Source organism: Hippopotamus amphibius, chromosome 9, assembly GCF_030028045.1.
Source record: "Hippopotamus amphibius kiboko isolate mHipAmp2 chromosome 9, mHipAmp2.hap2, whole genome shotgun sequence".
NCBI lineage: Eukaryota > Metazoa > Chordata > Mammalia > Artiodactyla > Hippopotamidae > Hippopotamus > Hippopotamus amphibius.
In genome coordinates, this window is record NC_080194.1 from 35,366,717 (window position 1) to 35,510,895 (window position 144,179).

The window sequence follows — 144,179 nt, forward strand, 5'->3', positions numbered from 1 at the left end:
CTGATATCTTTCTGAGATGCTTAGGGGATTCTATCATCCCAAGAAAAATATTTGCGCTTTTCTCATTCCTAAACACTTCAGTTTTTCACATTTTCTCAGAGACACCCAGTGCGCAGGGTCCTTTCAAAGGCAACCTCTTTGTAGTCCTTGGTTTTCTTAAGATCAATAGGACATTATAAGATATACTTTCATTTCTGAGTATGGCAGATTGCAGTTCTCTAATAATAGCAGTTTCATTTTGGTGGATCATGTGTCACTCAAAACAGTAGAATACCCACTGGAACCACAGATCACCTAATTGTTTTCAATAGAAGATGATTTAATATGTTACAGAGTTGTGTGTAGCCACTTCTCATGCCTTAGAGCAGTGGCTTTCAAACATTTTGACCCAGACCTCAGTATGAAAAAATTTACCTTACTACACACACACACACACACACACACACACACACCTGAAGCAAGTTTGAAGAAATAGTACCTTTATGACAAGTGTTACACTCATATTTTCTTTTATATTTAATTTTAGAATGTTATGTCCCACAAATGATCTAGTTTGTGAATCATTGCAGTTGTTCTTAATATTTTCGGGAAGGGGGTATGGTAGGTTGTGGAACTTTTGGCACGCTGATAAAAGTATTGGACTTTCTTAGAAAAACGCATACACACACATTTTGCATACATTTTCAGGAGATTCACAGCCTTTAGGCATAAAAATGGACTTACCAGTCCTAAAAACTCTTATGCCATATAAAATTTGGAGTTATCTAGCTTTGCTGATACATTTCACCCAGCCAACCAAATATCATCATCTGCATAGTAGATCTTCTGCCCTTCCTTTCTCTTGCTAGATATTCTTAATACAGTGTTGTAGACCAGAGAAACCATGAAATAAATAGAACTTCCTCTTGCATATCAAGGTTTAAAGTCTCAGAGGATCCTTATTCTTCCTGGGTATATAGTTGACTTTATAGTATTTAGAGTCAGTGCACAGGAACTGGCGAGAAAAACACTTGCTTCTGATATGTCAGGAGCCATTGTGTCCTTTGCAGAGCTGCTCCTTTCCTAGGACCTTAGCATATCAGACCGTTAGCAAGTGCAGGCTGATTACCGGAACGTCTTCGTTTTTAGTGGAGAAACTTATTTATTACCAGTTACCTTCCCCAACTGTTCTTTCTAACCACTGTCTGGTAATTCTGGTGGAGCCTCAGCTTTGCTGTGTGAACTTTTGCCCTCCCTCCCTTTCACCTCTCATGCTTTCTATTCTTCCTGCCACAAATGTTTATTGAGTTTTTCCTATGGGCCAAGCTTTGTTAATGCAAAGAATAATACAGTGATAAGAAAAACTCACATCTGGGTATGCCTGGCAACCCTCGCCTTGTTCCTCTAGGACCTCTGCTCTGTGGTTAGTTCTCTTGTGCCACCATCCTTGGGCTTCATGGCAGCCGTGCTGCTTACTTCCTGCTTTATTGGGGTTTAGTATTTAAGTGTTTCTTGCCCACACTGGAAATTTTCATCTGCAATTTTTTTTCTGCCTGGAACAATAAGCATACACATATATTTTCTAGTGCAGTTTTTCTTTTGCCTAGAACAAAAAAATGCATCTCTTCCTTTTAAATATTAATCGTAATATAAATATGCAAATCTTAAAATGTCATTTCCATTGTTGGTGTGTTCTAGGTCACTATTTTAGAAATAACGTCATGCGAAAATGGTGTTGAGGTGCAAAAATCACCCCCAAAGTTGAGAGGATTTTGGAAAGATATCTTAATAATGGGGACATTTTCAGCTGATAAAATATAGGCTCATAGCATTTGAGACATTATTAGTGTTCATTCAAAAGCAGACATCAATCTTAGAAATCTTGTGTACAAACATGACAAAATTGGTCTGTATTACACTCTGATAAAATCACAAAATGATTTTATTTTCTTCACTTTTTTACGAATGTGAAATATTTACATATTATTACAATAACTTCCACAGCAGTTGGAACAAAATCTGATACGTTGTTAATGGTGTAGTTTAAAATGTGTGCATTATATGCATTTTTTTTGTAGTTATTCAACAGTTTTTTGAAAAGATTCTTAAAATTTGTATACTTTACAATCAGTCCCGCTTATGATTTCTTTTATACTCTGAATTCTTTATATATATGTTTTTTCTTTTTCTGATTCTTTTCCATTACAGTTTTTTTACTAGATATTGAATATAGTTCCCTGTGCTATACAGTAGATCCTTGTTGTTTATCTGTTTTATATATATGGTAGCATGCGTCTGTTAATCCCATACTCTGAATTTATCCTTCCCCACCTTCCCCTTTGGTAACCATAAGTTTGTTTTCTATGCCTATGAGTCTATTTCTGTTTTGTATTGATAAATAAGTTCATTAGTACTATTTTTTTAGATTCCACATATAATCAATATCATATGCTATTTTTCTTCCTCTGTCTTACTTCACCTAGTATGATAATCTCTGGGTCCATCCATGTTGCTGTAAATGGCATTATTTCATTCTTTTTTATGGCTGAGCAATATTCCATTGTATATATATACCACATCTTCTTTATCCGTTCACCTGTTGATGGACACTTAGGTTGCTTCCGTGTCTTGACTATCATAAATAGTTGACTTTGAACATTGGGATATATGTATCTTTTTGATTTCATCTTTTCCAGATATATGCCCAGGAATGGGATTGCTGGATCATATGGCAACTCTATTTTTAGTTTTTTAATTACCTCCATGCTGTTTTCCATAGTGGCTGCACCAATTTACCTTCCCACCAACAGTGTAGGAGGGTTCTCTCTAGCATTTGTTATTTGTAGACTTTTTGATGATGGCCATTCAGACTGGAGCGAGGTGATAACTCATTGTAGTTTTGATTTGCATTTCTCTAATAATTAGCAGTGTTGAGCATCTTTTCATGTGCCTGTTGGCCATCTGTATGTCTTCTTTGGAGAAATGTCTGTTTAGGTCTTCTGCCCATTTTTGGATTGGGTGGTTTGCTTTTTTGTTATTGAGCCATATGAGCTGTTTGTGTGCTTTAGAAATTAAGCCCTTGTTGGTCATATCATTTGCAAAATTTTCTCCCAGTCCATAGGTTATCTTTTCATTTTGTTTATTGTTTCCTTTGCTGTGCAAAAGCTTATAAGTTTGATTAGATACCATTTGTTTATTTTTGCTTTTATTTCTACTGCCTTGGGGGACTGACCGAGAAAAACAATTGCTGCAGTTTATGCCAGAGAATGTTTTGCCTGTGTTCTCTTCTAGGAGTTTTATGGTGTCATGTTTTATATTTATGTTTTGTTTGTTTTAGTGTATGGTGTGAGGGAGTGTTCTAACTTCATTGATTTACATGTGGCTGTCCAGCTTTCTGAACACCACTGTCTTATCTCCATTGTGTATTCTTGCATCCTTTGTTGAAGATTAATTGACCGTAGGTGTGCAGGTTTATTTCTGGACTCTCTGTTCTGTTCCACTTATCTATATGTCTGTTTTTGTGCTGATACCATGCTGCTTTGATTACTGTAGCTTTGTAGTATCATCTGAAGTCTGGAAGCATTATGTCTCCAGCTTTGTTCTTTTTCATCAGGATTGCTTTGGCAATTCTGGGTCTTTTGTCATTCCGTATAAATTTTAGGATTATTTGTTCTAGTTCTGTGAAAAATGTCATTTGATAGTGATTGCATTAAATCTGTAGATTGCTTTGGATAGTATGGCCATTTTAACTATATTAATTATTCCAATCCAAGAACATGGGGTATCTTTCCATTTCTTTGATTCATCTTTGATTTCCTTTATCAATGTTTGGTTTTCAGTGTATAAGTCTTTCATCTCCTTCATTAGGTTTATTCCTAGGTTTTTTGTTGTTTGTTTTTAGTGATTTTAAATAGGATTTTTTTTAACTTTCTCTTTCTGATATTTCATTGTTAGTATAAAGAAATGCAACAGATTGAATGCTATTCAGTTCATTTTTGAAGGGTAGTTTTTGCTGGATTTAGAATTCTTGATTGACAGAGTTTTTTTTCCCCCCCACAACTTTGAATATGTCATTCCATTTGCTTCTTTCTGTTTCTGATGAGAATACAGCTGTTAATTTTATTGAACATTTCTTTTTTTAAAATTAATTATTTGGCTGCATTGGGTCTTCATTGCTGTGTGCGGGCTTTCTCTAGTTGCAGTGAGCAGGGGCTACTCTTGGTTGCAGTGTGTGGCTTCTTAGTACAGTGGCTTCTCTTGTTGTGGAGCATGGGCTCTAGGTGCATGGGCTTCAGTAGTTGTGGCACATGTGCTCAGTAGTTGTGACTTACAGGCTCTAGAGCACAGGCTTAGTAGTTGTGGAGCATAGGCCCAGTTGCTCTGTGGCATGTGGGATCTTCCCAGACCAGGGATTAAACCTGTGTCCTCTGCATTGGCAGGGGGATTCTTAACTACTGCACCACCAAGGCAGTCCCTCTTATTGAACATTTCTTGAATGTGATAAGTCACTTCTTTCTTGCTGCTTTCAAAATTTTCTTTGTCTTTTGACAGCTTGGCTAATATATGTCAAGGTGTGGATCTTTTTGAGTTTATCCTGCCTGAGTTTTTTGAGCTTCTGGATGTGGAGATTAATGTTTTTCATCAAATCTGGAAGTTTTTGGCCATTATTTCCTCAAGTATTCTTTCTTCCCTTTTCTGTTTCTCCTCTTCTTCTGAGACTCTCATTATGCATATGTTGGTACAGTTGATGATGTCTCCACAAGTTTATGAGGCTATATTTATTTTTCTTTATTCTTTTTTACTTTTGGTTCTCAAACTAATCTTCATTGACATATCTTCAAGTTCATTGTTTCTTTTTTCTGCCTGCTCAAATCTACTATTGAGCATCTCTAATGAAATATTCATTTCAATTATTTTACTTTTCAAATCCGGAATTTCTGTTTTATTTTTCTAACAAATAATTTATATTATTTGGCAAGATAATCTCATACTTTCTTTTAGTTCTTTAGACATGGTTTCCTTCAGCTCTCTAATATTTAAATTAGCTCATTTAAAGTCTTTGTCTAGTAATATTTGGGCCTTTTCAGAGCCAGTTTCTATTGAGTGCTTTTGTTCTTCTGTATGGCCATAGTTTCTAGGTATTTTTGTTAGTTTTGTTTGTTTTTTGTTTTTGTTTTTGTTTCTCTGTGGCTCATAATTTTTTGTTGAAAACTGGACATTTAAAATAATGTGGCAGCTTTGGAAATCAGATACTCTCCCATACCCTGGTTTTTGTTGTTGTTGTTGCTATTGGTTGTTGTTATAGTAGTTTTTTGTTTAGTGATTTTTCTGAACCAATTATGTGACATCTATATTGTTTGTTTTGTGTGGCCACTGATGGCTCTGTTTGTTTAGCTTAGTGGTGAGCTAGCAATTGGAAAAATTTTCCTTAAATGTCTGTGACCAAAAAATCACGTCTTTGCTGAGGAGCTCTATGTGCATGTTGGGGTGTACCTTCAATATTCAGCAAGGCGTATGACAACTCTATCTTAACCTTAACTTCCTGCTTGTGCAGAACCTCAAGGTCAGCTGGAGATGAGAGCTTAGGGGCTTCTCAAATCTTTCTTTTGCATGTGTACAGTCCTATGTGTGTGTGTGCAGTCTCCTAGATTCCCAAGACCACATTGGAGCTTTTCAAAGTCCCTATGATTTAATATTTCCCAGCTGTTCCTTTTAAGCTTTTTGGTTAATCTGTTGTTGCTCCAAGTACTAACCACTTCCTCTAGCAGCTATGAAGTTTGAACACTCGCTTGCAATTGTTTTCAACAAATCCCTTTGGGAGAAGGTTTTTTGTACTAGGTGAGTTCTGAGTCAGGTCAAGTACAGACTGAATTATAAGTGGGGTCTTACAGGGAACCATCAGAAAGGTCAGGTAATGACATTTCTTTGGGAATGAGGATTTGAAAGAGCTCTATTCTGCTCAACCCAGTGACTACTAGGCTGTACCAGGAATGTGGGCTATTATTTTTCAAAACTAATGCAGAGATGGGAATGGGGGATGGGACTAAGGGAAGTTAAAATGTCACAAAGCTTGCTGTTCTTACTGAGATACAACTGTTTATTGACTTAAAAATAAATACTTCCTTTGTTGCTGCAAGGCTTGGTTGATTTCCAGAGCTCTGAAAGAGATTATTCTACTAATTTTGTCAGCTTTTCATTGCTTTTATGGATGAACAAAATTCTGGAGGTCTCTAATCTGCCATTTTGCCAATAATAGCCAATAAATTTTTAAATACAATTTTCCGGCCCTCAGCTTCCTTGAAAAATTTTTGCCAGTCTTTCCTTAATTAAATATCTTCTTTGCTGCCTCTATGGTTATTCTTTTCCATTGTTCAGTGAATTCTCTTCTTCTGATTATCCTTTAGAAGTTGATGTTTCTGAAAGTTCTGTCCTTGACTCTCTTATATTTCATTCCACACATCCTTCTTGGATGATCTCACTTATACCTATGATTTCAGTTGCCTCTCCTATGACATAACTCTTAAATCCAAGTTTTAAATCTAGATTTCTCTTTATCTTTGGACATATATAATTGCTGCCTCTTAGACATCTACACCTCAGTGTCCTCTTTGACTTTTCTCTTTCTCTCACCATGGTCATAGGTGATAAGTTACCCATTTCTATCACTCTACTTCCTGAATATCCGTAGAATCTATGTTCTCCATCCCTGATGCTGCTTTCCTATTTAAGACCACATTTCTGTCTTGCTTAAACTATTGTAATACTTTCTTGTCTTTCTGTCTCCCATCATGTTCTGCCTTTCATACATTGTCTATATTGCAGGTAGAATATGCTTTCTAAAAGGCACATTTCTTTTCTTTTTTTTTTTTTTACATTTTTTTTGATGTAGACCATTTTTAAAGTCTTTATTGAATTTGTTGAAATATTGCTCCTGCTTTATATTTTGTTTCTTTGGCCGTGAGGCATGTGGGATCTTAGCTCTCTGACCAGGGATCGAACCCACACCCCCTGCACTGGAAGGTGAAGTCGCAGCCAGTGGACCACCAGGGAAGTCCCCAAAGCATATTTTTTTTTGGTCGCTCCTTCACCGGGTAGACAATAGCTAGCAATATAGACACCATCACTGCCTTCAGAGAACTTTGGGTATAGTGAGGGACACAGACAGGTAAGTGATCACGTACAATTCAGAGTGTGATAGAGTAAATATAATGCACAAAAGAGAGGCACACACTCAACTGAGATTTAAGACATCAAGAAAATTTCAAAGGAGATGATGTGTAAGCTGAGATCTGCAAGAAGAGTAGAAATTTCAATAATGAAGGGAAGAATAGGAAAGAGTGTTCCAGGCTGAGAGTATATGTAGAGAAAACCCTAGAGAAAGCATAGAAGTCCAGGAGATGAAAGACGTTCTGTATGTTGGAAAACTTTATGTTGAGGAAGTAGTATGAGTTAAGCCTGAAGAAGTAAACTGGTACCATATCACACTGAAGCGATTTTTGTTGGGAAGAAACATGATGAGATTTGCATATTAGAGCACCTTGGTTAGAGTATGGAGAATGCTTTGGATGAAAGAGTTGATTTGGAATCAGAATGACTGTTATCTCTTGTAGTAATCCAGGCAAGAGATAATATTGATATAGACATTTGGAATGGAGAAAATTGGATGGATTTGAGAAGTGTTATGGAAATAGAATTGTTGAATATGGAGACCAAGGGAGAGGGAGGAACTAAAAAAAATTGTTTGTTTTTTTCAGTTAATAAAACTATCTGTGCCAATAGCTAGCTATTTAGAACATAAAGCTTTTTAAAACATTGAAATATAGTTGATTTACAATATTATATTTCAGGTATACAGCAAAGTCATTCAGATATATATATATATATATTCTTTCCCATAATAGGTTATTACAAGATACTGAGTATAGTTCCCTGTGTTACAATAAATCCTTATTTTTTATTGATTCTTTATATAGTAGTGTGTGTCTATTAATCCCATACTCCTAATTCATTCCTCCCCACCCCCTTTCCCCTTTGATAACCATAAGTTTGTTTTCTATGTCTGTGAATCTGTTTCTGTTTTTAAAATAAATTCATTTATATTATTTTTTAGATTCCACATTTAAGTGGTATAATATTTGTCTTTCTCTGTCTGATTTCACTTAGTATGATATTTTCTAGATCTATCCATGTTGCTGCAAATGGCAATATATCATTCTTTTTATGGCTGAGTAATAATCCATTGTATATATACCACATCTTCTTTATCCATCCTCCTCTTGATGGACATTTAGGTTGCTTCCATGTCTTGGCTATTGTAAATAGTGCTTCCATGGATATTGGGGTATTTGTATCTTTTTGAATTAGAATTTTCATCTTTTCTGGATACGTGTCTGGGACTGGGAGAGCTGGATCATATGGTAGCTCTGTTTTCAGTTTTTTAAGGAACCTCCACACTGTTTTCCATAGTGGCTGCAACAATTTGCATTCCCACCAACAATTCCCTTTTCTCTACACCCTCTCCAACATTTGTTATTTGCAGACTTTTTGATGATGGCCATTTGGACTGGAGTGAGGTGATACTTACTGTAGTTTTGATTTGCATTTCTCTAATAATTAGCAATGTTGAGCATCTTTTCATGTACCTTAGAACATAAAGCTTTTATAAATGTATGCAAATGTATGCAAGTATGTATGTTCATTAGTGATAAGAAAGTATATGGTGTTTTGTAGATTTTCTTTTTAAAATTATCTACTTCTGGTATAAGTTTAAAGACCTAAGCCCTGCTGAATAGACTTTACTGTTCACTTGGTAAAAACCAGTAAATGTAGGCCCAATGTCTGGTAAATTTATTTCTGTGAGCCTAGCCTTGTATTTCCTATCAGGATTCATGATTAAAATCATCTCAATATTTCTAGACAACCTTTTTTTTTTTTTTATCAAAAGGATAAAACTACATAGTTGATTCCACAGCTTTTCCATGCTACAGAAGGATATTTCTACTTTGGAATTTTCACTATAAAGCAGTCAAAAACTCTTGCAATTTTCTGTTTGTAGTGTAGTAGAAGATTTGACTAGGGTACAAGTCTTACTGATTTTAGGTTTAGTTTTATTTGTTCACTTTTTGTCAAGTGAATTTATGTGTGCATGACTGACTTTTGCTATATGATTAAAAAGCATACTTTGATGCACCTATGGTCACCTAATCTATGACAAAGGAGGCAAGGATATACAATGGAGAAAAGACAGTTCTCTTCAGTAAGTGGTGCTGGGAAAACTGGACAGCTACATGTGAAAGAATGAAATTAGAACACTCCCTAACACCATACACAAAAATAAACTCAGAATGGATTAAGGACCTAAATGTAAGGCCGGACACTATAAAACTCTTAGAGGAAAACGTAGGCAGAACACTCTTTGACATAAATTGCAGCAAGATCTTTTTTGACCCACCTCCTAAAGTAATGAAAATAAAAACAAAAATAAACAAATCGGATCTAATTAAACTTAAAAGCTTTTGCATAGCGAAGGAAACTGTAAACAAGATAAAAAGACAACCTTCAGAATGGGAGAAAATATTTGCAAATGAAGCAACTGACAAGGGATTAATCTCCAAAATATACAAACAGCTCATGCAGCTTAATATTAAAAAAAACCCCAAATAACCCAATTAAAAAATGGGGGGAAGATCTAAATAGACATTTCTCCAGAGAAGACATATGGATGGCCAAAAAGCACATGAAAAGATGCTCAACCTAACTAATTATTAGAGAAATGCGAATCAAATCAAATTGGTATCACCTCATATTGATCAGAATGGCCATTAAAAAAAATCTACAACCACTAAATGCTGGAGAGGGTAGGGAGAAAAGGGAACCGTTCTCCACTGTTCATGGGAATGTAAGTTGGTACAGCCACTATGGAAAACAGTATGGAGGTTCCTTAAAAAACTAAAAATAGAGCTACCATATGTCCCAGCAATCCCAGTCCTAGGCATATATCTGGAGAAAACCATAATTCGAAAGGATGCATGCACCCCAGTGTCCATTGCAGCACTATTTACAATCGCTCAGACATGGAAGCAACCTAAATGTCCATTGACAGAGGAATGGATAAAGAAGATGTGGTACATATATACAGTGGAATATTACTCAGCCATAAAAAGCAACAAAATAGTGACATTTGCAGAGATGTGGATGGAGAGACTGTCATACAGAGTGAAGTAAGTCAGAAAGAGAAAAACAAATATCATATAATATTGCTTATATCTGGAATCCAAAAAAATGGTAGAGATGAACTTATTTGCAAAGCAGAAATAGAGTCACAGATATGGAGAACAAAGTTATGGCTACCAAGGGGGATGTGGGGGGTGGGATGAATTGGGCAATCGGGACTGACATACATGCATCACTATGTATAAAACAGATAACTAATGAGAACTTACTATTGAGCACAGGGAACTGTACTCAATGATCTGTGGTGACCTAAATGGGAAGGAAATCTAAAAAAGAGTGGATACACGTATACGTGTAACTGATTCACTTTACTGTACTGCCGAAACTAACACAACATTGTAAAGTAACTATACTCCAATAATAATTTAAAAAAAAGAAATGCAACTAATCAGTAAAGAAAGTTAAATAAAAAGCATACTTTGAAATGTAGCATTCTTTGAATTTGAAGACTTGTTTTAAAGTTTATCATTTTATCACTAAGACATGAAAAGAGAGTCATTGGTCATTTTTGCAGAAGAGGTTTGGAAATTCATATATTTGGACTTTCATATTCTTCTGCATGGACTTTGAAGAAATAATAATCCTATAACCACTATTTCCTGAACTATTCTAATATTTGTTCAATGGATGTGTGGTTGGATACAGTATTGTTAAACAAAAGTAGTTTTCAGTTTAATTTTAATCAAGATCATTAATCTATTTTTATTTTAGGAAATAAAGGAAAATTTAATATTAATATCATTTTTAAATGTTACAGAGGACATTTTAAAATCTTCATCATAAAAAAGAGAGAAATGATGATTTCCTTTTAATTAAAGGCAAAAATCCCTTGGCTCCAAAAAAGAAATCCTCTCTATTCTCAGTTGCTTTAAAAAATCTTGAACCTGTCAGTGAAATTGTGTAATCTAGTAATAACATGCCTAAGGCTTATTGCCTTTTCTTGGGCAACAGTATCAGCAAATGATGTGCTCTATCGATTTTAATCACATTGTTTTTACAGTTCCATTGCAATGTTTGGAAAACTCACCAAGTAAATAAATCTGTGGATGTAGACACCTCTTTTTTCTCTGAAAACCTAACCAATTATATATTATTCCTTCTTGATCAGGTGTTAAGGTATAACACAGAGTGGTAATATTTTGAGAGACTGTGGTCTTGGCTAGGCTAAAACGTTATATTCAGCATTATATGTTTTAAAAATTAAATTCTTATAAATGTGATATTTGAGTGCTGATAGCATTCAGAATTTAACATTTAACAAGCTGCCTGTGGCTAGTCCAGCAAGCCATTCCTTGTACAGCTCAGCTGCATACATCTAGAGCCAGCTTCCATAAGGTTATATTCTAAGCTAGCTATGAGCTAATAAGATAGCAGTTTGTTTCTTGGAAGCCATGTAGAACAATATTTGGAGCATTAGATTGAGAGATTATGGCTGATAAAATAATTTTCTGATGCTACTATCTATTGGATTTTGGCAGAGTTTCATAATAATAATAAAAACCTTCACTTATTAAAAGCTTACAATGTATCAGGAATTTACATACATTATATTGTATTCTTATAACAATTCTGCATGTGGATATTTAGACACCATCTATATACTTTGCATATAAGGAAACTGAGACCACATAGGTTAAGTCCCTGGTGAGAAATTTGAACCTTGCCTTGGTCTAACAGTAAAGCTCAGGTTCTTTCTGACTACGAAGGGCAAATGAATTTCATTTAAAATATTCTGTACATGTGGAATGGAACCATTGTCTGAGAAGACTTCTGAGATTTAAATGCTCATAAATTGTTCAGATATTTGGGGTCTGTAGACTCCAGATGGTAGAATGCTGCTGTTCAGTTTTTTGGGACTGATGTAGCTTTGTTTGCAGTAGTGCTGAATTTGGAGTAGGAATGCATACATTGTGTATAAAATAAATAACAATATTTTATTGTGGAAGTCATAGTGGGAAGCTTCCCTTGGTATTTTTTGTTCTTTTGGAACTAATTAGAAATAAGCCATATATTCTATCACATTGAAACATTGACTCTAGTGAATTTGTCACTAAATTCCAATTTGTTCATATGGCAGTAGATTTGGATTGATTGTACTGTCTAGGACTTATTCTGCATACTTTAGAACTTTACTGTTTGTATTTTCAGCATACATTGAAATCCTCTGTCCCCTCCATAGCTACGTTTCAGGTGCTTGCTGGAAGAGTTAATGCTGCAGTTTGGTGGCCACTCTCTCTTCACTCCAAATCTGTGGATAATTAGTGTCAAGGTTGGAAGTGCTCACTCAGAACTGTTTGCAGCAGCCCTTTCTTTCTGCAGCTCTCTCAGAATGAGAACCTCATATCCCACTCTACCAACTCTGTTTTTTTGTGCCTAGTGGAGCCACTATTCTTCAGTGAAGACACTCTTGTTAACCCTGATATTTCCTGGAAGTGCTTCTTCCCTCTTCTTGTCTTAGCACAGACCTGGCTTTCTCTCTCCTGTTGTTCTTGCCTTCAAATGGAAACCACCTTCTTCTGCTCCTTTTGAACCATAGGTTCCGGGCCTTTGCATGTGCTGGTGTCCCTGTCTAGAGAGCCTTTCCTTGACTTGCTCACCAAGTGAACTCCAATTCATTCTTTAAGACTTAGTTTAATAGATGCAGAAAAAGCTTTTGACAAAATTCAACATCGTTTATGATAAAAAAGTCTCCAGAAAGTGGGTATAGAGGGAACATACTTTAACATAATAAAGGACATATATGATAAGCCCACAGCTAACATCATACTCAATGGTGAAAACCTGAAAGCATTTCCTGTAAGGTCAGAAAAAAGATAAGGATGCCTACTCTTGCCATTTTTATTCAACATAGTATTGGAAGTCCTAGCCATAGCAATCAGACAAGAAAAAGAAATAAAAGGACTCCAAATTGGAAAGGAAGAAGTAAAACTGCCACTGTTTGCAGGTGACATGATACTATACATAGAAAACCCTAAAGATGCCACCAAAGAACTACTAGATATCATCAGTGAATTTGGTAAAGTTGCAGGATCTGAAATTAATATATAGAAATCTGTTGCATTTCTATACACTAAAAATGAACTATCAGAAAGAGAAATTAGGGAAATGATTCTATTTACCACCATATCAAAAATAATAAAATACTTAGAAATCAGCCTACCTAAAGAAGTTAAAGACCTGTACTTGGAAAACTATGAGACAGTGATGAAAGAAATTGAAGACAACACAAACAGATGGAAAGAAATACCATACTCATAAATTAGAAGAATTAATATTGTTAAAATGACCATACTACCCAAGGCAGTCTTGAGATTTGGTGCCATCCCTATCAAAATACCAATGACATTTTTCACAGAACTAGAACAAATAATTAAAAAATTTGTATGGAAACAGAGAAGACCCCAAGCAGCCAAAATAATCTTGAGAATGAAGAATAGAGGTGGAGGTATCATGCTTCCTGACTTCAGACTATACTACAAAGCTACAGTCATCAAAACAGTATGGTCCTGGCACAAAAACAGATGCATAGATCAATGGAACAGAATAGAGAGCCCAGAAATAAACCCACACACTATGGTCAATTAATCTATGAAAAAGGAGGCAAGAATAAACAATGGAGAAAAGACAGTCTCTTCAATAAGTGGTGCTGGGAAAACAGGACAGCTACATGTAAAATAATGAAATTAGAACACTTTCTCACACCATATACAAAGATAAATTCAAAATGGATTAAAACACAAACGTTAAGAGAGAGTAGCATTGATACTACCAAATGTAAAATAGATAGCTAGTGGGAGGCTGCTGCATAGCACAGGGAAATCAGCTCAGTGCTTTGTGATGACCTAGAGGGGTGGGATAGGGAGGGTGGGAGGCAGGACATATGGGGATATATGTATATGTATATCTGATTCACTTTGTTGTTCAGCAGAAACTAACACAACATTATAAAGCAATTATACTCCAATAAAGATATATATATATATATATATAAAGACTGGAAACCATAAAACTCCTAGAAGGAAACATAGGCAGAGCACTCTGACATAAATTGTAGAAACATTTTTCCTTAAAAGTCTGTCTCCTAAGGCAAAGAAAAAAAGAGCAAAAATAGACAAAGGGGACCTAATTAAACTTAAAAGCTTTTGCATAGCAAAGGAAACCATTGACAAAACAAAAAGACAGTCTACTGAATGGGAGAAAATGTTTGCAAATGACCAATAAAGGCTTAATATCCAAAATATATAAACAGCTCATACAACTGTATATCTAAAAAACAAACTTGATTTAAAAATGGGCAGAAGGCCTAAGTAGACAGTTATCCAAAGAAGACATACAGATGGTCAACAGGCACGTGAAAAGATGCTCAACATCACTAATCATCAGAGAAATGCAAACCAAAACCACAATTAGGTTTCACCTGACATCTGTCAGAATGGCTCTCATCAAAGCCATAAAAAAGAATGAAAATTTTGCCATTTTAAACAACATGGATGGACCTGGAGGGTATTTTGCTTAGTGAAAAAAGTCAGAGAAAGACAAATACAGTATGTTATCACTTATATGTGTAACCTAAACAACAAAACAAGTGAATGAATATAACAAAACAAACAGACTCACATATATAGAAGGATGAGAGGAGGAATAAGACACAGGGGATGAAGAGGTACAAACTACTATGTACAAAATAAATAAGCTACAAGGTTATATTGTAGTACACAGGGAATATATAGCCAATATTTTATAATAACTATAAATGGAGTATAATCTATAAAATTTTTGAATCATTATATGCCTGAAACTAACATAATATTGTAAATCAACTATACCTCAATTTAAAAAAAAAGAAAAAAAGACTTAGTTTGAATATCACCTATCCATGAAATTTGTGACCTTTCCCTCAGCAAGTGAGTAATAATGATTTTTAAAGCAATAATATGTACTAGGCAAAATTCTAGGCACGCTACAAATGTTATGTAGTTAGCCCTCACCGTAATCGTATAAGATAGTTGTTTCTATTAACTCCTCTTTACATGTCCCCATATGTACAGAGTTAGTAAGTAATAGAGGTGGAATTTGAATCCTGATATCTGTCGTTTGAAAATTTTGTTTCCCACTTGATTACATTACTTCCCTGGTAACTCCCTCTTTTATATTACCTTTGTACTTTGTATATACTGATCAGTATCTTTATCATAATCATTATTAGTAAGGTCCATGTCTTGATAATCTCTTTATTCCAGCACCCAATACAATCCTTGGTATACAAAAGGTATTCAGAAAATATTAGCCGGATACATATGTACCCGGTTAGATGGCTGGATCCTCAGTTGGTCTGTTATCCTACTTCGATGTCTCGTGCTCCTTGCTTAACTCATTACTGCCCTCTAAACACTCCTTCTGGTCAGTTGTACAAAACCCTTGCCAGTAAGTGCCTTTTAGGTCTTATTTCCTCTGTCTTTCCTGTCTCGCTGAAATTAACAGCTACGCCACATTGATGCCTGAGATATGATTCTAAATGCTTTTGTTCTGGCTGTAATTCTGGGATTTGTGTGCTGCTGATACAGGCCTTATCATTAGGAGTAAAGAAAATAAGCTCTTTGAAAATAAGTATCCTTACTTGAGGTGATTTGATAGGGAGCCTGAGAAAGTTAACATATATATCACATGAATTTTTTTGGTCTTGGCTATAACACGCATGCTTTGTATGAAAGAAACATGAACCAGTTATTGCTAGTTAACACTATCTGCCAGAAAAGTAGTGATCTTTTGTTGACTATGAGGGTCTGAGTAATAATAAGGTTTATTATGACCAAGGCCTGTCGTTGTTGGAGACGGGTCTTAGTCAGCAGAAACCCTTAGAGTTTGACAATATGGTGCATTACCAACATAAATATTTATTATGTCTATGCATCCTTTCAGATTCCTGAAAACCAAAAGTCTTGAATTGGAACATAAGTTTGGGAGTGTGGTTATAACATCTTGTCTCATAGGGAAACTTTCAGAAGTAGGTGGAAATTTAGAGTAGAGGATTGGGATCAGGCTTGGTATGGGGGTTTTGGTGTTTTGTTCTAGAATGAGAACTTCAGGATAGAGTGAGGGTTGGGTTGTAGTGCAATTTTTTGGCCAGGAGACTTCCTCAAGAATATTATTTGTTTACATGGTAAGCCACTGGCTCTCTTACTCAAGGCAGCTACATTACAGATTATATTTGTAAATTTGAAAATACTTTTTCTATGAATCATTGAATGGTTTTCAATCAGTAATCCTTAATTTAATAATGGAGGCCTTTACTGGAGGCAAGATGACAAGGTGAATAGAACATAATTCCTGCCCTGGAGGGGCTCACAGTTAAGAGAAGTATTTTCATAGTTGTTTTCTGTTTTATGAAATTAATATTACTTATACAGAAACTTGAAAATAGGGATCATGGAATCTGTTGTTGGTGTTTTTTTGTAGACTGTTTGGAGTTGTCAAGTTTTCAGACATCTAGCCACAAAAGGAAGGTTGCCTGGATACCTCTAAATTGTGCTCCCAGTATGTGAAATGACCTTGAGGGTCAAAATGCCTTTTTACCATATGGTATGAAACATCTTGGTTGGAACATTATATCACACTTTGCTTAGCTAACTAGTTTCATGGAAAGTTGCTGGCTTTGGGCAGTTCCTCTCTTTCAATACTCCTAGGAATATTTGACATACAAGAAAGATCTCTGGCCACACAGTTTTACATTAATATATTTTATTAATCCAAAGTTATTAATTATTGTTTGATAAATGAAGCTACCAAACCTTTCAGATTTGCCATCAAATTCTTAATCTTATTGCTCTGTTGCTAATTGGATTAAGATTCCTTTTGTATGTGAGAACATGTAAATTCTAATCTCTTAGAAAATTTCAATTATGTAATAAATGCAATGTTATCAACAGTAGTCATCATGTTATACTTAGATCTTAAGACCTTTTTCATCTTATTACTGAAAGTTTGTTTCTAATATGTGAGATGATGAATGTGTTAATTTGATGAATCCTTTCACAGTGTATATACATTTATTAAATTATCATGTTGTATATTTTAAGTATCTTAAAGTGTTCGTGCCACAATCCTCAGAGTGATTCTATGTCTCTTCTAGAGTCTCTTGGCAATGCGTTTTTTGGTCGCCTTAGCTACATGTGGGCCCATTTACTCACTCTTTACCTATTATTCTCTGATGTCATGAGTGGGAAGGTAGACTTATTTCTGTTTTCTTACAATGCCTTTTCTTTTATACTGTGTTTAGCTATTTCTTTTCTAGCCAAGCCACTACCTTTCCAGCCTTCCGACTTATCGCCTTCCTCCTCCTCACTATCACCCTGCCCCGGTGGTAAATCCTGGGAGTGCTGCTCTGTTCAAGGTGAAATTCAGATTGGCTGAGGTGAGTTCTGGGGCTGTAACTAGTTTGGCCTGGTCTGTGACAGGAAAGTGGGATCCCCATTGTAAAATTGAAACCTCTGCAGTGGAAGTGAGGTCAACTACCACTTCAGTTCCTTTAAATGTCTGCTCCACCTCCGTTGGTTATTAGAAGGATTGATTCATGTTCATAGACTTTATTTTTTAAGCTCTTTATTGGAATATAATTGCTTTACCCTGTTGTGCCAGTTTTTGCTGTACAACAAAGTGAATCAGCTGTATTTATACATATATCTCCATATCCCCTCCCTCCTGCGACTCCCTCCCACCCTCCCTATCCCAGCCCTCTAAGTCATCACCCATCATGGAGTTGATCTCCCTGTGTTATGCAGCACCTTCCACTAGCTATCTGCTTTACATTTGGTAGTGTATATATGTCAATGCTACTCTCTCACTTCGTCCCAGCTTCCCCTTCACCCCTCACCCCGTGTCCTCAAGTCCATTCTCTACATCTGCATCTTTATTCTTGCCCTGTCACTGGGTTCATCGGTACCATTTTTTTAGATTCCATATATATGAGTTAGCATACGGTATTTGTTTTTCTCCTTCTGGCTTACTTTGCTCTGTATGACAGACTCTAGGTCCACCCGCCTCACTACAAATAACTCAGTTTCATTCCTTTTTTCATCTTCATAGACTTTTAGGACTAGAAGGAAGCTCAGGACATTCTAGTCTATGCTTAAATATCATCTATGGTTTCTTGCCAATTGACCTTCCAACCTCTACTTGGACACTTGTAGTGATGGAGATAGTCTTTCTTTTTATCTTTGACAGTTCTAAATGTTAGGAAGCCTTTTGTATCAGGTTGAAATTGGCATGCACTCTCTTTGAATCACACAGAACTCTAATTCCCTGTGCCTAATCCTCTTCAGATTTATGAAGAGAGCCCTGACATTCCCTTTGAGTTATCCCTTCTCCACGTGACCCCCTGCTTTCTTTGATGACTCTTATACACCTGCCTATTTTTCTGCCGAAGTAATTTGTGATTCTGGCTCTTTCCCACAAAATGAACACTCAGAAATTTTTGTTGAGTGTCTATTATGTACAAGGATAAGCCCGTGCTGGCATGAAGGTCCCTGACTTCAGGTTCCTTATAATGCACATGGAGAAGACACTGGATAACAACAGGAAAGAATCAGGGAGATGGTCTTTCTAGCCTCTTTAAGCCAAACTTTCTTGGTAAAATCTCTGTTCTTACCTTAAACGGTCAGCTTGGGGACCACATTTAAGACTCTCCCTCCAGATTATAGCTTAATCAGCAAGGAGTATTATGCAAGTTAAAATTTAATATGTGATAGCACACATGATCTGTTAAACATTTTTAAATGTTTGAAATAATATAAAATTTAAACATACTGTAAATCCTTTAAGACAACACAGACTGATTTCCCTAATCATGACCTCAATGGAAATAGTAAACAAGTTCTGGTCTCATTTAAAATTAACAACACTGTGATCTAGAAAGCTTATTTGTCCCTTCTTTAAGTTCTGTAAGCATGTTATGAAAACAAGTAGTTGAAGAACTGAATATACAGTCATTCCGCTTGGTCTGCATGATGTCAGACAATCCATAAGGTTTTTTTCTTCACTTGAAGAGAACACATTTTTAACTGAATTGACTGACTGTTAGGTTCCTTGTAGACACAGTCTTAGCAAAGAAAACTAAAAAAATTGCTTTTAGGGGAGAAAATTGTAGCTAGTTATATCTCATAAAACCATTCTTGTGTTCATTTTCTTGAGGAAATTACTGTAAGTGTATCTTCTAGGGACCTTGTGTAAGAGACCTTTTTATGCTTAAATAAAAACTCAGAGAGTTTCCCTATCAGAGTTGTTCCATTGACTTGTCTTACTCCTGAAAATAAAATGAAAACTTTTAGCCAAAGGAAAGCTCACATGTTAGTTAAGCACTGACATGATTTGACCTTATTTTATTTGCTTCCATTATGTTTAATACCTATGCATGTCCAGTCTTTGGAGACACAAAGAGAAACACTATTACATTAGAAGTTTCTTTGGTTTTCTAATATATTTTTATATCAAAAGTCCTGTTTAAATGTAATTCCTTGATTCTGCAGAAGAAGAGCTATTCATCTTTGTGTTTACCTAAAGATACGCTAGGTTTGCAATACTTGATTCATTTTATGCCTCTAAAATATGAATGACATCATTTGGCCTGCTAGACAGGAGATTTATTTTAGTAACAAATCTTTTAGATCGATTCATAAATGAGAAAGAAAGAAATGTGAGTAAACGTTTGTTCTATTTTGGTTTTAAAGCGAAAATAATTAGAATTCAGCCAGCCAAAAAGAAATTAAATTCAAAATCCAGTCCTTGTCAAGAAATTTTGCATGCAGCTATTCATCCTATTGTTTTAGAATTGCTGGGGTAAGAAAGTAGAACATTACTTTGGCAAATGTAATAGTTGGTAAGTTGGAGAGCAGAAATGAAGCTTGTCAGTGAGTATTAGAAGCCCCTTTGCTTTCTGAATATAGCTACCAAATACTTCTAGGACAACAGAAATGAGCAAAAAAGTACTTGGAAGTCTATGTCAGTGTCAGTGATAATATGACATTGAGAAATTGAGGGAAGAACTAAAGGAAATGTTTTCTGAACAGAGCTAAGAAAAAGATAACTATTTTTTAATCCATAAAATATCTTAAAAATGGGAAATTTAACATTTAAAGATTCTCTTGAAAGTTTGTGCATTACAAACACTTCTTTCAGTTTCTTATAAAAAGTGCTATAAAATCAGTATTCATAGTGCATGCGTAAAATGATGCCTTACACATCTGACATGGGACTTCTACACCTGCAGAGAGAAAGCACTATTTTGCCTAAACAGAAAGGCTGTTATTTGCAGATGTACTCTACTGCTCTGAGTCATTAATGGTTACAGGCTTTATAGTTAACCTGAAATGCAAAGCATTTTCTTCCAAGGCCTAAAGTTAAATCATTTTGCAAAGTGCATAAGGGTACATTCTGAGTTTTCTTTGTCATGCTACATATACTTGAAAAACTAGGTCAAGCATTTGTTAAAAAGGGTGTGTGTGTGTGTGTGTGTGTGTGTGTGTTGGCATCAGTTGCATTCTCTTTTCCTTCTGCCTGTCTGGAGGGTACTCTTTATGTACCTTTTCCAATGCTCACCATTATGAATTTCAATCACATCAGAATTTGTTTGTACTGCTTTGATGAAAGGTCATACTTATTGGGCAGACTTGTTTATATGTTTCTATCTAATAATCTTAGAATATACTATATGTATTACCTGGGATAAATACAAGTACAGCATTTAGAATTTTTGCACCTATTCACAAATGAGATTGATGTGTAAGAACTCCTAAGGAAAATGCCATGATCTGATTTTGGTTATTCTAACTGAATGAAATGAATTGGATGGCTTTCATTGCTATGGGAATCATCTGTTTCCTAAAAGTAGGAAAGAACTCTGGTATAGAACTTCCCGAATGAAATGATAAATGCTATGAATAAAAATAAAGCAAAGTAAGGGGATAGCATGAGTGGGCCTGCTGTTTCAGATGAGGTGGTTAGAAGAGGTCTCTCAGATGAGCAGAAATCACCATGAAGTGAGGGAGCAAGCCATGCACATGTCTGAGGGAAGAGCATCCTAGCAGAGGAAGTGGAAAGGTCAGAGCCACAAGAAGGGAGTATGCTTGGCGTATGCAAGGAACAGCAAGGAGACCAGTGTATCTAGAGCGAGGGAGAGAATGGTAAGATATGAAATCTGAGAGGGAGGGAGTGAGGGTTTGGTTTATCTGGGGCTTTACAGGCAACATTCAAAAGAACCTACATTTCTTTTTCATTTCTGTTCATCTTAAGTTTTGTTCCTTTATCATGTTTTTCTCTCTTTTTGATTTGACTGCTCATGTAGTATATATATATTTTATTTATTTATTTATTTATTCATTTATTGGCTGTGTTGGGTCTTTTTTGCTGTGCCCAGGCTTTCTTTTTTTAGTTGCGGTGAGTGGGGGCTACTCTTCATTGCGGTGCGTGGGCTCCTCCTTGCCATGGCTTCTCTTGTTGCGGAGCATGGGCTCTAGGCGCGTGGGTTTCAGTAGTTGCAGCACATGGGCTCAATAGTTGTGGCTCACGGGCTCTAAAGCGCGGGCTCAATAGTTGTGGTGCATGGGCTTAGTTGCTCCGCGGCATGTGGGATCTTCCTGGAGTAGGGCTTGAACCCGTGTCCCCTGCATTGGCAGGCAGATTCTCAACCACTGTGCCACCTAGGAAGCCCCATCATGTAGTATATTTTTTATCTTTTCTTTCCTGTTATTGATGAGAATATAAGTTTTCTTGTAAGTACAACTTTGCTTGAATTCTGTAAGGTTCATGGTCATGTCACATGGCCATCCCCAAGCTGCAGGGGATGCTAGGAAATGGAGGATTTTATGTTTCCTACTTAGAGAAGTTCCTTTAGCACTTGTTGTAAGGCTGGTTTGGTGGTGCTGAATTCTCTTAACTTTTGCTTGTCTGGAAAGCTTTTGATTTCTCCCTCAAATCTGAATGAGATTCTTGCTGGGTAGAGTATTCTTGGCTGTAGGTTTCTCTCTTTCAGGACTTTCAGTATATCCTGCCATTCCCTTCTGGCCTGCAGAGTTTCTGTAGAAAGGTCAGCTGTTATCCTGATGGGTTTTCCCTTATATGTTGTTTGTTGCTTTTCTCTTGCTGCTTTTAATATTTTTTCTTTGTGTTGAATTGTCGTTAGTTTGATTAATATGTGTCTTGGTGTATTTCTCCTTGGGTTTATTCTGTATGGGACTCTCTGTGCTTCTTGGACTTGGTTCATTATTTCCTTTCCCATGTTGGGGAAGTTTTCCACTAGAACCTCTTCAAATATTTTCACAGACCCTTTCTTGTTTTCTTCTTCTTCTGGGATGCCTATAATTCGAATGTTGGTACGTTTAAGGTTATCACTGAGGTCTCTGAGGCTGTCTTCTAGTCTTTTTATTTTTTTATCTTTTTCCTGCTCTGTGGCGTTTATTTCTTCCATTCTATCTTCCAACTCACTTATTCGTTCTTCTGCCTCAGTCATTCTGCTGGTTAGAGCATCTAGAGTATTTTTAATTTCAGTTATTTTGTTATCCATTGCTGTTTGTTTTTCTGAGTTCTTATGAACTGTTTCTTGTACTTTCTCTAATTTGTTATCGAGATTTTGTATCATTTTTACTATCATTACTCTAAATTCTTTTTCAGGCATTTTTCCTATTTCCTCCTCATTTATTTGGTCTTGTGGGTTTTTTTCCTGCTCCTTTGCCTGCATGGTGTTTCTTTGTTTCCTCATGGTTGTCCAAGCTTTTGGGGTTGCTTGTCCTGGTGATAGAGGTGTTTATAGAAGACTGTCCAAGCCTCAGACTAATGTCCAAGTATTGGATTAGACGAATATTCAGTCGGCTATGTCAGGTTCTCCGCAGCCCTTTCCGGTGTCCGAGGCCGTCTGCTGGTGTTCAGCTGGTTCTCTGTGGGAATGACTGTGTCCTTCCGTGCATTCCCAATGCATCTGTGGAGAGGGATGCACTCCACGTCTCTCTACTTTGCCGCCATCTTTTTCTCCGAAATGGAGGATTTTAATTAGCATATTGCTGTCCCAGACAAAATCAGGATTCTGTTAATAAGGAAGAATGCGGGAATAAATATTGGGTAAACTACTAGCAACGTCTTTCAAAAATCCTATGGGCCTGGGAGATTTTCCTGTAGATTCCCATGCTAAACAGATCATTACAAAGCATTGCGAGATGGAAGGATACCCAGTTTATTTCATAAAACTGCCAGAGTCTTGTATCAAAAACCTGACAAAATGAGTGAAAAGGAAAATTATAGACCAGTTTAACTTACGAGTATAACTTTGAAAAGTCAAAATACAAACATTTCAATTTTTCAGCACATTGATCATATAGGGTTCATACTAGAAATGCAAGAATGCTGTAATATTAGGAAAGCTTTTAATACAATGCAACATATCAAAAGATCTAATAAAAATATGATAATCACAACAGATAAAGATTTGATAGAAGTCAGCCCTTATTTCTGATTAGAAAACCAGTCTTAGACAACTAAAACTAGAAATATATTTCTTTGATGAAGTAAAGATATCTAACTCCTATCCTGGTCAAGTTTATTCCAGTTGAAAGAACAAAGGTATATTCCATATATCCCTAGCTTAATCAATCTCTGACTTCAAAATATACTTTTAAATAGTATCTGAAGTAGGATGGCACAAAACCATAATGATGTACTCCCAGTTACTTCTGGAAGTTTCTCAAAGTTCCTCTTGCATGTGCTGCAGAACATATCCCCCTCCTTCCTCAGCTCACATCTTTCCAACTTGCCCCCATACGGCTGCAATAACTAGTTAGGTAGAATGATGGGCATACCTGTTCTTCACTCAGGGAAAAATAGCACCCAGTAGTTCCTATTTTTATATTCAAGAATAAAAATGAGGATACTTCTAATATTGCCTTTGAACTTTTAGAATTAGTTTTTTTTTTTTAAGATTTTTTTGATGTGGACCATTTTTAAAGTCTTTATTGGATTTGTTACAATATTGCTTCTGTTTTATGCTTTGGTTTTGTGGCCATGAGGCATGTGGGATCTTAGTTCCCTGACCAGGGATCAAACCCACACCCCCTGCATTGGAAGGCGAAGTCTTAACCACTGGACTGCCAGGCAAGTCCCCTAGAATTAGTTTTATAAAATCAAATTATCTACTCCTTTGTGAGGTGTGTAATATGGATTTGCTCTGATAATAAGTAGACTCAGGTTTATTAACTTTTGAAACCATAGTAGTGTATGTTTTATACCAGTAATTTTAAGCCTTTTTCTTTTTACCACAACCCACGTTAAGAAATAAATTTTATACTGTGACCAAGTGTATACACACACATATTCTATACATTCATACCTATATAATTTTTTTAAAGTTTCACAAAACTTACCAAGGATCTATGCAAAATACTCTCATATTTATCTATTCTATTCTATTCTACTTCATTTAAAAAAATTGATATCAGCCCACCAAATTTCCTTAGACCATGCTTTTTAGCGGTTTTATGATTCTGTACAGAGGGTGATTCTTTTGACTGTTAAGTAAATAAAATGTCTGGAGTTCAAGAATTCAATTTTGGAAGATGAGAATGTATTGGTTTTTAGAAATATGTTCTTATTTTGTTATAAATATTAACTTTCATGTATAGTCAGGATGATTTTGGTGCTATTTGCTTGATTTTCTTTGATTTCTAGGAGGGCGATAGGATAAGAAAGAATTTTCTAAATGGTGATTTCTTTTCTTCCTGCAGCTCTCATGTGTGACTGTAAGTCTAGTGCATCATTAACCTAAGGACCTCACCATTTGGAAGTTACAGTTTTTGCCTCAGCTTACCTTATCCTTTTTGGTCTGATTCTTTTCCTCAAACAGTGGAAACATCTTTCTTTCAAGTTGCTTTTGTTGCAGAGTTAAATGCAACAAATGGCTGATGGCAGCTGTGGTAAAAAATCCACAAAATGCCCCCACTGTTCATCTGCTTCTCAGAAAAATGTACTTTGTGTATGTTCTTGTAAAACAAAGCTTTCTCCAATATCAGTGATGGAAATGTCACAGACATCGAGCATTGGTAGTTCAGAATTTCTAGTTTCACAAGAGAGAAAAAAAGAAAGACAAACCAGCAAAGATATCACCTCTGGAAAAGATTTGGTAAATATTGAAGATTCTACATCTCAACACAAGTTGATGTCCCATTCCCTAATCCCATCCCTAAATTCACCTGTATCCCATGGGCCCTTGTCAGCTAATTCATTGCCTTCTTAACTATTAAAGTAACATTTCTATCTTACGTACGAGGTGAGAAAAGTTGATTGGTAATTTCTTTTACACTATTTCCAACCACTACCCAAATTAATGATTTCCCAGGATTATGAATAATTCAGAATGTTATTCCAGCTTCTTTTTTAAAAAATGGTTTATATGGAAATGAATTGGCTATCAAATTGAAATAAATCTGAATTTGGGGGCATTTTCTTCAAATGATGCAGAGTGAAACTTATGGTTGTGGTTAAATATAGGGTGGTTATTAAAGACCGTTCCTGGTTATCTGGATGGAATAGCAAATATACCTGACAAAATTGACTTGCACTCATTACAAGCTGTGAGTACCCAGTTGGACTGGTTTGGGTATATTCGCCTTTATAGAGAAGAGGCACTGTAGAAGATTGTTGCTGATAAAGCACAATGTCTCTCTGGAGACAGAGAGCAGTAAGTTTAAGAAAAGTTAGATTCTCAGCCCTCAAATTTGTACCTTTTTCAAATTTTCACCCTAAACTGTTATTTCTGATTTGTATTATGATACAGTTATTGCCATATAGGTGTCTCTGAGTGAATTATTGCTATGTTATTTTCATTCAGAGAATATTTTGTGAATATCTGGCTAGTAATTTTTTGTGTACAACCTATTTGAGATGATTGGTATGTCTTGAAACAAGGGTGATTGAGAAAGCTGTGAAGTTGCCTTCTCTTGTGGTTTTAAAAGATTTTAAGTCCTGATTTATCTTCTGTGCAGGTCATCATGTACACTTGCCTGGATTCAGGAGATTAGATTGAATAACTTCTTAAGACCTCTTTTAGCCTAAGGAGTGAATGAATTATATAGGGCTTAGAATTTGAAAAAGACAGTAAACTATCTTATACACAATAAATATCTTGATACACATTAAAGATTTGTCAGATTACCTAAGTTACGGTTCTTATTTTGTCAACAAGTATATTATATCTTAAAGTTAATATTAAAATTTCTTTTCGGTCCAAGCCCTCGAAAATCTCAAATGTAGAGAGAAAATCATTTCAACCACAGTGGGGTCGGGGCAACTTTACAGAAGGCAAAGTTCCTCACATTAGGATGGACAATGGAGCTGCTATTCAGGTATACAGAGAGCAAACTGAAGCTACTAGAAAATTTCCAGTTTCTTCCAAGTCAATGTTAATGGCAAAAATGATTTAAAAATAAGTCTCTAAGGAAAGGAAGGAAAAGCGGAAACTTACCATTTTTAAGTATGTCCAAGTCTTTACTAAAGAAAATGCAGATTAATTATTTTTTCTGTTCATAGAGGTGCAAATGGAATTTAATAAAGTGGAGGGTATTTTTATTAGACAAAATGAAAACATTTTGGTCTCCAGGTCTTGCCTATTGCTGAGGGCAATTGTGGTCTTTGTATAGACCTAGTCAAGATGCAGAGAGAGACCAGGTGACTTAGATGGTTTGGCTCTTCACTTCTTCGATGACCAGTAGTGAGGCCAGAATTTCCCATATAGACACCTCCAGTTTTTTCCAGCCTGTGATTGAGTGAATACCAATATTATTCTTCCCAGGATTCTAATTCTTAGATGCAAATATGACGTAAATATTATTACCATTTTAGAAATTAAAATGTGTTCCTTTAACACCAGATTAAAGAGACTGCAATAAGAACAACTACAAGAAGAAAATTACATTAATGTTAAATAACTTTAAAAAATTGTTTTAAGAAATATTTGGCAATTTACTTGAAGTGATCAGAAAAACTTTATGAGAAATTCTGACCTGAAAAATGTATATCTTCTCCTGTAAACAAAAGGCCTATATTTTTTAAAAATCCACAAATTTACTGAGTTTTAAATTTAGCCATAAAAGCTTTTATAAAAGCAAAATATTCATTTTGAAAAATTAGGACAATATAGATAAAAAAGTGAAGAAGATAAAAATCATGAGCCAGACATAACCAATTTTAACATCATCTTTATTTCATTTTTCTAGGCAGGTATAAGTCTTATCCTATTTTTTTATTTTCATTTTTTTTTCTGTTTTAAACTGTAAAATATTTCAAATGTATACATACTTTTAAGAAATAACCTTAACTGGTGTAGTGGAAGTTTCTTTTCCCCCATTAAATAGACAGGCTCATTTTAAAGATAGCAAACATTTCAGAAGAGTATAAAAAAGGAAGTTACAATTATCCAAAATTCTACTACCTAATGATAACTCTTCTTAATATTTAGGTGAACATCTTTCCAGACAGCAATGAAAGCACCTCCACATATACACATTTTCATAAGGGGGTCATATCACGCATGCTTTCGCACTCTATACTGTATCATGGACTTCTTACATGTCAATAAAAAGAGATCTATGTTTCCATTTTAATAGCATCCTCTTAAAAAGATTGAAAACAGGAAGTCATTTTCTCCTTATTTTCACCACTATGTAATGATGTTAAAGCATTTTATTGAAGAAAAAGATTAGTTTGTAAACAACTAGTTGGGTATTTGGACTATTTTTCTACCCATTCTTCATTTTAAAAATTCAGTAGACAGTATTAAAACACTGTGTCCAAATTGTGGCTCTATACATCTAGAGATAAAATGAGAGGTCAGTTTTTAAAGGACAAGAAAAGTTAGGGAAATGGTTAGGAATTATTGAGATTATTTTGTTCTGTGGGAATAAAAAGTTTAAGTTGAGATTTAACTTGTTTTACATAATGTGTAGTTGGGAGTTGCAGGTACATATAGTAAAAATAAAATGTTTTGTCTTATTTTAATCATCTTAGTTTTCTGACTTTGATTCTTCCTATTAAGTGATAATGGGAAGCGGGAAAAGCCAAAATAATTGTAAGTCATCAAAAGGCAGTGTCCTGGGGACAACTCTCCGGGCAGGATGTGCCCTGCCTGAGTCTGAGAGTCACCATTCACAACATTCAAGATCACAGATCTGGAGCTCCTCCTCCAGGGTTCAACTCCATGTACCCAGTCTTTCACTTCTCTCAAGTATGCATATGTATAGAAGGTTCCTGACTGGCTGGCTTGCTAACTGGATTGATTGATTGATTTCAGTTCATTTATTAGCTCACTCATTCAATCCACATTTGTACTGCTGTTCCTTTGAAATGCCTTCCTTGCCTTGATTGGATTATAGAAAAAATTCTCAATTTTTTGCCTTTGTTCCCTTACTTGACTGTCTCAGAAGCCGTCTCTTTCATAATATTTTCCCTTATTCTCCTAGTATTTTAGCTCTGGTCTCTGGCTCCAAAGTCATTTTGTATTTTTTTTTTTTTTAAACTTAAGACTCTATGACTTAAGTACTAATCTTGTCTCTTGAGTAGGTTACAAATTATCAGAAAACAAGAATTCTATTTTATTCATCTTTGTAGCCCCCAAAGTATGTACCACAAGGAAATATCTAAAGAAAATCTAACATGTTGAAGCTGATTTCTTTCCTTTCCTTTCCTTTCCTTTCCTTTCCTTTCCTTTCCTTTCCATTCCTTTCTCCTCCCCTCCCTCCCCTCCCCTTCCTTCCCTTCCCTTCTCTTCTCTTCCTTTCTGTCACGCTCTCCCCTTCCCTCCCTCCATCTCTTTTTTCTTTCCTTTTCCTTCTTTCCTTTCTTCCTCCGTTCCCCCCTTCCCTTTCTTCCCCTCCTTCCCCTTCCCTTTTCCTCCCACACATTAAACATGAATATTTTGCCTACAAGATTTCAGGCAGGCTTTTTAAAGGATACAAAAGAAGCAGCTGCATAAGGTGTTTCTAGACCATCTTGGAAGGAAAAATATGAGCCAAAATGTTTGTAAGCAGGAGAGTAATAATAGTGTTTGAGGACCAACACATACATGTTGAAGGAAGTCAAAATAAAGGAACAGTGCTGAGTTAGGCAGAGAAGTCCTTCATGAAGGAGGTAAGGAGTTGATCCTGGGCCTTCTCTTACAAAACTAAGAAAGGAATGTAAGCAGTAGAAAATATGAAGTCTAGCAGTAATTTACCTGTTGCATAGTGGAGGTGAAAGTAGTCACATAGAAGGGACGTGGCAGCTCTAAGGCAGGCTTTGGCTGGCTAACCCAACAGAGGCTTCCTCCAGCGTCATTAGCTCAGGTGTTCTCTCCTGTTCTAGTCCCTGGTGCATCGTGGGTTCAGAAACTCTTGTTAATTCCCTGGAGTTGATTTAGATCAAGGAGACTGATTCCCTCCAACCAAATTCACAGGAAATGAAAGTGTAAATGAATTACCTGCTTGTTATTTTACAACATGAAGTGGAATGCTGGTGTTGTCAAGACCAGTGCATTCTGTCTTTGTAAGCAGAAGTAAAACGATAAGCAGAAGGATCCTTGCTCTGCATAGTGTTACTATGGATGGTTTTTATTTTTTTCTCAGTGCTCATTTATATTAAATTTTTTTGTCATATATTCCTTTTCCTAAAACAAAAGGAAATAAAACATCAAAAGTGATTTTTAATAGAAACAATGAAGATAAAGAAAAAGGGTTACTTGATAAACAGGAAAGCAGTTGTTCAATGGTTAATATGTGTTGATTTTATAGTATAGCTCTCAGAGTTTAGGGATAATATTTTGGATGAATGTATTTTATACACACATACACATATATTTGTATTTTTGTGTCCTCCTTTTTCTTATGAAGACATTTCATTAATATTGTAGTTTGTAAGAGATTCATTTTTTTATACTTTTGAAGTTTTTCACATTTCCTCATTAGGATTTTTATGGGTTTTCTCTAAAGGATGTTTAATAAAATTCATCAAAACTTATTTTTGTTTAATTAAGATGTGTTTATTAATATTGAAGCACATATGCGGTGTCTTCTATTTGATTTTACCCTGCAGCAGAATCACTCTTCCCTTGGGTGGATACCTGTCAGTATTATATGTTCATTTGTAATACTTGAAGAATGGCAGAGAGAGACAAAGGAACTCTTATTTTTTATCCAGGAAATCTATACCTTTGGAAGAATATTGGGACAAGGGAGCTTTGGAATGGTCATTGAAGCTATAGACAAGGAAACAGAAACTAAATGGGCAATTAAAAAAGTGAACAAAGAAAAGGTAAGGCTTCTTAGCAGGATCATACTGAGGGCAGAGTGCCAGTGCAGGGTGGGGTAGGTAGTACAGGTTTTCATACTAACACCACTGACCCTGAGGGCCAGGGCCTGCGCTATTCCCCTGGAGAAATGTGGGTTATTCTCTAGCCTTCTGGGAAGGGACCAGTTCTTACACTGAAGTAGACAGGTGTTACCTGGAAAAAGCAAATGAAAGGATTACCTAATGTAACCAATATAACCAAATATGGGTAAAGTTTACCAGAGTGAGCTGAAGGTGAGAGCTGATTATCAGTATGCGTAGATGTAGGGCTGTGGGCTAGTGATGTCTTAGCGAGAAATGGGTCCTGTAGTCCCTCCTGATGTGGTTCTGATATACTTTGCCCCTATCCTCACCTTTCCTTTGATTCCCTGTTTCCTCATTGGTAGCTTACTCTGTTTATTCATCCTACCTGCTCTTTCAGTTTGAACCACTTTTCCGCCAATTATTTTCTATACTGTTTACTTGTATCCACTGTATTTCTCACTAGATTTCACTGGAGTGAAGAATGACTGGGCTTTATCTTTAAGGGAGATTAAGTCCTCAAGCTTTATACCTGGTCATTTCATCAACTTTAAAACAATGCCTGCGGAAAAGCAAAAGACAACATTATGGTTTCTCGGATTTGCGATGATACATATTATACTTACAAAATGAAATAATACATTTTATACGTTGTTTAAAACAAACTATAGGAAATTACATACCATTTCCCCTTAAAATTTAATAAAGTAATATTAAATCTTAATAAAGGGACATTGAGAGCCCTTCTAGAAATCTTTAGAATTAACTAAAGATGTTATTTCCTTTGCTCCTTTGGTGTCAGATAGGGTTAGGGGTTAGGTTTTAGGGTTATATAGTCAGGATTCCTGCTTGTAACTTTAGGAATTCATCATCTTTCACATACATATTGATGCTGAGAGTTTTCAGGACACTAAGATAGTAAAATAAAATTATATAGTCAATGTATGAATTGGACAGTATATTACAACATTATATACAAGTCAAACCGTTTGTGGAGGGAGATAGGAAGAGGAGATGGATATTATGAGAAATTGTGATAACTTTCCAATCTAGTATAGACGGGAATTGACTCCTCATAGTCACTATTTCTCTTGACCCTCTAGGATAACCTTAAAGTGTGACTTTCATCCTCCATGGGTGGGGCACGTTCAAGGGTAAAGGTAATTGGAAGCAGGGTTGACACTAGGTAAATTTTTAACTAGGTAAAGTTTGCCTTATGATCAATCCCTTTCCAGTCCTTTGGGAACTATTATGTCTCTCCCAGAATGGGGCGGGGGTGGGGTGGGGGTTAGGGGTAAGGAGGGATATTTTTATGTGAATGAGGACAATATTTATCCCTGAATGAAGGCCTGGTCAGCTGTGGTTAAGGGTTGCATGTAAGGAGGTAAGTTGCAGTTAGGTTGGTCTGAAGGCAAAATCTCCATCTCTACCTCGATCGTGCGTGCTCCCTCTCCTTCCATTTCTCTCTCTACAAATTTTTGAGGCTGGGGGACTAGGAGGTGGTATAATGGAGGGCTAAGTGTAGAACCTCACTGCCTATTGTTTCTTTTGATATGTATATAAATATAATCAAAACCAAACAACAATAAAACAAAAAACATTTTATTTTTATAATTCTAACATTTAATGAGACAGATGCTTTATATCTCTTTTCTAATTGATGTTCCTGGAAAGTGGATTTTGTTTTTATTATGTCAGCATCAAAGGATCAACATGATTTTGAAGGAAATATCAAAAAGCATATTAAAAATTGCAATAATTTTGTGATGTGACGGAGACCATGTTGTAGCTAATTTATAGAAACAGATGTGGTTTGAGGCCAAATTATATATCTCTTAAAATTGGACAAAGGATAAGTAGGGGTATACTTTAATCTTATCATGCAGATAAATTGCATGTTATCTTTTGAAAAAGGAACTTCTGAAGAAAATATAGGAAAAAATATAAAATAACTTTTATATTGAGGTATGCAGTAATGAAATTCATATGTGAAATCTGTGTTTCCTCATCACTTAAGGCTGGAAGCTCTGCTGTGAAGTTACTTGAAAGGGAAGTGACCATCCTAAAAAGTGTGAAACACGAACACATCATACATCTAGAACAAGTATTTGAGACACCTAAGGTAAAGCTTTATGAGGTGCTGCATTTTGAAAATTGTTATTATTACAAAATGAACATCATTCCCTTGGGAAGTAATCCTTTTAGGACACAGTGGCTCATGTCCTTGGCATGAGTCTATCACTGGAGATCGATGAGAGCATTCTGAAGGACTTTTTACTGTCGATGATTAGATTGACGTCTTTAGTGGTATTTCTGGTGGCATGTTGAAAACAAATGTTTAAAATGGAAACAACTTCAGATATAACCCAGTCATGGTCAGAGCTTCCTTAGAATTGTCTTTCCTTTTGCTTTGGTCCTTGATTCTCCATTAGAGTCTCTTGGAATATTGTTGTAATTTCACAAGGTTAGCTTCATAGTAGATGTGGGCATATTTGGCACTGTGTAGAAGATATTTTGTCATCTGTGTCTTAAACCAGTGTGTTTAATCTTCCTTCTTTCCTAGATGTTTTCATTCTTGTCCTTCAATGCTTGTAATTTTCATTTAGAGGTGTTCTGAATCCTGGGTTATTTGCCGTTCTACCTTCAAGCTGTTTAGTGTCCATGGGCTTGGGTGTTTCTCTGCTTGGAGGCAGTATGATATAGTGATTAGGCATGTGGACTCTGGGGTCAGATTGCCTGTGCAATTTAATCCTGGCTCCACCACTTATTAGCTGTGAGACTATGGACAAGTTACTCAACCTCTCTATCCTTAAGTTTCCTCATCTGTAAGATGGGTTTAACAATAGTATCAACCTCATTTGGTTGTTGAAGGATTAAATGGGAAAACGAATATAAAGCATACATCTCCTCGACTGTTAGCAATTGTTCTTCATTTCCTTTGCAGGTCTCTAAGGCAGCAACAGTCAGTTTGAGTTATGCATTATGCTTGATTCATTCAGAGTGCTTGATAACTATTAGAGACCACAGTTACCTTTTTTGGGAGCACTATATGACAGTGGTGCCAGAAGGCGTCTCTACTTTTCAGTCTTTGAGTTGTGACTTATCCTCAAATCTTCTTAGAATAGTTTTGCTCTTTATCATGAGTTTTAACCAGTTTGATTATGTTGGCCTTGGTATAGTTGTCTTCATGTTTCTTGGTTTGAGGTTCATGGAGCTTCTTGAATCTGTGAGCTTATGGTTTTCATCAAAGTTAGGAACTTTCTGGCCATTATTTCTTCAAATATTTTTTCTGCTTTCTCCCACTTAGAGGACTTCAAGTACACATAAGATTGCTTGATATTGTCCAAAGCTCATTGATGCTCTGTTCATTTTTTTCCCAATCTTTTTTGCCTCCGTATTTAATTTAGTGGAGTTTCTATTGTGATATCTTCAGATTCAGTAATCTCTTTTTCTGTAACATCATATGTGCTGTTTATCCCTTCTGATTTTTGATTTGGGTCATTTTTATATCTTCCATATTTCTGGTTAACATGCTCACTATTTCCTCCCCTTCTTCAGTATAGTTATAACTTTTAATGTCCTTCTCTATTAATCCTATCATGTGTGCCATTTCTAGGTCAGTTTTAGTTGATTTTTTCCCCCTTCATTATGGGTTATATTTTCCTGCTTCTTTATATGCCTGTTAATTTTTGATTGGGTGCTGGCTATTTTTAATATACTTACAACTATTTTTGAGCTTTATTCTAGGACATACTTAAGTTATTTGGGAATAGTTTGATACTTTTGAAGCTTGCTTTAAGTTTTGTTAGGTGGCACCAGAGCAGCCTTTTGTCTAGGGCTAATTTTTTCTTAACTAATGAGGGAAGACCCTTTTGAATACTCTACCCCATGAATTACGAGATTTTCCACTCTGGCTAATGGGAATACAAACTCTTCCTAGCCATGTGTAAGCTCCAGTGATTGTTCCTTCTGATCTTTTCGCCTGGTTCTTTTCCCAGCTTTGGGTAATTTCCTCATACACATGTGCTGGTTGGTACTTTGCTGAAGAGTTGAGGGGGGCCGTCTGTAAATCCCTGGAGCTCTCTCTGTGCAGAGTTTTCTCCTCTTTGGTAATCTTCCCTGTGAACTTTAGTTGTCCTGGCCATCAGGGACTCCCAGCACCATCTCCTCAATTCATGTAGACTGCTGGGCTCTTCTTGGATTCCCTTTGCCTTCTTTGTGGCTTGAAAACTCTCTCCAGTGGGTAGGCTTGGATAATCCTGGGGCTGGCCTCGTAGGTTTCCCCTCTCTCAGGGATCACTGCCCTATGCTGCCTGATGTCTAATGTCTGAAATTTGTTATTTTATGTATTTTGTCCATTTCTTAAGTTATTTTAGGAGGGAGGTTAAGTCTGGTCTGTTATTTCATCTTGGGCGCAAGTGGGAGTCCAAATCTAGAATAATTTGAAGGCCAAGGAAACCATCATCTGTGATTGTCTTTTTTATATATTGTTTGCCCCTGATTCACACAGGTCAGATCTGCCTCCCATCTTCCCAACTCACACAAATGCCTAGACCTTCCATTGAAGCCATCTTAAGGATTAATGGAAATTGCTACTTGACTGGTTAGGCTAAGGTAGTAATACTGATCATCCAGCTTGACTATGTGTGATTTCTTGTGAGTCCAAATGTTCTCCAGGTCTACACAATTATTTTTAATAATTATAGAAAGACTTCTAAAAACTTTCATTGATATAACTTTTATCAACTTACGTATTTTAAATTGACATCAATTTGTATTGTAAGCACTGCTAATATAACTTTGCCTTCCAAAGCAACTTACCATTTCATGATCCCTACAGAGTTGTCAGTGAAAAAAATATGGCCTATTTCAACAGCTTATTTGTGTGTTAGACTTTGCAGAATTCTGTAGTTACTTTTGAAATACTAAAGTGTCCTAAGGTTTAGTGAGTCAGAATTTTGACTATAGGAAGAAAGGTTTTAGCCTTCTCCTCCTGTACTCGTGCTTGCTGGTTGAACACAGAAGTTGCACTAGTAGTGGTAATAGAATAGGATCAGATCCCAGAATCTTGAAAACAGCAATGAAAATGTAGTGGCATGGAACAGAGTGGAAACATGGAGGGTAGTCTGTGTCTGAATAGCAATAGGTATGAAAAAGATGTGCATTTTAGTTGACTGTGAATCTTTTTGACTCAATAGATGACTTGGCTATTGGAATACCTAAAGTGATCTTAGTATGCATCCACAGAAACAGCAAATATGGAAGAGGTATTTCATTCATGGCTTTTTACCACCTACACCCAATTAGTCACTAAGTCCCACTATCTCTCCCTCCAGGTATTTTCACACCTTCTTCTTCCTTCTTTTCTCCATTCTGTGCCTCACTTCTACCCTCTTATAAACAGAGGTCAGCATACACAGCATGTGAGCCAGTCTGGCAAGCGGCCTGTTTTTTTTATGGCCTGTAAGCTAGGTTTTTCACATGTTTAAATGGTTGGAAAAAATATAAAAGAGTAATATTTCATGACGTGAAAATTATATGAAACTAAATTTCAAAGTTCATAAATAAAGTTTTGTTGTATTGTTTATGGATGCTTTTATGCTGTAACAGCAGAGACTGAGTGGTTGCAAAAGAGATTGTATGGCTCGCAAAGCTGAAAATATTTACTATTTGGATCTGGCCTTTACAGAAAGAAGTTTGTTGAGCTCTGCTCCTCATTACTGTTAGTGTGTTCATGTGGAGATGCAGAATTGATAATAGCACATGCCTATCCCCCCACTCCAGACATCAGCTTAAAAATCTTCAGTGGCTCCCTGTTGCATGTGAGAAAAAAACATCCAAGCTCCTTTGTGTGCATCCAAGACTCTTTACAGCCTGGCACCAACCTGTTCTTTCTGGCCTCACCACTCCAGTTTTCTCTGACTTACCAAACTCCCAATGCAGTTAACACTGAGATATTTGTTATTCTTCAACTGCCAGTGCTTTTTATTTATTTATTTCTTTTGGCTGGGACACGTGGCATGTGGGATCTTAGTTCCCTGACTAGGGATCAAACTGACACCCCCTGCAGTGGAAGCTCGGAGTCTTAATCACTGGACTGCCAGGGAAGTTCCACCAGTGCTGTCTTGAGCTTTGGAGTCTGCAAATGCTGTGTGCTATGCCTGTTCTTGCCCATATTCTCTACCCATAAATCCCTATTCAGTAATCCAGACGTGCCTATATGTTGCCTCTTCAGTGAGTATTCTTTAGGCAGAGGCCCCCTCCTTTGTAATCTCATCGCATTTTGGGCATTCCTCTTCTCTTAGCACTTATCACAAGATATTGTGATAATAACTAAACTGTGAGCTCCTTGAGGATAAAGACTGTGTCTTATGCTTCCTTTTTCTTCCAGTATCCTGCATAGTGTCTTGTACATGATAGATAACAAATATTTTTCAATGAATAGGTTAAGATTGTAACCACATTTCCACTATATATATACGATACATAACATTTTTTTTGAAACATAACATTTTAAAGATCCTCAGCTAAATAATTTGTGCTCTCTCTCTTTTTTAATTTATAATATCAGAAAATGTACCTTGTGATGGAGCTTTGTGAGGATGGAGAACTCAAAGAAATCCTGGATAGGAAAGGTCATTTCTCAGAGAATGAGACAAGGTGGATCATTCAGAGTCTCGCCTCGGCTATAGCCTATCTTCACAACAAGGGTAAGAGGAGCTTCGTTCAGCTCATTGACTGTATAAGCGCAGGTATCACTTTTGTTTAAGCGTAATTGTATTCAGGATTCATAGTCATAGAAATGATGCCTACTAATATAGAATATTTTATTTTAAAAAAATTAAAATTTTTTCCTTTTTAACTTTATAGATATGTTTTAATTAGAAACAAGGCAGGTGTGCAATTACATTGTACACAGACAAGGATGAAATTATGAATGTTTCTATAGAACAATTTGAAAAGAAGCTAATATTATCAAATCAAAAATAGAAAATCAACAATACAAGTGATATTTTCTAAAAACACATATTGACTATAATGTTAAAAATCTATATATTCTAGGCATTTAAATTTTTTTTGGACTTAATTATTAGAGCAGTTTTAGGTTCACAGCAAAACTGAGACGTTACAGAGGTTAAAAGACAAGGTACCTGCCCCTAAAGGAAACTGGTGGGACATGGGGTACAGAAAACAAATTGTTATACAACATGACAATTTCTGAGTGCAAGGAGCATAGGTGTATTAAGTGCCTCATTTGATTTGGAAAGTCAGGGAGGAATTCACAGAGGAAGCAAAACTTGAGCCGAGGAATACAAACTCGGAAGAAAAAGGGAGGGCTTTCCAGGCAGAGGACAACAATTTTTGCAAGGGCAGGAAACCAAAGGCTTAATGTTATGTTGCTGTCAATTCTCCCACATTAAGCTATAAATTCAGTATAATTTCAAACTAAATCTTAACAGGATTTTTCATGGACCTTGCTAAACTTATTTTGAGATGGGTGAGAATAGTAAAGGAAACAATGAAAAAGAACAGTGGAGGCAGCAGAGACTTGCCCTGCCAAGTATCAAAACATATTATAAAGATATATTAATTAAAATTTTGTGGTATTTATGTAAGAAGAGATAAGGAAAACAATAAAAACAATAAAAATTCCAAACACAGGCTGGAACTGTATAAGGGAACTGTTAATAATTAGGTATAATTGCCAGTCCAGTGCTCATTCAGCTTCATTTTTCTGGAAATTATGGTTATAACTTTTTAAGTTTAGGGAAATGATTGCTATGGATATGAACTGAATCAGATATTTGCAAAGGAAATGTTTGGTACATGAAAGTATTTGCATATACGTAAAAGTCCTACCTGAGCTCTGACATGTTCAGCTGGAGATTTTGTGTCTCAAGGGTTTTTGCTTTTAATTTTAATGTATAAAGAGCAGGAAGGTGATACTGATGTTGTAGAAGAATATACTGAAATAAGTGTAGTTTGTATACAAGTAGCCAGGTTGCAGTGTGCTAAATGTTTATACTGGCAATAACACATGCATAAAAGTAAAGAAGTAATTCTCTATTCGAAGAGCAAAGGACATGGAAAACCTTCCTGGGCTGGTAATTACATGTCTCCCTCCTCCAGGGAATACCTAACCTTGGATAGGAGCCTCTTCCACACTCACTAGGCCACTTGTCATGAAGAACAGCCAGTTGGAGCAGCATGGGATTGGGGAGAGGTGAGGGAGTCAAAGAGAGTGGCTCCTTAAGGTTAGAAACATGGAGAAAAGGGATTTGAATAGAAGGGAATGGAACAGGGCAGAATTACACCTGGCCCTCCTCAAATTTATCAAGTGTATTTATTTGTTCTATTTGTGTCCTCTCTAATTATTTTTTCATTATTGATTTCATTTGATTTGTTGTTTATTTTCTTGGTAGATATAGTACATAGAGATCTAAAACTGGAAAATATAATGGTTAAAAGCAGCTTTATTGATGCTAACAATGAAATGAACTTAAACATAAAGGTAAGATATTAGAAATGGTGGTAAATATTTGTCTATAAACAATTGGATAGCAAAGTGAAAAAGTACATCCTCTTTTTAGATACATTTTGGAAGCTTTTAAACAGCCAAAAATAAGTGGCTTGTGATGAAAAAAATTAAATTTCACAAAAGAGGTTGTGACTGACAAGAATAATTTTACAAGTTAAGTGGTGCTATTGAATTTTTTTTAAAGTACATATTCATTTGGATAGTTCTAAATCATTAGTTAATAGCAAACAAACAGATGCTGAATTCTAATTAATTTCAAAATTATGCCTGGTAATTTGATGTAAATGTGTTACAGATTTAGAGGAAAAGCATACCTTGGCTGTGCCTTTGATACTAAATTAATGCTAAAGTCTGTATTTCTCATTTAAAAATTTCCTGGGTATTAATATTTATGTCCTAAGCACAGTTAGTGTGCCAAGTATTTATTCTTGAAGACTGTATTCAAATTAAGTGTTCCTTAATGTCAAATAAATGATAGGATACATTATTTATTACTTAGCACTTTAAAATTGACTGCTTTCAAAATATATGAATGTGTTAATTTAGGAATAAATTGTTGTCTGTGAACAACCTGCTCTGTTGCATTTATAACATAAATAGCTTTTAACAGCATTGTTGTTTTACCCAAGTAAATGTTCTTAAATATTTCCATTGTAAACTATATGAGAGCAGGAATTCTGTGTCTTATTCGCTGTTGGTACCTGGAGTAGTGCCTGAAATATAGTATGTGCTCAATTAATATTTGCTGCATGAAGGAATAAATGCTTCCCAAAGAACTGAATTGGATCATGAAAGCTTTTGTATATTTGATATCTGTGTGAATTCTCTGTGGGGGGAGATATATATCATAATGCCCTAAGTAGGATCATTATGAACACTCCTGGAGAAATTTATTAATCTCTTTAGAAAAATAGTGATATCATATTGTTGATAGGAACGTTTTTTACTCCAGAAGGTACTGAAAACTTTACGTTCAGTGTCTGTGGACCAAAAGCCTGTCTTTGGTTGTGTGATCAATAAATGTGCCTGTTTTTCTGCTTTCAGCCCAAGGCTGTTCCAACTTGGGAGACAAGACCAAGGGCACATACTGAATATTTAATAACCAAATGTTTAATGACCAAGATTTAGAACTGAGCAGAAAGCCTGCAATTGCAGCAGTAGGCCTCCCGTGTATTTGTAGTTATATTGTGTGGTTTTTTTCCCCTGTTAATTTGCTTCTTGTAGTTTTTAATAATGTAATAATTTTTTTAATTAGTATACTCTAGAAACACAAAGGAAATAATAGTAAAGAAAAGAGCATTTACTAGAGATAATGTTTTATAAATAATTATAAAAAGGGGGAGTTTCCATTATTCCAAGAATAATGATTTGTATTTATAACAGTGCTTTAAACTGAAACATAGCTTGAGCATCAGAAAAATAGATGATAAACTTAAGGCCAGAATGTATTTTACAATGAAAGAACTTTATAGGAATAACTTTTTTATTTGAAAAAAAGTTAAATGCCTTCTTGCAAGAACAACTTCCTGTGTTGAACTGGTAAATTTAAATTAGAAGTAATGAACAATCAACATCATGGGTGTTTTCTCAAGATTTGAGAAACCAAGCTTCTCTTTACCAAGTTTCTTCTCCACGACGAGGGGTGAGTGCGTAGGGGAAGCAAGATCCTTACTAATAATACAAGTAAAGCCCCTTTGTCCTCAAGAATCCCTGAATTAAATGCAATACAATGTGGTGAAAATCCTATTTGCAGAATGAGTGAACTCTGGGACTGGAAAACAGGGGACTCTGTGTAAGTTTCTTCTTGTAGGTGACTGATTTTGGCTTAGCGGTGAAGAAGCAGGGAAGGAGTGAAGCCATGATGCAGACCACTTGTGGGACGCCTATCTATATGGGTAAGTTAGTAGACTTAAAATGATTTTTTTCTATATGGAAAAGCAGAACAACTAGTATGGATTAAAACTTGAGCAATTTGATTTTGCATCATGACTTAATGGCCCCGATCAAGCTACCTTTTCTTTTCTTAGGTCAAATCATTTTAGTTGTTTTAGCAGATTTCTTATAGTTCTTCAAAGATTATATTGGGTTGGCCAAAGAGTTTGTTTGGGTTTTTCCATAAGATCTATGGAAAAACTCGAATGAACTTTGTAGCCAACCCAATAGTTTTCATTGTTTCTCTGGGCTCTTCTTGTAACTGTTTATGTCTCTCAGGTAATCATACACCCAAACTTAATTACTGTTTTGTTAATTCATGCTGAAGTCATGAGTGTGTTTTGCTTCTTTCCATTTTTTATCCAATTTCATTGCCATCAGGTTTCATTTCATAGAGGACTGATTAAATGTATTTTATAAACTGTTTCCCATTTGTATAAATGGTTTTTAACAGCTTTCCTTAAGTGTAATTTAAATACCATAAAAATGTACCATTCAGTGATTTTTCATATATTCTCAGAGTTGTGCAGCATCACCACAGTCCAGTTTAGAGCAGTTCTACCCCGAAAATGGCCTCATGCCCACTTGCACTCAATCTCATTCCCGTCCCATCCCCAGGTAACCACTAATCTTTGTCTCTATAGATTTGCTGTTTTTGGACATTTCATATCAATGGGGTCATGCAACGTGTAGGCTTATACGCCTGGCTTCTTCACTTAGCATGACGTTTCTGAGGTGCATCCCTGTTGCAGCACGTCCCCGTAGTCTGTTCCTCTATATGGCTGAACAGCTGTCCACTGTATGGATATGCCACATTTTGTTTACCTGTTTATTAGCTGATGGGCATGTGGATCGTCCCCAGTTTGCAGCTATTATGAATAATCTTGCTATGGACATTGGTGTACAAGTTTTTATGTGGACGTATGGTTTCATTTTCCTTGGGTAGCTACAGAGGAGTAAAATTGCTGAGTCATATATTATTTATGTTTATACTTTTTAAAGAAACTTCCAAACAATTTTACAAAGTGGCTGTAACATTTTACCTTACCACTAGCAATGTATGAGAGTTCCAGTTTCTTCACATCCTTGCTAACTCTTGATATTATCTATTTTTTAAATTATAGGCCTTCTAGTGGGTATGAAGCAGTATCTGATTGTGATTTTTAATTTGTATTACCTTAATGACCAATGATTTTGAGTATCTTTTCATGTACTTGTTAGTCATTCATATCTCTTCTCTGATGAAATTTCTATTCAAATCTGTACCTATTGAGATGATCACATATTTTTCTTTTCAAATTTATTAATGAAATAATTACATTAATAGATTTTTCAAATGTTGAGCCATCCTTGTACTTTTGGATTAAGCCCCACTTGGTTAAATATACTATACTCAATTTGTCACCACTTTATTTAGGAACTTTGAGTGTAGCTTTTTTTCTTTCGTGCTGCCCTTGTCTTTTTTGATGTTAGGGTTATACTACTCTCATTTTAAAAATAAAATATTTTCACTTTTTATATGCTCATGAACCATTTAAGTAATAGAAATTACCTATTCGTTAATTGTTTGATGAAATTTCCCTTAAAATTTTTTTGGTCCTGATACTCTTTGAGGAACAAAGTTTCTATTATATTTTCAATTTACATTAGGTTATTCAAGTTTTTCACATCTTGAATCATTCTGATAATATATGTTTTTTCAGAGAATTGTGCATTACCTTGAGATTTTAAGTTTTATTGGTATAAAGATGCATATTATATTCATTGTAATTACAATAACTATAGTTCTCAGATCGGTAGTTCTAGCTCCCTTATTAATTCCTAATATCTATTAAGAAGGCAGTATAATGTAATATTGGCAATATGGCCTCTGACATCACCTGGCTAACTCGGGATTCCAGCTCTGTCACTTGCTTTCTGGTTAACCCTGGGCAAACAACTTTGTCACAGTTTATACTTCTGTATATATCACCCCTTTTTCAAAAAAAATTTGGAGGATCTACTTTGTGTCAGACACTGCTCATATTAAATGGGAAAATATATGTAAAGTGCTTAGCACAGGGCCTGGCACTTAGTGCTTAATTTTAGTTCTTATAATAATACTAATCATTTTTTCTTGATCAAATTTGTTAGTGGTAAGACTGTTTATTGGGGTTTCAAAGCTCCAACTCAAGGCTAGTGTTGATTTTTTTCATTAATTTTTGCTTTTATTTTTCTGAACTCCTTTTTTCTACTTTCTTTTGATTTATTTTTAAACTTCTTAAGTTAAATGCTTATTTATTTTCAGTCTTCTTATTTTCTAATAAATGCATTTAAGGCTATATATTTCTCTCTGAGTACTCCTTTGACCATTTCTTTTGCTATACAGTATTCTAATTGTTATCCATTTCTTAATAGACTCTGATTTTAGTTTGTCTTCTTTTTTAATCTAAAAATTATTTAGAAGTGCTTCTAGAATTATCTAGGTGGTTGGGATGTGTTTGATGCTCGTGTGAATGTCTGTTAATTTATCTCGCCTTTTGGTTTTTCTGTCTGGTTTTCTTCATTATACTAGGTAATTGTGACTTAAAGGTTTTCAACATTTAGGAATTTTCTCTGTAATTGAACACAGGATTCATTTTTGCAAATGTTACATTGGATATTTCAAAAGCATGTACACTCAACCCTCCATATCTGTGGGTTCTACATCTGCAAATTTGGCCAACTACAGATCCAAAGTATTTGAGAAAAAAAATTCCAGACAGTTCTAAAAAGCAAAACAATTTTGCCACGCAGTGGCAACTATTTATTTACATTGTACTAGGTATTATGCTAGGTATTATAAGTAATCTAGAGATGATTTAAAGTATATGGGACAATGTGTGTAGGTTACATGCAAATACTAAGCCAATTTATATACGGAACTTAAGCATCCATGGATTTTGGTATCTGACAGGTGTGGGGGCTGAGGGGGTAGGGGCTGAGTCCTGAAACCAATCCACCACAGAAACCGAGGGACAACTGTATATTCCTGGTTTACTGAGCATAAAAATTTTTGTGTGTGTCTGTTTATAAAATCAAACGTTAATACATTTGTGATTCAAACTTTCCTTATTGTTAATTAATTAATTAATTTCACTGAAACATAGTTGACATACAATATTATGTTAGTTTTAGGTATGCTGCATAGTGATTTGACATTTGCATATATTATGAAATGATCACTATGATAAGTCTAGTAACCATCTGTCCCATACAAAGTTATTACAGTATTATTGACTGTATTTATTATGCTGTAAATTACATTCTTGTGGTTTATTTTAAACTGGAGGCTTCTACCTCTCAATCCCCTTTATCTATTTCACCCCTCAATCTCCCTGGAAACCAGCCATTTGTTCTCTATATTTATGAACCTGTGTCCATTTTGCATTATATTGTTTGTTTTGTTTTTTAGAGTCCACAAATAAGTAAGATCATACAGTATTTATCTTTCTCTGTCTGGCTTATTTCACTTAGCATAATACCCTCAAGAACCATCCATGTTGCTGCAAATGGCAAGATTTAATTTTTTTATAGCTAAGTAATATTCCATTGTGTATGTAAACCACATCTTCTTTATCCATTCATCTTTCCATTGTGTATGTAAACCACATCTTCTTTATCCATTCATCTATCAATGGGCACTTAGGTTGCTTCCATATCCTGGCTATTGTAAATAATGCTGCAATGAACATAGGGGTGCAGACATCTTTTCGAATTTGTATTTTTTATGTTTTTTTCCAGAAAAATACCCAGAAGTGGAATTGCTGGATTGCATGACTGTTATACTTTTAATTTTTTGAAGAATCTTCATACTATTTTCCAGAGTGGCTGCACCAATTTCGATTCCTACTAACAATGCATAAGGGTTCCCTTTTTTCGACATCCTCACCAACACCTGCTATTTGTTGTCTTTTTGGTGACAGCCATTCTGACAGCAGGTGGGAGGTGGTATTTCATTGTGGCTTTGATGTGCATTTCCATGATGGTTACCGATGTTGAGCACCTTTTCACGTGCCTGTTGGCCCTCTGTGTGTCTTCTTTGGGAAATGTCTATTCAGGTCCTCTGCCCATTTTTAAATCAGGTTGTTTGGTTTTTTGATGTTGCGTTATATGAATTATTTGTATATTTTGGATATTAACAGTTATCAGATATGTGATGTGCAAATATCTTTTCCCATATAGTAGGTGGCCTTTTCACTTTGTTGATAATTTCCTTCTCTGTGCAAAAGCTTTTTAATTTGTTGTAGTTCCATTTGCTTATGTTTGCTTTTGTTACCCTTGCCTGAAGAAACATATCCAAAAAATATTGCTAAGACCTATGTCAAAGAGCTTACTGCCTGTGTTTTCTTCTAGGGGGTTTATGGTTTCAAGTCTTACATCTAAGTCTTTAATCAATTTTGAGGTTATTTAAATTGTATATGTTATGAGAAACTAGTCCATTTTGATTCTTTTGCATATAGCTGTCCAGTTTTCCCAGCACCTCTTATTGAAGAGACTGTCTTTTCTCCATTGTGCATTCTTGCCGCCTTTGTCATAGATTAATTGACCATATAAGTGCGGGTTCATTTCTGAGCTCTCTGTTGTGCTCCACTGATCTATGTGTCTGTTTTTGTGCCAGTACCGTAATGTTTTGGTGACTGTCACTTTGTATCATATTTTGAAGTCAAGCAGCATGATTTCAGGCCTCCAGCTCTGTTCTTTCTCAAGATTGTTTTGACTATTCAGGGTCTTTTGTTTTCCATACAAATTTTAGAGTTATTTGTTCTAGTCTGTGAAAAACACCATTGGTATTTTGATAGGTATTGCACTGAATTTCTAGATTGCCTTGGGTAGTATGGTCATTTAAATAATATTAATTCTTCCAGTCCATGAGCATGGTATCTCTTTTCATTTGTTTGTGTCATCTTCAATTTCTTTCATCGTCTTGTAGTTTTCTAAGCACAGGTCTTTTACCTCCTTGGTCAGATTTATTCCTAGGTATTTTATTCTTTTTGGTGCAGTTGTAAATGGGATTGTTTTCTTTTCTTTTTTTATTGACATAGAGTTGATTTACAATGTTTTAGTTTCTGCTGTACAGCAAAGTGATTCATATGTATACATTCTTTTTTATATTGTTTTCCATTATTGTTTATCACAGGATATTGAATATAGTTCCCTGTGCTCTACAGTAGGACCTTTTTGTTTATCCACTCTCTATATAATAGTTTGCATTTGCTAACCCAGACTCCCTATCCACCCCTCCCCTACTCCCCCTCCTTCTTGGAAACCACAAGTCTGTTCTCTGTGTCTCTGAGTTGGATTCTGTTTTGTAGATAGGTTCATTTATGTCATATTTTAGATTCCACATGTAAGTGATATCATATGGTATTTGTCTTTCTATCTTACTTCACTTAGTATGATAATCTCTGTCTGCCCATATTGTTGCAAATGGCATTATTTCATTCTTTTTTATTGCTGTGTAGTAGTCCATTGTATATATGTGCCACATTTTCTTTATCCATTCATCTATTGATAGACATTTAGGTTGTTTCTGTGTCTTTGCTATTGTGAATAGTGATACTACGAACATATGGGCGCATGTATCTTTTCAGATTACAGTTTTGTCTGGATATATGTCCAGGAGTAGGATTGCTGGATCATATGACAATGCTATTTTTAGTTTTTTGAGAAACCTCCATACTGTTTTCCATAGTGGTTGCACCAATTTACCTTCCCATCAACAGTGTAGGAGGGTTTCCTTTTCTCCACACCCTCTCCAGCATTTGTTATTTGTAGATTTTTTTAATGATGGCCATTCTGACTGGTGTGAGATGTAGTTTTGATTTGCATTTCTCTAATAATCAGTGATGTTGAATATCTTTTCATGTGCCTCTTGGCTATCTGTCTGTCTTCTTTGGAGAAATGTCTGTTTAGGTCTTCTGTCCATTTTTGGATTGGGTTGTTTGTTTTTTTGTTGTTGAGTTGAATGAGTTGTTTGTATATTTTGGAAATCAAGCCCTTGTTAGTTGCATCATTTGCAAATATTTTCTCCCAGTCTGTAGGTTATCTTTTTGTTTTGTTTGTGGTTTCCTTTGATGTACAGAAGCTTGTAAGTTTAATTAGGTCCACTTTATTTTTACTTTTATTTCTATTGCCTTGGGAGACTGACCTAAGAACACATTGGTGTGATTTATGTTAGAGAATGTTTTGCCTACATTCTCTTCTAGGAGTTTTATGGTGTCATGTCTTATATTTGAGTCTTTAAGCCAATTTGAGTTTATTTTTGTGTGTGGTGTGAGGGTGTTTTATAAATTCATTGGTTTATATGCAGCTGTCCAACTTTCCCAATACCACTTATTGAAAAGACTTTTTTCCTTTGTATATTCTTGCCTCTTTTGTCAAAGATTAAGTGACTGTAGGTGTGTGGGTTTATTTCTGGGCTCTCTATTCTATTTCATTGATCCATATGTGGGATTGTTTTCTTAATTTCTCTTTCTGATCATTTGTTGTTAGTGTAGATAAATGCATAAATATCTGAATATTAATTCTGTATCCTGCAACTTTCCTGAATTCATTTATTTTAATAGGTCTTTGGTGGCATCTTTGGGATTTTCTGTATATAGTATCATGTCATCTGCACAAAGGGACAGTTTTACTTCTTCCTTTCCACTTTGGATTCCTCTTATTTATTTTCCTTATCTGATTACCATGGCTAAGACTTCCAATACTACATTGAATAAAAGTGGCAAGAGTGGACATCATTGTCTTGGTTCTGCACTTAGAGGATATGCTTCCAGCTTTTTACCATTGAGTATGATGTTAGCTGTGGGTTTGTCATTGTGGCCTTTATTATGTTGAGGTATTCCCTGTATGCCCACTTTCTGGAGCGTTTTTGTCATAAATTGATGTTGAATTTTGTCAAAAGCTTTTTCTGCATCTATTGGGATAATCATGTGGTTTTTACCCTTCAGTTTGTTAATGTGGTATGTCACATTGATTGATTTGAAGACATTGAACCATCCTTGAGTTCCTGGACTAAGTCCCACTTAATCATGGTGTGTGATTCTTTTAATGTAGTGTTGAGTTTGGTTTGCTAAGATTTTGTTGTGGTTTTTTGCATCTGTGTTCATCAGTAATATTGGCCTATAATTTTCTTTGTTTGTGGTATCTTTATCTGATTTTGGTAGCAGGCTGATACTGGCCTTGTAGAATGAGTTTGAAAGTGTTTCTTCTTCTTCAACCTTTTGGAATAGTTTAATAAGGATAGGTGTTAATTCTTCTTAAATGTTTTATACCAGGTGTCCCCAACCCCCAGGCCATGGACCGTTATTGGTGTGTGGCCTGTTAGGAACTGGGTTGTACAGCTGGAGGTGAATGGCAAGTGAGCCAGCGAAGCTTCATCTGCTGCTCCTCATTGCTCCCCATCACTAGCATTATTGCCTGAACCATCCCCCTACCTGCCACCATCCACGGAAAAACTCTTCCATGAAACTGGTCCCTGGTGCCAAAACGGTTGGGGATCACTGTTTTATAGAATTTACCTGTGAAGCTATCTTGTCCTGGACTTTTGTTTACTGGGAGTCTTTAAATTACTGATCCAATTTTATTACTGGTGATCAGTCTGTTCCTATTTTCTATTTCTTCCTGATTCAGTTTTGGGAGATTGTACATTTCAAGGAATTTATCTGTTCATTCTAAATTGTCCACTTTATTGGCGTATAATTGTTCTTAATAATCTCTTATGATCCTTTGTATTTCTGTGGTGTTGGTTGTAACTTCTCTTTCATTCTGATTTTATTTGTGTCTTCTGTCTTTTTTCTTGGTGAGTCTTGCTAAGGTTTATCAATTTTGTTTATCTTTTCAAAGAACTAGCTCTTAGTTTTGTTGATCTTTTCCATACCTCTTTGTCTTTTATTTCCGATCTAATCTTTATTTTTTCTTTCCTTCTACTAACTTCAGGTTCTGTTTGTTCTTCTTTTTCTAGTTTCTTTAGGTGTAAGGTTAGATTGTTTATTTGAGGTTTTTCTTGTTTCCTGAGGTAAGGCTTGTATCTCTATAAACTTCCCTCTTAGAACTACTTCTGCTGTGTTCCAAAGATTTTAGATCATTGTGTTCCTATTTTTGTTTCTCTTTAGGTATTTTTGATTTCTTCTTTGGCCCGTTAGTTGTTTAGTAGTATGTTATTTAGATTTCATGTGTTTGTGCTTTTTGCCGTTTTTTTTTTCTTTTTGTTTTGCCCAATTTTCTGTGTCTATTTCTATGTATTAGGTATGTTGGTTACGTCTTCTGATCTTGGAGAAGAGGCCTTATATAGGAGATGTCCTGTGGGGCCCAGCAGCATGCTCCCCTCTGCTCACTGGAGCTCTCTGTTCTAGGGACGACCACTATGTGGACTGCATGCACCCTTCTGTTGTGGTAGAGCTGACTACTGTGGGCACACTGGTAGGTGGGACTGGCCTGCAGCCTGGTTGGCTTTGAGGCTGTGCCACGTACGGTGGTTCCAGGCCTGCTAGAAGGTGGGGTAGGCTTACTGTAGGGTTAACTGCATGACCTGTGTAAGCATGGAGCTGCTGCTGGCCTGCTGGTGGGCAAGGCTGGGTGCCCATATGCCCGTCTGCTGGTTGGTGGGCCAGGTCTTGGCAACTGTCTGTCAGGTGTGTGGGGCTGGTGTGTGCCTGCTGGTGGGTGAGGCAGGTCCTGGCACTAATAGGCTGGAGGGAGGAATCCAAAATGGTGCTTCCCAGCACCAGTGTCCACATGGTAGAATGAATTCCCCAAAATGGCTGCTGCTGGTCCCCAGGGGGAGTCCTAATTGCTTCCTCCTTCTCTGGAAGATTTTCCAAGACCAGCAAGTGGGTCTGACCCATTTTCACACTACTGCCTCTGAGCTGGGATTCAGAGTGTGTGAGATTTTGTGTGCACCCTTGAAGAGCGGAGTCTCTTTTTTCCTGCAGCGCTTCAGCTCCCCTGAACATAAGCCCTGCTAGTTTTCAAAGCCAGACGTTATGTTCCTGGTGCAGGACCCCCAGGCTAGGGAGCCTGATGTGGGGCTAAGGGCCCTCACTCCTTGGGGAGGACCTCTGAGATTGTGACATTCCTCCTGTTTGTCACTCACCGACCTGGGAGTGTAAGCCCCAACTATACTATGTCTCCGCCCCTCCTACCCATCTTCCTGTAGTTCCTACTTTATGTTTTTAGTTGTGGAAATTCTTTTCTGCTAGTCTTCAGGTCATTCTTATAGATAGTTGCTCTGTAATAGGTGTAATTTTCGTGTGTCCATGGGAGGTGATGAGTTCGTGGTCTTGCTGCTCGGCCACCTAGTCCATATTGTTAATTTAATTTTGCTTGCTTTCTCTGCTGATTTCTAAGAGAGTTACTAAAGGCACTCATCAGCATAGGGCTTTGATAGATTCTTTTTGTACTTTTAGTAGATTTCTTAAAAATGTACTTTGTTGAAACATAATTTACATATAATAAAATGCACAGATTCTAAGTGTAAAGTTTAATGAGTTTTGACAAACACATATACTTGTATAATTACCCCAGTGAATATATAGAACATTTCCATCACCCCAGAAATTTCCTTTGTGTCACTCTCAGTCAATCCCCCACCCAGGCCCTAGCAACCACTGATGGTTTCCATTACCTCGGCTTAGTTTTGCTTGTCTAGAATTTATATAAATTGAATCGTAAGTACATATTCTTTTGTATCTGTCTTCTTCTGTTCCACGTAATGATTTTGAGACTTACCCGTGTTGTTATATCAGTAGTTTATTCATTTTTATTGCTGAGGAGTATACCTAGTTCATTGTTTTTTTCTGTCTACTTGATGCATAAAGTTTCTAAATTGTTTTATCTTATTTGGGAAGAGGCTACTTTAGATTCTGTTCATATCCTCCTGTTGGCAAAAGACATCTGGTCTGTAGTTACATGGGGAAAATATATCCAAGCACCCTGAGTTTTATGCCTGCTTATTAGTTGTCTACATTGATAACAAGTGAGAGAACAAGAGAGAAGACAGATGGTTTGTGGAGCTTTGCTGACTCCCTGAATGGCTCCTTGGCACAGTTCCTCTGGCCTCTGCCTCCCTGTGAGGGCTGTGATGACAGTGCAAGTAGAAATGCCCCTGATAATTAAGATGACTCCAAAAGAGTGAGGGCTCTGAATTCCGGGCCCCTGCTGTGTGATGAACCTACATGGAGATCTGTCAGGGAATCTGATCATGGAATCTGCCTCTGTCATAGACACTCGGGCATAGGGCAACTTGAACTTTAATGATTCAGTATTTAAAAAGTTGAAGTAGAGTTAAAGAATACAAGTAATTGCGTAAAGGAAAATATTAATTAGTTAATTTTCAATGATTTGGAGACAAATTACTCAGCTTGTTAATTATCTATATTTGAGCCTTTTCTCATTCTTTCTTATGTTTACCTTTTAACTCCTTTTTTGTTGCTTTTTAGTTCCTTTAACAATAGGCAGAGGAAATGAAATTTCATTTGCTTTTAGTAGTTATGAAAGCTGTGTGTGTGTGTTGGGGAGGGTGATTGAAACTGTTTTCTAAAGTAAAAACACCTTTTACATGTGAAGCACTCTGTGTGGGAAATAACTGTGTCACTTTAAGTGAGTCACTTAATATGTGTATCTGAACCTTCATTTCCTTGCTGGCAAAGTCAGTCAAATGCCTACATATCCGTCTCGCATGATTCTTAACATAATTTATTCAAATAATGTCATTTATACAAAAGTACTCTATAAATTTTAAAGTTCTATTCAAATACATGCAGTTGACCCTTGAACAATGCAGGGGTGAACCCACATATAACTTACAGTCAGCCCCCTGTGGTGCTACCTAGCTGCAGAAGTATAATAGACATATTCCTGGAATGTCATATGTGATTTTTTAGAAAGCCAGCCATTATAAAAAAAAATCTGATCATTAAAAAGTGTGCTGCCTCAAAGTAAAAAAAAAATTCTGCTTTGAGAAGATTGTTTAAAGGAACCCATTGCAGACACACTGTAAGTTAAGAAGCACAGAGCCGGGGAGTCAGGAGTGTCTGCATCCTAGTCCTCATCCTGTGACTAGTTGGCTTTTTGATTGAGTTATGTTATAGAAACTCTCTCTTTGTCTTAGTTTTCTCATTTAGAAAATGTGGAAGATAATTCATACTGTTATAGGAGTGCTGTGATGTTAGTATTACTACTGTTACTTTACTGAAGTGATTTATAATCATTTATCTTAGTTTCTCTGTAAATCCAGATTTCCATATATTGGACTTGCTTTAAATTGTATCTACTTGAGACATGTTTTCAATTCTATTTTGGGCAAAGAACTAAGATATTGTTGTCTTCTACTATAACTACACGATCTTTGCAAAATCATTTCTTAACAATTTGAAAGAGATGAAGAGCTGGCTGAGCAGTGTGTGCCATCGTTCCATTAGAAGCTAAATGACAGGAGTGAGGATACAGCGACATCAATTGTTAAGGCCTGTACATTATTCATTTAACATCTGCTGTTGGTTCTCTTTTTCCCTGTGGGGGAATAAATTACAGCACATCAGCACATTTTTCATGCTTTGTGTTTAAGCATTTAAAAGTCACTTATTGTATTATTAATATTATTTTATTTCTGCTTGTTTGGCAGCCCCTGAAGTTATCAATGCCCACGACTATAGCCAGCAGTGTGACATTTGGAGCATAGGTGTCATAATGTACATTTTGTAAGTAGTCTGCTAAATGTACAATTTCAAATGAATGGATGGCCCCTAACAGTAGAATTACATAGATTTTAAATTAAAACTAAATAACATAGTTTTAAGTAAGCGACTGAAGAAACAGTTGGGAAGGCATTCTAAAAGATGTCTTATTAGTTGTCAGGCGCATCTCTTAGGTATTTTGTTAATACAATCAATTTATAACTTCCAGCTTTGCTTTTCGTTGATCTATAAATGCTACAACACACTGTATGATCTGAGCCAAGTAAAAACTTGCCTCAACACCTCCCTGATCCTTTGCTACAAACCAAAAGCTTCTTTGTATTTTCTCAAGTGATTCCTTTACAGAGCATCAGGTAGAGGGAAGTCCTGGGACCTAGCCCTAGAGCCACCTGATGGACAGGGCACACGTGGAGTGTGGACAGTAACCAGATAGAGCTTCAGCCCAGGGTCCAGGGCGTATTCTGTAGTCCCTAATTCTCTTCATGCTACTGGAAACATTGGTCTTTCTTGCTCTGTCTTCTGTCTCACTCTCAAGATTCAGTCAGACCCCATGGCCTGTATTTTTCTTTTGACGTGTCCTCACCTGTTATTTCATTTCTGTTCACTTGTATCATTTCTCCTTATGATCCCTTTCTAGAAGATTACAGTGTCTTCCTGTCTATTCTCCTGCCTCTGGTTCATCCTTCACACAGTTGTCAGAGTTGTCTTTCTAAATCACAAATCTGATTGTACTACTTTCCTGATTAACCGCCTCTGGTAATTCTCCCGTGTTGTAGAAAAATATCAGAGCATCCCCACATGGCCTGACGCAAAGCTTCCACTGCCTGGCACCAGCACGCCTTTCCAATTTTGGTCTGCACATGTGTTCCCATGCACTTACCCTGTGCCGGTGGCCACTCTAGGCCACTCCTTGTGACTCAGGCACCCTGTACTGCATACTTCTGGGTCTTTGCTTATGCAGTTCATTCTGCCTAGATGTTCTTTTTTCCTCTCTATTAACCTCTTTCCTGGGTGTGTCCAGCCCACACATTAATGCCTTCTGTTTCCCTAAGTCCTATTCTACCCCACAGAGTTAGTACATTCATGATGTATATACTTTCCCACTCTCCATGGGATTTAAGGCAACATACAAAGATGCATGCAAAACAGTAACAGAATAAGAATATTTAATCAGAAAAGTTTGCACATGCGTAAATTTGATAGAATTAGTTCACTTTTCTGTGTTCTCATCGCACTTCTAAAAGCTAGATTATAGTGGAATATAATTATTATATTATGTGTATTGTGTCTGTTTTTCTTGCTCTAAATTCAGGACAGAGATGTGATTCATCTTTGCATCCCTGGTATCTGGTTCAATAGTAGACATGTAGTCAGTGTTCAATATATGTTTGTTAAATTGAATTAAAGTGAATTGTCTAAGAGGTGTTCTGAAAACTTAGTGGTCATTGTTCTGCCTCTTGGTGAATATGAACATTTTTATGTTGATGCAACATTAGTTTTATGGCCATATTGAAGATTTCATAGTGCACTACCTCTTCAAGATCGTTACTAAATATTGACATCAGAGTAGTTACATTTTCACAGTCCTGTGAAATGGAATACACAGGCAGTAGAAATTGGATGTTGTGATTGTAGCTGTAACTCAGATAGTCGACACATCACTGCTTAGGTTGCATAAAGTATAAATATATTCACAAAGTTTTTGATCATTGTTTTGTGCTGATTAGAATCATATTAAAATTCTGAGCCTTAGCTTTAAATTAAAAATATAACAATTTAAAATCAGTGTTTTATACTCTCATGGCTTTCTAGACAACACAAGTCAAAAATAATATATGTTAATCTATTATTACACCATTCATGTGGTGTTTGCTGCCTTCTTAGTTTGAATTTGCTGTTAAGGGAAGTGATAGTGTGTTACACGTCTTAAATTTTTTTCTTCTACTTAAAGATATAATTTTAGTTTTTCTGCTTCTGAGCGTGCCTTCATATCATAATAGTATCTTTTTTTCTTTACAGTAGACTCTTACTTAGCTAATTAGTGCCTATTCATTAATCTTCCTGAGCCCAGTGGTCTTATAGATAATTTCCTTCACCATGGGCACAAACATATTACCTTCTCCAGGGGGGTTATTTTCTTGTTTATCAGTTACCCCTGATTCATTGCTACTTAATTGGACAATGATAACATACTTTCTCAAGGTGAAATTAACATAAATACTCTTTATGGGCACTATCTTTTGCTGTTTTGATTCCTGTGAAACAAAATAATCGGGAGGCTTTAAGAGGCATTTTTCATGTCTTGGATTCCCATTTGGATCCAAATTTCTGGATGTGCAGAAAATTGCTGTCATAAAATTCCATGTGCTGCTGATTGACCAACCATTAGATACATTTTATGTAAGTAAAATTGTAAAGGACAGAAAAAAGTGGAATTTTTAAAATGTAGCCCTTGAGCTATAGCTGCATGCTAGTCAGGCAGTGCAGGAGCAGCTAAGAAATTGGTGAACGTGCATATCACTGGCTGTTAACAGACTCAATGAGCTGGGCTTCTGCTGGCCTGTGCTTGTTATAATAGATAGTAATTGTCCATAAGACCATTTTTCTGGATTTTTTTCAATTGCACTTTAAACAATAGTAAGGCAAGTAAGATCAGAGAGAGGAGGGTCAGAATGAGCTGGATACAAAGTATTAAAATGAGAGTTTGCAGAACAGTTTACTACATACTTATTGCTTAGCAAGAACCTATTGGTAAATGAAAAGCTGGGCTGTCCAGCCTAGTTTGATAAACTACTAGGATGAAAACAGCTCCCCCCTCCTGAAAATCATCATCGTAATCATTATCATGTAAAATATTTACCAAATTTAGACTTATTGAAACAATATTCATGGGAAGGATTTTTAAAGAACTTTAAGAAAACCATAACTTAAAAAAAATCAGTAAAAATCATTTAAAAGACCTGGAGATGTTATACTTATGTACAAAATCGACCAACATTCGGGAAATGTAATGGAATTATGCCATTTTATTTTTTCACTAATAAAGTGGAAAAATACAATCCTGAGAGTTGAAGAATAGACATACAGAGTTAGAGTTGCCTCTGTGGTGAGTCCAGGTCCAACTTCTGTCTGGTTGTCACTGGGAAAACCTGGTTGTTGTCTGCAGGCTTGCCCTCAGGTGTTGGGGTTGACAATAAAGATGATGGCTGACATTCGCAAGCTTTTAAGCGTGTTCTTGTAGTTTTGGACTGGATCTCCTATTGAAACATAGGCTTGCCATGCTCTTTGTAAAGTATAGCATAGTACTTCCTTTCCAAGATTCTAAAGACTCATAGTCCCTGTAGTGGAGAATTTACAGACGAGTCCATGTTTACCGTATGTACACTGCTCATGGCCTTACTGATATTGGTTGTTATGTATACTCAGCTTTTGCCCTTCCAGACTGAAGGGTCAAATTCATCATCTTATTTTCCTCATTCAGATTTTCTTCATTTTGTATATCATTTTTGAAGAGTTGTGGCCATTTTAATGGATTTCTGTTTTTGACTCAAAGCCTGTAGACCCTAGGGTTATTCTTACTATCACTAACATTTACATTGCATTTCACCTTGGATAAAACTCTGACATGGTCATTAGAGTCTGATAACTCTTATTAGACTCTGATAACTCAGAATATCTTTCTGTAAGTCCAATATGAATTAGGTACCTTAAGGCGTTACCCTACCCTTGCTCACACTGAAGTGTTTCTCCTCTATTACCCACGACTGTTACTGTGTACTTAAACTCACACTCCTTTCTGTATTTTAACCCCACTTAAGCTTAATGTTTCCCTACCTGAGACAGCTTTGGGTCATTTGCAAGTGTGGAAGTTCCAATGTATACAAGAGCCTAGCACAGATCTTGCAAAAGCCCTTTGCTTCCAATTCTACATCCAGAGAAGTTCCCACCTCTTCCTCTCCTTTACTTAAATATAAAGTACAACTGCTTAATTTTTAATAGCCTTATTTTGATTATTTTTAAAAAACCTAAAGAAAATGATTGTCTTTGTTGTAGATTATGTGGAGAAGCACCCTTTATGGCAAGCTCAGAGGACAAGCTTTTTGAGTTAATAAGAAAGGGAGAACTGCATTTTAAAGATTCAGCCTGGGATTCCATAAGTGATTCTGGTAAGTATAGATTTGTTATTTACTAAAGCAAATATACATAATATAAGAAAGCCGACCAGTATTTCAGATGCTTTAAATCTCTGATTAGTCATTAAATTTACATGTGGAAATAAACACTATTTACTTGTGGAAATAGTGATATCTTCACTGTGATTGTTTTGGTTGAAACTTTCAACAAAAACAGAAAATGCATAATAAAAAGCAAAGAGGAAATTTGCTGATGATCTAGCTAATTTTTACTAGAGACCATAAACCAGGTAATCCAGGCAATAAAACCTCACTTTAGGCCTTAAACTTTATTTAATATTAGCCATTTGTACTGATGATATTTATTTTTTAACTGAAATGTTTCCTTCATATCATACAGACCTAATCCTAAATAAACTGGAAAATGTGTGGTATTAATTGTAGTTGAGATAAATAAGATTTTCAGGATTTTCCCCTTATTTGCAGCTAAAAGTGTTTTGAAACAACTTATGAAAGTAGATCCTGCTCACAGAATCACAGCCAAGGAACTACTAGATAACCAGTGGTTAACAGTAAGTTACAGTATTACTTCTTTTTTTTCTTCTCTTTTTTGGCATGCTATCATTGCTTATTTCTTTTCATCTGGCCTTGTAGTTTATATATAGTTTTCTTAAAACAGTCATCTGGTTTCATCTTCTGACACGTTAAAAAAATTATTGAGTGTTGACACATTTCTGAAATGGGTATTTTCAAACTGTTAAAATTACTACCACAGTTGTTTGTACGTGTTTATAGAGGTTTAAATGAACTTTTCTTTTGTATCAAGTCCAGTAGAATAGAGCTGAGAAATGTCAGCTATTAAAGCTGTGGAATATTGAAGCCGTCTGTAGAGTTTTGTGATTTGAAGCACTGGAACTGTTGTCAAGAAAAACCTTGTCTCTGTTCACCAATGCCGAATAGAAATACGGAGACAGAGCTTTGGAGGAGTGGAAAGGAATAGCTTTATTACTCTGCCAGGCAAAGGGGGAACACAGTGGCTGGCGCCTCAGGAACTGTGCCCTGCTCCCTAGGAGTAGGGAGAGGTCTTATAGTCGGGGCTGGTGGTCAGGAGTAGGCGATGAGGATCAAGGCAGTCACAGTCCTGAATTCTTCTGATGGGTGGGTGGTGAGGTGAGGAGGAGTCAGCATCATCAGCCTTCAGGTCCAGCTGGTCTGGGGTCTGCATGTGTGTGGGCAGCACACCATCGTTAATCATTAACGTCTCCCACCTGGAGGGGGTTTCAACTTCTGCAAAATAGCTCAAAGATGTTGTGTGTATTGTTGCTGGGGAAACAGGACCTGCCCCGAGGCTGCTCTTGAGTGTTTCTCCCAGGTCTTGTGCATCCCCTCCCTTCACGAATGAACAACTGCTTGAATCTGCCCACTGGAACTCAGGGAAGCTGAAGGAAGGCTGTTTTCCTATAATCAAAAAAATAGGGGACACAGAAAGGCTTTGTGCCCAGAAGCCCCACAGGGCTCTGCTCAGTATCAGAACCACCTACTTCTCTTTCAACTCTTCAGATGCAGGGAATCTTCAGGGACTCAGAAAAGCCAAAGTCTTCTAACAGTGGTTGTTGCCTGGCTTGAAATCTTGAGTAATTATCCATTCATTTACATATTGCTTTCCTCCATTAGACTAATCCCTTGAGCAGTGACCTTGTGTCTTACTGATCTTTGTATCTCTGCACCCAGAACATTACCTGGTCACAATAGGAACTTTGGAAGAGGATGCTACTACCTTGCAGTATCTATTCTTTCTTTCTTCTGTGGTAATGAGGATCCTGACTTTTAGCTGGTAACATTGCTAGCTAGTCTTCTTTGCTACTTATCCCCCATCTTTGCTAGTTATAGTGCTAGTCAATGAGATCTAAATGGAGGTAGGAGCAATTTCTGGGAAGTGTCCTTAAATGGAGGGGGTATGGCATTCCTCACATCCATCTTCTTTCCTAGTGACTGAAATGCAGCTGTGATGGATGGAGTTTAAGTAACCATATTAGATCATAAAGTGGAATTCATAAACAAGATAGCAGAGCGACAAGATGCAAGGCTCTTGGCATATAGAGCTGCCATGCCAGCCCTTGACTGCCTACCTCCAGACTTTTTTAGATGAGCAGTAAACAAGCATCTGTCAACTTTGAGATACTGTGAAATATGTAGTTAAATCTAATACCAATTAATACAAAACTCAATAAATAATTGTTGAATGAGTAGAGGATTCAGTAAATGAATGCCTGTAGGTATGTCAGAAAATGTCTAAGAATAGAAATTGGAGATTCTAGAGACAAAGGAATATTACTAAGTAATATTTATCTATGCAGAAAGTTATTTTACATCTATTACTTGCTAGACACTGTGTGTTAGGTACTGCAGATACATGATATGCTTGTATTGTACTAGTATTGTTGAGAGATGATGGTGACTTGGACAGGGTGGTAGCAGTACAGTTGAAGAGAAATAAATGTGATATATTTTGTAGATGTGTTTGATAGGATTTAGTGATGGATTAGATAAGGGATGAGGATAAGGGAGGAATCAAGGATGATTTTTAGATTTTGCTTTAACGGTTGGGTGGTGCTGCCATTTACTGAGATGTGGAAGACTAGGAGAAATAGATTTTTTTTTTCTGGGGGAAGAGTGGTGAGTCAAGAGTTCCATATTAGACACGCTAAATTTGAGATGCCTGTGTGGCATTCAAGTGGAGCTTTCGAATAGGTCATTGAATGTATGAGCCTGGAACTGGAGAAGAATGAGCTGGAGATCTAAATCTGTGAATCCTGAGTATATAGATGCCATGTAAAGCCATTGGGCTGAAGAGAGAAATTAGGAAGAAAATACAGATAGAAAGGACAAGAGGCCTGTCAGCACCCTGCCTTTAGACACCATAACATTTAGAAGAGGAGAAGCTAGCAATGGAGGCTGAAAAGAAATAGCTGATGAGGAAGAGGGAAGGTTAGGAGGGTGGTGCCAAGTAAGTTAAGGAGAAAAAGCAAGTTTGAGAAAGCAAGAGCAGTCGGCTCCCAGGTAAATGCTGCCGAGAGGTCAGGAGAAGAATGAGTTTTCATTAGAATGACCAACAGAGGGGTGACCCTGAAGGCCTAGATAGGTTTAAATACATAAATTTATAGTGATATCACTGTGATTTTCCCTTGGCAATTTCTAATTTTTTTGAATAACATTTTTTTTTCTTTAAGGGCTAAAAAATTGTCTTCACTCAAAAATGGTTTATATCTGCCCTCTTGTATGAATGTGTTGAACTCTCAAATGATTCTGTGCAATAAGTATGTCTTGACTAAAGTAATTGTGCAAATGAGTTAGCAGCTAGATCACTGCAAAACTACTGAGTGGATTTGTAGTACAGCAACATAAAAAACTGTAAAACAGATGGTGTGCTTTAGAAATCTATCTCTTTTCAGCATCACACAACATTCGGGTTTGGCCATTTAATTATTTGTTTTCTAATTAGCACAACTTTATTTCTGGCTTTGGTCATTTTTCCAGAAGTCTCCATTTTTGAGCCTCTGTAACATTTGTCTCTATGTAGTCTTTGCCAAATGGGTAGAGAAGTGACAGATAGCGTGTACTATATCGGACTATCCTAAGGAGTTCAGTATATGAAGTTTAGAATACTGGCATTTTGTAAACTTCTGAAAAGCAAAACTCTTTTCTTCTTAACCACTTGAAGTCTTGCTTCCTGTAATTCATATCCTCTGTTTGAAATAATCTCAAGAGAACATGTTAAGTTCTCTCAGTGCCTTACTGCTTTATAACTAGAGCTTATCTTCTGATACCAAACAAATAGTAACATTCTTTTCAAAGAGCTTTATTGGATAAAAAGTTTCTATGGTTTAGCCAATATATTGTGCATTTTGAAATACCGTACATATCTGAAAAGTATTCTGAGAAAAATAATCATTGCTTTTTTATGTACTTTTAAATGAATGGGTCTTAAACAGATATTGTCATCCTGATTTCAAAAGTCAAAGATCAGATGCAAGGAAGAACAGCCAATAAATGGCTTTCTTACAAAGGAAGGGTTTGATGATGACTCATTGCCAGGAGTATGCCTGTTATCCTCTTTATCCTTTTCACTCTCTTTATTCTCAACAGTGGTTCAGGAGTTCACATTCCTTATTGGATAGTTACAGTTGCCCCTTGGTATTAAGTCCCCTGGTAACAACTGACACCATAATTTGCATATTTAACAAATTTCTCCAGTATTTTTAATGCCTGCTTATATTTAAGAACCCTGCTATAAATTAACGAAACATTTTTCTTCTATGACTTGTCAAAAAGTAATTTTGGATTTGAGCTCTGTTGGTATTATTCAATAATTCCTTCAACAGATATATATATATATATATTTTGGTGACTACCATGTGCCAGGCCTTGTGCTAGGTAATAAAATATAGTTAAAGATTTATAGGGGGGACTTCCTAGGTGGCGCAGTGGTTAAGAATCCACCTGCCAATGCAGGGGACACAGGTTACATCCCTGCTCCAGGAAGATCCCACATGCTGCGGAGCAACTAAGCCTGTGCAGCACAACTACTGAGTCTGTGCTCTAGAGCCCATGAGCCACAATTGTTGAGCCCGTGTGCTACAGTTACTGAGGCCCTTGCACCTAGAGGCTGTGCTCCACAGCAAGAGAAGCTACCAAAATGAGGAGCCCGTGCACCACAATGAAGAGTAGCCCCTGCTTGCTGCAACTAGAGGAAGCCCGTGTGCAGCAACAAAGACCCAACGCATCCATTAAATAAATAAATTTATTAAAAAAAAAAAGATTTATAGGACCTAGTCTCTGACATGAGGAACTTACAATATAATAAGGGAAACAAGCTATGTATAAGATGCAAAGCAAGGAAGAAAATAATAAATGACATAAGAAATTGCCAGATGACCAGAGAGGTACAGAGGTGTGCAAGTGTGAAATCAGGAAGTTCAATTTGACTGGCAGATAAGATGCCTGAAGGAAAGGAATGGGAAATGAGACTTTTAGAAAAGGAAAGAAAATTGTGAGGGTGCTTGAATCCCAGGCTAAAGAGTTTTAACTTCCTGCCATAGATAGTGGAGAACAAATGCATGCTGTTTGACAGGAGGAAATTATTATTATAGTGCATCAGTCTTGCAGGGTGGCTTATTTTAAACGGGACAACGGGCATTTAAATGTCTATGTTGATTTTACCGTGTCTTTTGATTTTAACTCATCAGGCACTATATGGGTACAAAGGTGAATAAAACATAGTCTCTCCCATTGAGTAATTTACCACAAATTACAGTGTACTTTGCTTTATAGTCACACCTTACAAAGGCTCTTGTAATGAAGTGTAGGGTCTAATTTCAGACCGCTCTTTCCTATGTGTGAACAAGGTCCTTGTTCACTAATTCACAAATTGTTATTCAAGTTTTGGTCATTAGCTTGTGACTTTTAGCCTATATACTCTATGTAAAAGAATTGAAATTTTCTGATACCTAACTAATTATTGGTAATTATTCTGATACATAATTTTTTTCCTACTGTATATTTTCTTCCTAAATATAAGGCTCTTACCTTTATTTTACTATTGATATATTTAGTTATTCTTAAATTCTGAATTATCTTATGTGTATGAAAATGCTTTTGAAGCCTGCTTTAATGAAGGTTTTTTTTTAAAGTAAGAATTATGTTAAAAAGAAGCTCATGAACCAGGAACCTTGGGCATTTACTCAAAAATCAGTGATTGATATATACTTAATAATTCAAACAAATATTTATTGGGTAATTACTGTGTGCTGTGGAACACACAAGGATGAGGCTGGCATAGTCCTTCCTACAGGTTGCCCACAGCCTAGTGGGGGGTTTAAAACAAAAACACAGGCAGAGAATGAGCATATGATGTGTGTGTGTCTTTGTATATATTTAAAATAAATATATATAAAATGTACTCTATATTATATATAGTATGTAATAAAGTGTACTGTATAAAATATATAGTCTATAAAATTTGTGTATATCATATTTATATTTATTATATGTGTATTAAATATGTATTATATTTAATATATAAAGCATGTATTTATATGGAGTATATAGTGTAGTAGTAGCACTATTAGGTATTTAAGAAGAGAGCCGTTATTCCCTTTAGGGGGTTACAAAAACTACTTAAAGTGAAGGTAATATGTGATCTGGCTTTAAATGAATGGGTAGAAGCAGAAATTAAAGTTGGAGTCATGGTAAGAAGAAGGGGAATTCTAGAGATAGATCTTTACAAAAATACAGAGAAAGTAAAAAAATGAAGTATATTAGTAGTTCTGTTTTTTTAGAATCATAGAAGACATGTAGGGAAGTAGTGGGAAATCAAGCTATAAAGGCAGATTAGAGCTATTTTGCTCTAGACCTTGACTCACATAGAGAGGACTTTGTATTTGACTTGTTAGACAATGGATTGCTACTGAAAGGCACTGAAGTACCAGATCACAGCCGAACTTATATGAGTTTTGGTTTCTGCTTTATCCCTCCAACCCTTGTGGAGTGATTTGGGTGGACTTGGATGGGGTCTGTGGGCTGTTCTGAGGGGAGAACTCCTATTCTAATGGAGTATCCTGGCTGAGAGAGTGTGAAGCCAGAAGAGCCCTGGGAATAAATTTGAGGGATCCTTATGCACAGATCATGGCTGAAGGGCAGAAGCAGGATGTTAACAGGGAGATAGAACAGGACAGGCGTTGGAGCAGGGTGGGAACAAGTAGCAAGTGCCTGAGATTCTTCACAGCTCAGCGCTGTCAGTTCGTGGGTTGGTGGGTGTATTGCTGGCCAGGGCAGACAAAACTTCAGGAAGAATAATCTGGCAACGGTGTGTGTGGTATGGTGTGCACAGTGGCAAGCAAAGTTGGAGAACTGAAATACAACTCAGGTGAGATCATAAAGATTGGAATGAGGGCAGTGAGAGTGGAACAGAGAAGAGGGGAGAAAGAAGACATTAGAAAGAGAATCAACACATTTTTCAACTAAGAAGAAATGTTAGATGCAAGAGTAAAAGGAGTAAAAACTGTTTTCCAGGTGACTAGGAAAATGGGGTAAGACGAAAGTCTAGAATTGCTGATTTTGTAGATTGGAAGAAGAGTGAGGTGCTTATTGGAACAGTGTATGCGAACTTTTGTGCTTGAGTAATTTCAAAAAGATTGAAAAGTGGTGAATCTCTTCAGATATTTTTAAGGCTGAGTTTAAAAGTTTTCATCATAAATATAATTACAAGGAATATAATTTCCTATATATTGTAAATGTTGGTAGTTAAAAAATAAATCTAATATTTTTTACGTGTATAAAACCTCCATCTCATCCAATTTACAAAATTTATGAACAAATTCTTTTTTAAGAGAAACTTTATTCTCTCTTTTCTATGAATTTGTTTTTTTTTTAAATTGGAATATAATTGCTTGCACCAGTTTTTGAGGTACACCAAAGTCAATCAGCTGTATTTATACACATATCCCCATATTCCCTCTGTCCCTCAACTCCCCCCCACCCTCCCCGTCCCGGCCCTCTAAGGCATCATCCATCATCGAGTTGATCTCCCTTTGTTATACAGCAACTTCCCACTGGCTATCTATTTTACCATTGGTAGTATACATATGTCTATGCTACTCTCTCACTTTGTCGCAGCTTCCCCTTCACCCCCCGCCCCCCCCAACCTTGTGTCCTCCAGGCTATTCTCTGCATCTGCATCCTTATTCTTGTCTTGTCACTGGGTTCATCAGTACCAATTTTTTTTTTAGATTCCGTATATATGGGTTAGCATGCAATATTTGTTTTTCTCTTTCTGGCTTGCTTCACTCTGTATGACAGACTCTAGGTCTATCCACCTCATTACTTATAGCTCCATCTCATTCCTTTTTTTTTTAAATTTATTTAATTAATTAATTTATTTATTGGCTGTGTTGGGTCTTCGTTGCTGCATGCAGGCTCTCTCTAGTTGCGGTAAGTGGGGGCTACTCTTTGTTGTGGTGTGATTGCCGTGGCTTCACTTGTTGCGGAGCATGGGGTCTAGGCACGTGGGCTTCAGTAGCTGCGGCACATGGGCTCAATAGTTGTGGCTCATGGGCTTTAAAGCGAAGGCTCAGTAGTTGTGGCACACAGGCTTAGTTGCTCTGCGGCATGTGGTATCTTCCTGGAGCAGGGATTGAACCAGTGTCCCCTGCATTGGCAGGCAGATTCCCAACCACTGCGTCACCTAGGAAGCCCTCATTCATTTTTATAGCTGAGTAATATTCCATTGCATATATATGCCACATCTTCTTTATCCATTCATTTGTCGATGGGCATTTAGGTTGCTTCCATGTCCTGGCTATTGTAAATAGTGCTGCAATAAACATTATGGTACATGTTTCTTTTGGGATTATGGTTTTCTCTAGGTATATGCCCAGTAGTGGGATTACTGGATCATATGGTAGTTCTATTTGTAGTTTTTTAAGGAACCTCCAAACTGTTTTCCATATTGGCTGTACCAACTTACATTCCCACCAACAGTGCAGGAGAGTTCCCTTTTCTTCACACCCTCTCCAACATTTGTTGTTTCCAGATTTTGTGATGATGGCCATTGTGACCAATGTGAGGTGATACCTCATTGTGGCTTTGACTTGCATTTCTCTAATGATTAGTGATGTTGAGCATCTTTTGATGTGTTTGTTGGCCATCTGTATGTCTTCTTTGGAGAAATGTCTATTTAGGTCTTCTGCCCATTTGTGGATTGGGTTATTTGCTTTTTTGGTATTAAGCTTCATGAACTACTTGTATATTTTGGAAATTAATCCTTTGTCTGTTGTTTCATTGGCAACTATTTTTTCCCACTCTGAGGGTTGCCTTCTTGTCTTGTTTATGGTTTCTTTCACTGTGCAAAAGCTTTTTAAGTTTCATTAAGTCCCATTTGTTTATTCTTGATTTTATTTCCATATTTCTAGGAGGTGGGTCAAAAAGAATCTTGCTTTGATGGATGTCATAGAGTGTTCTGCCTATGTTTTCCTCTAGGAGTTTTATAGTGTCTGGCCTTACATTTAGGACTTTAATCCATTTTGAGTTTATTTTTGTGTATGGTGTTAGGAAGTGTTCTAATTTCATTCTTTTACATGTTGCTGTCCAATTTTCCCAGCACCACTTATTGAAGAGACTGTCTTTTTTTCCATTGTATATTCTTGCCTCCTTTGTCAAAGATGAGGTGCCCATATGTGCTTGGGCTTACCTCTGGGTTCTCTATTCTGTTCTGTTGATCTTCCTTTCTATTTTTGTGCCAGTACCATACTGTCTTGATCACTGTGGCCTTGTAGTATAGTTTGAAGTCAGGAAGCCTAATTCCACCAACTCCATTTTTCCTTCTCAATATTGCTTTGGGTATTCGGGGTCTTTTGTGTTTCCATACAAATCGTAAGATTTCTTGCTCTAGTTCTGTGAAAACTGCCATTGATAATTTGATCGAGATTGCATTGATTCTGTAAATTGCTTTGGGTAGTACAGTCATTTTCATAATGTTGATTCTTCCAATCCAGGAACATGGTATGTCCCTTCATCTGTTTGTGTTGTCTTTGATTTCTTTCATCAGTGTCTTAAAGTTTTCTGCATACAGATCTTTTGCCTCCTTCGGCAGGTTTATTCCTAGGTATTTTATTCTTTTGGTTGCAATGGTGAATGGGAGAGTTTCCTTAATTTCTCTTTCTGCTCTTTCTTTGTTAGTGTATAGGAATACAAGAGATTTCTGTGCATTAATTTTGTATCCTGCTGCTTTACTAAATTCATCAATAAGTACTAGCAGTATTCTGGTAGAGTCTTTCGGATTTTCTATGTATAATATCATGCCATCTGCAAAGAGTGACAATTTTACTTCTTCTTTTCCAATTTGGATTCCTTTGATTTCTTTTTCTTCTCTGATTGCTGTGGCTAAAACTTCCAAAACTATGTTGAATAAGAATGGTGAGAGTAGACACCCTTGTCTTGTTTCCTGTTCTAAGAGGGAATTCTTTGAGTTTTTCCCCATTTAGAACAATGTTGGCTTTTGGTTTCTCATATATGGTTTTTATTATGTTGAGGTAATTTCCTTCTAGGCCCATTTTCTGGAGAGTTTTGATCATAAATGGATGTTGAATTTTGTCAAAAGCTTTTTCTGCATCTATTGAGATGATCATATGGTTTTTATCCTTCAATTTGTTGATATGATGTATCACATTGATTGATTTGCGTATATTGAAGAATCCTTGCATCCCAGGGATAAACCCCACCTGATCATGGTGTATGATTTTTTTAAGGTGCTGTTGGAGTCTGTTAGCTAGTATTTTGTTGAGGATTTTTGCATCTATATTCATCAGTGATATTGGTCTGTAGTTTTCTTTTTTTGTGACATCTTTGCCTAGTTTTGGTATCAGGGTGATGGTGGCCTCACAGAATGAGTTTGGGAGTGTTCCACCTTCTGCTATATTTTGGAAGAGTTTGAGAAGGATAGGTGTTAGCTCTTCTCTAAATGTTTGATAGAATTTGCCTGTGAATCCATCTGGCCCTGGGCTTTTGTTTGTTGGGAGGTTTTTAATCACAGCCTCAATTTCCGTACTTGTGATTGGTCTGTTCATAGTTTCTATTTCTTCCTGGTTCAGTCTTGGAAGATTGTGTTTTTCTAAGAATGTATCCATTTCTTCCAGGTTATCCAATTTATTGGCATATAGTTGCTTGTAGTAGTCTCTCATGATCTTTTATTTTTATTTATTTATTTATTTTTTTGGCACACGGGCTTAGTTGCTCCGTGGCACGTGGGATCTTCCTGGAGCTGGGATCGAACCCGTGACCTCTGCATTGTCAGGCGGATTCTTAACCACTGCGCCACCTAGGAAGCCCTCTCATGATCTTTTGTATTTCTGTGGTGTCCGTTGTTACTTCTCCTTTTTCACTTCTAATTCTGTTGATTTGTGTCTTCTCCCTTTTTTTCCTGATGAGTCTGGCTAATGGTTTATCAATTTTGTTAATCTTCTCAAAGAACCAGCTTTTAGTTTCATTAATTTTTGCTATTGCTTCCTTCCTTTCTTTTTCATTTATTTCTGCTCTGATCTTTATGATTTCTTTCCTTCTGCTCACTTTGGGGTTTCTTTGTTCTTCTTTCTATAATTGTTTGAGGTGTAAGGTAAGGTTGTTTATTCGATATTTTTCTTGTTTCTTGAGTTAGGACTGTATTGCTATAAACTTCCCTCTTAGAACTGCTTTTGCTGTGCCCCATAGGTTTTGGGTTCTTGTGTTTTCATTGTCATTTGTTTCTAGATATTTTTTGATTTCCTCTTTGATTTTTTTAATGATTTCTTGGTTGTTTAATAATGAATTGTTTAGCCTCCATGTGTTTGTATTTTTTACAGTTTTTTTTTCTGTGATTGATATCTAGTCTCATGGCATTGTGGTCAGAGAAGATGCTTGATATGATTTCAATTTCCTTGAATTTACTGAGGTGTGATTTGTGATCCAAGATGTGATCTATCCTGGAAAATGTTCCATGTGCACTTGAGAAGAAAGTGTATTCTGTAGTTTTTGGATGGAATATTCTATAAATATCAATTAAGTCGAGATGGTCTAATGTGTCATTTAAAGCTTGTGTTTCTTTATTTATTTTCTGTTTGGATGATCTGTCTGTTGATGTAAGTGGCATGTTCAAGTCTCCCACTATTATTGTGTTACTGTCAATTTCCCCTTTTATGGCTGTTAGCATTTGCCTTATGTATTGAGGTGCTCCTATGTTGGGTGCATAGATATTTACCATTGTGATATGTTCTTCTTGGGTGGATCCCTTGATCATTATGGAGTGTCCTTCCTTGTCTCTTGTAATAGTCTTTACTTTCAAGTCTAATTTGTCTGATATGAGTATTCTGCTCCAGCTTTCTTTTGACTTCCATTGGCATGGAATATCTTTTCCCTTTACTTTCAGTCTATATGTATCCCTTGGTCTGAAGTGGGTTTCTTGTAGGCAGCCTATTGGAGGGTCTTGTTTTTGTATCCATTCAGCCAGTCTGTGTCTTTTGGTTGGAGCATTTAATCCATTTACATTTAAGGTGATTATTGACATGTGTGTTCCTATTACCATTTTCTTAATTGTTTTGGGTTTATCTTTGTAGGTGTTTTCCTTCTCTTGTGTTTCCTACTTAGAGAAGTTCCTTTAGCAATATTGTAAAGCTGGTTTGGTGGTGCTGAATTCTCTTAACTTTTGCTTTTCTGTAAAGCCTTTGATTTCTCCATCGAATCTGAATGAGATTCTTGCTGGGTAGAGTATTCTTGGCTGTAGGTTTCTCTCTTTCAGGACTTTCAGTATATCCTGCCATTCCCTTCTGGCCTGCAGAGTTTCTGTAGAAAGGTCAGTTGTTATCCTTATGAGTTTTCCCTTATACATTATTTGTTGCTTTTCTTTTGCTGCTTTTAATATTTTTTCTTTGTGTTTAATTGTCGTTAGTTTGATTAATATGTGCCTTGGTGTATTTCTCCTTGGGTTTATTCTGTATGGGACTCTCTGTGCTTCTTGGACTTGGTTAATTATTTCCTTTCCCCTGTTGGAGAAGTTTTCCACTATAACCTCTTCAAATATTTTCTCAGACCCTTTTTTGTTTTCTTCTTCTTCTGGGATGCCTACAATGCGAATGTTGGTGCGCTTAATGTTATCACTGAGGTCTCTGAGACTGTCTTCTATTCTTTTTATTCTTTTTTCTTTTTCCTGCTCTGTGGCAGTTATTTCCCCCATTCTATCTTCCAACTCACTTATTCATTCTTCTGCCTCAATCATTCTGGTGGTTATAGTATCTAGAGTATTTTTAATTTCAGTTATTTTATATCTATTGCTGTTTGTTTTTCTGAGTTTTTATGAACTGTTTCTTGTACTTTATTTTGTTATCGAGATTTTGTATCATTTTTACTATCATTACTCTGAATTCTTTTTCAGGCATTTTTCCTGTTTCCTCTTCATTTATTTCGTCTTGTAGGTTTTTTTTTTCCTGCTCCTTTGCTTGCATGGTGTTTCTTTGTTTTCTCATGGTAGTCCAAACTTCAGGGGTTGCTTGTCCTGGCAATAGAGGGGTTTAAAGAAGACTGTCCAAGCCCCAGACTAATGGCAGAGTGTTGAGTCCAACAAATACTAAGTCTAGGAAACACATGCATGTATAAGGCACACAATTACTGAGTCCAATAGAACATAAGGCACTAGAAAAACCTGACAGAAGAACCCCAGTATGCTATCAGACATTCAAAGAAGAAACCAAGAGAAATTCAAAACCAAAACAGAACAAAACAGAAACAAAAGCAAAAACAAACAAACAAACAAACAAATAACACCACACACACACAAACACAAATCCAGGGAGATATTGAAAGCTAGAATCAAATATAAAAAAGAGGTAGAGTACCACCAGACAGACTGGAGATTCACAAAATGAAATTAGACAATTATACTAAGAACTAAGATAAAGACAAAAACCTAATATTAAATACCAAGGCAGTGTGTCATCTGGAGAATAAAGCTAGGAGATTGAGCAGATGGATAGTGTTGCTTATAAGTATGTTAAGATAAAATAAACTAAAAAAGGATAGAAGACAGGGCAACAGAAGAGCGTAGTGTGACTGGAAATATGAAAATAAAAGAAATAGAAATGTATAAAAGATAGAGATGAAAAGAAGGTAGGAGAGATATATAGTTCTCACTACAAAAAACTTAGCTAGAAACAGAAGTATATAAAAAGACTAAAAATAAAAATAGAATAAAAAATAGAATAAGAAATACGTTATAAAAACTTGTAGATCCCTTAGGACTAAGATCATAATTAATAAAGAAAAAGAAAAAAAATAAACTAGAACTGACCCCAGAATGGAGCAGTTCAATAGAATTAATACTAATATTTCTGTTTCCTGGAGTCTCAGCTGTAAGTATCCTCTACCCGCCTTGTGTGTTTTGTATTATTCTGCAACCAGCAGAGCTTCCTTTATTGTTCATCTGTAAGCGTTGGTGTGTGGGGAGGGAGAGGGTACAATAGTGGCTCCTTCCCCTGGGAGGGAGTGAGCAGTGGTGCACTGTCTGGGTCACGTCGTTTCAATCGGGCTTGGAGGTGCCTGTTGCAGAGGGATGCTGGTGGCTCAGGTGTAAACAGAATGTCTCAGAGTTGGGCATCTCTCTGGGCTTTTTTGCTCTCTGCTACCGCTACCGGCACTCTAAGCCAGCCCCGCCCGAGGGCCTGAGGGCCTTTGTTATCCCTGAGTGCTTTAGCTTGGCTCACAGGGGTCCTTCCTCTGCCCTTTGCAGGCATTGTGGGGGGGCAGGGGGGAGGCTATGCCCGCAGCTCCTCCCCCCCCAGCCGGTGAGCCAGGAGCATCCAGCTGCTACCATGGCCCAGCAGCTCTCAGGGGCAGGCACTCCTTGCTGCGGACCTCTTCCCTCCTGTCCTCTTGGTCCATCTCCCCACTGGCAACAATGTTTCTCACCCTGAACCAGTTCTCCGGTTCCCCCACTCCCGCTCCCAGACCCCCTGTTCAGCTGTGAATCGAGGTCTCAGTCGGGCAATGCTGAGCTGTGGTGCAGACCCTCCATGTGTTTCTCACTCCCTCCCATCTACCACAGCTGAGCCGCTTCACCCTCTTTGAGCCGTCGTAGATGCCTCCCTACCGGTTATGTTGGGATCCTTGCGGTCCTTTCTGGTGTCCGAGGTCATCTGCTGGTGTTCAGCTGGTTCTCTGTGGGAATTATTGCGTCTTTAGGTGCATTCCCAATGCATCTGTGGAGAGGGATGCGTTCCACGTCCCTCTACTTCGCCGCCATCTTTTTTCTCCTGAATTTGTTTTTGTATTCCATTTCTTCCATAGAATTTATCCCAATGTAACACATATTTTTGCATGAAAGACTTTTACTAATCACTCAATCATTCATCTCATTTTGCAAAAAAAATTCAAATATATATTTATATTTTTGTTTTTATTTCCCGTGACCCTAAGGCTCTAAATTTTTAAAAATTATTTAAGAATGACTTATGATTATTCATTTATAATTGATCAAGGGAATGTAATTATAATTGCCAATAACTATCAAACATAACAAGTCAAATTATATTGGAAATATATCTCTTTAGTGGATGGGTAGGGCTACATTTCCCCCCAAATAGCCATCCATCCATGATTGAATGTTACTTAAGTTAGAGAGAGACAGTGTTCAGCATCAATTGTATTATTGTTTTCAGTTTTTTTTTTTAGATAACTTTTTTTTTAATTATTTTTTTGGGGGTACACCAAGTTCAATCATCTGTTTTTATACACATATCCCCGTATTCCCTCCCTTCCTTGACTCCCCCCCCGGAGTCCCCCCCCTTCCCTGCCCCAGTCCTCTAAGGCATCTTCCATCCTCGAGTTGGACTCCCTTTGTTATACAACAACTTCCCACTGACTATATATTTTACAGCTGGTAGTATATATATGTCTGTGCTACTCTCTCGCTTTGTCTCAGCTTCCCCTTCACCCCCCGCCCCCTCCCAAACCTCGAGTTCTCCAGTCCATTCTCTGTATCTGCATCCTTGTTCTTGTCACTGAGTTCATCTGTACCATTTTTAGATTCCATATATGTGAGTTAGCATACAATATTTGTCTTTTTCTTTCTGGCTTACTTCACTCTGTATGACAGGCTGTAGTTCTATCCACCTCATTAGATGTAGCTCCATCTCATCCCTTTTTATAGCTGAGTAATATTCCATTGTATATATATGCCACATCTTCTTTATCCATTCATTTGTTGATGGGCATTTAGGTTGTTTCCATGTCCTGGCTATTGTAAATAATGCTGCAATAAACATTATGGTACATGTTTCTTTTGGGATTATGGTTTTCTCTAGGTATATGCCCAGGAGTGGGATTACTGGATCATATGGTAGTTCTATTTGTAGTTTTTTAAGGAACCTCCAAATTGTTTTCCATAGTGGCTGTACCAACTTACATTCCCACCAACAGTGCAGGAGAGTTCCCTTTTCTCCACACCCTCTCCAACATTTGTTGTTTCCAGATTTTGTGATGATGGCCATTGTGACCAATGTGAGGTGATACCTCATTGTGGCTTTGACTTGCATTTCTCTGATGATGAGTGATGTTGAGCATCTTTTGATGTGTTTGTTGGCCATCTGTATGTCTTCTTTGGAGAAATGTCTATTTAGGTCTTCTGCCCATTTGTGGATTGGGTTATTTGCTTTTTTGGTATTAAGCTTCATGAGCTGCTTGTATATTTTGGAGGTTAATCCTTTGTCCATTATTTCATAGGCAATTATTTTTTCCCATTCTGAGGGTTGCCTTTTAGTCTTGTTTATGGTTTCTTTCGCTGTGCAAAAGCTTTTAAGTTTCTGTTTTCAGTTTTTATAGATGTAGGCACTGAGAACCTTATGTAAACAAAAAGATAGGAATAGAAGGTGTTTTGACATGACAGTGTCACATTTCTTTAAATCTGTTACATGTCAAAAACCACCTAGTGAAAGGCCAGCTGGAGAAGGCTCTGGTTCCTGACAAGATACTGAATTAGCAGAGACTACTGCATCTTCTCTGAAGATTAAACCTAGAGTAACTTTATTTATTTATTTATTTATTTATTTATAGCTTTTTGAACTTTTTTTTTTTTAGAGTAACTTTAGAGAGAAACCTGATGATACCAGGATTCAGAGAATAGTGTGAGGAACCCCTGGGAAGATAAAGGGATATTTTGAGCTGGCATTTATGGTGGGTGAGGTTACAGCCAGGGAAGGAAGTAAAAATAGGAAGACAAAAAAAAAAAAATCTCAAGTTCCTCTTTTGCCTCTCTTTCTTTGCCTTGGGGCACTGATGCCTGTCCTCTCACAGGAGTCGGAAGTAATAAAATCAGAGCAGCACGGAAGCCCTGCTTGAATGAGAAGCTAAGGAAAATGGGTGGGAATTGGATTTAGACATTGACTCACCTGTTGGCCTCCACACCCTAGAACAGGGTTATTTCTCCCTGGAGGAGAAGGTTGATAAGGTTGAAACACTGAACTGAGGAGTTGCTTGGTGGGGGCAGATTTTTGGTGCCTAGGGATTTTGAACACCTGGGGCAGAAGGCCTGGTTGTGGTCTGTCCTCCTCAGGAGCCAGTACTCCCTGTGGAGTATGAGCTCAGAGGCCACATGTAACACACCATTAGGAGAGTTTAGAATAGGCAGTTCAAGAATTTAAAAGTCAATGAAGTGGATATGCTAAAAAAGAGAGAGGGGAAGATGTTAATAATATGAAGCAAGAAATGAAATGATAAAACAGCACCAAGTAGAACTATTTAGGTGTAATAGTTGAAACAGAGATGCAGTTATATAGGCTAAGTAGTAAAATGGATGTAGCTGAAGAATGAATTAAAAAGAGCTAGATGATCAGATTATGAAACTTTAATAGAACTTTATAGAAGGGAGCAGGTGAAGATAAACAAATTGAAAATAAAAAGAAAAGTTAAGCTATAAGGAGTTAAAGTAAGTGTTACAAAAGCCATATAATAGGAGTCTCAGGGCAAAAAGTGAGAAGGGGGAGAAGGAAATCTTTTAAAAAATAATAGAGCTAATTCATCAGAATGAAAGAAAGAAGAAAGACTTCAGCTTTAAATAGATGATAGACTATCAAATACGGGAGATAAAGAAAAACTGACAAAATAGACATAATGAGATTTAAGAAGATCAAATCAGAGAGAAAATTCTAAATGTTCCCAGAGAGAAAGAGCAATATCATATAAAAAAGAAAAAGAATCACATTGACATCTTACTTTTCAGCAGCAACATTGGATGCAAGTGTAAATGGAGTAATAATTCTAAATGTATTAAAGGAAAAACAACTTTAAACTTAGAATTTTATATCCATCCAAATTGTCATTCAAGTGAAAGGGAATGATAAAAATATTTTCAAATATACAAGGCCTCAGGTTTGCTACACAAGTCCTAGATTTAAAACACTCGATAGAAGTAATTAAATAGGAGGTCAAAGAAATCCAGTAGATGCTGCAAGAGCCATGTGTACCAAGAGTCTTTAAATACCTTGGTGAAGTTTGTTGGTGTCCAAAAAAAAATGGCCAAAGATGAAGAGGAAAAAGTATATTCATAATAACCCAGAATTAAAATGTGAAATAATATACACATGATAAGCATTGAGAACGGAGAGAGAACATGGGTACACTAGAGGGGGGTAAAATGGAAGATGTAGACAACGGATTTTCAAAGTAGTAAAGGATTAAAAAACATACAAAGAGTGGGACAAGTTGTAGTAATAAACTTAAATGGTAGAAACAGTTTCAAATAAGTTAATGGGTTAGAAATACCTGTTAAAAGACATAATATCATAACATGGGGAGATCAACTTAATGCTTGGTAATGACCTAGATGGGTGGGATAGGGAGGAGGGGAGGGAGGGGAGGGAGGGAGAGGATATGGGGATATATGTGTAAATACAACCAATTCACTATGTTGTTCAGCGGAAACTATACAACATTGTAAAACAATTTATACTCCAATAAAGACCTGAGGGGAAAAATAGACATAATGTCAGGTTGAATTTTTTAAAATCTAGCTAAGTGCCATTTACAAGCACATTTGAAGCATAAGGACACAGAAATATTGAAAGAAAAAGAATGAAAAGGAACATACCAGGCAAACACTAACCAAAAAAAGCCTGAGTAACTGAATTAATATCAATTAAATAGACCTTGCCACAAACAAATCATCATTAGAGATAATGAAGGTAACTTTATAATGATAAAAGTTCAATCCAAACAAAATATGTAAGTTTAAACATGCATGCAACTAATAAGATAACCTCAAACATATATGTAAAAAATTGGCAAAATTACATGGAGAAATTGGCAAATTCACCATCATAGTGAGAGATTTTAATGCACTTCTTTCAATTATTGATATGTGAAGCAAATGAAAACAGAAACAAAGGTATTTTAACAACACAGGTTAACAAGCTTATTTTAATGGACATGTATACAGTTCTACATCCAACAATTAGAGAATATACGTTTTCCTTAACCACATGTGGAAGGAACATTTACCAAAATTGATCTGGCCAGGAAGCAAGCAAGTCTCAATAAATTTCACACAGATTATATTCTTTAACAATACACAATTAAGTTAAAAGTCAATGACAATAAGATTAAATATCTGCATATATTTAGAAATTAAATCACATGCTTCTAGATAAGTCATGGGTTAAAGAATAAATACTAATGAGAACAAATTTTTAATTTGTGGTAATGAAAATACAACATATCAGAACTTGTGGGTTGCAGTAAGTGTATGTTTCAGTAGAAATTTATCTCCTAGAATATTTACACTAGAAAAGAAGGAAGGCTAAAAAGGAGCTACATATCCAACTTAAAATTTTAGGAAAAAATCCCAACAGAATATACCCAAATAAAGTAGTAGGAAAAATAAAACTAACAGTGAAAATAAACTAAATAGAAAGCAAAGGTAGAAATGAGAAGATCAATAAGATCAACATACGATTCTTTGAAAAGACCAACAAATAGATAAATCTTTGGCAAAAATAAGAAATAGAGAAGACAAAAATAATATTACATAGGAAAAAGGGAACACAGCCACAGATAAAGCAGAGGTTAAAAGGATAAAGATTAAAAAGGTAAGGGAGCATCATCACCAGCTGTATACTAATAAAGCTGCAAGCTTAGGCAAAGTAGACAAAGTTTCTTTTCCTAAAAAAATGTGCTAAAAAAATAGAGCTTCATAAAATAGTCTCAGGAATAAATAGAAGGGGGTTTCCTAGGTGGCGCAGTGGTTAAGAATCCACCTGCCAATGCAGGGGACACGGGTTCGATCCCTGCTCCAGGAAGATCCCACATGCCACGGAGCAGCTAAGCCCATGCACCACAACTACTGAGCCTGAGCTTTAGAGCCCGTGAGCCACAGCTATTGAACCCATTTGCTGCAACTAGTGAAGCCCACGCGCCTAGAGCCCATGCGCCGCAACAAGAGAAGCCATGACAATGAAGAGCCCGCGCACCACAACGAAGAGTAGCCCCCACTCACCGCAACAAAAGAAAGCCCACACACAGCAAAAAAGACCCAACACAGCCAATAAAATAAATAAATTAATTAATTTAAAAAAAAGAATAAATAGAAGGGACTTCCTTGGCAGTGCAGTGGTTAAGACTTCGCTTTCCAATGCAGGAGGTGAGGGTTCAATCCTTGGTTGGGGAGCTAAGATCCCACATGCCTCGTGCCCAAAAATTCAAAATATAAAACAGAAGCAATATTGTAGCAAATTCAATAAAGACTTTAGAAAATGGTCCATATAAAAAAAATTAAAAAAAAAAGAAGAAAGAAATAGAAAGCTTGAATTATTCTATAATTACTAAGGAAATTGAAGCAGTAGTTTAAAATCTTCCACCAGGAAGACACCAGGCCTAGGTGATTTTACAGATTAGTTCTACCAAACTTTTATGTCAAATTTATAACTCTTCTCCCATGCCCCCAAAGAGGGAATTTTCCTAATTTATTCTGAGTCTAGTATTAATTCTGTATACTCTAGTTTATCAAAATTAGACCAATGGAAACCAAACCTGTGAAAAAGGACAGTGATCCATTTTACTTATTAATATAGATGTAAAATCTTAAAGTATTAGCAAATTGGACTCAACTGTGTTTATAAAAAAGATCACGATTTGGTTGGATTTTCCCTAAAAATGTTGTGGTTTAATTTAAGAAAAAAATCAATAAATATAAATTCCTACATTAATATATTAAAGGAAAAAAGTGTAAGATAATTTAAAGGAAACACTTGTAATAAGACTCAGTATACATTCATAATTTAATTAGGAATAGAAGAAAACTTCCTTAACCTGATAAAAGTTTACAGCAAATATCATTTTAAGTGAGAAGCATTTTCTTTAAAATCAAGAGCTAGTCAAGGAAATCAGCTTTCAGTATTTTTTTTCCAACATTGTTGATCTTAGTCAACTTTAGACAAGGAAAATAAATTAAAGTCATGACAATTGGAAAGCAGAAATAAAACTTTTATTATTTGCAGTAATATACAAATTATTAGACAAACTATTTGAAATAATAGGAGAGCTGAGTAAGGTAGCTGGGTTTAAGGTTGATATACATCAATATAGCAATGTATCAAATCAACATATTGTGCACTTTAAACTTATACAGTGTTATATATCAATTATATCTCAGTAAAGCTGGAAAAAAAAAGATGGACATGTAGAGTCAATTGCATTTCTTTTCGCTAGCAAGCAACAATATACACGTAAAATGTGAAAAAAAAGGTGTAAAATAGTATCCAAGAATATATAATTTCTAGAAATAAATTCAACATAGGATTTGGGGAAAGTTATGAAGTTTTATTGGAAAACATTGAAGAAAACTTAAGTGTAAAGATATACCATAATCATAGGTCAGGAAACTTAATATCATAAAAATTAATTTCCTCATGTTGATGTACGTACACAATGCAAATCCAATTAAAATTCCACAAGCTTTCCTGACCCTAAAATTTGTATGGAAGCGTAAAGGATCAAAAATAGCCAAGACATTTCTGAATGATTTGCTCTACCAGATGTTAAGACTTATGAAGCTATGTTAGTTAGCGTAGTGTGATCATTTGCAGTAATAAGCAAATTGACCAGTAGAATAAAACAGAAGGTGAAGAAACATCCATGCATATCTGGAACTTTTATGACAGTGGTCGTACGGCAGATCAGTGGAAAAAGGAGAGACTATTCAATAACTGGAGCTGGAATAAATGGTTTTCTATATGAAAAAAAAAAAAAGCAATTGGGTTCCAATCTCACACTGTAGACAAAAGTCAACTGCAAATCAATCAAGGACTTAAATAATAAAAATTTATATTTAACTTTTAATGGAAAATATGAAAATCTTCTGGACTTTGGAGTGTGTAGAAAAGGATTTTATATGCAAGATACCAGAGGCACTGGGACTTCCCTGGTGGCGTAGTAGTTAAGAATCTGCCTCCCAATGCAGGGGACTTGGGTTCGATCCCTGGTCTGGGAAGGTCCCACATGCCATGGAGCAACTAAGCCTGTGTGCCACAACTACTGAGCCCGCTCTCTAGAGTCCGTGAGCCACAACTGTTGAGCCCACATGCCACAACTACTGAAGCCCATGCACCTAGAACCTGTGCTCTGCAACAAGAGATGCCACTGCAATGAGAAGCCCGTGAACCACAAGGAAGAATAATCATTGCTGGTTAGAATATTAATTGGTACAACTTTGGAAAAGGGGATTGACATTATCTTTTAAAGTTAACCATTTACATACTCTATATCCAAGAAATTTCACTTCTAAGAATATACCCGAGGAAGTTCTTGCACATATACACTTGGAGACATACACAGTAATGTTTGTAGAAGTATATATGGGAGCAAAAAGCCAGAATCAACCCAAATTCCCTCTGACTAGAGAAGGAATAAATTATGGTATAGTCTAACAATGGAATATTATATAGCCATGAAAATGAATAAACTACATCTAGTAGTATCTACAAAGCTATCAAATTTAAATTAATCATAGTTTTGTTAAGATATAATTTACTTAATGTAAAATACACAGATTTTAAGTGTATATATAGCTTGATGAATTTTTATATATGTATACATTTGTGTAACCACCACCCAGAACAAAATACAGAACATTTCCACCCCCAACCAGAAAGTTCCTTTGTTCCCTTTGCCAAAGTTCACTTTATGCCACTCACCAGCAATGTATAACAGTTCTAGTTTTGCTCCCCATCCTCTCCAATGCTTGTTATTATCAGTATTTTTAATTTAGCTACTCTGGTAGATGTATAATGATATAGCATTGTGGTTTTAACCTGCGTTTCCTAAATGACAAATGAAATTGGTCACCTTCACTTTACTTATCCTTATTGGCCTCTTGGATATCTTCTTTTATGAAATGTCTGTTCAAGTCTTTCCTCCATTTTTCTTTTTGCTGTTTTTAATTTATTGATTTATATAAGTTTGTTATATATTCTAGATATGAGCCTTTTTTTCTCACACACACACAAATAAATATATGTACAACAAGCATTGTAAGAAGCTGACTTAAGAAAAGAACATAGAAAGAATTGCTGCAAATCCTTGCTCAAGCAGATGACTTTTGAAAAAGAATAGGTCATTGGAAATTGAGGGTCTTGAAATTGATTCCCTGAAAACTATCCCTGCCCACACAGCCCATAGGAAGTCTTCGTGTACATATAGGTGTACACATATCTGTTTAAAGAATGTTGGTTTGGAATATATTGAGTTTGTTTTTATTTTTCCAGCTTTATTGAGATATAATTTGACATATAACATTGTATAATTTAAGATGTGCAACAAAATGAGTTAATGTATGTATATATTGTGAAATGATTACCACAATAAGTTTGGTTAATACATCTATCACCTCACATAGTTTAAATTTTTTTTCTTGTGGTGGAAACTTGAAAGATCTGCCCTCTGAGCAGCTTTTAAATATACATTACAGTATTGAAGGCTCAGCAACACCTCTACCTAGAAGTTCTTGGCAGACAATTGGAAATGCACTTCTGGAATGAGGGTAAATTACTAAATTTCTCAGTCTGTTTCCTCTTAAAGAATAGGAATATCAACACCAACTTTCTCTACTCTCAGTATTTGCTATACTTGTGAAAACAAAATCATTGAGATGACTTTGTTAGGGAAAATTTTGAAGTGGTGCGTAGTTGCTTACTTTAGCCGTCATTGTTACCTTTCTATGCTGCTACCTTGTCCTCACTGAGACCCATTAGGGCATATTTGGTGATCTAACTGGGTGCTATCAGTCCTTTGTGAGTATCTGAACTTACATTATTTCTTTTCCTACATAATTTATATTAATTTTTAGTCGTATAATAGTGATTTAAATGGTAAACAAGGCAGGAAAAATAACTTTCTGCCTCTATTCCCTCTTACTAAAGATAACCATTGTTAAGTCTCTTATGTAGTCTTTCAAATACATTCTGTACATTTTTATGTATTCATTTTTCACAGATGGGTTTATATTATTGCAAATTATTCTATTTCATCTAATGTATTTTGGGAAGATTTCCTTATTTTTAAAAAAGCAATATTGTATCCAAAACTATGGATACACTATTATTTTGCCCCTATGAATATGGAATATTTAAATTCTTTCAGGTCTCTTCTGTCACAAACAATGGTGCAACAAATGTTCTTATAAGTATATGTTTGCATACTGTGTCAGCATATCAATAGAATAAATTCTTAAAAGTTGAATTACTGGTTTGTGAGAATGTAGATTACACATTTTGATAGTTTGTTGCTGATTTATCCTCCCATAAAAGGCAAGTAAATGAGAGGGTATGAGTTCCCCATACCCTCACCAACACAGAGTTTTATCAAACTTAAATTTATGTCCATCTAGTAGGTGAAAATTGCTAACTCATTGTTTTGATTTGGGTTTTGTTAATTTTGTGAAGTTGAGCATCCTTTTATATCTTTTTTATAAAGATATAAAAATTTTTTTAATTTAAAAAATTTTATTTCTCTGAACATTACAAAATAAAGAGTTCTAGCTGTTTACAACATGTAGAAAAGGATGACTGTAAGCTAAAGACGAAGAATGTTTCCTTTTAGCTTTGCTGTTTTTATGTTTCATGCCATCTTATCCCAACTCATACATATCATTCATTCATTCATTCATTTAAAAATACTTATTAAATACTTATTGTTTATAGAATACTGATAGGCACTGTCCTTGAAAAGGCAAATTTTGTTAGATGAGGATATATGTTTGGGTCCTGGTTTGTAGGACCTGTCTACTAAGATATTAAAACCCAAATCTTAGTATTTGAGCAATACTTCTCCTCCATGAGTGTTCATTTTTCCAGTCTTTCAAAATAGTCTAAAACTGGTAAACAAGTGGAAATTCATTAACAAAAAGGTTGATTTTCTACTTATGATAGCCTCAGATTATCAGCCTGTTACTGCTGCCTTCTTACCATTTGCTGCTTCATGGCTGATAAGTTCAGGGCGTGACCCCTCTTAATACAGCCCATAAAGGGAGTTCAGAGGTTACCATTCTGATGGTGAGGTGTCTCTACAATCTCCAGTGTCTGCCTTAACAGTTCCACTGATTTTTGTTTGGTTGCTTTATGTGTAATTTCTCTTGAGCCTAGAAGGCTCATGACACACTACCCTGGGCCACTTATTCGTTGGTCGGTCCAAGTGTTTGATGCAGTTCCTCCTCCCGCTGTTAGCAAGCAAGAAGGGGCTATCCTAGTAAGCTACTGGCTGGACTGTAGACAAAAGGGAAGGTCTGGAACCTATACCACCATCTGTGCCATTTGATATCACAAGGGAATACAGGAAGCAAATAGTTAAAAATTTATAAATAGTAGAGTGTTTTCAATGGGATAATGACCCTATTCTAGATCTTTTGCTCTTCTCCCCAGTCTCTTTGCAATAAGAAATGGAGTCATTTGTAGTGTGTCAGTCACCAGGCTCTTAGGTATATATACATGTGAACCGAGCATTTGAAAGATTGCTAGAAATGCAGATTCAAGATAGTACAGGTAATCCGTCTTTGCACAGTAGGGCAGAACCATAAAAATAGTGCAGATTGTAGCTGTGCAAAGTGATTTTAATAATCAATGGGAAAAATTATCATTGTTCCATGCCCTTTAAAATTTTTTTGTTAAACATTAAAAACTCCTTAACTGTTGGTTAGAAATATATAGGGAGAATGAAACAAAAGTAAAGCTAAATTTTTTGCACTGTAATTTAAAACATTAGAAATATTGAGAGTTAAAGTGTCTTGTTTTGGGGTTAAAAACTAATCAAGATTAGTTTAAACAGTGCTTGCTTTCTTCTCATACAGAGGGGAGCATCTTTTTTTATGCCTTGGCGAATTGTCATACTGTTTTTACAAGTTTGAATCAACTTCCAACATTGTATCCTTTGTCTTTTCAGTGTCATGAAGTATCTCTGAAAATTCTTTAAATGTCAAGTTTTTTTCTGGGTGTCATTTTCTCTGAAGTATCTTCATCCTTCCTCATTTATGTTGATAAATTTGCCTTCACTAAGTTCCTTTGGGTGTGCATCTAGATTCTTTCACAGTGGCAATGTCAGGTATTTCTTCTCTTACTCCATTTACATTAGATTCAGATTTTACTCCCAGTATTGTCACTTTTAATTCCTTTGTTGCAGTTTCTTCTTTGTTGGCACATTCCCTGGGGGACAAGGAGGCAGCACAACTGCACACATTGCTGTCTGTGTGTGAACTGAATAACAGATGCACAGTATCCAGATCAACAGACTATGAAAGAAGTGACGTGATTAGTCACTGATCGTGATGCAGATCTGTAATTCACATGGTGATTGTGGATTGAAGAGCTAGCAGTGAAGTTTGAACTTTATGCAACTATAGTTAATATACCATGGCAACTGAAATTTGGACTGTATTGCTGAGGGACTGATATTATTTAAGTCGTGATGACTGAAATTCATGCACATCAGGACTGTGCAAAGCAAAGGCTGCCTAAATAAATTGGCTATCACATGGTACTGATTGCACATGATTTCTGTAGTCATTACAATTTTGTTGGGTATGCTGATTGTACAGTGGGCTTACTCTTTATAAGGCTTTTTGGAGGTGACTTACAGAATGTAAATGTTTAATCTTCTATCTATCTATATCAGGACAGAGCTAGATTATGCTGTGGTAACAAATGACCCCCAAATCTCAGTGCTCTTGATGCCTTCCATTGCACGTTAGCTGGGAGGAGGGGAGCAAGCTCTGTTTTATTTGTCTTCACTCAGGATGCAGGCTGAGGGAGGCTGCATCTCTGTGCCTCTATAGTTACTAAGGCAGAAATTGAGAACATGTAAATGTCATGCTCTCTCTTAACGTTTCTACCCAGAAGAGATACATACTCTTTCAAATCACATGTCAGTGATCAAAACAAGTCATATGGTCATGTCCCAAAAGAGGCAGAGAAGCGAAGTTCTACCATGTGCCTAGAAGCAAGGAATGCGGGGTGAGCACCATAGTAACTGCTCTAGATCCAAAGCGTTAACATGTGGAGAGTTTATCCGGAAAGGGCCATTGAGGACTGGGATCACAGACGTAGATGTCAGATTGTCTCTGTTTTCTGATGAAAGAATTAAGTTGAGTCCAAGCTGTGTGTACTAGTATTCCAGGAGCCTGCACACTGTGGTTAGTGTTCAAGGTCATGATGAAGCCAGGAAGTTGTAATAGAGGCTAGATGAGTCATTGGGGTCACGCAGGGCTGTTGACAGAGGCCTGGAGATCAGAACTCATTCAGATGAGAGCTCTGAGACAATCTACCATTCTAAACAATTTCAACTCCTTCTCACTCTCCGAGCCTTCGCTTGTGCTTCATTGAAGTTGGCAACATCTTTGGAAGTTCTGGGATACTTAAAAGAGATGACTCTCAACTTGAGCCTTGAAGGAAATGTAGGCTATGGATTGGTGGAAGGCGTAGTAAGGGCATTATGGTAGTAAATGGGTAGAGGCTGCAGAAGTGCAACCAAAAGTAGGATGCTATGAAAGTGGTAAGAACATACACCTTCTTAAAACAGGATGACGTAGAAGAACCACAGGGAATGGATAGCATCATGATCCTCATTTAGTTATTACTATTCCATGCTTAATATTTGTCTATGTCTTTAACCACGAATATATTAAACTCTACAAATCCTCAACAGTGTACTCAGATGGCTGCCCTTAAAGTGCCTGGCCTCATACTATTCTGTATCACTGCTGCTTAATGCTTCAATCCACCCATAGTTGTGCCCACACCTAAACTTCCCGTTTTAATCTAAACGTGAGCCAAACTTCTTGTTCAGACTTTCTCTACTAGTCTGACTTCGCAGCAAAAATATTTAAGGCATACCTAGTCTAGCAGAAGCCATTTGAGACTGCATTCATGCATTTGTTAGCATTAAATGGAATATTATATTTGAGAAAAATATAATTAATATAAAATGGTCAATTTTGGTATGGTATAGTCACATGTGGGATTCAAATAGTGCACGGAATCCATTATAATCAAATGACCACATTATATCTAAATCTTCCAGTCAACTAAGTCAAGCATCTGTATTCTTGGAGACAGCACCAGACTAATCAACTGAATTTAGATTTTTTTACCTAGACGTTTAGATGTTATATAGGCTTACCCTTAATGTTGGACCCAGTAGGCTTTGGGCAACTTCTTTTATTCTTTCAGCTTCTCCTATTAGTTTCCTAGGAATAGCACTGTAAGGGGGTCTTTTGATTCCAGGGACTTGCCCTATCTAGTGTTCTTTCACACACGCATGCTATATTATTCTTTTTTTTTTTTTTTAATTTTTTATTTTTTGGGGGGTACACCAAGTTCAATCATATATTATTCTTTTAAACCTGAGTATTCTCCCACCCCTAAATACTGGCATATTGTAAAAGTATTATTGAAGAGGTTTGAGATGTATCAGTACAGGGAATGTGCTCAAAAGAGCATCTGAAGTTTTGCTATTTATTCAGCATTATAATTTTTCCATGTGACTTCCTGAATTTATGAGACTATATTACTAACATATGTAAGAGTCTTCAATTTTCTAAACTGTTTATAACACCAAAATTTCATTGTTAATATTAGGGCAATACACTTTCTTCGGCGAGACCAACCAATGTGTTAGAAATGATGAAAGAATGGAAAAATAACCCAGGAAGTGATGAGGAAAGCACAACAGACCAAAAGAACAACTGGTCCGGTCAGGAAAAGTTGAAAGGCTACCAACCCAGCGGAAGTGTCCATGTCAGTAACTCTTCAAGTGAAGAGGAAGGAAAACAGGTAGGAAGAACAAACAAAACAAGTAGGAAGAACAATTGTTTCATTTCTCCACACTGTAAAATACCTTCACAACACTTGGAACACTTTTTTACGATCCTTTTTTGTTGTTGGTTTGTAATGGTTTGTGGCAAAGGAGACCTGCATGATAAAGAAAGTAAAGTTCTTTCCTCCCTTGAAACTATCATGATTTAGCAATGTGGCCTACATGCTTAATTTAAGATCTGTGATTATATAGGGCAGGAGTCTGCAAACTTTTTTATTTTATTTATTTTTTTATTTTTTTGGGGGTACACCAAGTTCAATCATCTGTTTTTATACACATACCCCCGAGTCTGCAAACTTTTACTGTAAAAGAACAAACAGTAAATATTTTAGGCTTTATGGGCCATACTAGTCTCTGTCACAACTTCTCAACTCTGATGTCATACCATGAAAACAGGCACAAACCACAAATGAGTGAGCATGGCCATGTTCCAGCGAAACTTTATTCACAGAGACAGGTGTTGTGCCAGATTTGGCTAATGGGTCACAATGAATAATTTTTGTATTTTACCAGGCTACACAATTTGGAATGGGTTTATGTATTACCTAGAAAAAGACTTATTAATTAAATTATCCAGTTAGTCGTTTCCAATTTTATGATAGCTAAACCTGTTTGTATAGGGTTGTTATTTTACCTTATTAGATCCGAATATAGTTTTATTCTTTTTGGTGAATAAAATTTGGTAGCATTTTGATTAATTCTAGGTTGTGTTCTGCTAACTTGACATCCTGACAATTTACCCAAACTCTTTTTTTCTTTCGTTTCTGTGTTTAAGGGAAAATTTTCTCTCTGTTTGTTCTCTTTCTTGTCTTGAAATCTAATCGGCATATTTTAGCTCTTCTTTACCGACTGACCATCCCGCCAGTGGGGGCTGTATTTACCGCAGGGCAGCCCAGACTTCTTGTGAGGAGTTGCTGTTTTTCAGTTCTCTGAGGCCTAGAGATAGGCACGTGGAGGGAGGAACGGAGAGGATAAATCCTGACCCACAGCCAGGAAGGTGCAGCGTGGCCGGCCCACACCCTGCCATGCTAAGAATCCTGTCAGAAACTTGCGGAAAGAGACCCAGTAGAGTGATCTGGTTGATTTTGATTTACTCATTGGGAATTCCTTCATCTACTTGATAGCAAATATCTAGATAATAAGCTTGACATTTAATTATTCAGATACTTTGAAATAACCATATTTTTACCATAATATAAATGTTTAATATAAATATGTTTCATCCTCTCTAGTCTGTTAACAATTCCTACAGTGCTTAGCAGCTGTGTGTATTTTGTATTCTTGTTAAAAATAATATCCTAAAAACCCATGTTTGCACTTCCTCATTGAACATAGTTTGAAAATTTTCCTGTTAGCTGACTTGGCATTTTGTACACATGTGTGTATACACATGTACATATGTGCACACACACATACACGTACTCACACATATATACATACACACATGTATATATATGCATGCGCTCATGCACATACATTACACATACTACACACATGCATCTACTGTATACTTAGATATATACACACACAGATCTGTACATATACATGCATATGCGCATTATCTTTTGTAGTCTTGGATTCTATCTGTTTGTCACGGAATCTGACATAAAATATCCTTGTGAACCAAATGTTTGGTTGTCTTCAGTCTTTTTTTCATTGCTCCGTCACTTGTCTCCACTCTCCTCCTCTTCCTCCTCCTCCCCCTACAAGTCACAGAGTGATGGGACTTGCCTTGCTGTTCTCAGCTACCTCCAATTAGGGAACAGAAGGGTTGGAATTTGAGGTGCTTGTGGATGCTAGAACTATACTCAGTGGACTGAACATTTAGGAATATAGATTTCTACTCATCAACAAGAAGAACTTTTCTGCAATCAGAGCTCATCTGCAGTAGCACAGGCCGGACCATGGATAGAAAACCCCACCTTTCGATCATTGGAAGCACTCATGTGGACTCTGGAAAGCTACTTGTTACAAATGCTGTAGCAGGAATTTCTGCAAGATGGGTAGGAGTTTGCCCTAGATGTCCTCTAAGGGACTTTCCCATGCTTAGGTTTTGGCTGTGATATCTTAGGAGGAATACCGCACCTTATTTGGGAATTTTTCTGAAAAGTGTTACCCCTTAAAAGAAAGACTTCTCATGCATATTAAGTTTTTTTTCATGGATTTTTATGACTAAATATGTTACTTTGTTAATTATATTGAAGCTGAGTTTACATGAAGAAATCACTTTTTTTTTCTTCCAAGTCTTCATTAACAGTAAATAGTGGAGTATAACGTCTAACGTGATAACTGAAAATAGCCTAGGCCATTTAGTCTTGAGTCCCCACAGGATTTGTATAGTAACCAATATTCTTAAGAGTGAAATTTTAATTTTATTAAAAATCATTCTGTGAATATTGAAATACTTCCCATGGGAAAAATTTATTTGTTAAAATTAGATTATATGGATAATTTGATATGATAAATAATTTACACTTACTAAATTAAAAAGATGTATATGATTCTTCTTCCATTAAAATATTTGAAATTTGGCTTTACTTTAAACGGAAATCTGCCAGCAGTTCCTGCTTTCCATTGTATTATTGTTCTCTCTTCTGGAGAATCTCATAAATCCATTTAGAGCTCCTGATTTTGTGTTTCTCACAAGCCGGTGTAATCACACTTTTTAGATCTTTTTAGATAAGTGGCAAAGCACTTGTAAAACTAGCAGAAAAAGTGAGGAATTATTAAAAACAAAAACACTTGAACTAAGCACCTTCCTCTTTGAGTAACTGTTCCTTAGTTCCAAATGCCCTGGGCATTATGGAAGAATGCAGTGTGCATCTCCTCATTGTTCATGTTTGGACTAAGGTATCACACTTCACTTTTTCAAACTTATTTTCAAATAGTTGACATTTGTCAGTCCTTTTTTTTTTTTTCTTTTCATTTTCAGCTTTTGGTCTGTTTTAGGTGATCGTGTTTTTCGAAGATAGAAGAGTTCTGTCTTATATATCTTGTATTTTACAGGCTGAGTACATCTAGATAATGTTTTGTGTTGTTGGTAACCCTCTAAATTCCCTGCAGTGGGTTCTTAATCTACTCTATCAGACAGATCCCAGACTTAATCCTACAGCAGCATTTACTCATCTTCAAATGAGACACTTGGCAGACCATTGCTTACTGCCAGAACATGCCTTTTGACATTCGATTCTTAGCAATTTCTGATAAGTAGTACAATACTTTCATTGTTCATTAAGCTCAGAAAACAATTGACGAGAAATGAATGTCTGTAATTAAAATGCACCTCCCCACAACCATAGAGGGAGGGACTAACAACTCTGGATGTGCTGGAAGTATATTTGCATTACAAAATTCTTGCTTCATAAAGGAAAAATTTCTTAGTTGTTAAGTTGTTTATTGAACACAGTCTTGAATGTACTTGTTTAGTGAAAATGGAAGATATTTGTGATCATTTTTCTTGACTAAAAACATGGCCTTTATCGAATCATAGGAGATGGTATGTGTAGCGGATATTTTAGTCTAGAAAGTAGAAAGACAAGGTGGCTTAGAAACTTCGAAAAGTTATTTTGATCAATGAAATGTGTTCATTAGCAGTTCTTCAAAGACAAGGAATATTTGAATTTAAATAAGATTGAAATTAAACAGTTGAACTATGTGGTACATTGACTTGTTGCTGTGAGGAAAAAGTCAAGTTTTCTTAATATTTTCGTTGAGTAGGATAAAAATTTTCTTTCCTTGACAAATGAAATCATAGTTCCCCGAGTCCATGTGAATCATGTGCAAATTTGGTGGGGCTTCCATGCTTTGGGCACACTTCTGTACTCCAATATTAAAGCATTGTAATCTGGCACAGGCTCCCAAGCATTCAAATATTCTACTGGATTAATAGCACAAACTTCAGATCTAGGCTGCCTGGGTTCAGATCCTGGCTTCACCACTTACAAGTGTTAAGACCTTGGACAAGTCTCTAGGCCTCTGTTTCCTGATATCTAAAATGGGGATAGTAATGACAGCAACCAAAGAGTAAATGAAATCATGCATGTAACACTCTTGACAGATGGTAAGCACTCATTAATGTTAGCTGTTGTTAATCTTATTGTTATATTGCTAAAGAACTTGCATAGAATATTGCTAAAATTGCATGTTCTTTCCTGTCTGCTTTAAGGCTCCTTTGGGCATAGGTGTGGGAATAAACTAATGAACAAACTAAGAAATATCATTTTCAAAGGTGCTAAGGTGATGCTTCCAACCTCATTTGCCCTTTGAGTTTGGTGAGATCCCTAGGGCACTGTGGTAGATTGGATTATTTTTCCCAATTATTTAAAACCTCTCTGTAAGGGATCTGTTTATGCATACCCTTTGCCATGTGGTTTTTCTCCCTGTTAGAGTAGATGGGTATTTTCTCACCTCACTAATGTTGGTCTTAGCGATGTGACTGACTTTAGCAAATGGAATGTTAAGAGGTGTGATGTAAGCAGAGACCTTTAAAGTGTTTGCATGATTTAGCTTGCTTTCATGTATGTCTGCCACCTGCCATGAGAAGAATATGACTGCAGAAGCCACAGTTCCTGGAATTATGAAAATCTGTGAAACAGGCTTGAACCCAGTACAAAGCCTGAAGTCTAGCCTAGCACCACCAAGCAAAATTAATGTTTATCGTAATAACATATCGAGACTTTTATAGTTCTTTGTTATGTAGTTGTACAGAAAAGAGTTAACATAGTAGACCTAAACTGCTATCCTTGAAAAGCCCTGCTTGCAAGGTTGGCCCTTGGCTGGCTTTTGGGAACTTAGATTTTGGGACAGTTGCTACCATTAACTGATAAGAATGATTAATTGTGCCTAAACTGTGCAAAGAATATGGTTTATGCTGAATACCTGCTTTCCTTCTAGGTAGGTGCTTGGTAGGTGCTAGGCAGAGGTTGCCTACATGATCAGCTCCCGATAAAAACCCTGGGTGCTGAGTCTCTATGAGCTTCCCTGGTTGGCAACATTTCATGTGTGTTGTCACAGCTTGTTGCTGGGGTAATTAAGTGCCTACTGTGTGACTCCTGGAAGAGGACTCTTAGAAGCTTGAACATGGTTTCCACTGGACTTCTCAAGTGTTGTTTTGCTTTGCTAATTGTGCTCTGCATCCTTTCACTATAATAAATCATAACAATGAGTACAACTATATGCTGAGTTCTGTGAGTCCTCCTAGTGAATCACAAAACCTGGGGACCAGGCCTCCCAAACACAGTAGCATAGCTGCAGCAAAAGCTGACGAATACAGGTACTAATAAATAATTGTGCTAACGTGACTTTTGACCTGTTGTTCTTTGATTTAATGCTGTTGGCAATGCCAGTTGCTAGTTTGGATTCATAGGCTTCCATAAACAGTAAGGCTTTTGTCCCTATTTTTATTCCCAGTAGACTCTCCCGTGTAAGCCTTAGGTTTCACCATGGGTTTAGCCAGACTTCCATGGTTGAAGGGATATATTAGTGAATGAATCCTTTCAAATCATTTCCCTGCTCTCCCAATCCTGGCTTCTGCTCAGCTCCCCTTAGAGACTATAGCTTTTAGTATATGCTATGTATATTTTCCCTATGCAGAACCAACCCATTGGGTTGGGTTATAAAAAATATTGCTTCAATTTCAAGCATATTGATTTATGTTCATTCATCTCTTATCCTGCCTTTATGCTATAATTGTCACATATATTACATCTATGTAATTATAAACCCTACAAAACAATGTTTTAATTTTTGCTTTAAATAGTTGTATTTCCAAGAAATTAAAAGGAAAATTGTCTTTTGTATTTACCCAGATATTTACCGTTTCTGATGCTCTTCTTTCCTTTCTGAAAATCTAAGCTTCCATTTAGTATCATTTCCCTTCAGCCTGATGAACTTCCTTTGCATTTCTTGTATTACATGTCTGCTAGTGATGAATTTGCTCAGTTTTCTTTTATCTAAAAATATCTTTGTCTTAATTTTTGAAGGACATTTTCTCTGTTTACAGAGTTCTGATTTTACAGGTAATTTTGGTCCACACTTTAAAGATGTTATTCTTCTGTCTTCTGGAATCCAGATTCTCAGATAAGAAGTCGTTGGTAATTTGAAATGTTCTTTTCCTGTATGTAATGTGTCACTTTTCTCTGAATGTTTACAAGATTCTCTCTTTATCATGGTTTTCAGCAGTTTGACAATCATATTGCTAGGCATGTTATTCACATTTATCTTGCTTGGGATTTGCTGAACTTCTTGAATCTGTGTTTCTGTCTTTTACTAAGTTTGGGAAATTTTGTGATTACTTTTTCCTTATTTTTTTCTGAGACTCTTAATTTCTTATATGTTAGACCATTTGATATTGTTCAATATGTCCCTGAGGCTGTATTCATTTTTTTCAATCTGTCCTTTAAATTGGATACATTCGATTGATCTATCCTCAGGTTTACTCTTTCTTCTGTTTCCATTTTCCTGTTAAACCTATCTGGTGAATATTTAATTTCAGATATTATATTTTATTCTAAAATTTTCATTTGGTTCTCTTTTATTATTTCTATTTCTCTATGGAGACCTGCTTTATTCATCAAATAGTTTTTAACTTTACATCATTGATAATAGCGATGTTAATGGCTTTAAAGTCCTTGTTTGCTAATTCTAGTATCTGGGTCATCTCAGGGTCTGTCTCTATTGATTGTTATTTCTGTTGAGTAATTTTGGATTGTATCCTGGACATTGGAAATGTTGAATTGTACTGACTCTGGATTTGACTACGTTCCTCCAAAAAAATATTGACATTTCTATTTCAGCAGGCAATTAGTTGATTGGATAAAAACTGAAAATTGTCTCTTAGCTAGCAGTTCAGATCTTAGATTGGTTCATTTATCTTTAGCTGAGCAGAATTTAGGATTCCCCTTTTCTGTCTATCTCCTTTAAGGAATTCCCTCACTGTTCTTTGGTGTCTGTGGTTGCTTTGAATTCTGTCCTTAGTTCTTTAGATCAGAGAGAGAAAATTGTGAAAGCATCTGGGATAGAGGGTGGAGACATGTTGCCCTCAAAGGAGCAACTTTTGAAATACCAACAGAAATAATGGAAGCCAGAAGACAGTGGAATGACATTGTTAAACTGCTAACTGGAAAATGATACGACACAAAAAACCTGCCAACTTGGAGTTCTCTATCTGGTGATAATTTCTTTCAAAGATAAAAATTAAAAGTTTTCAAGTATGTAAAAGATGAGAGAATTTTTACCAGCATATCTTATTATAAGAAATACTAAAAGAAAATTTTCAGGGTGAAAGAAAATGATTCCAGATGAAAGTAACTGTAGGAAAATATGAAGGGCATTGGCAAGAATAAACATGTGAGTAAATGTAAAATAATGTTGATTGTTTAGAACAGTAGCAATAATAATGAGAACTAAGCTTTCATCTCAATAAGCTAGAAAAAGAACATCAAATTAAGCACCTCCTAACAAAAATAGTAAGGAGGAAATGATTTTTAAAAGAAGATATTATGAATGATTTAATGTTGATACATTGGAAAATTTATATGAAATGGTCAGATTCCTTTAAAATACTCTAAAATGGACACACAAAAATAGAAAATTTAAATAGTTCTATTCTTATTTTAAAAACTGAATTTATAATTAAGAACTTTCCAATGTTGACAACTCCAGTCCCAAATGATTTCACTGGTTAATTCTCCCAAATATTTAAGAAGAAAAGAGAAAGCTTATTATACAAACTCTTGAGAATATTTCCCAACTAATTTATAAGGAAAGGATAACACTAATACCAGAACATGACAGCGATGTTATAAGAAAAGAAAATTACTAGTGAATATCTCTCATAAAATATAGACACAAAAATCCCAAATTTGATATTAGCAAACTGAATCTAGAAATATATATATAAAAGATGATGCATTATGATCAAGTGTATTTATATTCCAGGAATGTAAATTTGGATTAACATCCAAAAATCAATGTTATTCACCGTATTAATAAGTAAAGGAGAAAAGCCATGTAGTTATCTCAATAATTTTGAAAAAAGCATTTGATAAAATTCAACACTCAAACATGAGAAAAACCATCAGCAGATTAGGGACAGATGGGAACTTCTTTTACATAATAAGGAATTTTTACCAAAAGAAAAAAGAAAAGAAAACCCCTTTAAAACTAATATAATTCTTAATGGTGAAATATTGAACACTTTTCCACTGAAGATAGGAGATAGACAAGGGTGTGCTTTCTACTTCTTTTTAACATTTTACTAGAGGTCTTAGCCAATGCAACAAGGCAAGTAAAAGAAATAAAATTATATAGATTGGAAAGGAAGAATAAAACTGTGTCTACCTGCAAGTGACCTGGTTGTGTACATGGAAAATACCGAGGAATCTTCAGAAATTGAACTTAAAGTGCAAGATGCAAGATTTGTATACAAAAAAACCAATTGTATTTTTATATACTAGCAATAAACAATTGGAAAACAAAAAATTTTTAAACCATTTAAAATGTTATTGCAAAACATAAAATATTAGTGATAGATCTAACAAAATATATGTGAAATATTTATACCAACCCCCACACCATATTGCTGAATGAAACTGAAGAAGACTGACATATATAAAGAGATGTACCATGTTCATGGATTGGAAGATTTGATACTGTTAAGATGTCTCCCCAAATTAATTTATAACTTTAAGGCAATCCCAAGTGAAATCTAGAGCTTTTGCTTTTCTGATAGAAATTGACAAATTGATTCTGAAATTTATTTGGGAATATATAAGACCTAGAACAGCCAAAATAATGTGAAAAGAACAAAGTTGGAGAACTTATATGATCTGATTTCAACATTTACTATGTAGCTTCAGTAATCAATACAGTGTGATATTGGTTTAAAAATAGACAAATAGATCAATGACACAAAATCAAGAGTCTAGAAAGAGACCTACACTTATGAGATTGATTGATTTTTTTAGTATTTCAAAGCTATTCAATGGATAAAGGATAGTTTTTTCAATAAATGGTGCTAGAATAATAGTATATCTATATGGAAAATAATAACTTTGACCCCCTAGCTTACACTGTATACAAATATTAGTTTAAAAGCTAAACCACAAAGCTCCTAGGAGAAAACACAGGAGAATATCTTGCAACCAGAGAGTAGTCAAAGATTTCTTAAAACACAGAAAGCACTTTAAAAATGGATAAAATAGACTTCATCAAAAGTAAACATATGTGCTCACCTAAAGCATATTAAGAAAAGGAATAGGCTTCACCAACAGGGAAAAAATATTTCCAATAAACATATCTGACAAAGGACATATATCTAGAATATAAAGACAATTCCTACCACTCAATAATAAAAAGACAACTCATTTTTTAAATGGCCATGAGACTTGAACAGACACTTCAGATAGGGAGATATATGAGTAGTCAATAAGTGTATGAAAAAAAGTGCAACACCATTAGTTATCAGGAAAATACAAATGATATCAGGAATAGTTACAATGACATATCACTACACTCCCTCTAGAATGCCCAGAATTTAAAAGGACTGACAACTCCAAATTTTAGCAAATATTACAGCGACTGGAATTTTCCTGCATTGCTGGTGAGAGTACAAAATGGTACAGTTCTTTTGGAATACAGTTGGGCAGTTACTTATAAAGTTACGCATTTACCTACCATTTACCCAGCAATCCCAAATGTAAGTTCAAAAAAGGATTAGTAGAATATGTTTATAGTGGCTTTATATAAAAAAGAGCCCCAAACTGGGAACAGCCCAAATATTCATTAATAGAAGAAAGGATAAGCAAATTGTGACATATTCATACAATGGAATACTGCTTGACAATAAAAAGGAATGAACTACTAATACACAGATGAATCTCAAAAATGTTATAATACTATGAGAATCTATAACTATCTCAATTAAAAGTTCAAATAAAAAAGCATGTTAAGCAAAAGAAATTGGATACAAAAGAGTACATACTGTATGTTATCATGTTTATATGAAGGTTTGGAAAAGACAAAAGTAATTTATGTTGAAAAATGTCAGAGCACTTATAGCCCCAGGATGGGAGGGAGTTGACTGGGATGTGGCATGAGGGACCTTCTTGGGGAATTGTTCTATCTCTTGATTGGGGTGTTAGTTATACAGCTCTATGCATGATAAAAAGTCATCAAACTGTACTTTTGAGATTTGTACATTATACTGTATGTAAGTTATACTTTAATTAAAAAGAAAAGAGATATTTATATTTTTCTCTAATTTACAAGTTAGATTTTGTTTTCATTAACGCCGTACAAGGCCCTGCTCTTTATGTGGGTACCTCATATAAGAAATCTATATATTTGGAAGTCAACTACTCTTTTTCTCTTTGTTTTCTTTCCCTTCCTTCATCCTTCTGAAAACCATACGAATGTGAGAGAAAGTGGGTGACCATTGTGAGTAAAACTATAGCTGGAAACTTATAACCAAATATTCTGTCACTTGGACCTTGTGCAGGCCTATAATTTGAATGTGTAACTCTAGAAATGGTTGCTATGGTGATAAACCACTTAAATAGCATGTATTTTACTCAAAATTCAGAGAAATGGTAACAGTTTCTAGTAATCGTGCACTGGTATTAACTTGCAGGGATATGCCTAGAGCTTACAGGTTTTGCATCTGTTATCACCAGATGAGTTCATCAGGTTAAAGTTATGCCAGTGAATAATGAAATATGTATATTTAGCCCAATTTTCTTGTTATATATCTCCCCTTGCACACATGGAGCCCCCTTTTCAAGATTAATAATGTGATCTGGAGAAATCAGGCCCAGGGTGCTGAATTACAAAAAGATGGAACTGGAGGGAACCTTGTAAGGTCATCTTTTCCATCATTCTGCCTTCAGTAGGAATGACTATTTTCAGCAGTCCCAAATGGTGAGAATCTGTCAAAGATGAGGAACAATTGAAATGCTGCATGGGGGAGCCCCTGGTATAACCATCCTGACTGTAGCCCTCAGAGATGCTGTTTAGCTCCACAGTGCTGAAATCTTCCCCCTTCTGCATTTTAAAATTGTGATGTGATGTGTGTGTGTGTGTGTACACTATATATATATATATATATATATATATATATATATATATATATCCTCTTATTCTTTGTATTTTTAGACTGGAGAACTCTCTTACAAAGAACCTCCACCCATTATCACATCAGTAGCCTGTCTATAAACCTTCTCTGGTCCCTTTATATCTATTCAGACTGGTTGCAGTGTTTCAGATATGAATTCTTCATGATAAGTAAGAATAGAAGAATTTTTTCTTTAATTTCTAAGATGCTTTTTGGTGATAACTGCGTTCTCTTGGTCATTGTGAAATGGTATATTACACCAGTATCTTTTGAGAACAGTTTACAATGATTTTTAGATCCTTTCTTGGAGAACAGTCTAGTGTTTTTTAGATCCTCTTTTGGACTGGTAATTATGACCAGCAGTCTCATAATGATCATTTAGATAGACTCTTCCCCTCCAGAACTAAATACTGAAATTCCTCTTTCATCTTTCTCCCCCTTTGTACAATCTTATGGGAGCTCATCCCCTTCTATTCGCCTTTCATGACCTGAAAGATCTTAGTAACTTCTCTAGCCTTGGCAATTTCACTTTCCATTTCTCTGTTCTATTACTTACAAAACTGTAAAATTGCATCAGTTACAGCATAGATCCCTGAAGAATCTCATCAACTATAAGAGAAGAAAAAAAGAAACTTAAAATTTAGATGACCTATAACCTACAAAATAAATCCTTTTAAAAATCCTAGAGGAAAGCCTGGAAGTTGGAATTTGCCTTGGCTGTTTATATTCCAAGGAGATGAGAGGCTTGGCTTTTGGTGAAGAAAGCTATAGCTTGGCCTGAGGGCACTATGTGGGCCAGTCTGCATCCATGTTTTGTTAACATCAGAGAACAGTTTCAGTGAGGGGATATTTAATAAGGAAGACTCAGTCTTTAGGAAAGCTCTTATGATTCTGATTCCTAAATAATGGCTTCCTAAATTTAATGCAACCGCAAATTAGCAAAGAGAAATGGTAAAGTACATACACACATAATATTTTACAAGGTACACACACACAGAAGCTTTTAAACATTTGCAATAAATATTTGCATAAAGGTAAATAGATTTGCATTGATGTTACCAGAGAGTAAAGGAACAAGCGTGATTTGTTTCCATGCAGCTGGTTTTAGGCTGATTTTGAAGCTCAATTAAAATGTGATTGACTAAAAATATTTGCAAACAATGCTACCAACAAGGGATTAATTTCCAAAATATACAAATAGCTCATATATAAAAAACAAAACAAAACAAAGAACCCAATCACAAAATGGGCAGAAGACCTAAATAGATATTTCTCCAAAGAAGACATATAGATGGCCAAAGGCACGTGAAAAATATTCAGTATCACTAATTATTAGAGAAATGCAAATCAAAACTACAATGAGATATCACCTCACATCAGTCAGAATGGCCATCATTAAAAAGTGTACAAATAATAAATGCTGGAGAGGGTGTGAATAAAAAGGAGCCCTCCCACACTGTTTTGGAAATTGTAAATTGGTGCAGCCACTATGGAGAACAGTATGGAAGTTCCTTTAAAAACTAAAAATAGAGTTATTATGTGATCTAGCAATCCCACTCCTGCAAGTACCTAGAGAAAACCATAATTCGAAGAGATACATGCACTGTTTAAAATAGCCAAGACATGGAAGCAACCTAAGTGTCCATCAACAGATGAATGGATAAAGAAGATGTGGTACACACACACACACACACACACACACACACACACACACACTGGAATATTACTCAGCCATAAAAAAGAATGAAATAATGCCAAAAGAATGAAGTAATGTAGCAACACAGAGGGACCTAGGGATTATCACATTAGCTGAAGTCAGTTAGACAGAGAAAGACAAATATCATATAATATCACTTATATGTGGAGTCTAAAAAAATAATACAAGTGAACTTATTTATAAAACAGAAATAGACTCACAGACATAGAAAACAAATTTAGGCTTACAAAGGGAATATTGGAGATGGGGAGAGATAAATTAGGAATTTTGGATTAACATATACACACTACTATGTATAAAAAAGGTAAACATCAAGGACCTAGTGTATAGCACAGGGAACTATGCTCATATCTTGTAATAACCTGTAATGGAAAAGAAGCTGAAAAAGAATATATGTATAACTGAGTCACTTTGCTCTACATGTGAAACTAACAACATTGTAAACTAACTATACTTCAATTAAAAAACAAAACAAAAAAAACAAAAAAATAAATTCATAATAACCAAAAAAATGGTTGACTACATTAGTTTTAATATGTATTAAATACCAAATAGAAAAAGAAATAAGAAAACAGGTACTCATAATGTTGCTGGTAAGAGTATAAGTTGGTACAACTGCAGTAGAAAGCAATATGGTGATGTCTTTCAAAATTACAGATCTATACAACTTTTAACTCAGAAGTTCTACTTCTAAAATATATGTCCTGTAGATATAATTACACATGTACACAATGACACAAGATTACTCACAGCAGCATTATTTTTGCTAGTTAAGATTGGAAACAACTCAAATGTCCATTATCAAGAAACTGGCTAAATAAATTATGGTACATTCAAACAAGCGAACACTGCATAGCTGAAAGAAGAATAAGAACTCTTTTATTGACATGGAATGATGTTCAAGATAATTGTTAGTTAAAAAAAATCAAGGTGTAAAAGAGCGTTTACAGTGGGCTACCATTTGTGTAAAAAAGTGAGAAGAAAGTGCATCAATACATGGATTAGGTTGAACCATACAAAATTGCCATTATTAGGCTGTTTTTGACCTGCAAAAATGATGACCAGTTCCATTTGGTTCCACCTAATAGTTGCTTGAAGTTGCATAAAATCTCTTTGGAATTGTGCACTGTAAGTTGATAGTATTCATTGTCTTGGATGGGAGGCAGAACCAAATTAAGTGGGGTCAAGGAGGAGATTTTGAACACTGCAAATATTAAATCATGGGGATGCACCACCTATTTAAAAATAACTCACTAAAATTATATATAAGTAAATAAAGTAGATAAATGTGGCTGAGTAATGTCATTTTCTCACCTTGCTCTAGAATGAGACTGAGAAATACCATGTTCCTACACTGAAGCAACCGAACATTTCGGTTTAGTTTCCTTTTTCCTTCCACTTTGCCAGAAAATTCTGGGAATTATCTTAAAATATCTTATCCAGAAAGAAATCAGAGCTTCTAGTGTTTTTGAAAAAAAAAGACTACGTCACTAATCCATGGAGGCTGTTTCTGAGTATTTCTTCCTGGTGACTTCAACTTCTGAGTCTACCTTAGTGACTCAAGTACATTCATTAACAAATGGAACAGTGAAGAAGAATGGAAATGTTAAACCAGATATGAATATAAGAGGCTCTATGCCTGTTCTATAGATTATTAGTTATAGTGGACATGTTGAAAAGAATTTCCTCAACTACTTAGATGATAACTCAAGAGGCGGAAATGTCAGAAAAGAGGGTTAAACTTAGATTCACCTTTTAAAAGGGTTTGTGTGTCAAATGACTTAAATTTTTATGAACTGAAATGTCCAAGCTAGGGACCAGTTCTGTACTAAACAAAGCAACTTATCTTCAGCCAGACACTGGAACATTAGGGATGTTGTACTTTCACCCTGTTGCTAAAAGTAAGGAGTTTTCCAGGAGAAGACACAACCTGTATTACTGAACCCTAACACGTTTTAAGTGTTTCCTGTTTCTCGAAAGAATACACAGAGAAGCAACCCAGAAATTTTCTTGAGCAAATGAATCTGTACAGAAAAGGACCTTTTTACATTTCCAAATTTACACAAACCGATTTTTCAGTGTGCAAAATTACCAGCTCAAGAATTAGCATATACTATTATAAAGTCATACATCAGTGATGGTCTGAAGAGGCACATATTTAAGGGCTGTCTGCAGTAAGCAAACATCTGGTAAATTTTCTCTTTTCTCAAAATATAGGTACCAAAAATCCATAAGTGATCCGAGGTTTTGCTGCATCCCTAGGAGGTCATTTATTCATTGGACAAATATATGTGAAGTGCCTACTACTGTGTATAAAACATGGTCACCTATCACGAGTGATCAAAAAACAATACACACATGGACACCAGGTTTATTTGTTTTGTGTTGCATGTAATCTTTTCAGATCCTTTGGAAATTGTTAACCTGATTATTAACTCATATATACACTTTCAGTTAACCAGAGTATTAAACTTACAAGCCCTTTCCCAGATCATTCTATGTAAATGAGAACTTGCGTCTATACCTTCATGTCTCATCCCCCATCCTTCTTGTGCACATCCCCGAGACATTCTCTGCTCTGATCACTTTTAAAATGGGTGTAAGGTCAAAATGGACTCTGCTTCTCTCACGACAGCAGGATTAGAGAACGTTTCCTCTACTGTGGGGTGAGGTAAGTGAGAAAACACAATTGCCTATTAAAATTCCTTCTACTTGTTTTGTGCTTTAAAGCTCACAGAGTACTTTTATGGCCACCACCTTAGTTCATTCTTGTAATAAGCCCATGTAGTAAATGTGCAAATACCATTTTCCTCATTTAACAGTGAGGTGTCAAGACCGCAAGAGGTCTTCAGACCTGCCTAAGTGGAGTGACTGGGGTTAGAGGCCAGTCCCTGGAATCAGTGCAGAGAATGGTGAGCATGTGAGGAGTGGGCCACATGCAGCAACTTTGTACCCAGGTTAGAAAGAATAATCATGATGTGTTGTCAGGGAATCCATACAAATGTCAAAGCTCATCTAGAAATCCAGAAAGATGAATGGCTACAACCATGTCCAGGTGGACTTGCCTGTGTGAATGGTACCAGATATTTACTTTCATTTTGCTGGCCAGTGGATTTGAACTTGTGCCTGTAGTTTGCTCTACTCAGACACTAAACAATTCAATTTTCTTGAAGGTGCTAAAGGAGCTTTCTTTGGCATTTAATAATAGTTTCACAATGTAATTAGTTTATATCTCATATCTGAAGAGAGCTCAGACTTGCACATCCTGGACAAATTTGTAGCCCCTTGCTTCTTTGAGTTGATGTATATTGCTTTGTGTCTGAAAATTAATCCAGGTCTTTTATTTCTAGCCCACTGCTTATGCAAAGACTTCTGTACCCAGTAAGAAGGAAGGTATGGACAACTTGGAAACGAGTTATTCAAGTTACGCATCTAGCAGACTTCCTCCAGTTGAACTCAAGGAAGAAATAGAGAAACCCCCTGTGACTTCAAGCCAAGGAACAGCAACCAAAGGCACTGCTAAATCCATTGCCCTCCCTAGAACCAAAAAGAAACTCTAACAACACTGAATAGTACAGAAACAGAGCTGCTCCTTCTAGTGCTAAAAATTGAGGGTTTAGGAGGAGAAAAGGACCATAGTATGCCGAGCTTTTAGCCTTTTACCTGAGCTGAGCCCTGCCAAGTGTCTGCACCAGTTTAAAATTGAAGCTAGTCATCTCCAAAGCAGCGTGGGCTTAAAGGACAGCCACCAACAGGCTTGATGGCGGGTGCGGCTGAAAGCGACTCAAGGTATTTTCGAGAGTTGTTTAGAGGAGCAGATGCCCTCAAAGCAAGGCTGTGGGCACACCTGCCCAGTTTTACTTCAGATTCTTACATTTAGGCACAGTTATTTATGGGGGAAACTGAGAGCCAAATACGGTAATAGAGGTTCCAAATGATTATGTGCACTTTGCACTAGAAGACTTGTTAGGAAATTACTAATAAACTTGCCAGAGGCATAACAGCAGAAGTGCTTCAGCCATCCACTTGTGTTCTTGTGATTTTAGATTGCTGTAGATTGTTTAAGACAGCTTATTTTAAATGTAGAAAAATAGATTTTGTAACTGCTTGCCATTGTCTTGCTGCTAAATTCCCAATGTATTGATTGAACCAATAAAAAACCAGATGTTACCCATGCACGTTAAATTTTTATGTGAACAAGAGGTGACTATAATCAGGTCCTCTAAGCCCTAAAAAGCAAATTTTGAGCTTGGTTCGCTGCTGCAAAGGTAGGCACACATCTTTGAGGAAAGTCATGAGGCTGGACACAGGGGAAGGTACATCATTCCTCTTAGTATTATAGGTCTCTCCTTTGCACCTGGACAAATAGTTTTGTCATTCTAAGTCACACTGGGTGAAGAGATGCTTTGCTTGGCCTCACAGACAATTTCTGAGGAAGCAATTTGCATCTGCTTTTGGCTTTATAAAGTAGTAACCTAGTTTCATTCCATCCCCTCATGGGATTGTCACTTAGGCCTCCAAAATGCCCCCCACCTGACCAGCTGAGCAGGTACTTGTTGCATATAAATCTCCTCAATGGCTGAAGGAAGTAGACGTGCTTCTTGCAATTAATTTGGAAGACCCTGTCTCACCTCCAGATGGGTCAAAGATAACACTGACGTGTGTTGCCCCTGGCTGAGTAGCTTGGCCAGTGTTTTCTCAGTGTCTTCAATGTGCTTCCCCTGGGGGGCATCTGCCAGTCAAAGCCTAGCTAGTGAACATAGTCTAGACTTTATTTTAAAAACTGGAGTTGAAGCTTCTTCAAGGTCTTTCTCCTTCCTGATTATTACTTCCAGTCCTACCAGAAGCCCGTAAACCATCTCTCTGGGATTAGTGAGCTGTCTTTGAGGAGCATGTTTTGTTCACCTGCAGAGAAGGCAGCCTCAGCTGAGTGGAGATTTCCGTTTCCCAGAGGTGCTCCTGGAGGCAGAGGTGAGGTGGCTGGTCTCCTGGCAGAAAAACCGACCAAGACAGTGGCTTTGATTCTATCTATCCCCTGGGCCCCAAAATGGGATATTCCCTGTGTTCAAATGATAGCTTCTTCTATATCATGTGTTGGAGAACACTTGTTAAATTGAATAGTATCCAAATTTCTATCCACATTTCTCTTAAGTCTTAAATTAGTGATTCTGCTCAGTATACTTGAGCAAAGGTCCAGAACGAAGCACTACGTGAAAGGTGAAGTCATTTCATAACCTTTTAGTATGTCTGTACCTTTTAGAAGATGCATTCTATTAGCTCTCCTCTGTTCAGACCTTTAATTTAGGCCTAGAATCATCTTGATAGGAGCTTAGCTCATTCTTTCTAAAAGGAATTTTCATATTATTTCTATTTGTTATTTATTTGTATGGAACACCTTTGGGCCAGGCCATGTCTGAGCTTGTTTTTTCCAACTGTGTACCTCTTTACTATCTGGGAATCTCCATTTGCTTTCTCTTTTTTTTTTGTATGCAAATTTCTTTTTATTGTTTTAATAAAAAAAATTTTAAGGACTTTTATTGAGATGTAATTGACATACAATAAACTGCATATATTTAAAGTGTACAATTTGATATTCTTCTCCTTATTAGTAATGTATATATGGCAATCCCAATCTTCCAGTTCATCCCACCCCAGCCCCCCCAACCCTGCTTTCCCCCTTAGTGTCCATTTGTTTGTTCTCTACATCTGTGTCTCTATTTCTGCCTTGCAAACCGGTTCATCTGTACCATTTTTCTAGATTCTGCATATATCCGTTAATATACATTTGTTTTTCTCTTTCTTACTTCACTCTGTATGATAGTCTCTAGGTGTATCCATGTCACTACAAATGTCTCAATTTTGTTCCTTTTTACAGCTGAGTAATATTCCACTGTATATATGTACCACATCTTCTTTATCCATTCATCTGTTGATGGACATTTAGGTTGCTTCTATGACCTGGCTATTGTAAACAGTGCTGCAATGAACATTGGAGTGCATGTGTCTTTTTGAATTAGATCATGTGGTTTTTATCCTTCAATTTGTTAGTGTGGTGTGTCATATTGATTGATTTGCATATATTGAAGAATCCTGGCATTCCAGGGATAAACCCCACTTGATCATGATTTATGATCCTTTTAATGTGTTTTTGGATTCTGTTGGCTAGGATTTTGTTGAGGATTTTTGCATCTAAATTCATCAGTGATATTGGTCTGTAATTTTCTTTTTTTGTAGTATCTTTGTCTGGTTTTGGTATCAGGGTAATGGTGGCCTCATAGAATGAGTTTGGGAGTGTTCCTTCCTCTGCAATTTTTTGGAAGAGTCAGAGAAGGATGGGTGTCAGCTCTTCTCTAAATGTTTGATAAAATTCACCTGTGAAGCCATCTGGTCCTGGACTTTTGTTTGTTGGAAGGTTTTTAATCACAGTTTCAATTTCATTACTTGTGATTTGTCTGTTCATATTTTCTATTTCTTCCTGATTCAGTCTTGGAAGTTTAACCCTTTCTAAGAATCTGTCCATTTCATCCAGGTTGTCCATTTTATTGGCATATAGTTGCTTGTAGTAGTCTCTTGTGGTGCTTTTTATTTCTGCGGTGTCCATTGTAACTTCTCCTGTTTCATTTCTCATTTTATTGATTTGAGTCCTCTCCCTCTTTCTCCTGATGAGGGCTAAAGGTTTATCAATTTTGTTTATTTTCTTAAAGCACCAGCTTTTAGTTTTATTGATCTTTGCTATTGTTTTCTTTGTTTCTATTTCATTTATTTATGCTCTGATTTTTATGATTTCTCTCTGTCTACTAACTTCGGATTTTGTTTGCTTTTCTTTCTCTAGTTTCTTTAGGTGTAAGGTTAGATTGTTTATTTGGAATTTTTCTTGTTTCTTGAGGTAGGATTGTATTGCTATAAACTTCCCTCTTAGAACTGCTTTTACTGCATCCCATAGGTTTTGGATCGTTGTGTTTTCATTGTCATTTGTGTCTAGGTATTTTTTGATTTCCTCTTTGATTTCTTCAGTGATCTCTTGGTTATTTAGTAGTGTTTCATTTGCTTTCATAGCTTTGAAAATATTCACTCTTCTGTTTTCAGATGTGTTTTCAGTGACTGATAGGCCCACTCCAAGGCACTGATAATCACTCTGACACCTCCTGTATGCCACAGCATGGAGGGCTGGGCTTCATCATCACCCACAGGAACTTACTATGCCCAGGACAGTGCAGAACAGGTGTGATTTCCAAGGAATGCAAATGCCAATCAACACTCTGACTTGAATAATAGACAAGTCAAGGCAGTAGGAATAGGATAAAAGGTAAATGCAGGCTGGGGGCTGGGGAGAAGTTCAGCTGAGGAGAACAAGAGGATGTCAGAGAGGGACTTAAATCAGAGAAGAAAGGAAAATGGGTTGGGGTCAGGGGAACAAAAGAGAACAAAGTATAGTTAATAAAGAAGACTGACTGGATAACAACACGTGGTTCCGCCAAACCCGGAAGCAGGAGTCAGAGGAGGGAAGCGCCCTTAGGGTAGTTAGAGTGGTCCTTGTTCTAGGCAAGTCTTATCGCAGACTGAACACCAGCACACCTAGATGAGGACACAGGCTAAAGAAACAAAGAGCTGGGGAAATGGAAGCTGAGAGAGGCTGTGGTTGTCAGAGGTGGCCACAAAACAGTCCTTACATTTTGAGTAGGAATGTATGTGGTGTTGAGAGGGGAAAGGAGAAAAAATTCAAAACATTTTGTGCTTATCACTGAAATACTTTGTTTAAATAATTCTATTTGACTCCAAAATGTAAGTTCCAGGTTAGAAAGATGAGAAGCAGCCAGTCTTGAAAATGAAGCTTTTTAAATTCCAGCCCTACTGTTGGAATAGAGAATAAAGGCTTTGTTCAAACATGCATTCCCAGCAGTAAGCAGAGCTTTGAAATTGGCCAGGGAAGCTGTGCTCCATAATGGCTGCACTTGGCTGGAGACCAAGAAGCTGTGGCCTCTGGGAAAGGACCTGGGCTGGATATTTCCCCTCTGCTCTTCCAGAACCACTCTGCCCTGCTCTGTCCTCTCCACCCAGAGAGGTGGTCTTTCAGGACTGAATTAACAGGCTCCCGTGGCCTCTGGGTTCATTGGGGTTCTGTCAGCAAGGACATTAACAGGCACTCAGGGTGGGGAGAGCGAGGTCCAGGCCGTGATTCCCCCAGTGCTGGGCTGCTGGGAAGTCACTGCATTCTTCCACAGGCCTCTGCTGCTGCTGGCAGCGCCGCCTCCCAGCTGTGCTCCCCAACCTTTCAGGCCAAGACCAGGGCTGTTGCCCTGGGGACTGTGTCTTCCTTTGTGGGTTTCTCTGAACTCTCTCAGTACCTTGACAAGTAGCCTCTTTGTTAGATTCTCAGCCACCCCATTTGAGTGTGTACCGTCTGCCTCCTCCTGGGACCCAAGGTGATCCAGACCCTTGTCAGTTCTGCATTGTTCTGACCTGGGGCAGCTTGGTCTGTGGTTGGCAGTCTCCTCCCAAATGACAGTAAAGTGAACAGCAGAGCACACAAGTGAGTTCCTCCTGAGACAGACCGATGCCCTTGGCCACGCGGTCACTGGGGCTTGAGGGAGGGGGTGGCAGGGCAGTTGTTCCTGAGGTTGGAACCTAGACCCAGCGAGCTAAATCTAGCATTGCCCAGCTGGATCTGAGATGGTGTGGACCCAGAAGCTTGAAATTTAGGTCTTACATTCCAACGGTGGCCTCTGGGAGCCAGAAAGAAAGCAACACTTGCGACAGCCAAGAGACCTACAGGCCGGGAGGGGAGCCACCCTCGCCATCGCCTGGCTGTGGACACGGGGCTCAGCAGAGGCTTCCGGGGGAAGCACAGGCAGCCTGAAGGCAAGACATCTCCCGGGGCCGTGTGTTTGTTTCATCTCTACAAGCGCTTAAATCACTTTACAAAGCATTTTAAAGGAAAAATGTTCACTATTCAGAGGTCTCCCATAGTTCAGATTTACTCTTCAGGATCCTGTCCTTTTCTGAGTGAGCAGGCTCAGGACTGAGATTTCTGCTCAGTACATGCTCATCCCTCAATTCCCCTTGGTGAGCCAGTTTTCTTCGCCTTTGTTCTACAAAGGAAGGCCATGTGCAGTGCCTGTCTTGCTTTTTTGTGGCTGCCTTCCTCAGCTGCTGGTATCATCAGCTCTCTCTGTGCTCTCTCTGTTCCCTAAATTATCCGGAGCAGCCCTCAGCCAGAGCCGTGGGGATTCCCACCACTGCCCCAGTGGCCTCGCTTCACGCAGCAACACACAAGGGACAGTGGAACCCTGGGTAGACTCATAGGGCCATGGCAGTGTCACCACTGGCTCTCTTAGAGCCTTCCCCTCTTGGTTGCCTGGTGCCACCCCAGACATCTTTGAGGGACCCGGTGAACTCAGGGTGAAGACCTCAGAGGACCTTCTCCCCAAAACGTGCAGTGGTTCCGGGCCCGGCCCAGAGGACAGACCCACAAATGCAGTGCGGACCCCTGCCCCTGGTATGAACCTCTCCTGAGTGGATTCTGAAGCATCTCTAGACCAGACATATCTTTGGCATTGATATGGAGGTGACAGAAATCTCCATACCCTTGGGGGACTGAGACAGCTTTGACCCTCTCACCCATGGCAGGCTCTGCAGACAAGATCCTGCCATCACCCTGTTGTTTAGGACTCTTCTCATCAGCACAAGAAGTTGTCTCCATCCCCAGGGCAACTGCACCGTCCCAGGAGTCAGCATGTCCAGTCTCACCAGGGACAAGGCAGGTGGAAGATGAGCAGCGGACACCCTCCCTGCCCCTGAGGAGGAAGTTCGTGTGTAGCGGTGGCAGCCAGTATTTCCTGGTCCGGGCATTGGTTCACACTGAGTTTACTAGAGATCAGAGTCCTCTTATTAGCTGGACTTTGAGCTGTATTAGTGGCAGGGATCACGTCTCTTAACTAAAGCCCCTCTTCAAGGTCATGATGTAATAATAGCAGCAACATCAACAGAGCACTTGCCACATGCCAGACACCATCCTGAGCCCTTTAGATGCATTCTTTTAATCCTTACAACAGCCTGAAGTTGGTTCTTTTATCTCTAAATAGGAATAAATTAAGGCACAGAGAGGCTGAGAAACATCTAAGGTCACACAGCTAAGAAGTAGCAGAACCAAGATTTGAAAGTAGGCAGCAGGCTCAGTGTGTCTCAGGCATCTGTAGTTCAGGTCTGAGACTGTTGCGAAGTTCCATCTCAGAGTTCCAAAAGGGCAAGTGGCTCAGGAACACTGTCTTCCAGCAAAAGTGAGGTAAGTTTGTGAAGTTTGGGCCTTGAGGTTTCAGAACAGCGTAGCATTATTTCACATGCTCATAGAATTGAATAAGACCCAACCACACCCAGGGAGAGCTGCATTCTGCCGGACTTTGCATAATAAAAATAAGTTCTAAATGCTCCAGCTGGTCATTGTCAGGAACAGTCTTTAGACGCCTTCCAATATGTTTTTGACAAAAGAGAGAAAAGGGGCTCCAATGCCTCCTGGGGAACTCACGTAAGCCGCCCTGTCTGTGCAAACATGAGACATTGATGCTCACCGGGAGCCAAGTGCTGTAATTCCCATCGCAGGGCAGTGGGGGTTAAGAATCACTCTAATGTTTCGATTTCCCATATTTCTTCATCAGGTAGCATGTGTAGCTCTGTGGCTGAAAATATGGAGTTCAGAAGTCAGCTGCTGGACCATTTCTCCACCTCGCCTCTCTCCAGTATCTCTAGCATTTTCCATCACTTACCACTTTAAGATAATAAGAGGTGGCATGATGATTTTCCTTGTCTCACTGACAGCTCCCTGGTTCAGGGAGCACAGACTGTTTCTGAAGGCTTGGGCCCCTTCTGTGGTACAGGACGGGGCAAATGTCTGCTCTGGAATGAGGCCCAGCAGGCAAGGATGGTGCCTCCTGCCACCCGCAGCCCTTCTCTGAGTCTGCTGCCTGCTGCTGGTCCCCAGAGGAGAGAGGGAGTTCTTACACAGGATCCTCATTGCTGTTTTGGAATGCTGATAGAAAAAGCTTCTAATGGAAATGCTCTCAGAGATCATTGAAATTAGTAATTTTCTTTCAAGAGTTGTTTTCCCTCCAGGAAACTCTTACCTGGTTGTAGCTTGACATCCTCCCTCCCACGAGTAGAGAACTTAGCAGTTCAGCCACCTGAGTTTTATAGCAACTTTCAGCTCACTGTTTTTTTTCTACAGTCCCTGACCGTGAACCATTGTTGGGTCCCCCACCCCTGTATTCAATCTCGGCAGGGATGTCTTGCCTGCGGTATACCCTGCTCGCCCAGAGGGGAACAGCAGTCTGACCACTGCCCACATCTCCTTTTTCCTCCAGGGTAACCAGCACAACACTTTGCAGCACCAGCATGAGGGACCCAGAGTTGCACAAAGAACTCAGTAGAATTGGATTGAGAGACTCAGTCCTTCATCCAAGAAGCATTTATTGACCATTTACCATGTGCGAGGCACTGTGACAGGCACTGGACAAAAGATGATGTAAAAGACTGTTAAGGTCATTGCCCTTAAGGAGCTTGCAGTCTTGGGGGAGAGAGGGAAGGATAATTGAGACCTATACAAAAGTAGAATAGTTATGTATTGTGATTAGAGCAATAGAGGAAATAGAGTGATATAATAGAGAATAAGAGAATGGGAACCTTATCTGAGAGCAATTCTGAGGATGCTTGAAGGCTAAAGGGAAGAATTCTTTAGGCAGAGGGAAAGGGGAAAGAGCTTGTTGGATTCCAGGACTTGATCCAAAGGCCAGAACAACAGGGGCGAGGAGGAGGCAGGGGCCAGGTGCTGCAGGACCTTGGGGGCCACAGTTTATTCCCAACACAGCAGAAAACCACCCACAAGTTTTCAGCTGGGGAATAGCATCTGATTAAAGGATCTCTGTGCCTTCTCTGTAACAAATGACTCAAGTGGAGCAAGAGGCTGGAGATTGGTTAGAGGACACGGAGTAAGATGGTGGCCGAAAAGATGGAGAGAGGTAGGTGGACGTGAAATACGTTCTGGAGATGGAATTGATGGGATCCAATGATGAGTAGCTATGAAGGGTGACGTAAAGGGGGCAGGGGACCAAGAATGACTTTTGGCTTCAGTAACCAGATGGATGGTGGTTTCCCTCACTGAGGAAGACCAAGTCAGGGGTGGCAGTGGAATGAAGAGCTCCACCTGGTTGTACAAAGTTGAGATGCCGTCAGACCTTGAAGTGGAGATGGCTGCTTGAGATGGACTTAAAGGCTGGAGTGGATCAAGGTGGATGGAGAGAGGGGAAAGTGGCCTAGAGGAGGGAAAGCATGTGAAGAGAGACCCAGAGTTAATAGTGAGTTTTGCACAAGGGCTTCTGGATGCTGAGCAGGGGTCACAGAACCCGGGGCGCAAGGGAGACCCAGGCATCAAGGCACCATCTTGGTCACCCAAAAGCCTGTCTCCCCACTCAAGAACTGGGCAGTGACTGTGCTTTGGCAAGAACAAGAATGAGAATGGAGTGGGATGACATGAAATGCCATTGGGAGAAGTATCCCTAGGAGATGTGGTCAAACCTCCTTACAGCTTGATTAATTGAATCTGAATGATGATAGGTAACAAGCCCTTAATAGCTAAATCATAATTCCATAGCCTCCCACCAGCAGCAAATCAGAAAACGGTGGACCAGATACTTTCCTGAAGCCCAAATTTGCAGAATCATGGACTATCTGCACTACTTCTTCTGCCCAACTCTCCCCCAGGAGAGGGACCCATACCCACAGCCTCTGATGACATGCCCCCCTGCGATGAGGGGCTCTCTATGTCTCAAGGCAGGTGAATTCCACCGTGAAAACACAAAAGTGCTAGAAAAGTCTTCACATTTACTGACACCTGCTCTTTAGTTGCCCCCTGGGAACTATTTAAAGCCTGCTCCTTCTGCCACGTAATGGCCTCTCAGGAATTGAAGGTATCCCCATAGCCCTGTGAGCTTTCTCTAGTCTAAACGTCTGTACCTCTCTTGGACTCCTCCTCAGATGACATGTGTCTTGGCCCTTCATTCTAGCTCGTCCAAAATGAACCCAGGCCTCTGAGTGTGGCCGCCACCCCAGTCCTCTGGACACTGGGCCCCCATCACTGGGGCCCTTCATGTTCCCGTTAGCAAGGATTTGTGGGTAATCTGGTTTGGATTAACTTTAATGATGATGTGTCCCTGAAGCACATTTATTTTCCTATCGACGTCCTTGTGGCAGACTCTTAGTGACCACGAAAGAGCCCCTTCCCAGCGTGCCACCAGCGGGGAACGACAGAGAGTGCACCTGGGTTGAGTCTGAGGCACGGAGCCCTGAGGTTACCCGGGAAGACAGACTCATTTTACTTAAGTGTCTGTCTTTCTAAGCATCCACTAAGTTATACGGAGAAGGGAGAAGGCAGAAACTGAATCATAAGCTTGCTTGCCAGGGGATGCATTAGTGGCCACTGCTGGGTGGCACTGAGGGGCAGGAGAGGCTTGGCAGCCTTGGACAGGACCTGTCCTGGGCCCCCCCAACAGGACGAGCACAGAGCATCCTCTGTGTCTGTGTAATCGAATGTCCCCAAGCCTCCCTGGCCACAGGGACACAGGAACATCTGTGCCTAAACCAAATGGCTCTGAGCCCTCCCCCCACATCAGCAGCAGAAATCTGAGTCTTTGTCCGAGGATTGCCTCTCCAGACCTCCGTGAAAATTCCTGGGACTGCTCACATGTGTTCTCGTTCACGTGCTGCTCTTTGCCTGAAGCAGAGGCTCAGAAGTGACCCTTAAAACCAGGGCGTAACTTCTGAGGCCCTCGCCCCTCACGTGTATCTCCAGGGCTTCTGCTTCGCCAGCTTCCGTGCAGCTCCTGGGGAGCCGGGGGTTGTGGCGGCAGCTGCCCAGCAAGATGCCTTGTGTCCAACGTGATGAGAGCCAGGCCCAAATCGTGGGGGTCCCACCCAGAAGTGGTGGGACAGAGTTGCTGGGCCTCCTCCTCAGGTAGTCCCTGCCGTGGACTCAGCCTTGTGTAGTGGGTGGACGTGGGTGGTGATGAGTGCTGAGGTGCCTGGGGTGTGGGATGTTGGGTGGGATGCTGGGTGGGGTGGGGGTGGAGGTTGTGGGAGAAGCGTCACATGCACTAGAGGACGTGCGCAGAGGGACGCAGTGGGAGGGCCCTCAGAGACCTCTCAGGGCTTCCCTGGCCCCACTCCCAGGCCTCGGGGCTCCCCAGGTAATCCTGACACACAACAGTTCTGCTTCCTCTCTGGGCCCCAAAGCAAGTAATGGAATTTGCAGGCTATTTTCAAATGTCAAGGAACATAATGGAAGAGCATCTCTGCCTACAATGAATGGCTCTGGCCACACTCTTACCTGAAATTTTTGGGTGACAAAATCTTTCAAAACACAGAGTCCATAAAAGAAATAATAAAAGGCATCATTGGGGTGAAAAGGGTAGGATGTGGTCCAACCTCTCTCTGTACAGCAAAGCTCAGTGAAAGGGCTGCTCGGTGCCCACGGGATTAGAAGCTAGGCAGGTGTCCAGTTGGAAGTGGGAACAGGGAGCTGGATGGTGTCTCAGGAATCTACCTTCAGGGTGTCTCCTATGAGATGAACCTTCCAGATCCAGAGCAGACAGGGCAGGCAGAGGCTCCAGCAGCTCCTCATCCAGCAGCTTCCTTCTTCCTTCCCTACGAGGCTGCAGTAGGAGCCTAACCCTCAGCCACGGTGAGGGAGCTTGGTCAGCAGGAGACTCTCAGCTGACCTGAGTTTCTTGAAATACCCTTTAGCAATCATGCACAGGTCCCCATCACTGCCTTTGGGGATTAAGAGATTTAAAATGTGATTGAACAGTTTTTAGGGGGGATTTGTTTCAGACCAGGGTGAAGATTGAGGGGTCTGCAGTGCTCCCACCTTGGCAACAGGGCAACTGCATCAATCCAAGGCTGTGGGGTATTTACTGGTTATTTTAGGTTAATGAGGACACCATCTCTAGCTTCCAGGTTTTGCTTTGGCTTTGCAATGGTTGAAGGAAAAAGGAGGATTTTACAGGGTGCAAAAGGGCACAGTCAGGTCACTGATTTTTTTTTTTCCTTTTTCAAATATTTCTCTTTATTTTTTTTTCTCCTTCAGATCGTTATTGGAGTACAATTGCTTCACAATGTTGTGCCAGTTTCCACTGTACAACAGCGTGAATCGGCTGTATTTATACATATATCCCCATATCCCCTCCCTCTTAAGCCTCCCTCCCACCCGCCTGATCCCCCCCATCTAGGTCATCACCAAGCATCGAGTTGATCTCCCTGTGCTCTGCAGCAGCTTCCCACTAGCCATGCATTTTACATTTGGTAGTGTATATATATCAGTGCTACCCTCTCACTTTGTTCCAGCTTTCCCCTCCACCCACCTCCCCCCTGCCATGTCCTCAAGTCTATTCTCTACATCTGCATCTTTATTCTTGCCCTGCCACTGGGTTCATCAGTACCCTTTCTTAAGGTTCCATATATATGCATTAGCATATGGTATTTGTTTTTCTTTTTCTGACTTACTTCACTCTGTATGACAGCAGGTCACTGATTTTAATGAATGGACCACCTTCCACGGGGTATGGGACACCAAGGAGGAGAGAACGGACACTGGGAGAAAAGCTTCAGATTCTGCCACGGAGGGGCCTTTCCTACCTGGGCAGAGTGCTGGGAACTTCAGGGACTGTAAGAGTGTGTGGCAGCCAGGAGACGTGATCTGGCTTATTTAGAAGAAACGAAAAGCAAAGGCTGCCAGACAAGGCGTTAGGGCAGACCTCATCCACTTGCAGAGATTCCAGCTGATGATGCAAGCACCCAGGTGGGAGGAAGGAGCACCCACTCTGCCTCAACTTCCTGCCTTCTCCTGGCTCAGACTAAAGGTTTTACATAACACCCCATCCACACACACACACTCATGTGCGACCTCTGACCCTCACTGCTGCAGGAAACAGGCTTGAGCTGCCTACGTGACAGGCTTAGACACAGACGACTCACATTCACTGTCTGCCCCTGCTGCCCAGGACCCAGGTGCCCGAGACTCAGCCAAGAGCCCTGCCCCAGCTGGGTACCACTCAGTGATGCCTGGGTTGGAACCACAGTACTGACCCTGCTCATTTCTCTGGGTCCTCTCTGGAAACTTCTATGGGTGGCTGGCTCGGGAAGGAAGAAGGGAAGGAAGCAAGAGGCTGCACGTGTCCTGATGGAAGTCTGGAAATCTCAGTGGCCCGAGTGCCGAGGGAGTGGGCTGCGTTCTCCAAGCTGAACTTCCCCCCGAGGCTCACTCACCTGCTTCCATTTTCTAGGGAAAGAGAATTTGCAAGTAAGTTGCGGACAAGTGGCTGCTGGCAGCGTGCATGAACTGCATATTTACTATTAATGAACATAAACACATTATAAAACAATTCTCTGTGAACTTGAAAATCATGCAATAGTTGTATTATTCTTACCCTGATGGTGCATTTCTAGTTATTTAATACAAATTCTAGGAGTTCATCACCAGTAATGAGTTTCTTTCTGTACAGCAACGGGGATGGTGAGTAACATGTACCACCAAGGTAGGCACAGGACAGAAATGTTCCATGTTTGCACCAACATGAATGCCCACCTCCAGCGCTAGGTGGTGGGAAGTTACATGCTGGAAACCCTGTTGTTGGAACTATGTGTCCCCACTCGTAAGGTTAACCGACAAGCAGCTAAATGGTTGATGACAAAGCTAAGTGAATAGTCTGTAGTCAAAAGGCAAGAATAGCAGCTAATTAAAACCACAGCCACTCAGGAAAGTGTTCTTCAAACCCTGCAAGTGCGTTCAGGTGTGGCCAGACTCAGAGGGGCTGGACATCAGGATCTTCCATAGATTCTGGAAACACTAAGAAATTTCATTTAGGCTACGTGATGGGGAAAACGTTATTTATTAAAAGTCCTTCTGGGAAGGGAAACATACTCGTTTGCAAGATATCCCTTGGTGGGTCCTTGACTGGAAGAAGAGGCCTGCATCAGGTGGAAGTGTTGAGGGAGAGATGTGGTCGGGGAGATGCGCCCATTGCTCAGGGAGAGGAAGCAAGAGAGGAGCAGCCAGATGGTTGAAACCCTCCGTTTGCAATGTGATCTCTCTGTTGCAAAAACAGTCCATCCCTGTTATGGACTGAATTATATCTCCCCTCTCAATTCATGTATTGAAGCCCCAGTCCCTAATGTGACTGTATTTGGAGGTAGGGTCTTGAGGGAGGTAATTAGGTTAAATGAGGTCATAAGTGTGGGGCCCAGATCCCATGGGACACGGGTCCTTATAAGAAGAGACATGGGTGAGCTCTCTCTCCATCTCCGTGCTGTGTAAGGACACAGCGAGAAGGCAGTTGTCTGCAAGCCAGGAAAAGGGCCCTCACCAGAAACCAACCCTGCTGGGACTTGATCTTGGACTTCCCAACCTCCAGAACTGTGAGAAAATAAATTTCTGTTGTGTGGGCCCCATGGTCTGTGTTATTTCACTGTGGCAGCCCAAGCAGACTCATTCAATCCCCTGCCTCGACTGCTCTCCCCCTCCTCCTGACTTGCAAAATGCCTGAGTGCATGGGGCAGGGATGGAGCCAGACAGGGTGGGCTCTGTGCTCTGTTTGCCCCTGAGACAGCCTTGGGTGGATCCAAGGGCAGTGTGAGAGGTGGTGGGAGCCCAGAGGCAGAGAGAAGCACGGGAAGCCCCAGGAACTTGGAGAGAGCTCTGGAATCCCTCCCACAGGCCATGTAACTGAAATTTGAGGCAGCTGGGAGCTCAGCTGAGCGCCAGGAGGCACACATAAGTTTCAGCATTAACACCCTCGGAGGCTTACATTGCTGGGCATTGGAAAGGAAGCCTGTGATGAGGGAAGACAGGGAGGATGGGACCCTGGCTAAGAGCCAGGAAAGGGCCTGCAAGCTTGGACTGGTAGCGGGAGGAGGACCCTGGGCTCCCGAGGCAGCAGTCACAGCCCCTTTAGACCACCGCTGCTGGAAGGCAGGAGTCCCGGGATGTGCCTAGGAGGGAAGCAGCTTGGGCTCTTCCAGCTCAGGACAGTTGTGCTTTTCCAGGGGCTCCCAGGCCCCACTTCCTGCTTCCTGGGCCTCTGTTGCTGGGATGAGCTGCCTGCTGAGCGGGTGTGTTCCAGTCGTGGTGAAACAAGTGTGACCTGGTGATGCTTTGAGCCATCGGACCTGCGACCATCCTGGGCTACCTGTGGCGAGGCCACCCCCTGCCCGTTCCTTACCTTTGTCCCCTCATATTCTTCCAAGCCGTGCCTGACCTCAGCCCGGCCCTCACACTGTCACTGCCGTCCTCCGCTGGGAACTGCCCCCACCCCCACTCCCATGCCTTTATCCCCAGGGTTCCCAGTAGGGTAGCAGTGGGGATGTCTTACCAGCATCACCTGGAAAGCTTTCTCAGCATCCACGTGTAGCTGGGCCCTCCAGGTGATATCCACACCCTCACAGCATGGCTTTATAATCTATCTCCCCATCCCTGAGCCCAGGCTGGCCTGTGACTTGCTTTGGCCAGCAAATGTGGCGCAAGTGACTCATGTCATTTCTGAGATGAAGCTTCCAGAGGCCTCGTCTGCTTCCACTCACACTCTTGCTCCTCTGCCTGCCCATCAGGACCAGCCCAGATCAGCCTCCTGGAGGATGAGAAACCACGTGGCACAGAGCCCAGTCACCCAAGCTGAGGGCCTCAGCCAAGGTCAGTGGCTGCCCCAGACTTGGGCCTGCCTAGGGGGCTCTGGGGGGAGGGGCATGGACTCTGCAACCGTCGGAAGCACTTGCTGTGCAAACCCCCTGCTCCGGGGCCATCTTTCCCGCTGGCCTTCTGGTTCCCGATGAGCCCTCCTGGCTGCCTCCACGCCAGCCCTCATCTTCCCGAGGGCTGCTCAGGGCTCCCCAGAATGACTGGCCAGTGAGAGGGTCCAAGAACCCTTGGAGGGGGACGTCCAGGCTGGGCTGCCATGGTCTTGGCCTCCCTGGCCGTGTGTCCTGTACACTCTCTGCAGTTACCAGAGAAGCTCATTTAGATGTGATCTCGGTGTGTTTTCCAGGAGAAGGTTTTAAAAGTGAAGATGTGCTCTGAGCTGCAGTGGGTGACCCTGAGTGCAGGTGGGGGCCGTCGGGGAGGTGGTGGCCTGTCTGTCATGCAGACCGTGGGTACAAAATCAGCTGCCCTTCACCCAGGCCTGTGGGGTTGCCAGCGACCAGGCTGTGTGAGGAGCAGGCCTCATACCCCAACACCCAAACCCCAAAGGTACACTATCCCTAGGCCCTGTTGAGAGCCTGCATTTCCATTAGTTTCTAATTGGGAAGCAAGGTCGCAAGGGTTTTCCTGGCAGCATGGGGTGTCTGTTGCTCACGCTGGAGCCCCGGTTCAGTGAGAATGCAAAGTATGGGGCAAGTTTCCTCTCCCCCACTCCCCCCCACCTTTTGTCAGGCCAGGGATCAGCCCAGGTCAGAAACACCAGATCTTAATCTAAATAACTCATGGGTCACTGGAAGCCCTCCCCTTTCCAGAGTGGGGCTCCTCCACCCCTACAATGGCCTGATGGTGTTCACAGAACTTGGCCTGAGCCCTTACAGCAATAGGGAGCTCATTGCCTTACAGGACAATCTACTCTTCAGTGCTATTCCGGCTATTAGAAAAGACTTCTTATTACTCTAAAACCTTCTTCCTGGGAAGTTGGGACGAAGTGAGAGAGTAGCACTGACATATATACACTACCGAGTGTAAAATGGATGGCTAGTGGGAAGCTGCTGCAGAGCACAGGGAGATCAAGTCAATGCTTTGTGACACCCTAGAGGGGTGTGATAGGGAGGGTGGGAGGGAGGGGATATGGGGATATATGTGTACATATATAGCTGGTTCACTTTGTTGTACAGCAGAAACTAACACAACATTGTGAAGCAATTATACTCCAATAAAGGTGTGAAAAAACAAAACAGAAAACCCCCCAAAAACCTTCCTCCCATCCTTTCTCCTTGTATCCGTTTCCTAAGGCGGCTGAAACCAATTACCACAAAGTCAGCGGCTTAAAACGACAGAATTTATTCTCACAGTTCAGGAGGCCAGGAGTGCAAATCCAGGTGTTGGCAGGGCCGTGCTGTCTCTGAAGGCTCTAGAGGAGGATCCTTCCTCGCCCCCTGCAGTGTTTTGTGGCTCCTGGTGCTCCTTGGCTTGTGGCAGCATCACTTCAACCTCTGCCTCCGTCTTCACTTGGCCTCCTCCCCGAGTCTCTGTGTGTCCTCTACTCTTCTTATAGGATTTACAGCTATGATTTTATTTAGAGAGCCTTCACTAATTACAAAGATCGTCCCTATTTCCAAATATGGTCACATTCTGAGGTTCCAGGTGGTCATGAATTTTGGTGGGGGGCAGGACACTGTTCAACCCATTACACTACCCTGGGGTCCATCCTCTGCCCCTGTCAGCCCTACAGAGATCTGACAACATCAGCCATGCCCCTGGCTTTGTTTCACAACAAGCAGCCCCACTCCTTCCCTTGCTCTCTCCTTTCCTCACCCCAACTCATGGTCTCCATACCGATCAGTCTCCTGTTTACACCACTCTGAATCACCCAGGGTATCAAAGCCTCTGAAAATATGGCCCTAGAAACTGAGCCCATCACTGAAGCCATGGCTGAACAGTGGGGCAGAACCAAACCTCCCAGCCACTCCTCGTGGCTGGGCGCACTCTGACACTGAATGCCTCTGGTCACGGCACACTTGCCTGGGGCTTCTAGGATCTTTCTCCAGCCCCATTTTTCATGTGAGCTGCCTGGTCTCCTCCACCTTCAACTCCAGCAGTTAGTTTTTTAAATTGAAGTATAGTTGCTATAGAATATTATGAGTTACAGGTGTACGATATAGTGATTCACAACTTTTAAAGGTTATACTCCATTTATAGTTATTATAAAACACTGGCTACATTCCCCATGTTGTGCTTATTTCCTTGTAGCTTATTTTATACCTAATAGTTTGTACCTCTTAATCCCCTCCCCCTATTTTACCTCTCCCCACTGGTAACCACTAGTTTGTCCTCTACATCTGTGAGTCTGCTCCTTTCTTGTTATTAATTAGTTTGTTGTATATTTCAGATTCCACATATAAGTGATACCATACAGTGTTTGTCTTTCTCTGTCTGACTTAGTTCACTTGGCAAAATGCCCTCCAAGTCCATCCATGTTGCTGCAAATGGCAAAATTTGGTTCTTTTTTATAGCTGAGTAGTATTCCATTGTGTGCAAGTGTGTATCTTTATCCATTCATCTGTTGATGGACACTTAGGTTGCTTCTATATCTTAGCAATTGTAAATAATGTTGCATGAACATTGGGGTGCATGTATCTTTTGGAGTTAGTGTTTTGGTTTTTTTCTAATATATACACAGGAGTGAAATTGCTGGGTCATACGATAGTTCTATTTTTAGTTTTTTGGGAAACTTCCATACTATTTTCCACAGTGGCTGTGCCAATTTACATTCCCACCAACAGTGCACTAGGGTTCCCTTTTCTCTGCATCCTTGCCAGTATTTGTTATTTGTGTTCTTTTTGATGCTGGCCATTCTGACCAGTGTGAGGTGATGTCTCAGTGTGGCTTTGATTTGCCTTTCCCTGATGAGTAGCGATGTTGAGCAGTTTTTCATGTTTCTCCAGCAGTTAATTTTTTTTTATATAATTTATTTATTTATTGGCTGTGTTGGGTCTTTGTTGCTGCACACGGGCTTTCTCTAGTTGCAAAGAGTGGGAGCTACTCTTCATTGTGCACAGGCTCCTCATTGCATGGCTTCTCTTGTTGTAGAGCATGGGCTCTAGGTGCGTGGGCTTCAGTAGTTGCAGCATGTGGGCTCAATAGTTGTGGTTCATGGGCTTAGTTGCTCCGCGGCATGTGTGATCTTCCTGGAGCAGGGATCGAACCTGTGTCACCTGCAATGGCAGGTGGATTCTTAACCACTGCGCCACCTAGGAAGCCTCTCCAGCAACCCTATGAGGTCCCATCTTGAAGTTCTTGATGCGGTACTTCGACCTCAAGAATTTTGAGAATTTTGGCGCAGTGTTGTTTTGTGCATCTCCTTTAAGGCCTCGCTTGGGAAAAGCACCAAGAAGTTGTATTAACTTTCAGCTTTTGATGCCTTGGGCCTCAATAGGCTGTTTTTTCCTTCCCCCTTAACTCTGCTGCAAGCATCTCCAAGCCAGCTCCAACCTCAGACTTGACCTACAAGAGGGACAGTTGGCCTGGGCTGACCTCCTCCTGCCTTCACTGGCCACAGCTGCAGCTAGAGCCTGCGGGCTATTCTGTTCTTAAAGCTGAAGCACCTGAATTAGAAATTCAGCGATAACAGACGCCTGCCTCTGTTTGGGGTGCCCCACCCAGGACTCTGAGTCTTCACTGAAGAAAACAGAGACACACAGGATTGAGTGCTTGGCCTCAAGCCTGCCCATGGCACTCCTCGGGCTGGGCCCCGGGGTTAAAGCCCCAGCTGCTCAGTCCTAAACAACCGTTGAGGCCTCCAGAGCAAAGTAGACCAGCCCTCAGGTGGTCCAGGGGGCTGTCTGCTTCTCCTCAGGTCCTGGGGCCTTGCTGGGCCAGACTCCAAGGAGTCTCCATGCTCTGGGAGTTCAGAATTTTCAAATTAAGAAACTGAGGTCAACCGGATGGGAACCCAGGCCTGCGAGCTCCAGCCCTGGGGCTTTTCCTCCCCACACAAGCCAGCTGTACTCTCTTCCCTGCTGAGGGGCAGGAGAGGAGGGATAGGAAAAGAGAAGCTAGGCCTGTTGGCCAGCTCCAAACCTCGCCTCAAGGCCCCTCCCCTCCCTCACCCCACCCTCTGTCCCAAATAGTCCTGCTTTTTGCACAAATTAAGAAGCAGTTTCGTCAGGCAGGACTTGCTCAGCTCCCTGGCCCTCTGGAGACTCCTCCCAGGCTCTCTTAGAAGACCCCACCAGGTCCTCCAGCTGCCCCTGGGGCACCGACTACTGGCCTCTCTGCAGCCTTTCAGTCAGTGCCCTCCAACAAATCAGTGTACCTCGGCTGGACTTTCTGATTTGAATACATATATAATATATACCACAAAGAAATGCAAAAAAAGGAAGTTAAGAAAAGTCACCTGAGATTTCACCACCGAGAGATAAGTAACTGTTAACATTTTGGTAACTTCAGAACACCCGTCTCTTGAATATCTTCCTTTCTCTTACTCTCTTTCAATGAATATGATTTTATGTAAATGCTATATTATAAATGCACTTTAGTAACCTACAGCTTTGCCAAAACAGTGGATAAAGGACAATTGCCATGGCAGTAACTACAGATTTATGTCACTGCTATTGTGTCACTGCCCAGCGGGATTGTTTGCCCCATAAGAGGCCATCACATACCCGTGGATGCAGGCTGATCGTGACTCTTGGCTGCAGCAATCAGCTCTGTGACGGAGCTCCTACACGTTGCTCGTTTGTGTGATCAGCTTCTTTCCATAAATTCCCAGATGCGGAGTGGAAGGTGAAAGGCCATGTATATTTCATGTCTTGATCTGACTGCCTGACATCTTGGGGTGGCTGGGGCCTTCCCTAGGGGACTAAGATGAATGGGAAGCTGCTGTTAAATGGGGAATCAAGACCAGCTAGCTTGGGCTTTTTGAGGGCAGGGGCCAGGCTCCCATCCAAGGGGAGGCAGGGCTTTGGAACTGGAGGGGTTAATTAAAGAGGGCTCGAGAAATCTATAAACACCCAGAAATGACTGACAGGTGCTGATTTCTTCTTTAGTATTCACAATGGCTTCCTGTTAATTAAGAAGAGAGAGAGCCCAGGGGAGGAACGGCAAGCCAGGCTTTCTGGCACAGATGGGCAGGACAGGTTGCCCATCCTGGGACTTCTGGGGGTGAGGTTGTGGCCAGGGCACTGCTTGACCTTGAGGGCACAGGCCAGGGACAGCCTGGCCCTCAGGGAGCCTCCTTGGGCCAGAGACGGCATTATGCATGGGGTAGGCAGCAGATTTAGTTTTTTTCCTTTTGAACCTAGGTGGCTCCTAGGGGACTGGGAACATGTGAGGCTTGGGGTGGGGGCGTGGGGTCTCCCATTTCCTAGAGAGTCCTTTCCACACTCTTGGGCAGGGACAGGGTGGGCAGTGTTCTTTTGCCTGATGGAGAAAGTGAGGCCGTGCCAAGGTCTGCAAAGCAGGCGTGCTTGTTTGGGTGTGCTGCTTGGGGAGGACACTGCTCTCCATTCTTGGACTGCAGGCGTAGGGTTACAAGGTGAAGACCACCACCCCCCCCTCGTCATCTCCCTCTGGTCCTCCTTCATCTCATGCTCACCGCCTTCCTCCCCCCGCCCCCCATATGCCCGCCCCATCAAAGCCAGGGCTGAGCTAGAGCTGTGGTCTGGGTCACTCTGGACAGCAGGGGACACTGGACGCAGCCTGGGTGTGGGCATGTGCACACATGGGTAGGTGCATAAATGTGTGCCCAGCATGCATGTGTGATCATGTGTGTGTGTCCATTGTCTTGTCTGCATGTGCATTGTGTATATGGGCCAGTGTGAGTGTACATCTATTTGAATCCTGAGTGTACCACTTTTAAGCTATGTGTCTTTGGGCAAGCTACTAAACATCTCTTTGCCTCATTTTCCTCATCTATAAAATGGGAATAATGATAGTGCTCACTCCATAAGGTTGCTGTGAAGATTATGTGAATATGTGTAACACACTTAGAACATTTAGCCTGGAACCCCCTTCCACCCTCTACTACTCCATTTGCTTGATGAACTCCTATTCATCCTTCAAAATGCAGACAAAGGTCAGGCAGAATCAGCTTCATGTCAGAGTGCAAGAAGATCTACCCTGAGAACCCTGGGCTCAAGGGCAGAACCCCAGTGCCCAAAGACGCAGAGAGGAGCCTCTGCCCCCTACTCCACATGCATGCAGTAGGGGGGAGTTTGCCAGCCAGGGCTCCTCACAGTCAGCACACAAATGTACAAGTAAGCACACATCCACAGGCCTGTGTACAATGATGCAGGAAGACCCAGAATGTACCTCCACACACAATCCAAATCCTTTGTGTCTTCAGTGTTCACCAACATAGGACTCACACACATAGGCTTCACACACACACCATGCACACAGATTAGCCCTAACTTGTGTACAAACATAGAGGCATCATTTATATGCATACACTTTGTACACATAAGGCACACAGACAGAACACACACAGTACTTTGTGCATACATAAAGATTTACACTTTGTACACAAACATTTTGTATACGAACAGTGCACACATACAGAGTACACAGATGTACACACGTAAACCAGTGAAGGATGAACATTGCCTTTAAACACAGGCAACACAAGGGTAATGAACACGTGCTTGTAGACACAGGCCACACAGACTGGCCTGTAACTGTCGTCTGGGGGAAGAGCCACCCTGAGCTGGTGCCCCTCCCTTTAACCTTCAGCGCTGAAGGCTGCAGGGGACCCACAGATGGGGAATTAATTGGTGTCATTAAAATGTGGCGATGATAATGGCTTCCCATCGATCCCAGTGGCAGACGTATGGCCACCCCGAGGTGGAGCTGGGAGCTCAGGATTGGCAGCCAGGTTGGCCATGCAGAGCCCTGACCTTTAGTGGCCACATCGGGCAGCTCTGCTCCTCACCCAGGCCATGGTGAGGTCTGACCTTGTGAGGTTTCCTTGGAGGGCAGTGGTGAGACAGAACTGAAATCCTGGGGAGAGAATAGACCTGCCCAAGGTCACTGGGCTGTAGGAGGCTGGGATCACCAGGGCCCTTCCCCTCTGACTTTCCTCTCCCTTCCTGCCCCCTCCCGACCCCATTTCCTGTTCTCTCCTTCTTCCATCCCCTCTGTAGGAGAAGTCACTCTGTCTCTTCTTGCCCCCTCCAGGCTCTAGCTGTCTCCCATTGGGCTGGCTCCATTCCAAGTCTCTGTCCCTGGAGCCTTTGGTGGGTCTGAGACCCCGAGGTGGAGGCGCTCAGCTGTAAGGAGGGGAGGCTTGGGCTGCAGTGAGAAGGATGAAGGCACGGAGGTGGTGATCTGAAGAACAGACAGATCAGCAAACTCCTGCTCCTCCTCCAAGATGCTGCCTCCTCCAGGAAGCCTCTCCTGACAAGTCCAACCCCTGGGGTCCTAGAGTCCCCTCTTTTGATGCTTCTGCAGTTTTTACTCCATCTTTTATCCATCCTTTACTTCAGCCTCTATCTCACAGAACTGTAATGTCTGTTTACTCCTCTTCTTCCCACTGTGTCATGGGTCCTTTACTTAGGGACTCAATGCAACCCAGCTTTGTAGCTACTTCAGACTTAGCCCAGAACAGGCAAATCATAGGTGCCTAATGAATGTTGAATGAATGGAGATAGACTGAGACAGACAGAGCTGTGACCAGAGCTGGAGGGACAAGTGGAGAAGGCTTTGGAGAGCATGTACCCCAGGATGCAGTGCGTGGACAGGGGGAACTCGGGTCTCCCAGGCTTGACCTGGGGCCCAGTGTTGGGCTGAGAGTCTGGGCTCTCTGGGGCCCCCTAGAGGCCTTGGGGGTCCCTCATCCTATTTTGGAGCCAGATGGCCTCCTCCTATCTGGTCCACACAGGAGAGAAGCTCGGAGAGAAGCTCATGGGAGGAGGGTAATTGAGGGTCCTGCAGCTGGGGGTAGGGCTGGAAAGTGGCCGTGGACAGCTGGTTGGGGGAGGGGACATTTTAATGGGATCCAAAGACTAAGATTCAGATTCTGAGGATTCGGACATGGGCATAGAGGCTGAGCTTATTCCCAGTAGCCCCCCACCCAGAAGCCCAGCCTGGGTCAGGCCCCTGGGGACAACCCCAGACTGCCTGGTTGCACTGAATTTGTTACTGTCACTGCATTTCCAGGGCTTCTAATGAGCTGCTGATGAGCTGTCAGCTAATTATGAAAATTAAATGGGGCAGCCAGGCTGGCTAAGCTTTTGCTGAGAGCTTCTGGGGTATCAAGAAGAGAGAAGGTTCCCATTTTTGGCCTCCCAGCCCCACACACCTGATTTGACCTCAGCCCCATATGGATGGGGTGGAGGTATTTTCCTGTTGAAAGAGAGAGACAGAGAGAACACCACTAGCCCCAGAATAAGGTAAACTCTAGCCCCACAGCTGGAAGGGCTGACCCTCAAGGGCAGCCCCGGCAAGGCAGGCAGGCAGGCAGGCCTTCTGGAGGGCAGGTTAAAAGGGGCCCCAGAGATCTGACTCTGTGTGACCTCAGGCAAGTCCCTCTGGATCTAGAGTCTATCTTCCTATCTGTGAAATGGGTCTGGAAGAGGGGACGGACCTCTCCAGGTCCTTCCTCCCATCTCAGTCCAATTATGACCCTGTGATTTCTCTTTCTTTACAGATGTTGCTAAGATTTCCCAGCTCTGTGGGGATGGGGACTTGCCTGGGGTCACATGAAACATCTGGGTAGAAAAATCTTTAACCAACAAAAATTAGTGCCTATGTTGTCAGAGACAGGTGCAAGGATATTCATAGCAGCTTTATTCATACTAGAGGCAAACTGGAAACAACCCAAGTGTCCATCAACAGAAGGAGGAACAAATAAATTGTGACATAGTTCATACAATGGAGTAGTACACAGCAGTGAAAAAGAACCAACTATTTATATAAGCAGGCTTCATTTTTCATGGTTCCAATATGCACAAATTTCAGTTACCACAGTTTAGTTAGATAATACCAGTTTTCCAATAACACAGTTCAGATTTTAGTTATCATGGTATACAACTATAACTGCATAGAATGCAAACTTTCCTACTAGGTCTTTAGTCTGCAAATCACTATGTAAATATCAGGTGCACATCACAATCCGTGACCAATCATGTCACTTCTTTGGGAGTCTGTGAGTGACTAGTCTCTGGGCACCTGCTGTTTATTTCACGAACAGACAGCAAAGTGTGCCGTTGTGTAGCTTCCTCATCTCCAAGTTGTAAATACATGCAACACTTTACAAAAATCATTAAGTGAAAAGGAATTAGTCACAAAGATGAAAATGCAACAAAGAAATGAAAATCAATAATGATGGGATTGAAATTTGAATCAAATGTTAAGTGGAGCTACAGAAGAAATAGCTGATCATCAGAATGCTGACATAGCCACTGTTTGACTCTGGATATGCAGGCAGAGGAACTTAGGACAAATTTAACATAAATGAGGAACATGATTGTGATGGAAAGGATGAAGATGTCCCAGAGAAAGTGAAGCTCACACAAAAGTTCAAATAAAAGGAAATTTCAGAGATATTTCAGCACACTGAAAGCACAAAGGGCACAACGTTGGAAGCTGATCCAGACTTAGAAAACAGCAGGACAGTCTGCCAAGGCACAGAAAAGATGCTCGCTCTGTATTGTAAGTTACACAACACAAGCAGAAGGAGGCAAGTACTTTTCAAACTGCTCTTAAATTTTTTTACAAAGAAATACAACACTTTAATTTTTAATGCTTTAAATTACAGGATACTAAATATTAGTGTTACTATTTTTTTTTCATTTCCCTATACATTTATAACCAACAGGAAGAGAGTTTTTAATGCTTTGATTAAAATTTTTAAAAGTCACAGACCAATCATAATGTTCCCCATTGATTATCAAGATTGCTTTGCATGGTTTCAGCCTGCATATTCATTTCACAGTCCTGCTGTGCAAAGCGAGGACTGCTGGTACATAGAGCATGGATGAACCTCACAGGTACAACACTGAAGGAAAGAAGGCAGATGCAGGAAGTACATACTTTATGATTCCATTTATAAGACGTGCAAAGGCAGGCAAAACTAACGTATGGGGATGGAAGCCAGAATAGTGTTTACCTAGGGGGATACAGGGTTATTAATTTCAAGGAGTCATGAGGAAGGCTGCTGGGGTGGAAATACAGTCGTCCTTTGGTGTCCGTGGGGGATTGTTTCCAGGCCCCTTCCTTAGATACCAAAATCCAAGGATGCTCAAGTCCCTTATATAAAATGGTGCAGTATTTGTATATAACCTATGCACAATCTCTCATATACTTTAAATTGTCTCTAGATTACTTATAATACTAATACAATGTAAATGCTATGTAAGTAGTTGCAAATACAAGGTAAATGCTATATAAATAGTCAGCATGTGGCAAATTCAAATTTTGCTTTTTGGAACCTTCTAGGATTATTTTTTTCCAAATATTTTCAATGCTCAAATATTTTGATCTGCGAATGCAGAAGCCGTGGATACGGAGGGCCGACTGTATTCCATATGTCGATCTGGGTGGTGGTTACAGGCATACATAAATCTGTAAAAATCTCATCGAGCCGTACACTTCATATTTATGTACTTTGGTGTAAGAAAGTTCTAATTTAAAATTTTTTTAATTGGAGAAATGCTGTGAATGCCTTGGAGTTTTATGTCTGCCTCTTCTAGAATTTGACAGCATCTGACATGTCTGGTCTTTTTCTCCTCCTTCAAACTCTTCCCTCACCTGACTCCTGTGATCCAGCCCTTCTGATGCTCCTCCTTCCTCTGGCCACTGCTCGTCCGCTGCTGCCTGGCTGTGGGTGTTGTTCTTCGTCTGCTGCGCTGCCCTGCTGGAGGGGTACCACCCTCCACCCTGGAGCCCGAGCATGCCCAGAACCCTCCCTGCCCTTACTCTGTCCAGATGGCCAGTGGTGTGACCCTGCCACCTGTCTCCTCATCCTCTCCCCAGAGGGAAGGAGGGAAGGAGGGAAGGAAGGAAGGGAGGAACGAAGGTCTGGCTGCGGGGGAAGAGGCAGTGCTGGGAGAGGTTGTGTGGGCAGGAGCTGCTCAGGGCGGATTTGGGCCTGATCCCCGCTCTAAAGAAGCGACGCCCCATTAATGCCTTTCCAGCCACCCGATGCGTCTCCCTGATTGAGCCTGGAACGCCACACTATTAGCCACAAATGGCATTTTGAAATGGCTTTTTTCTTTTTTTGGGCGAACCCCAAAGACATTGCTAAGATTTACATTTTCAAATATATGCTGACCTTTTTTTCCCTCTTTCTTTGAGTTCATTTGTCATCAGTGTGTAATTGAATCAATATATTTCCCGATCAGCCCCAAGATTGAATAAGGTCACGGGGAGCCGTGTGTGGGCATTAGACATCATTATTTCACTCCGAATGAGCGGCCATGGCGCGGAGCATTCCGGGCGCCAAATGAAATTCTATTAGATTCTATTACACTTTTACAATTATAGAGACGTTCCAATATTACAAGGGGAAATGAAGTCATAATAAAAAAGCCCAGAGGTGTATTACAGAGAAATGGGCACACTATTTTTCTAGTTAAAAACTTGATGGAAGGCGCTCGACTGGCTTTCGGTTGCCAAGTTGTGACCTTGTTCTGAAAGCCCCTCAGCTGCTCCGCCAGGCCCTCCCTTCCCGAGACTCTGCTGGCCAGAGAATGGTCAGAGCCGGAGCCCAGGGAGCCAGCTTACCCTCTCTGATCAAACTGAGTCCAGGTCCTGAGCCCCAGGAGGTATAGACGCTCTCCAAAAACATGTCACACCTGGGGAAACAGGGGCAGCCCAGATACTGAACCATTGTGGGCGGGAGTCCCAGAGTGTGTGACACAGAGCACAGGGGCCTGAGCAGGCATGTGAGAGGGTGACGTGGGACCCTGTGGGGGTGGTAGGGCCACGTGGGCTTGGGGGCAGCTGCCCCTGCTGCACCCCACCTCCTCGTGAAGGGCAGAGTATCCCATAGGGCAACATCAGCATTTCGGGGTGTTTACTCCCTGCCATGGAACTCCCCCATATATAACTGTGCTACTGCTGGGGAGGGCTCCCCCCTACCCTGTCCTGACCCTTCTGGAGAGAGTTCCACCTGGCCCTGGAGCCGCGTAAGACAGGCTCGAGGGGGTAGTCTGGTAGGGCTTCCTGAAGGCGTGAGCAAACTAGGCCTTGAAGGATTGGAAGGATGTGGGTAAAGGGATCAGAGAGGAAGAGCCCTGACTCTCAGTGGAAGGAGCGACCAGTGTGATGCAAGATCTAGAGTTTGCATGAGCCTGGTGCACGGGGAGTCAGGGATGAGGTGGAGGGCAGTGCAGAGAGCAAAGGCTGGAGAGAGGCAGATGGCTTGGGGGTCAGGATGAAGGGGTTGGACTTCAGCCTCTGTCCCAGCACGGGGGAATGTCTTGGGAGATGGAGGGGCCTGGACAGGACTGGGCTGGTGGCTGCCCAGGAGTGGCTGGCTAAGGGTGAAGTGACGGCTGGACAACCACCCACAGTGAGACAGGAGAGGGAGCCAAAGGAAGGGGGTTCAGAAGGGTCCCTGGGGCCTGCGTAGGGCTCAGACACCAGGTCCAGGGCCATCCTCGGAAGAGGACAGTAACGGAGCATCTTAGTAGTAGGCCTGGGGCCCTCCCTTTCTCTTGGGTTCTGCCAAGGTACTGCTGAAGATTGTCTGGTGGGCGGACGAGTGGATTTGGAGGTTTTTCAGGAACACGTGACAAATAAGATAATGGTTTGGTAACATTTCACTTCCCTCTCTGGGGAGGTACATATTTTCCCACCCATAGATGTTGGACTTGGCCATGTGTGGTAAGAGAATTCTAAAGATGCCCTCCAACCCCCAAGTTTCCTGACCCCAAGTTATTCAATGAAACATAAATCTAAGTGCTACTATGAAGGGATTTTGCAGATGTAATTAAAGTCTCAGGTCAGCTGATCTTACAATGAAGAGATTATGCAGGTGGGCCTGACTCAATCAAGTGAGCCCTTTAAAAGCAGAGCAATTTCTCTGGTCAGCAGTAGAAAGTGAAGGCAGAAAGATTCAAAGCACAAGATGAATTTGTTGCAAGCCTGCTATATTGAGTATGGAGGAGGCCAAGTGACAAGGAATGTGGGTGGCCTCCAGAAGCTGAGAGCAACCCTGGCTGACAGCCAGCAAGGAAGCAGGGATTTATCAGGTTCAAGGAACGATCCTACACCCACAAAAGCAGCAATGAGCTTGGAAGAGGATCCCGGGCTCTAGATGAGAGAACACAATCAGCTCACACCCTGATTTCAGCCTGAGCAGAGAACCCATCAGCCAAGCCAGGCTTCTGATCTACAGACTGTGAGCTAATAAATGGGTGTTGTTTTAAGTGGCTCAGTTTATGGTACTTTGTTACACAGCAGTAGTAGATTAACACATCCTGTGACTTGTTTGGACAATGGAAGAGATAGTGTGTGGGCTCTGGGACAGGGCCCTGTGTTTCTGCTCAGCCTCCTGTTTCCTTTGATGATATAAGAAGCGCATGCCTAGGGAGCTATTACCCCTTCTGCTGGGCCCAAGGAGCAGGCCTAAACCTAACAAAAACCTGCAGCCAACCCAGCCAGCCTGCATCCTGGAGTGGCCACCCACCCAACCTGCAGACGTGGGAGAGAAGAAAGAAATGTTGCTGTCTCCCTGCAGTTCTGGAGGGGTTTGTCACAGTGATGTCACACTAATTGTTGTCTGTTACAAGCATCTACATCTGAGCAGCAGTTGGAACAAGCTGGGGCAAGAGGCAGGGGCTGTGTTGAGGTCCTGGAGCAAGACTCTTGTGCAAAATGAACCCTGGAGGCTGCGCACCGGTGCTGAGTAGATGCTTGCTTTGATCCCTGGACTTAGGGGACTCAGAGCTCATCACACTGTGTCCTTACAACCATCCTGGGCTTCTGTGTGCCCTTCCTATTGGAGTCACCTCCTGAAGTCACTGTGCCTGTCCAGGCAATCTCCTTGGAGAAGATTATTCCAAGAAAGCTGAGCCTTCCAAGAAAGCTGAGCAACCTTTCCCTTGATCCCAGGGACACCCTCACCTTCGTCTAGCCAAACTCCACCAGCATGCCTGGACCACCCAGGGTAGTGAGTTCTCTTCTCTCTGCAGCATAGACCTCTGACCTTCACACTTTCCTGGAATATGTCAGGAACCTGCCCTAAACAGGGGACAGGCCATGTTTCCTCAAGAACCCCCTTGATGGCCTGGCAGCCCTTTCCCACCACTGGGCAGGTGGGAGGTAAATAGCACTATGTGATCTCTCCAGAGAATTCCTGGCTTCCAAATCTTTCTTTGGTCTCTGACTTCTCCCTCTGACCAGCTGGACGCTGACGACTGGGTGACAGGCCTGGGCCAGTTTGGGCCCCTCTTTGGCAAGCCTTGCCTGGAGCATCCAGCACCTCCCAGAACATAGGTGACTGTACTCTTATTTTTTTCCAGCTTTGGGCCTCAGCCCAGAGCAGGACCTCCCCCCACACTTTTAGAATTTAATTCTTTTTTAAAAAATTTTATGTTATTAAAATATAGTTGATTGTAAAGCAATTATATTCCAATAAAGAGCTTAAAATATATATATAGTTGATTTACAATGTTGTGTTAATTTCTGCTTTATGGCAAAGTGATTCAGTTATACAAACATATACACTCTTTTTCATATTCTTTTCTATTATGGTTTATCACAGCATATTGAATATAGTTCCCTGTGCTCTACAGTAGGGCCTTGTTATTTATCCATTCTACATACAATAGTTTGCATTTGCTGACCCCAAACTCCCAGTCCATCCCTCCCACACTCTCCCCTCCTTGGCAACCACAAGTCTGTTCTCTATGTCTGTGAGTCTGTTCCTGTTTGTTGATCAGTTCATTGGTGTCATATTTTTTAGATTCCACATATAAGTGATATCATATGGTATTTGTCTTTTTCTGACTTATTTCACTTAGTAGGATAATCTCTAGGTCCATCTATGTTGCTGCAAATGGCATTATTTCATTCTTTTTTTATAGCTGAGTAGTATTCCACTGTATATATATTCTACATCTTCTTTATCCATTCATCTGTTGATGGACATTTAGGCTGCTTTCATGTCTTGGCTATTGTGAATAGTGTTGCTATGAACATAGGGGTGCAAGTATCTTTTCGAAGTATGGTTTTCTCCAGATACACACCCAGGAGTGGGATTGCTGGATCATATGGTAGCTCTATTTTTTGTTTTCTGTTTTGTTCTGTTTAAGGAAGCGCCATACTATTTTCGATAGTGGTTGCACCAATTTACATTCCCACAAGCAGTGTAGGAGGGTTTCCTTTTCTCCATACCCTCTCCAGCGTTTGTTATAAAGTTTAATTCTTATTTTGAAATAACCTCAACTTTACAGAAAAGCGGCAACTACAGTACACATAACCGTCTTTTCCCCTGAACCATTTGAAAATAAGTTCCTTACATGATGCCCCATCACCTCCCGCACCCATGGGTTACACTGGGAGGTACATTTCCTTCCAAGAGGAACATTCTCCTACATAACCACCAGCCAGCCAGCAAAATCGGCAAATTAACATCCACCGCTAACTACCATTAAGATCCCACTCAAGCTTCACCAACTGTCCCAGCAATGCTCTTCACAGCAACAGGATCCAGGTTTGGGGGATCGCATCTCATTTAGCTGTCATATTTCTTTTGTCTACTTCAATCTAGAAATAGTTCCTTATGTTGTGGCTTTTGAGACTACAGGCTAGTTCTTTGGTAGACAGTCCCTCAGTTTGGGTTTGTACAATGTTTTTCACGATTCAGTTCAGACTGAGGGTTTTTGGCAGAAATACGACAGATGTGAGGTAAGGTTCTTCTCATTGTCTTCCCTCAGGTGGTGCCTAGTTTTGACTTGTTCTGTTACTGACATTCACTTCAATCACCTGATTTAGATGGTGTCTGCTGGGCTCCTCCATTGTAAAATCACTTTTTCCCTTTGTAATTAATAACTATGTGGGAAGGTAGTTTGAGACTATGTAAATATCCCCTTCCTCATTAAATTTTCCATTTATTCATTTATGTCAGTATGGATTCGTGGTTTCCTATTTTATTCAATGAGCTATAAACGGCTACTATCATTATTTATTTTGATGCTCAAATTGCCCCAGATTTGGCCAGTGGGAGCCCCTTCAAGGTAATGTCTGTTTCCTTTTGATCTATCCACATCAGGATTTGAGCACACTGACTTTTTGGCACAATAAGATGTCTGGTACTTTCCCTGCTCCAGCCCTGGAATCAGGCATTTCTCCAAGAAATCCTGGTTCCTTTTAGGGCACAGCTATATTTAGAATTCGAGATCTGGGTGCAAGGTATGCTTTTTGCTACTGGTGTGTCGCTGTTCCCAGGCCCTCTTGGTGGACTGAGCAAAGGAATAGATGACTATAGGTCAATTGATTGATAGATCACATTTACATCTATATTCTTGCTTTTATCTATCTATCTACCTACCTACCTACCTATCATCTATCTCATCTTTGTCTCTACCAAGAACTGTATGTTCCCATTGACAACTCCAACTCTAACCCAGGATCACTCCAGTTTTCTCCCTTTCTTTATTTGTAACTCACTTCCCCTACAGTGTGAAGCATGGATCCCATTAGCCCCCATATATTTACACATTTGATCCCCTGTATGTAATCAGGCTCCCCTGCTGCATCACTCTCCCAGGTGCCCTCCTCACCCGGTGTTCTGACCCACCGAGGTGGCCCCTCCACATGGGAGTCCTGCTCATCTGCTCAGGCTCCAACAGCACAGGCTGCTCTGGGCACCGTGGCCTCCCCTGGCCTCCAGAGCAGATAACAACCTTGCCTGGCCTCACCTAATGGCTTTTGGGCAAAGTTGTTCATAAAGGGAAGGAAAGGGAAGGGGTGGGAAGGGAAGGGAGGAAAGAGGAAGAGGAAGAGAAACAGCAGAAAATCCATTTAAAATCATTCTCACTCACCTGCTATGGGAAGCCACCCCCTTTCCTGCAAGGCCCCATGTGGCTTTGCCATTCTGCAGACCTTGGGAAACAGACTGATGAGTGGCTTTGGTTGTGCTCAGCCTTCCTCTCTATTCCCTCTATTTAATCTCTCTGGGCCTCAGCTTTCTCATGTGTAGAATGCAGATAACAGCAGCATCCACCTCACACGTTGCTGAGAGGATGCAATGCTCCAGGCCCAGATCACACCAGGCCTCTGGGGAGCCTGCTCCAGGGCCTTGTCACAGCTCCTGCTTCCCCCTCACTCTTCCAGCCTGCTCCTGGCTGTTGCTCAGGCAGACGTGTACCTGGACAAACTTAAAGTCCAACCTTCTACCCTCCTGCATTTACTCTCAGGAGGGCAGGCTGAGTACCCATTTCTCATTCCCACTGGAGTTGAGTCTGGGCAGGTTTGGACCTTGGCTAGAGGGCAGAGGCAGGCCTTTAGCCCAGCGGCAGACCTTAGCTCCTGACCTTGGCTGGAGCAGATCTGGGGCTGAGCCAGGGACCGCCTGGTACCCCACCCACAAGTGTGCTGGAGGCAGGATGGGCTATGGGTTCAAAGGGGGTCTACACGGCTGCCCCGGGATGTGGGCTCATTCCGAGGGCTCAGATATGCCCTTCTCCTGGGCTGTGACTCCTCCCAGTCCCCAGACCCTGCAGTCTTCTTCTCTGTTGTCTCTGAGTCGAGGATACACTGCAGGAGAGGGCAGTGCTCAGTGTGGTTCTGCGGCCACCTGCAGGCAGTCTGTGAATTTTTAGGATCTGGAGAAGGTCTGGTGGCAGCTGTGTCATAATGGAGGACATCTGGGCAGAGTCTGGGGAAACAAGAGAGGGTGAAGAGGCTGAGTGACATCAGGAGCCTGGGAGGGGCAGCGCCTGGAGTCCCTCTGGCCACAGAGGCTGGGCCCCCAGAAAGCCAGGCTTTAGGGTGGACAACAGCTACGTGGGCCGAGTTCCTACAATTTTCTGGCTTCAACTCCCATGCATCCCTAGACGTTTCTTGGTGTGGAGCTCTGGGTACAGGCTGGACATGAGCCCTCTGGGCTGACAGCCCCGCAGAGGAGCAGTGTGCCTGGTTCAGATGTGACTCCGGGGTCCACCTGAAGACCGCAGTTCCTGTAATTCCTGTGGGATTCCTGGAGGGGGACTGCAGGCTGCCTTCTCCTAGTGGGGAGGGGTCTCAGGGCAGAAGCACCCTGGGGTGTGCAGGGTCTTCCCTGCAGACGGGGCACCTACCCCTGCCACTGATCAGAGCCCAGGTTCCAGCCGTGCGCAGGCCTGGAGCTCCAGGCTAATTGTGAATTAGGAGCCCAATTATGCCCGGCAGAATTGGCTCCGCGCTGCCGCCTCTTCCCGACAGACATGTATATTAATAGTTGGCACTTATTGAACCAAATATGAATATTCATCTTCATTTATATTTCAAGGCCTTTCCTCCCGGAGGCCCGGGGGGCTGCGACCAGCTCCAGCCCCATCACGGAGCTGACAGCTCGCACTCCTGGGCCCTGACTCCTGGCTCGGCGGGGCTACGGCGGCGGCCGGGCTCCCAGCTGTCCACAAACACTCATTAGGGGCCGGACCCAGCGAGCTGCGGAGAATGTGTAATCGCGCCGCGCGCTGCTAATTAGGGAGCTGATGGGGCATTGAGGGCGAGAGGACGAATTCTTTAAACAGAGGACGGGAAACTTGAAGAGCTGTAATTACTTGGAGCAGAGTTCATTTCAGAACTTGGGAGCCAATGAGTCTGATGACAGCCCTGCCCGGAGGAGGGCGGGGGCGGCAGGGAGGGAGGAGCGAGCCGCGGGCCCGGGGCACCCAGACACCAGGCCTCCGCAGGTCCCAGGGGGCGGGGCCCCGCCTTCATTTTGTTCAATGCAATCCAGCTGTGTGCGCTCGCCCTCCCCCGCCCCCTTCCGGGACAGCTTCCTCTCCCTCGGGGTCACCTTGGGCTCAGCCTCCTGTCCCTCCAGAGTGCTCCCCTGGCGTGGCGGGTCGTCCCTGGGCGCTCCCAGCTCCACCGAGGGCCCTGGCTCTTCACGGACAGCCACCACCGCCCAGAACGGTGGGTCACGATCCAGCCATCTGACAGCCGATGTCGCCCTTTCTCGGAGCCAGAGGAGATGGGGGGGCTTCAGGCTCCCCAGACACCCGGGGTTGGCAGACAGGAGTTGTGCACGGGAAAGTTTAGAGCCCTTGCCAACAGGACTTCCTCCAGAATCTCCCAGGCGTGTCACCGCAGGCCTCAGACCCTATTAGGAGTCATTGATGCTGGAGTGCTCTCCAGTCCTCAAATGCCTCCCGCAGCTTCAAGGCCACCAGCCCACCATGGGTCTCTTGCAACCTCTGTCTCAAATCCCACCCACCTCTTTCAGGAAAACCTTGTCACTACCAGCTGGTGTCTGTCCTTCTGCCCCAGTGCAGAGTCCCACATCAGTCATCCATTTCAGAGCACCTGATGGGGAGGAGGAGGAAACACTCCTCCCCCTGCCCCCTCCCCTTTAAGGTCCAATGCCACCCAGGTCTCCCAGGACGGCTGTGGGCAGGAAGAGCGCCGGGCCCACGGTCAACAGTGGACGTAGGAGCTTCTGGGTGCATTGTCCTGTCTCTGTTCCCACCCAGGGGAGCTTCAGGCCTGACTGCCCCTGTAACACCTGACAGGGTGCATCCCTCTCCCGGCCCCCACCCAGGTGGCAGCAATTGTTAGGTCTGAATCCATACTCTAAAAGGACATACTTCCTCGATGAGCAAGAGGTATTGCCCCCTGTCCCCATTTTTGGGTAGAGCAGTGTTTGGTTTTTTCCTGGTGGCCTTTACTCTCTGTTGCTCACGGAGAAGCTCCTGACTCAAGCTGCATTTTTAAGGTCTGTAGTCTCCCTCCAGAAGGCAGTTGTCAGTACTTCCTTCTAATTCTAGCTGCTTCTTTGCATGCTAACTAGTGATGATGGTGATGATGGTGGTGGTGGTGGTGGTGGTGGTAAAAGCAACGAAAACTCCCATGTATTGAGTGCTTCCTGTGTGCCTGCACTGGTCTCAGTGCGTCACATGTATTAACTCATCCAGTCCTCACAGGAACCTGAAGTGGATATTAGCATTGTTTATGATGCCCCATTTTACAGATGAGGAAATAGAGGTTCAAAAAATCTTGGTGGCTTGTTGGTAAGTGGCAGAGCAGGGATGGATTTGAACTCTAGTCTGTCTGGCCCCAAAGCCTGTACTTCTAACCTCAATCCTTGACTGCTTCTGGAAGCCCAGCCAGCAGGGCCTGGAGCTCCTGGGGCAGGGACCCAGACTGGACAGGGAGAGGAAAGAAAGTCCTTTGGCGGGTGGAGAAGATGGGGTCAGGCGACAGTCATGTCATTCCTCAGGTCCCCCTAAGGCACCTGGGAGGAATCTGGGCAATATTTTCCTGACTTCTGTCTAGACCTGCGCTGTCCAGTGCTGTAGCCACTAACCCCACGTGGCTATTTAAATGAACTCAAATAAAATTACAAATTGGGTTCCTCAGTCATGCCAGCCACATTTCCATGTTCAGTAGTCAGATGCGGACTATTAACCTCCCCTGTTATCAGTCACCCCACACTGAATGCCAGTGGCCTTTCTAGCTTGGGGGTAGAACTCAGAGTCAGCAACCTTCAGGAATCTTCTCCCGGGTGCCCTTCAGGGACTCAGAGCACGAATCTGGCGGGGCCAGAGTGGGAAGGGGCTGTGTGGGAAAGCTTGAGAGCCCCACTCTTACACCTGCCTTTGCAGCCCCCAGTCAAACAACAGGAGCTGCAATTAGCAGGCAGGGGCTGCTGTTTAAACCGTTTGTTCCCCTCCTCCCAGAAGCAAAGAGCTCACAGCAGCTTTGCTCTTTTTCTTGCAAGGAGAGATCAGAAACGGAGGCATTCAGGCCTTGCCTGTCTCTCTCCTCTCTCTCAGCGTGAAGTCTGTGCCCAGCCCTGCTTGGCTCCACTTCCAATTAGGGACGCCAGGCTACGGCCACGGAGGGGCCGGCGCCCAGCCAGCAGCCCACCTGGCCCCCTCCCCACTAATCAGGTCCTAATTGATGCAGGGGCTTGCTCCATAGCTCTCCCCTTGCTCCACAGGCCCAGCTGCCGCTCTTCCCGGAGAAGGGGCTCAGCCCTTTGTCCCCGCAGGTTTGAAACCATGTGGAGAGATCGGAGCCCCATGTTCACAGCATTTGGGACTTTCTTCCTGCCCCTGGGCAGATTGCTGGGAAAAAAAGCTCCTTGATGTGATGTAACCTGTACTGCACTGGGTGGGGCTGGGCTGGATGTGAGGCTGGGCTGGATGTGAGGTGTTGGAGGGCTATGCTTTGGTGCCTGATTTCAGACCCCCACGCCTAGGTATCCTTAGGCCTGTGCCTTAGGATACTCTATCTGGGAAAGCAAAGAGTGGGGGGCGGGTGGGGGATTAGGAAAGGAGATAAGGTCTGAGAATGGGGGTAGAGGTGGGAGTTGGCTTAGGATGGGCCTGGCAGGGGTTTTCCTCACTGATGCCACCTTGTCCTTGGAGCTGATCCACATGGAGGAAAGCCAAGGAAGGGAGGAGGGGGCACATTTACAGAGCATTCTCATCTTGCATCTCACTCGATGGTTATAAAATGCTTCTTCTCAGTGTATCCCCACCGCTTTGGGAAAGAAGCAGGGCAGGACTGTCGTTCCCATTCTGCAGAAGGGGAAAACTGAGGTCCACAGTGGGGAACTGATTTGCTCAAGGCCACACAGGGTCAGAGGTGGAGCTGAAAGCTGACCTTTGTCTTCTCCCTCCCCAGTTCAGGGCTCCAACACGGGCTCTGATCCATGGCTGCCTACAGAAATGTCAGACCTGCACTTCCCTTGGGGAATGTTATTTATTGCTATTGCTAAAGTGGCCACATTTGTTTCCAAATGGCCTGGATTTGGGGCTGTGGCTGATGTTTTTTATTTGGAGTTCTAGGAAACATGGCACAGAGGAGAGAGTTTGAATTTGCTCTATATAACTTTGAAAACCACGTCAAAGGAATCTGGTCCAGGCTGCACGAGTAAAGAGGTATCCTCCACACCCTCCTGGCCTCCAAGAAAGGCCCTCTTCTCTTTGAGACAGCCGAAAAATGATAGGAAGGAAGAATCTTGAATGTGGATTAACCCGTGGAAAGGGATTTCATTTTGGATGTTAGTTTCTCTGTAGAAACTTAATGAGGGGGTGAGGCTCAGACATGGGGGGATTGCTCTGCTGCTGCTTGGCCCTCTGCCACCTGTCCTGTCTGTGGTGCCCCCTCTGTTGAACGAGCTGGGACAGTGGGGCTGGTCAGAACTTAAGGTGGGGAAATAGAAGTGAGGGTGAAATGTTGGCCTAAGTGTGTGGGACAGCCTTGGGTTCTTCAGTTAACATCCTGTTCTAACCTATTCAGAGGCCTCTGGACCTGCAGCTCTGCAGTAGGCTTTTTGTTTTTGTTTTTTGGGTTTTGTTGTTGTTGGCCACTCTGCACAGCATGTGGGATCTTGGTTCCCTGATCAGGGACTGAACACTTGCCCCCTGCAGTGGTAGCACAGGGTTTTAACCACTGGACCGCCAGAGAAGTCCCTCCAGCAGGTATCGACAGAGGGGCTTTAGTGAGCTGGGAACGGAACTGTATCAGTCGGCTACTGGGTGTGGCCCCCTCCCCTGGGAGGCAACCACTCCCCACACCAGGTAGACAAGCAAGTCAAGAGAGACCAAAAACAGGGTGCTTCACCCCTCCACTTTCCCCTTCCCAGACCCTCCTCTGACCACTGTCCTCCCACCAAAGGAGGGCTCTGCCAACCTGCCTTGTCAGAACTAGGGCACTGACTGGACCACGGTCATGGTCTTAGTGAATCCCGATTTAGGTTCACGGCATCTCCCTGGCCCATGCAGGGCATGAGCCCTGGGTCCTGCGAGCACCCCTCCCCTGCTCCTCCCCTCTGATGCTACATCCTGGGAGGGGAAGCGGACTGAGAACCTCTCCTGGGGCTTCGCTCTCTTTCCTCAGGCTCTCGGGGGGTGCTGATACCACGTTTCCATCTGGGGGAGTGCTCGGCCCCACTGAAGCCAACGCTCCACGTTGTGGGTTCCGGCCAATCAGAACACTGCGCTGAGCGTTAGGTGCCACAGAGCTGTGAATAAGGCAGGGCTCTGATCGCCACTCTACTCTTGCTCCCCAAGGAATCCCACCAGGAGGGGGAGGTTATGCCGGGTAGGATGCAGGCATTCCTGGGTCCCGGGCAGGAAGCTAACAGCATAAAACCTCACCCTTCGCCTAGAATGGTTATTAACATATTAATTAATATTTAAAAACTCATTATGCCTTGATGATGGCTTCCTTAAGTTGCTTTTATATTAATTGCAGCCACCCAGGAGCAATAACCACGCTTATATGGCAAAATGGAGTCATTCTGCTTAATTACCGAGGCGGTTTTACAGGCAGTCTTCAAAGCCCACAAACAATCACAGAGTTGATGTCATGTCTTCTTTTTAGATTTTCTTTTAAATTGGATGCTGTGATGGTTAGGAAGTTGTTTCTTACATTGAGGTGAAACCTTCCGGTCGACACCCTACTTTCCTCTCACTATGCCAGGCTGAAGCACAGGGCCCTGTGAGAGCCCGCGGACCCTGTGGGAGGCGGGGCCCGGACACCTACCCTCCACCTTGGGGCCGCACCACCAGACAATCCCACAGGCTGAGAGGCCCCAGGTCCAGAAATACTTCCCTGTCTCCTCCTGGCAAGGTTCTGCCTCTGAGCCCCGGGCCAAAACCCTCACGCTCTGTCTGTGGTTAACATCAGTCTTCCAGGGGTCTGTGACTTCACCCCCTTTTCAGGTCCCAGGGCTCTGACCCTACTGGGCTCTGCCACAGCATCCCTCTTCCCTGTCACCTGCAGGCTTCTTCCTGAGCAGCCTTCCCCCACACCAGCACCCAAATTTACAGTGGGTCACGCAGCCGCTAACTACCCACTGCCCATGGGGTCCCATGACAGCAGCAGGGGCAGCTCGTGCTCAGTCTGTTGGGACAGGTGCACATGGGGAAGGTGATGGGAGAGAGGCCACAGCGGCCCTGCGTGTGTCCCTCCTGCCTGTGAAGACAGGACCCTGTGCGCCTCCGAGGAGTTTAGGGTTTCTGTCAGCTTCCTGAGGGGCTGGAGGCACAGCAGGACAGGGACCCCGGTGGCCTTTGCCTCACCTGCCTCCTTCAGGCTCCAAGGTGATGAGGATGCTCGTGGTGACGTGGAGACCTCAGACGAGCCAGGAGTGCGGGGGGCGTGGGGGGAGAGGGGGCCTGGAGTGACATCGGTCCGGGAGGCCAGCAGAATGTGTGACAGCTCACGTGGCCTGCCTGTCAAAATGAGGGCACACTGGGCTATCCCTTCTGGGTCCTGGCCCCAAGGAAGCCCTCTGGGGCAGGGACGGTGTCAAATGGTGGTGAGGGATCCTCAGTAAGCATCAGCTTACTGTTCTGTAGAAAGTGTGACGAGGTGACAGGCGGGGAGATGGGCGAATCCCTCCCGTGGTGCTGATGATGCTCACGCTCATTCATCACGTGCAGGCATGGCCGGACGCGTTCAGAGCCCTGGCCACGCTGAGGGGGTCCCCTGCGGCCCTCGGGGTGGGACGGCCAGAGGCTGGTGGCTGCCAGCTGCTGGGCATGGTCTTTTTAAACGAATGAAGCTATGGCCTTGGACACACACAGGCCAAGGTGAGCGTGGAGCTGTCAGGACCAGGGTTGCAGGCTGGCAGACAATGTTCAAGGTCAGGGCAGAGAGAGACTGAGGTTTCCAGTTGGGCCTGTGCTCAGTCAGGGTAGGCTTGATGTAAGGCTGGATTCAGGTCAGGGGTCAAGGGAGGCTTCCATGGGAGCTTAGAAGAAGCGTCTGGTTAGGGAATAAAACTGGAGTTTGGTTTGGGGGAAAAGGATTTTGTCCTGGATGGGGGTACAGTTGGGATTATGTATGTGTCAGGGTGTAAAATTTCCTATCCTGGAGGATTCCATCTAAGGACCTAGACAGAGGCCAAGACCAGGCACGTCATCCCCAGGGGTGACATCCCCACTCCAGCTCGCCCTTGGGGAACACCCAGGGGTTTCCTTCTCTGGCTTCCAGCCCAGAGTTCTGTGTTTCCTTTCCCCAGTCCTTGTCCCCTCTCCTGCCCCAACCATTTTCTGAGGCTAGGGGTGTTAGGGGCTGGTGACCCTCTGGAAGCCCTGAAACTGAAAAGTCCCCAGTCACTTCCATTGCTGCCTGTGTGGGCAGCGTGGTGCCATCTCTGAAGGACAGAAATTCTTGGGCTTCCCTCTTCTCTCTCCTCCCTGCCTATAGCCATGGCCACCGGCCCACACCTGCCATTAGCTATAAGCCCTGTCGGCAGCTCAGGTGGAGGCTTGGCCCCAGATCTTAGGAAGGAGGACTTTGAACTCCTATGTTGGCTGCACTTGACTTACAGCTACTCCTGTGGCCTCCGAGCTCTTAGGCAGAAGCTGCTCTGTGACAGGTCCCCCTCCTGACCCTCACTGTCCAGCTGTGGGCCATGCTCTTCCCCCAGCTCCCTCATCGGGGGACAGTCCCGCCCCCAATTCAGATCCAAACGTCCTTTGGGGGTTGTGGCTCCAAGCTCAACCCAGGACCCCCTCTGAGCAGACCCTCCTGCCCTGGGTGTCCCACACAGGCCCATCCCTTCCTCCCTGGAGGCTGGAGCCATGCTGGAAGTGTTCTAGTACAAGAGGAGGTGGCTGTGGCCAGGAGAGTGATGTGGGGCAACCAGGGTCCCTGCAAGGGAACAGTGAGATGTGCGGTATAACCCCCTGAATGCCCCTGGTGTGTCTGGGTTGCGGCGGCTGACTTGTGATGGACATGTAACACTGTGAGAAATTAACCTATGTGATACGTCCCTGAGATTTGGGGACTGTTTGTTGTCACAGCATAACCTAGCTTGCCCTGGCCGATGCAGGCTTCACGACTAGAAGCCAGGACAGAGCTCAAGGACTCAGCACCTCAGTGAACACCAGGAGCTGGTTACACTGTCTGAGACCAGTGAGATCCTTTCCCCATCCCCCAGGAGAGGTGCCAGCTGCCCCCTGCAGATGGCTGCTGTCTTTGCAAGAAGGGAGTAGAATGAAGATACAATGAAAGAGGAAAGTGACCTGAGATCTTGAATTTTGAAAGACTGAGTGTTTATGTAAAAGATGTGGAGTTAACCTGAAAGAGACTGTTTTAAACTGGAGAAGACGGAGCTATCTTTAATTGATGAATTAAAGGATCTCCCCTACTCCGTTCCCAGGCATCTGTGGGAATACAAGCACAAGAGCAAGATGAGATGAATTATAGAAAATAAAAGTCTGTGCTTCTGCACATCTGAGTGTATAAAATTCTGCCATGTTGTGCCTGCCCAGCTCCGTTCTGTCTGACTCCAGAGCCTGGGCTCTGCTCTCCCTTACTGTCCCCAGATAACTCATGTTCCCTAAAATGCGGCCCTCTCTGGGGGAGGGGGCTGGGAGGGGGCTCCGGGTGCCGCGTGCCAGCTCAGAGTTGCGGCAGCAGGAAAGATGAGAACTGGGTGAGGGGACACACGGAGGCCATTTCAAGTAGCAGCACTTTCATCTTTTCTCAAGGCTGGTGTCACCCTTGACTCCTCCTCTGCGTTCAGTCCCCAGGCCCTCTGGCCTTGACCGTGCACTAGACCCTCCAGGCCTGTCCCCTCCCGCCCTGCCCCATGCCTATGGGGTTCATCACCCAGTCTGCCTCCATGTGGTTGCTGCACTTTTCCTAGTTCCCCTTCCTGCA

The 144,179-nt window shown here is 40.2% G+C and overlaps 1 protein-coding gene across 3 annotated transcripts; it reads left to right on the forward strand.

The window, feature by feature from the left end:
• Positions 1–25,249: 25,249 nt before the first annotated feature.
• On the forward strand, positions 25,250–109,424 carry STK33 (serine/threonine kinase 33). Of its 3 annotated transcripts, XM_057749584.1 has the most exons (15): positions 25,250–25,366; positions 26,475–26,588; positions 30,412–30,525; positions 32,600–32,704; positions 37,154–37,292; positions 39,006–39,094; positions 40,932–41,016; positions 52,698–52,773; positions 56,824–56,936; positions 57,390–57,475; positions 85,592–85,786; position 86,450; positions 103,041–103,123; positions 103,501–103,627; positions 109,309–109,424. In XM_057749584.1, exons 1-15 carry the CDS (start codon positions 25,259–25,261, stop codon positions 109,422–109,424), a joined length of 1,551 nt encoding a protein of 516 aa, XP_057605567.1. In that variant the 5' UTR covers positions 25,250–25,258. The 3 variants fall into 3 exon arrangements, with proteins under 3 accessions (XP_057605567.1, XP_057605568.1, XP_057605569.1); XM_057749585.1 differs by lacking the exons at position 86,450; positions 103,041–103,123; positions 103,501–103,627; positions 109,309–109,424 and adding an exon at positions 102,007–102,824; XM_057749586.1 differs by lacking the exons at positions 85,592–85,786; position 86,450; positions 103,041–103,123; positions 103,501–103,627; positions 109,309–109,424 and adding an exon at positions 102,007–102,824.
• Positions 109,425–144,179: the final 34,755 nt, after the last annotated feature.

Coding starts and splice junctions, on each gene's coding strand:
- STK33 (XM_057749584.1), top strand. CDS start 25,259: ATGGAAATGTCACAGACATCGAGCATTGGTAGTTCAGAATTTCTAGTT. Junction 56,937..57,389: donor GGATTCCATAAGTGATTCTG/GTAAGTATAGAT, acceptor CCTTATTTGCAG/CTAAAAGTGTTTTGAAACAA. Junction 103,124..103,500: donor TCTGCTTTTGGCTTTATAAA/GTAGTAACCTAG, acceptor CAGTCCTACCAG/AAGCCCGTAAACCATCTCTC.